The sequence below is a fragment of the Canis lupus genome, chromosome 3 (genome assembly GCF_048164855.1).
Source record: "Canis lupus baileyi chromosome 3, mCanLup2.hap1, whole genome shotgun sequence".
Lineage (NCBI taxonomy): Eukaryota > Metazoa > Chordata > Mammalia > Carnivora > Canidae > Canis > Canis lupus.
In genome coordinates this window covers 80,498,741-80,641,079 of record NC_132840.1, presented here as the reverse complement: position 1 = coordinate 80,641,079, position 142,339 = coordinate 80,498,741, and the positions used below count along the sequence as shown (strand labels likewise).

The 142,339-nt window shown below is 40.7% G+C and overlaps 7 protein-coding genes, 2 long non-coding RNA genes and 1 pseudogene across 23 annotated transcripts; 4 read left to right on the top strand and 6 right to left on the bottom strand.

Moving 5' to 3' along the window:
* Window positions 1-6,316: 6,316 nt before the first annotated feature.
* On the bottom strand, window positions 6,317-26,546 carry DDX25 (DEAD-box helicase 25). 2 transcript variants are annotated; one of them, XM_072822608.1, is made up of 12 exons: window positions 26,400-26,546; window positions 25,749-25,815; window positions 25,452-25,496; window positions 24,807-24,942; window positions 23,150-23,242; window positions 22,963-23,065; window positions 21,378-21,492; window positions 20,015-20,192; window positions 11,932-12,169; window positions 10,239-10,401; window positions 7,993-8,181; window positions 6,317-6,612 (listed from the first exon to the last, which is right to left on the bottom strand). In XM_072822608.1, the coding sequence occupies exons 1-12, from the start codon at window positions 26,460-26,462 to the stop codon at window positions 6,551-6,553; spliced, it is 1,452 nt and encodes a 483-aa protein (XP_072678709.1). In that variant the 5' UTR covers window positions 26,463-26,546; the 3' UTR covers window positions 6,317-6,550. The 2 variants fall into 2 exon arrangements, with proteins under 2 accessions (XP_072678709.1, XP_072678711.1); XM_072822610.1 differs by lacking the exon at window positions 26,400-26,546 and adding an exon at window positions 26,199-26,290.
* Window positions 26,547-26,709: 163 nt separating this feature from the next.
* PUS3 (pseudouridine synthase 3) lies at window positions 26,710-37,461 on the top strand. 2 transcript variants are annotated; one of them, XM_072822606.1, is made up of 7 exons: window positions 26,710-27,051; window positions 27,689-27,913; window positions 32,145-32,197; window positions 34,504-34,939; window positions 35,047-35,612; window positions 36,475-36,665; window positions 36,800-37,461. In XM_072822606.1, exons 2-7 carry the CDS (start codon window positions 27,866-27,868, stop codon window positions 37,108-37,110), a joined length of 1,605 nt encoding a protein of 534 aa, XP_072678707.1. In that variant the 5' UTR covers window positions 26,710-27,051; window positions 27,689-27,865; the 3' UTR covers window positions 37,111-37,461. The 2 variants fall into 2 exon arrangements, with proteins under 2 accessions (XP_072678707.1, XP_072678708.1); XM_072822607.1 differs by lacking the exon at window positions 32,145-32,197.
* On the bottom strand, window positions 29,950-45,892 carry HYLS1 (HYLS1 centriolar and ciliogenesis associated). 9 transcript variants are annotated; one of them, XM_072822613.1, is made up of 5 exons: window positions 45,773-45,892; window positions 44,397-44,524; window positions 40,052-40,101; window positions 33,894-34,011; window positions 29,950-31,245 (listed from the first exon to the last, which is right to left on the bottom strand). In XM_072822613.1, exons 4-5 carry the CDS (start codon window positions 33,905-33,907, stop codon window positions 30,318-30,320), a joined length of 942 nt encoding a protein of 313 aa, XP_072678714.1. In that variant the 5' UTR covers window positions 33,908-34,011; window positions 40,052-40,101; window positions 44,397-44,524; window positions 45,773-45,892; the 3' UTR covers window positions 29,950-30,317. The 9 variants fall into 9 exon arrangements, with proteins under 9 accessions (XP_072678714.1, XP_072678716.1, XP_072678712.1 ...); XM_072822615.1 differs by having other exon boundaries at window positions 33,894-34,024; window positions 44,397-44,528; window positions 45,773-45,859; XM_072822611.1 differs by having other exon boundaries at window positions 44,397-44,528; window positions 45,773-45,859.
* A 19,649-nt stretch (window positions 45,893-65,541) lies between these two features.
* LOC140631206 (prostate and testis expressed protein 13-like) lies at window positions 65,542-84,795 on the top strand. 5 transcript variants are annotated; one of them, XM_072822604.1, is made up of 4 exons: window positions 65,542-65,667; window positions 65,783-65,806; window positions 66,155-66,295; window positions 84,071-84,795. In XM_072822604.1, the coding sequence occupies exons 1-4, from the start codon at window positions 65,604-65,606 to the stop codon at window positions 84,106-84,108; spliced, it is 267 nt and encodes an 88-aa protein (XP_072678705.1). In that variant the 5' UTR covers window positions 65,542-65,603; the 3' UTR covers window positions 84,109-84,795. The 5 variants fall into 5 exon arrangements, with proteins under 5 accessions (XP_072678705.1, XP_072678703.1, XP_072678704.1 ...); XM_072822602.1 differs by lacking the exon at window positions 84,071-84,795 and adding an exon at window positions 82,934-83,099; XM_072822603.1 differs by lacking the exon at window positions 84,071-84,795 and adding an exon at window positions 67,888-68,063.
* LOC140625596 (uncharacterized) lies at window positions 79,056-81,632 on the bottom strand. The gene is made up of 3 exons (XR_012024941.1): window positions 81,535-81,632; window positions 79,848-80,033; window positions 79,056-79,330 (listed from the first exon to the last, which is right to left on the bottom strand). It is a non-coding gene; the product is annotated as an uncharacterized lncRNA (long non-coding RNA).
* A 19,252-nt stretch (window positions 84,796-104,047) lies between the features above and the next one.
* LOC140625591 (prostate and testis expressed protein 2-like) lies at window positions 104,048-105,669 on the top strand. The gene is made up of 4 exons (XM_072812945.1): window positions 104,048-104,190; window positions 104,324-104,347; window positions 104,798-104,926; window positions 105,244-105,669. Exons 1-4 carry the CDS (start codon window positions 104,139-104,141, stop codon window positions 105,378-105,380), a joined length of 342 nt encoding a protein of 113 aa, XP_072669046.1. The 5' UTR covers window positions 104,048-104,138; the 3' UTR covers window positions 105,381-105,669.
* A 7,633-nt stretch (window positions 105,670-113,302) lies between these two features.
* On the bottom strand, window positions 113,303-114,094 carry LOC140625587 (large ribosomal subunit protein eL37 pseudogene; annotated as a pseudogene).
* Window positions 114,095-118,050: 3,956 nt separating this feature from the next.
* On the bottom strand, window positions 118,051-123,570 carry LOC140631205 (uncharacterized). The gene is made up of 3 exons (XR_012028833.1): window positions 123,067-123,570; window positions 122,297-122,494; window positions 118,051-119,723 (listed from the first exon to the last, which is right to left on the bottom strand). It is a non-coding gene; the product is annotated as an uncharacterized lncRNA (long non-coding RNA).
* A 1,243-nt stretch (window positions 123,571-124,813) lies between these two features.
* Window positions 124,814-126,084, top strand: LOC140631204 (prostate and testis expressed protein 13-like). Its single transcript, XM_072822599.1, has 4 exons — window positions 124,814-124,901; window positions 125,017-125,040; window positions 125,399-125,539; window positions 125,861-126,084. The coding sequence occupies exons 1-4, from the start codon at window positions 124,838-124,840 to the stop codon at window positions 126,058-126,060; spliced, it is 429 nt and encodes a 142-aa protein (XP_072678700.1). The 5' UTR covers window positions 124,814-124,837; the 3' UTR covers window positions 126,061-126,084.
* Window positions 126,085-138,301: 12,217 nt separating this feature from the next.
* PATE3 (prostate and testis expressed 3) lies at window positions 138,302-140,869 on the bottom strand. The gene is made up of 3 exons (XM_072822598.1): window positions 140,778-140,869; window positions 139,091-139,276; window positions 138,302-138,576 (listed from the first exon to the last, which is right to left on the bottom strand). The coding sequence occupies exons 1-3, from the start codon at window positions 140,824-140,826 to the stop codon at window positions 138,413-138,415; spliced, it is 399 nt and encodes a 132-aa protein (XP_072678699.1). The 5' UTR covers window positions 140,827-140,869; the 3' UTR covers window positions 138,302-138,412.
* Between the last annotated feature and the right edge of the window lie 1,470 nt (window positions 140,870-142,339).

The following is a 142,339-nucleotide window of genomic DNA, read 5'->3' as shown; positions in this document are numbered from 1 at the left end:
TTCTCTAAATAGATAAATAATCTTTAAAAAAAAGAGAGGAAAAAAAAAAAAAGAGAGGGAACTGCCATAACCAAGAGGAGGAACACGTCCTTAAAACACATTATGTAACAATACTTAAAACTGTGGTACTGACACAAGAATAAACTATATTTAAGTAGGTGGTCCGAATCCTATTATATGTGCATTGATGTGTAGAAATTTGATATGGTGAGGGAGATTATCAGAAAAAAATGGAAAAAGGAAAGGATCTCTCAATAAATGGTATTGGAATTAACATTTTTTTAAAAGAGGAAAATTGATCAATTTGATACGCCTCACAGCAGAATCAATTTCAGGTGGATTAAAGTCAAATATTTTTTAAAGATAAAAAAACACAATAACTAAAAATAAAACCACCTATTTTCTACAGCAGTGACAACATTCTAGAACCAAAAGTCAAAACTCACAAAATTATGGATATATTTTACTATAAAAATTAGACAATTTTGTGTCAGCCATCATATAAATAAGAGAGGCAGGTGGGGAAGATGTGGTTAGGAAAAAATGGTTAATATCTTTATTTTATTTGGAAAAAATCAATTCACACACGTATTTCACACAACTTGATAGGGACATTGAGATCTCACGAGATAAGTGGGCAAAGGACACCACACATGTTTTTCGAACCATATAAAAAAATCCAATATTGTTTGTATTAAAAGAAATGTAAACAGAAAAAGTTACCAAGCAATTTGAAAATGAAAATATCCCTTGCTGGTGAGGCGAGGTGAAATCAGAGGGATGGTATTAACTGGTGTGGTTATGGCCCTCTGGAAGCAATTTGCCATTATCTATCAAAAGCCATAAAAACACTTCTGTTTTTTACCTAATACTCAAACTGAACGTCTCCAATCCCCAAAAATAATTCAAAATAACAGGCAAGAAGATTTGCTGCATTATTTGTAATTAAATAAGGACATCACATAAATGTTCAACAAAGCTAGGGATATGCATTGTGTTATATTCACCTGACAGCATAGTCTGGTCAATTATTATTTTTAATAATTCCAAAGACTAGGAAGTAATAGGAAAAAACACTTGGATGTTTCAAATAAAGACATGTAATGTATATGTACTATGATTAACTACAGCCATATTAAGATGGAAAGGACTCCTTAAGATAATTATGACGAAGTAATGATATTTTCCCCCCACTTTTGCTATTTTATCGCTTTTATAATATAAATATAAGTGAAAAATCATCCACATCCTGCATAAGTTGATGAAGATAGGCATAAAGAGATAGTTACATGGGGAAGAAGCCAAGTGAATCTGAAGTTAAGACAAGGTGCAATTAGAACTTAATCGCTTCATTTTCTTTTCCTTCGTGGAAAACAATCTTCCTCTGTACAAGGCTTCTATGGCTCGTGCTCTACCGTGTGTGAGCTCTGCTGTGTGCAGTCATGGAAACATGGTATTTTAGAATGGGCAGAGTCTCTGAGGTCATTCTATTCCAAAATCCCAACTAATTCAAGAACCAGTAGTACAGTATTCATTGCAAGTGATGCTAATGGATACTTCTGATCAACTAAATAGTCGTCCCATGAATGGTGAGCTCACCACTTCAGGCTCTGCCTTCCAAATCATGCCTGAGGCTGTTAGACTTGACCACGCCTCCATATCTCACATAAAGCAGGGCATCCTGGTCAACATTTCCTTCCAACTGGGATTCCAAACCACAAATGACAAACTATGGGGCAAGAGTGAAACCGCATCATTCTTCCTAACATGATATCAAGCTCAAGATAAGACATTAGGGACACCCAGGTGGCTCAGTCAGCTAAGCATCTGGCTTCTGCTCAGGTCATGATCTCAGGGTCCTGGGATCAAGCTCTGCATCTGGCTCTCTGCTCAGCAGGGAGTCTCCTTGCCCCTCTGTCCTTCCCCCTGCTGGTGCTCTGTATCAAATAAATAAATAAAATCTTTATAAAAAAATAAAGACATTATCCCCACTCATGAAAAATATATCCTAAAAATGGGAATATAGAAAACCATAGCCAAACTACTGAATAGAAAAACAAAAAATCATGGGCAAAGATGAATTCCCAAAGAAGAGTGTGAGATAGTTGCCCATGCTTCTAAGGATTAAAGACTTTACATCAGTAAAGATTCTCATTTAGAAAATTCTTTCATCTCTTCTGGAATATAAGAGGGGGAGAGACAGCTTTTCAGTGCTCATCTTTCTTAATATATTAGAGCTTCTGGTTGTCTCTAACCCAAGTAGAAGCTGAAGCTCACTAACTGGTAGGGAAGGGCTGACAGCTCCACGTAGGCAGTGGGACCCTCCTTAGGTTTTCAGAACACACTGTTCCTTCTCTTAAACAAGAATCATCCCATTTCAGGTGTGTTCTCTGTATTTCATTAAAAGGGTCTAAAAGTTCCCTGTTTAATGGTGGGGTGGACAATCACATTATAAAAGGATAATGGTTCTTCAACCTCACCCAAATTTTTAAATGATAGTGAATGGAATGTTATGGATATGGGTAGTTTTAAAATGATAGATTGCAAAGTGCTGTTTGGCAGGTGAGACACAATGCTTGTTCCCCATCCCCACCTCAAATTCATATATTGAAGCCCTAGCCCCAGTGTGACCATATTTGGAAGTGAGGCTCTGGGGAGGTAATTAGGTCATGAGGTTGGGGCCTGGCGATGGGATTATGGGATTAGAGACACCAGAGAGTGCACTGAGCTAGCTCTCTCTCTCCCTGCCATGTGAGGACATAGTGCGAAGGCAGAAGAGAGTCCTTGCCTGAAACTGAACACTGCTAGACCTTGATCTTGGACTTTCCAGCCTCCGGAACCATGAGAGACAAAATTTCTGTTAAGCCACCCAGTCTGTGGTAGTTACGGTGCCTGAGCGGACTGAGAGACAAAGCAATAAGGAAAATCAGGGGAAGAGGGTAGTGTCTCAAGACAATGGCCCTGACAGCCTGCCTCGGAGGGACCCAGGCAGCTGGGGTGGGAGGGAGGGGTGGGAGAAGTCTGGTCCACCCAGCCCTCTTTAGGGAGCACAGGCGAGCCGAGAACATGGAAGAATGTAGAACCTAGAATGGAAAACACTGGCAGAGGGGTGTTTTGGAGGGTGGAGTAAGAGGATCAGCAGACAGAAGAAGGGCAAGGTCTAACTTTCCTCTCAGCCATGGGTTAAAAAAAAGGTATACAAAATTCTGGGGCCAGTTGTTTTTGGACTCTTCCAAGAATAGACAGTTGGTATTCCTTCCTTGAAGCATAGTCCATGGGTTACAACGTTAGGGGGGTCCTTCATACACGAGCTGGTTCCCTGCAAGTGGTGGGGGTGGAGTGAGGGAGGCAGGATTTAAGAGGACCCAATCCTTCCATCAGACAGGTGGGAAAACTAGCATACGCCCACCTGCTGGGCCCCACGTGCCCTCTGGACCATCAGGTGTGGGCTCTCCGTACAACAGCAGGAGGGAACAGAGGAAGGCCCTCCAGCTCAGAGGGCAAAGAGGTGCAGGCCCACAGAGAGGTCCTTGCTCTGAACTCCCATTTCACCTTCCATTCCAACAGCTGTGCCGTCTCTGCTCCGGTCCTCTTTCCAATGGGGTCCCTCCTTGAACCAAAGGGTAGGAGATGGAGCCTCTTGAGGACCAGGAGCAGAAGCAAGGCTGGACACAAACGGCTCCTCTCCCCGGTGCTGGAAAGGTACTATTCATCTCTCCCACCCCGCCAGCAAGCCTCTAAGACTTTCCACTGTTGATCGCAGGGGCAGAGACCGCCAGCGGACTTCCCTGGGACCAAGCTTTGCCGAGGAGGATCAACACTTTCTCGACACCAAAAGCAATAATGTCTCCTGAGGAGGGCTGTCAGACATCCTCCCAGACTCTCATCGACACGTTCGCCTTTCCTATTATTCATAGTTGCCTTTAGATCCAGCACCTCACATCATAGGAGCTGTGCCCCAGGCGAGGTGTTCACTCACAATTCCCGCCGGGAGTCGCAGCCCTGCTCTGCGTAATTGTGAATTTCAATACGCTAACAGTATCAGGCTGGCCAAGATAAACGTAATGGATTTGGTTTAGGATTTGGTGCCAAGTAATACACAGCTGATTAACCCAGCCCACAGATGCACGGAAATCATCTGGTTTTCCTTGCTTCTCCATGGGCTCCTTCCCCAGGCCGGCATCAACTGAGAGCTGACCTTGGCCAGGCCGTGCACAGAGATGTGGAAACTGCTTGTTGTTCCCAACAAGGCTCTGCGCCTGCAAAACAGCCTTGACTGTTGACTCACCAGACCAGACAGCTCGTTGAGGCGGCTGTGATGCACACGGAACACAGGACGGCTCTGCTGCCTCTAGGTGGCGAGACAAAGGGATGTGAGGAGAGGGGATGTGAGGAGAGGGGCCAAGGGGAAGGCCGAAGAATGCCCACTGTTTGCAGAGCCTGTGGGAACAGTTGCCAAATGGAAATTACGTTTGTGAGGGTAACGGGTAGAGAGTCTATGGGAGGGTCTGGATGGGACAGGGAAATGGGCCAGTTTTCTTCAGATCTCGCCGATGTGGAGCTGAGTATGACACTAAGTCCCACTGAATTCTCAAACAGTGAGAGAGAGCAGAACATCTTGATATATGTCCTATGCTCAGTCATCTTATGCCATATAATTGGGGTTCAAAACTAGGATGGAAAATATCAAGGAAGAATGTTAGTGGATGAAGAAACGGCAAAGGATTACTTACTTGACAAATATTTACTGAACACCTGTTACGTGCTGGGCACTGAGTGGGCGCAGGAAGCCTGGCCACATGCTCATAGCAGCCCAGAGAGAGCCCCTGTGGGAGACACGGCGTGAGCAAAACCCGAGTGGACATTCAGAAGTGGGAGCTCCACTTCCTACAGATTCAGTCTCTGGAAACGTCTCCTGAGACAGCGATCTTTATTACCTACTGCTTTACCTATGCCTTTGGCTCCCCGACACTGTACTTCTGGGCCCTCTCTTCGGAGGGTCTGGCTTCTTCCGCACAGACGAAGGACTCTGTATGGTTTCTTTTCAAGTTCTCCAGGTTGGACCTGGGAGGCTGCCTCAGCGGGCCCATGTGAGCTAAGTGGAGGGTGGTACCGACAACATGATGAGAGGCACCATTCAATGCACGTTTCTCTCTTATAAAAGCAGACAGTGTCTTCTCCAGGAAGCTGGCTCGGTTGGTGTTAGGGGCCCCTCCTCCATGCTCCACCAGCCACCTGCACACCCCTCCCTCCTTCAGCACCATCTATTATCCTGCTGGCTGCTTCTTAGGCTGCTGTTACTCTGAAGTCTGAGACGGCTAGAACATCTTTTTCATCTCCCTTTTGCTGGTGTCTGGCGTAAAGGGTGTACAATAAATGTCTGCCACGGAATGAAGCACCTGGGTGGTTCTCATGTATTTCTGAGCCCTGCTCCCGGGGTTAAACATGGGCAGGGAGCTATGCATGTAGGATACCAAAAGAGATACCCCAGAAATACCCTTCCAGGCCAGGAGGACGGGGGCATTCCCGTGCCTGCAGGTGGGGCTCTGGTGGGATGCACAGAGCCGGGGCCTGGGCTCTAGCTGCAGGCTGCAGACCTGCTCAGCTTTCTGGGAGAGTATCAATTTCCCCGGCTGCCTCCAGCCCACCGTTTCACTTGTTAGCAGCAAATGTGAGAAATGAAAAGCATCTCAATGGGACCTCTAGGAGAACGTCTGGGATTCTCAAATATACTTTGAATGAAATGTTACTTCTTTTACAAGGCAAATAGTCCCCTCCACCACCTGTTTTGAAGAAATGTCTATAACAAAGCCACATTTCGAGAAACTATTAGATAGCTGATGATGGATTAAATCGGCTCTAATTTGAACATATTAAGAAGCCAAGCAGAGAAAATATTTTCACATTCTGTAGGTCAATTGAAACATTAGAAAAGTAAAATATTCTTTCAAACTGTTTTTCTTTTTTGAAGGTTTCACCCTGCACTCCCACCTAATGGGTAGGTGTGTGTGCATGTGTGTCTATGCGTCTGTGTGTGTGTGCGCACACACACACTTTGTTCCCGAGCATGCCTGCAGAGGGGAGCAGATATGTGAGGGGGAAGGACGTGAGTGAGTGGCTAGAAAGGGCGACCTGTGAGTGAGGCAGAGCTGGGTGGCTTCTTGTCTCCACTAGCTCATATTCCGAAACCAGTGAAGTTCTACTGCCATCTCGTGGCACCGTAACATGTTCACAAGAGGCACAGTGTGCTCAGATCCTTAAACGAAGTCCTGCAACATCCCAGTAGCCCACACAAAGGTGTTAACCTGCAGTGAGATTAGAGTAAGAAATAATCTTGCTTTTTTATTCAAAAAGATCATGTGCTTCACAACAATCTGGTTTCAAAACAACCTCAGATCTTAAGACTAAGGCTACCATGACATTTATTTTGCCATATTTAACAGTTTCACTTTGAAAAAGCCCCAATGGGAAAAATTACCTTTGAAACCCACTGGGACAGTCTCACATAAACTAGGATATTTCACAAGCAATAAAGTTCTGTCTTCAATATTCAATATTCAATATTTTCAATTTCATCCATGTCTTCAGGGTCGAGTTGCTTAATACTGCTGTCTAGAAGAAGGAAAGAGAATGGAACGAGTCTGAGCCCAGGGCCTAAATGGAATGTCATTCCACTCAACTCTGGATTCTCTTTAAGATTTTATTTATTTATTCAGGGAGAGACAGAAGGAGTAGCAGACTCCCTGCTGAGAAGGGAGCCCAACATGGGGCTCGATCCCAGGACCCTGAGATCATGACCTGAGCTGAAGGTAGTGGCTTAACTGACTTAGTCACCCAGGCACCCCTCAACTCTGAATTTCTGAAGACAGTGATATTTTGCAAATATGTGTTCCTGTGATCCGCTGCATGGAAAGCCTTAAGAGATGAACATTCTCGAGATCAGTTAAGGAAGAGATGGCATCAAAATAATCAAATAAGAATGACTAAAGTAACATCAAATGCACCAAATAATAGAACAGAGGTCTAGATACCCTGGGGCAGGAAATAGACCAGAGTGCAAGTGAGGGGAGCCTGGGAAGGGAGCCTGGCTGTGCTGGGAGGAATGAAGTGGGTGTGTGGGGGGTGAGTGTATGTGTAGGGGGTGTAGGAAGGCAACAGGGAGAGGGGTGAAGGCTCCTCCACTGTCACTTCTCAAAACGAGGTCATAACGCACTTACCATAGCAAGAGTTCTCTTTGCCTGCATCCCTCCTTGCTTCTCCTAACACAGAGGTGCTTAATCAACTTCCCTGCAGGGCCACAGACGTGCTACAGTCTGCAGACTTTTCAGAACTGTATTCCAAACTGCATACATGCACTTCTGTGCACCTCCCCAGGATAGTTTCCATTCTTCCCACAAAAGTTAAGTACCATTTCCCAAATAGGCGAAGATATATTCAGGGTCATTTTTGTGTTCCTCTTTCCCGGCTCCCCTGCCCTATCCATGGGTTTGGGGCATGGACTAATTTGAGAAGTGGACACCTCAGTTTAGGTCACGCTTCCAGTTTCCATCAGAGGGCAAGCTGCCAGTCCAAGAACCCCAGCAGGTTATCAGAGCCTGCCTTGTTTGGATGGGGGATGGAGGAAGGGACAAATGTAAATAAAAGAGGAAGCTGGGGACAATTTTATCATAAAGGACTTTATTACTTTGTTTAGGAAGGTGCTTTATAGGACGTGAAAAGCTGCCCCAGGTCCCACAATGGGCAATAACATAAACCTGAATTCTTAGTAATTCTGCTTGATTTTTAAATTGTTCCTTAGCCACACCCTATATGGATGATTTAACCAATGGTCTCACTTTAGGAACCCTGGCAGTGTGAATCAGAAGCCTCCTACTCCTTGGCTCCTGCCCCCGCCATGCTACCCTAAGCCTCTGGGTGCAAGGTTCGTGACACATGCCATCAGTGTCACCATCAGCAGGGTCCGCGGTTCCCACTGTGAAAGGTGCTACTTACTGAAGTGATCCTGGATCTTCATGAGCAGGGGCAGCTTATCCACTTCAATCATGTTGAAGGCCAGGCCCTTTTTCCCAAAGCGTCCTGTCCGCCCTATGCGGTGAAGGTAGGTCTCGTAGTCTGGCTCCTCTGCTTGGTTTACAGGGAGGTCAAAGTTCACAACAATCGTGACCTGCTTCACATCGATCCCTGGAAGAGGAGAGGTGCTGTAGGGTCCTGCACCTGGTTCCTTAGGACACACCTATTCACAAACCATATCTGCCAAGGAAACTGTCCTTAAAGCCACAATTTACCAGTAAAACCTGGCTTTACATCATGGAAGCGGATACCTTGGTCAGGCAGTTTGCTGGCACAGTATGCCTACAATGATAGATTTAAGAGTGTCAGTAGAAGCTAATTCCACAGAATCTAAATAGGTACAAAAGCTGTGTGTGTGCTGTGGACCCGGGCTCTCCCCAAGCCCATGGAGCCACTGCCTCCTCTCCACTCCTACTGTACTAAGCCCCCAGCAGGCCCCCGCTCTAGTGTCCTCTACCTTTCACAGGATCCCCCTCAGCCCCATGCCCTGGCCATCATCCCACCCAGGTCTTTTTTTATGCTTTGCCTCACTGTTACAACAGCTTCCAGCTGGGCTTCCCTTCTCTCTTCTTCTGATCTCTCCAACCATAGTCACCATGGCAACGCTGAGAACACTGCTGTTGAGGACCCGACTGCCCCAGTGGCCCAGGATAAAGTACAAACAACTCCAGATTCCCATACTACCTGAAGTCTCATCTCTTCTACTCCTGACTCAAATCCAACACTAGTCTCACAGTAGTGCCATTTCGCAAGCAAACTGTCAATTCTTACCAAACTGGAATCCCTACCCTTCCTTCAGAACCTTTCATATCTACTGTCCGCTAGAAGACTTCGGAGATTCCCCGTGCTTCTGTCCCCCAGCATTAGAAAGTTGGGTCATAATCCTCGTCCTCCTTGGGAGTTCCTGGTGCCCTCTATCCTCCAAGGTCTACAGTCATACCACCCAATACGGTTAACTTTAATTCAAATTAAAAATTCATTTCCTCACTCACACTAGCCATGTTTCAAGTGTTGGCAGCCATATATGGCCAGTGGCTACCAACTGAACAGCACAGAGTAGAACGCTTCCATCAATGTGGAAAGTTCTATTGGACAGCACTGCTTCTGGACAGTCAAGCCTCTAGGCACTGAGCTCCAAGGGGCTGGAAACTCATCCTTTTTCAGGCTATTCTTCCATAGTGCTGAGCTCCACAAGCATGGCAGGTCCTCATTTCTATCTGCTGAACTAAGAATGAATTAGGAAACACGGTTTGAGTGTGGGGAGGTTCTAGGCAAGGGTACAGGAAGGATGACGAATGTAGGAAGGCCCATCTCTTGAAAAAAAGAATTTCTTCCTGCAAGTAGTCAACAGTTTTTGAAATTAAAAACACTTCAAGAGATGATCAACATTATCAGTCATTAGGGAACCTGAGTTTAAAAACCCCAAAAGATATCACACACATCTACTAGAATGGCTAGAATTAAAGAGTGACGATACCAATTGCTGGCAAGGATGCAGAGCAACTGGAACTTTCCTACACTGCTGATGGGAATAAAAAAACAGTAGCCACTTTGGAAGACAGTTTTACAATTTCTTATGAAGCTAAATGTACATTTACCATATGACTCAGTCTACTCCAAGGTATTTATCCAAGAGAAATGAAACATGTCCATGAAAGACCTATACCTCAACGTTTACTACAACTTTATTCAAAATAGCCCCAAACTGTGAACATTACAAATATTCATCAACGAACTGGTGAACGGATGAACTAATTGTGGTACATCCATTCAAAGGAATACCACTTGGCAATAAAAAGGACTGAACTACTGGTATATGTCACACCACCGGTGAATTCAAAAGCCTATGTCAAGTTGAGTAAGTCGGACACAAAGGCTAACTACTGTATGATTTAATTTATATAGCATTCTGGAAGAGACAGAAATCTGATCAGGAGTTGCCAGGCATCAGATGATGAAAGGAAGAGGCTGGCTGCAAAAGAGCACGAGGAAGTTCTGGATGGAGAAGGAAGGGTTCTGTACTTTGATTATGGTGATAGTCTCATGACTATTTGTCAAAACTCACTGTATACTTAAAATCAGTGAGTTTTATCATCTGTAAATTATACTTCAATAAACTTGATTTTAAATGTGTGTGTAGACACACATGCACACACGCACACACATACCTCGAGCACAGACATTGGTTGTTATAAGAACTTTCTCTTTCCCATCCCGAAACCTCTGAATGATGGAGGCTCGCTGATCCACGGTCAGCTCTCCGCTTAACAAAGACACTTGGTGGCCGTCCTGCATCATCTCCACAGTCAACCACTTGGCATTTCGACGAGTCTACATGAAAACACAAAACCCAGCAGAACCCCGATGTTTATAGCAGCAATGTCCACGATAGCCAAACTGTGGAAGGAGCCTCGGTGTCCATCGAAAGATGAATGGATAAAGAAGATGTGGTTTATGTATACAATGGAATATTACTCAGCCATTAGAAACGACAAATACCCACCATTTGCTTCAACGTGGATGGAACTGGAGGGTATTATGCTGAGTGAAGTCAGTCAGTCGGAGAAGGACAAACATTATATGTTCTCATTCATGTGGGGAATATAAATAATAGTGAAAGGAAATATAAGGGAAGGGAGAAGAAATGTGTGGGAAATATCAGAAAGGGAGACAGAACGTAAAGACTGCTAACTCTGGGAAACGAACTAGGGGTGGTAGAAGGGGAGGAGGGCGGGGGGTGGGAGTGAATGGGTGACGGGCACTGGGGGTTATTCTGTATGTTGGTAAATTGAACACCAATAAAAAATAAATTAACAAAACAAAACAAAACAAAAAAACCAGCAGAGCACCCCAAGTCAAAGCACACCGGGTATGTCTGCAATGCTCACATATGCAGGGTGGGAAAACCAGAAAGGGCTGCATGGGAGTTTAGCTTTCCCCCTCCCTCAAGTCCTAGAGATCCTTAGAACGGGCACCTCCTGTGCTCCTCCGGGTCATATCCTCTCAACCTGCAGGAGCTTTGGCTTCTCAGTCACGAAGCCGAAATAAAACACTCACCTCTCTCACATGGCAGCATGAGGATGAAACGGAATAACCACAGGCACTGTAAGAGTGCTCATTTCTGCCCGGTGTCTTGTTCAAATCTTTACGTGCATTATGGTAATTGTGCTCAAGACAATTTAACAAAATAGCTACCTCATTTCATTTAAAAAATTTAAAAAGTCCCAAACCCAACGCTTACAAAAAATGGGAGTCACTTGCTCAAGGTTTCATGGCAGATGCGAGCTTTCTTTCATTCTACACGTACATTTTCATTTCAGTGCCATCCCTGTGCCAGCAGGTACCATTCTAGTGGGGCTACGAAAGTAAGACAGATGAGGTCCTGTGCTCACAGTGCTTGCAGTGTTCACGTGGTAGAGAGAAAATACAGCCAATGCGTGAACATGAAACACATCGGGAGAGCAAAAAAATTAATATGCAAGTAAAAATAGGGCAATATTAATAGTGAGTGATAGAGTGGCTACTTTACTATAGTAAGGAACCAGACAAGAACATTCTGAATCTGACAAAGGGGATCTATAAAAACCCCACAATAAACATCTACCCATATGGGGAAGCGTCAGGAGCAATCCTCCTAAACTAATGCCCTCTACTTAGCATCATCTTCAAGTCCTATTCCAGTACTTAATCTTTTCAGGTTCCATCCATAAAACACAGATTCATTTCCATCCTACATTGTTCTGAATATTAAATGCCCTGTACACAACGTATTGGCAGGGTGCCTGGCCCTAAGGCCGTCCCCTCCCCTCCTGTGGCCAGGCCAAGTCCAGGCACAACAAGGACAGATCCTGGCTCCATTACCTGGCAGAAGATGATGGCCTGGCCGATGGTGATGCCACCGTAGATGTTGCACAGAGCCTGGTACTTGTCTTTCCTATTCTCACACAACACGTAATACTGTCGGATGTTGCTCAGGGTCAGCTCCTCCTTTCGTAACTTGATAACATTAGGGTCAGGAATGATTCGCTCTGCAAACTGCCACACAGAGTCCTCAAAGGTCGCTGAAAAGAGGAGCATCTGGCACTCAGAGGGTAAAGCTCTGTAGAGAGAAGGGAAGACGCCGTCAGCCACGGCTGTCCCTGTCGCCCTCCTCCGAGGCAGCTTCGAGCAGGTCCTGCCACTGTGACCAGGGGTCAGCGGGTGAGGTGCCGCCTGCAATGAGCTCTGCCTCTGTGCAAAGGGCCATGTGTCCTGCCTCCCTGACTCCCAGAACCAAGAACTTGCTGAATGTGGAGCTTAAGAGCTAAGTTTAGATATGTTTTTTGGAAGGTCTGGGGTGTTTCATGCCACTTTTAAGAGAGGCAGAAGCAGGAGTCATGAGTGTCAGTCTAGATACTCTTCATGGTATTTGTCTCACACGAAGTTAAACAGGAAGAAGGAAACAGGCTAGTTATTCAATGGCAGGTGTTGCATTTCTTGGGAGGAAAAGAACAGCCATACTATCTTTATTTGGAATGGGAAGGACCTGGATGGAAACAAAAGGGGAACCAAAGGGGAAAAGCTACTGCATGCAAAACTTGAGGTGGACCAAAACAAACACAGGGATGATTTACATAAAGTTTAAAAGTGGGCAAAATAAGTCTATGGAGCTAGCAGTCAGAACAGAGGCTAATCAATCGTGGAGAGAGTTGGGGCAGGGACTAGTGATAGGAAAGGAGCCGTAGGGGATCTCTGGAGAGCCAGTGATGTTCTATTTCTTGGTCTGGGCCATTATCACACCAACACAGTCTCTTTGAATTTTCACTCAGCTGTACACTAGTGATTCATGTATTTCTCTGAACATATTTTACATATAAATACATTTTAATTTAATTTTATTTCAGACAAAAATCACCACTTTTGGGAAGACGACAGAGCACCCAAAAGATAAGTCATTAGTGCTGAAAGAGAGTGGGAGAGATCGTGGAGTGCGGCGACTCTCAGGCACTAACTACGCCAAGCTGGGGGGCGTGGATCATCTGGGGAGCTTTCCCAAGTAACAATCTGACAGACTTCTGGGCAAGTATGGTAGACTGTGACACACGTATGTACCTCCTCAGCTTCCCACATACAACTAATATGATAATAAAGAGAAAGATACAAACCCATAACAACATGGAAAAGAGGAGAGGAGAAAGTGGTGGATGAGGTATCTTATTATGTTTCTGGAAGATGGGAATGTGGATGATGCCCTCACGGAGTGCTACAGGTGGACATGGTGATGCAGAGGGTGGCTGAGCTGCAAAGACAGTGGCTTCCTCACAACCCCTGAGAGCTTTCAGAGCTGCAAGGACCAGGGCCCAGAGAAAGCAGGGGTGATGTGTTAGAAAAAACAAGGGAAATTATGCATTAGCTTGCTGCAGGGTGGTGAGGGGGGCTCTCTTGTATCACAGTCCCCTGTATCACAGTCCTTCCTCTGGAAAAAGATGGTGCCAGGACTTGCATCCCAAGGCTTGCAGCATTTCATTTCTTTTTCTCTTTCTTTTTTCTTCCTTCTTTCCTTTCCTTTCCTTCCTTTTTTTTTTTTTTTTTTTTAAAGATTTTACTCATTTATTCATGAGACACACACACACAGAGGCAGAGACATAGGCAGAGGGAGAAGCAGGCTCCCAGCAGGGAGCTCAACGCGGGATCACACCCTGAGCCAAAGGCAGACGCTCAGCCACTGAGCCAGCCAGGCATCCTGCACCATTTCATTTCAAAAAGACAACGTACACAGATTACACAAGGAAAGGAAACATGGGCTTGTTCTGCAGAACACTCTGGATTTTGAAGATCTTGTACAAGAAAAGAATATAAACCATTTCATTAAGAATTTTTCTGGTGATTAAACTGATTTAATCTTATTGAAATGCTATTTTTTGATTTATTGGCCTAAATAAAACATGAATTTCACCTGATTTTTAATGTGGCTATTAGGAAATTTAAAATTACACATGTGGCTTGCATTATATTTCTATGGGACGAGGTATGCCTGGGTGGCTCAGTGGTTTGAGTGTCTGCCTTCGGCTCGGGTCATGATCCCGCAGTCTCAGGATGGAGTCCCGCATCAAGCTCCCTGCATGGAGCCTGCTTCTCCCTCTGCCTATGTCTCTGCCTCTGTGTGTGTCTCTCATGAATAAATAAATAAATAAAATCCTAAAAAATATGTATTTTTCTATGGGACGAGACTATGATTTAATCTTTTTAAGCAAAAGGAAGAAAATCAACAATGGAGGGATGACCAACCAATATAGATGCTCTAATTATTACTTAATATTCTCTTGAGTAGAAAGCCCTTTTTGACTACTGGATCTTTCATGGAATTCTGAATCTTTCATTCTCGGTTATACATAAACTAACACTTATTGGTAAGGGGAGGTAAGAAGGAAATCTTACTTGATCTTTGGCCAAAATTACTTTAAATAGGAAGACTGGCTGAGCATGTGTATAAGGAGCAGATGAATCCCACCTTCATTCAGGCAGCTGAGCAGGTACAAGTAGGAGACTAGAGGTTTATTCTGTGCAGAAATCCCTTGGGGATACCAGCCTCAGAAGAAGGTGAAAGTAAAGCAGATCACTGAAAATAGGGAGTGAAAATATGCATATGAGAATATGCAGCCCAGCCCATTCCCTGGCCCTGTTCCCAAGAGGCCAGTAGCCAAGTGTATGTCTCCTAGGGATGAGATGAGAGACATTCCATAGTCCTAACAATCCGCAGGTAATGATCATCTTAGAGGGGAGCTGCCCAGGTCACAAGCCCCAGCCATGCACCTGGACCTGTCAATAAGCTTCTTGGGTACTGATACAGACTATGGAAGACTAGCCATGTATCACCAGATATGAGGGGGAAAGGTCCATCATAAGAGACAGAGACGTAGCAAACAAACAAAAGAAGAAACAGACAATTCAGAGCCAATGTTGAGAACAGAAAAGAATTTTAAATACTATAATTAACATCCTCAGAGAGACAACAGCAGCATATGGCATCCATAACAAGAAAAGGAAGTTACAGAGAAGAAACAGAGAAAGCCAGGACAACCCAGACAAGACCGAAAAGGCCAAATGTGTTATTTTAATGACAGACAGAAGGACACATTCAACTAGGTTAAAGAGATGAACACCAAAAACAGGGCAAAGTACTGCATGACGGGCCGAACTGAGTGCAAGGCACGGTGGGGAAGGAGACATGAAAAGCACATATGGAGACTGAACCTCCCAAAGTCAGGATGAGACAGGCAACATTTCCAAATTCCAAGTTTTTTTTCCTTTTTAAAGTACACAGAGCTCAGCTGGAAACAGTGGATGCTGAATTTGTTTCGCTGTAACACACAAATGGACATGCATCATTGCATTCTTCCCTTGACATCTCTAGGAAACTTAGTGAAGTTACATTTCCTGCATCAGTGTTTGCAAGCAGAATGTCCTGTGGGGGAACAAACGCAGACATTCTGACCTCAGATGTCTTACCACTGTCAGCAGTCAGTGTAGAGCTAATTCTGTAAGATCTTATCAATGATCACACTTTGTACACTATAGAGGATGATATGTCCGGTCACAGCAGCAAAAAAATATATTCCCCCCTATTTTTTAGGTACTTTGACTTGAAAAATGGAGCTCAAAATATCTTTGTGACTTCTAAGAAGTTTTAAGAAGACACCAAAAAATCTAAAACAGAAGACTGCTGATCTCATATCCAAATACAAACTAGCTTTTGCTCAACTGTCTGCACGTGCAGCACAGTGCAAATGCAGATTCCAGTCAGTCTGTACTTATCAAAGAAAATGAAAAGATCTTGCCAGTTAAATATCCCACATACTCTGTGCACAGCACTTCCAAAAGGTGAATCATGCTTAACTGTGACACTGAGCTTTCGTTGTCAGAGTTTTTGTTTACTTTTCAGTGTGCTCAAAACTTGCAGAGGCACTTAGTAAAATTTTTACCTGTATGGAAATGGAAGAAGAGAGTCACCTTGAACATCTGTCCATCAGATTATCATTGTTGAGGCCACAGAAAAGAGTTAAAATGCTGGCAGGTCATAAAATCGTATCTTCAAAGCAGAAGAAAGGATTATAGTAAAACAGAAATGATATGTTGTTTCTCCAAAATTGTGTGATAACCTGTGAAGATTCTTTCAGGGGTACAGACAAAAAGGATGGACTGCATGCCCTGAGCTTTCTGGTGCTACTGACAGGTTATATAACAAATGCTCATAGCAAAAAACAAAAAACAACTCATTTTTTTAAAGAAATAAGGCTGCTGCAAAACTCAAAAAATGTCACCAGAAAAGGGCAGTTCAGTTCAACAAGACCTTCTCATTCTTTTGCTAAACAATGTAACTTATTCAGAATCCATCTTTGATTTTACTGCTTAAATATACATTTTTAAGATTTTAGTTATTTCGGGAGAGAGGGCGAGAGCACACACAAGCAATGAACAGGGGACGGGGCAGAGGGAGAAGCAGACTCCTCACAGGAACAGGAAGCTGGACGCAGGGCTCAATCCCAGGGTCCAGGATCATGACCTGAGCCAAAGGCAGTGGCTTAACCAACGGAACCACCCAGGTGCTCCTGATTTCACAAGCTTAAATTGCTCCCATCCTTCACCGCCATTCCCCTGAGAACTGCAATAGTAGCTAAGGTACTTCAGAGCATTTAAAAATGATGGATGGACATTTTAGACGTGGACAATCTAAATGGTGGATTTATAGACATGAGGGATCTGAACAAACAGCTGGTCTACCAAATAAGCCTGAAGACAGAGCTGATGTGGACATTTCTAGAAAGCTAGATACGAATTCTTGTGCATTTAAAAACCAACTGTTGCTAGTAAGTAAACTCTTAAATAGTCCATGCTTGAACACTTTTGTGAAGAGGACGTCACGCTGGACTAATACCAGGGGTAGCGTGAGCTTGCTAAGACCAGAGCTACAAGTCAAAATGAATTTTACATTGGAATGTATTGTTTTACTGACACATATAAAAAAAGAAGGCTGCAGTTATCACTGGAAGATGAAAGTGAAAGAGTAGAAACAGCCTACCTATGAGACAAAAAGAAATAGGTCACCACTGGTTTAGTCTTTAAACACAGGTAACACTGTTTAATTAGTCCTATTGTAGTCACATTCTCCTCATAAAAAGTCTTATATTTAAATATCTTAAGAATGTACAATGGCACAGAATACAATAATTTAAGATTAAAATAAATGCTGTTGAAGATGACATAAAACACTGTTATGTCTTTCTCATACATATTATCCATTTAATTAGTTGTACTAATAATTATGACTAATTGTCCCTATTAATCAGTTATTGTTTTGCTTAAGTAGTAGCATTTAGTAACAAAAAATATAGAATGATATAGAATTTTAAAGAAACATGTGTTTCCCATATTTTTATGTTAATAACATGTATATTTTATGTAAAAAAATGACTTGTTTTTTCTATATTATATTATCATATAGACTTTTTTTTTCTTTTGTCTGGCATGACTGTGTCCTGTTCTCTAAAATGTTGGTCACTGTAGGGAAAGAATAACCTAAAAAAATTTTCCCAGGTCTGACAGGAACAAGGTTGAAAAATGAACACAGTGGGACACCTGGGTGGCTCAGCGATTGAGTGTCTGCCTTTGGCCCAGGGTGTGATCCTGGGGTCCTGGGATCGAGTCCCGCATCGGGCTCCTGCGAGAAGCCTGCTTCTCTCTCTGCCTGTGTCTCTGCCTCTCTCTGTGTCTCTCATGAATATATAAATAAAATCTTTAAAAAAAAATGAACACAGTGAGTGCCCAATGTGTCTAGAACAATGGATGAGAAAAAAAAGGACCCAAACCAATACATATCATAGAGAAGTTTCAGAATACTGTGCAGAAGGAATATTCCAAAAGCTTCTAGAGAGAAAAAAAACAGATAACATACAAAAGTTGGGGGATCAGGATGACAGTAAACTTGTCAGCAAAGCAATGGAACAGAGAGTATTAATCAGACTATTTTAAAAATTTCTGTTTTCACCACTGACTCTGAATTTACTGGGAGAATTCTTTAACTTGGATTCCACATCCAATCAAAAGAGCAGATTACAGGCACAATGAAGACATTTTCAGACCTGTGGGAGATGGAAAATGAACTTCTTTTTTAAAAAAAATTTACTTATTTATTCATGAGAGAGACAGAGAGGAAGAGAGGCAGAGACACAGGCAGAGGGAGAAGCAGGCTCCATGCACCAGGAGCCCAACGTGGGATTCGATCCCGGGTCTCCAGGATCGCGCCCTGGGCCAAAGGCAGGTGCCAAACCGCTGCACCACCCAGGGATCCCTCTCTAATGGCTTCTTAAAAAGAACATTAGGAAGTTCATTTTCAGGATGCCTGGGTGGTTCAGCAGTTTAGTGCCTGCCTTTGGCCCAGGGTGTGATCCTGAGTCCAGGGATCGAGTCCCACATCGGGCCCCTTGCATGGAGCCTGCTTCTCCCTCTGCCTGTGTCTCTGCCTCTCTCTCTCTCTCTGTGCAACTATCATAAATAAATAAAAATTTAAAAAAAAAGAAGCCATTAGAGAATACCCTCCTGAAGACCGAGTATACGGATAGTAAACCAATAAAAATGACCCCGAAAACAGGAGATTCCAAACTGTAAATGAGGGTCAGGAAGAACTATGGTGACAGCTTCACAACCAGTCCAGACTGAAATTGGAGCAAGCTTGCAAGAGTTTCAGGAAGAAAAAGAAATTGATGGAGTTTTTACATGTTTTTGCCTATATGGAGATATCACTGATCTATGACAATATGATGAAATAGGCAGAGAAAAATTAAAGATCCCTACCCAGTGATGCTAACCCAATGAAGGAAAATAGGCAGTTATTAATTTAAGGGGAAACAGCCATACAGAAACAAATATGGCTATGGTAATCTACTGCACAATAGTGAGCAATATTTATAATGCCCTAATGATAACAACGGTTATTGTAGCAACTCTTGTGATATGACCACAGAGAGGCAACAAAGGGGACAGGAAGGTGGGAGAGGGTGGAGGTACAAAACAGCTGGATTCCCACCTCCTATACTAGCAGTCAGACACAGGGACACATTAAAAAATAGCCATTTAAGGGTTTATATGAGGGTTAGTACCAAAACAGAGCAGTATTCTCTAGAAGATAGGGCAGAGGGGCCACTGTTCATTACAGTGGCCATTTCAGTACTATCTAGCTTTTTTTTTTTTTTAAAAAAAAAAAAGCTGTATTTGAGAGAGAGAGAGAGAGAGAGAGACAGCGCGCGTGCATGCACAAACACAACCCTAAGATCACAACCTGAGTCAAAACCACTGTGCCATCTAGGCATCCCTCAGTACTATTTGAATTTAACACTGAACATATGCTTTATTTAATGGTACGTGATGCAGATTCCTAGAGCCCACTCCCAGAAATTCTGAACCAGTGAGGTGGTAATCTGTAAATTTAAGACTCTTGGGTAATCCTGAGAGAGGCTTGGGAAAACAATAGGATTTACCTGACAAATGAGACTTGACAAATGTCAGGACTCGTTCATGGGGCTCCTGATTCCAGGTTACTGTGTTCTCTATTCTCTACTCTCCAGCAGTTATCCTCACAATAGCCTGATGATTATCAGGCTTTAATAAACTCTCTTTAGACTTTTGCTCTTAACAGAAAAATTAGTGGCACAATTTGGTGCCGACCCACCACGTGGGTTCCATGTGAAGGCCTGTAGTGAAAACGAAAGCAGTCGGGCAAGATTACTAAGGTGGGAAAATGACAGCAATCTAAGGACCTGCGGAGCTGGTGAAACTACTGAACACCCAAATTTGTTTTAAAGGCAAAGGAAGCCGGGAATTAAGTAGTGAAGACAATTGGGAGGAGACAAATGAAACTCCCCCTCCAGACTCAAGATCCAGGAAGGAAAAGGCTGAATGTGAAACTTACCTCTGAATACGAATGCTTTGATCTGAGAATCCTTGCGTGTCGATCATCACGTCCGCTTCATCCAGGACAAACACACGAATCTTAGTCAAATCAATTAATTTTCGCTTGAAACACCAATCCAGGACAGTCCCAGGAGTGCCAATTATAATCTGCTTGGTGACGTCGGTGCCTCTGGGAACTAGGGAGAAAAGGGTTCAAAGACTCCTTCAGATGCGAACAACCCTAACAGTCTACAATTCCAGGCCACGAAACACAGGACTCCTTAGGCGAAAGTATATTTCGTGATGATTTTCCAAGTGCAAACCCTAAAGGTCATTGCAAATTTTGATTTTGCAGAGCTTTTGGATAAATTCCCCAGTTTCCAGGTTTAGAGTAAGAATAGTCCCGCCTATATGATTCTGCCCCACGGTCAGTTAAAAAGCTACCCTGCAGCAATCCCACTGCCCTACAGAAACACCGGCACAGTGGTAAAAAATCTACAAACTGTCCCCAAATGGAAAAAAGCAAAACTGTCTACCAAAAGGTTACATTAAATAGATTATGGAATACTATGAAGTTAGTCAAAACAAGGAGGTGGGACCATATGTGTGGACATGGAAAGATGTTCAAAACATGTATGTTTTTAGACACCATGAAAAAAAATGCTTCCATTGTCGTAAATGCTCTACAAAAACAAATATACGTATGTTCATCCATATGTGTGTGAACTGAAAAAAGGAAGCAAACAATGAAGGTCTGTGAATAAAACTAGTTATCCTTAGGGACGCCTGGTGGCTCAGTGATTGAGCACCTGCCTTTGGCTCAGGGCATGATCCGAGTCCCACATCGGGTTCCCTGCAGGGAGCCTGCTTCTCCCTCTGCCTGTGTCTCTGCCTCTCTCTCTCTGTGTCTCTCATGAATAAATAAATAAAATCTTAAAAAAAAAAAACTAGTTATCCTTGGAAATTGGTTTTTGGAGGACAAACAAGAACTTTGTTTCACTTTTACCTTCCCATCTTCCATGTTTTAAAGACTTTTTTTCTGCTACAGACATGTAATATTTTTATGAAAGCGTTAAAGAATACAAGCTGTTCTGCACAAAACAATTGAGCCTCAAAAAAAAAAAAAAAAGAATATACAAAAGCAGTGTCTTGCAAGATGTGGAAATGGTGTGACTAGCATTTACGGGATCCTTATTATGCACCAGGCATGTCTGCAGTGCTGCACCTGCATCAGTTCATTTAATTCCAATCTCAGCTCTTTGTACAGGTGCTGCTATAGCTCCCATTTTAGAGACAAGGAAGCCAAGAAGGTACAGAACATGCTTGGTGGTGGTGGAATCAGGACTTAGAAAACCAGCCAGGCCTGGCTTACTGGTACATACTGTGATTCCCTCGAATGGCGTACATCACTTGAACATCCACACAGAATTTTCCCATCCGTTCGACCACACGACCAGTTTGCAAAGCCAGTTCATAAGTAGGAGCTAGGCAGAGGCACTGTGAGAGAGAAGGGGGAGGTCCCAAGGCTCACACAAGCCACCATGCACATCTGAAGTACAAGTAACATCTGTACAGGGAGACGCATGTGTGCAAAATTGGGAGACAGATTTTGGTTGAATGTGGTATTTTCGGTTGAACGTGATTTAGCACTTGATAGGTCTGAGGTGAACGCTGAGTATGGAGGGGAGAAGGGCTGAAGGATACAGAAATACCTTTTATATATTCCTTTCTAAAGAGTGATGAAGAACCACAGATCAAGTTTTTCTGTGGGAGACAGTGGGGTGCAGGGAGGCTGGGAATGTAGAAGAAAGGAAATGCAAGGCGCATCACCGCTTGAGTATCACCCCCATGACTTCCTGCCTGCTATTACAAGTCTGCCTGTTTCCAGAACACTCCCTGCTTGATCCAATCCACTACATCACCTCTGGCTGAACATTTCCTAAAACTGTTACTTCCATCCCCCTTTATCTGGTGGTTGCTGATAAATGAAGATGTTGATGGAAGAAACTGGTAGATATGTAATGCATTTACGGGCTTCAATTAAAGATCTGTGATACAGAGGAGAGGAAAACACAGTTCAAGTGCTAACAATTGTTTCCACACACATTTCTCAACATGGGTTCAAGCACAGCTTTTCCAGAATTTTTATTCATGATATCAAACCCTGAATATATACGTCAGTGGACCTAAGAAGGCACACACTTTCGTACGCCCAGCATCATTCACACCCACAGCTTATCTTGCCGATCAAACTATAAGTTTCCCAAAAGAACCCTTGTTTTCCCCACAGCCAGGGGGTGGGTTCAATACTCAGGTAGTCAGCCTGTCAAACGAGTTGAGGAGTACAGTTTGGAGAAATAGGGAAAGAACGCCAGACACTTTCCATGAGTGGAAGCTAAGTCAAGAGAAGGGCAAGCGCAGCTCCAGTCCCTGCTCAGTCGCTCTCTGACATCTGTGATCCCATGTGAGACACTCCCCTCTCCAAGCCCCAGACTCCCCTCTGCTAAAGGAGGAGGTGGACTGGGTGATTCTCTCGTCCTAAAGGTATACAGCTACCACCAGTGAATGCTCACTTTAGGCCAAGCACAGTGTGAAAGAGGCACGTTATTTAATCTACGTGACAATCGTATGAGCCATTCATTCATTCAACAAGCCAGGCAATGTGCTGCTCAGAGTCAAGAAGGATCCATGCCTTTACAGATGTTATCCTTACAGACAGGGAAACAGAGATGGAAAGACCTACTAACTCACCTAACAATTCTACTAGGAAGTAGAGAGGCTGGGACTGGAACCAGTCAAACCATAAAGCCCGTGTTCCCGTCACTGTCCCGTACTGCTGCCCAAAGCTCTGGTTTTATGAAGGAATCTCTATTCTAAATGCTATCATATCATGGCAGTAATATCGCCCATTACTAAAATAGCATTGGCATTGCAAACATTCCCCTTTCTCCCTCAGCCTTTCCTTACCTGTGGGAACAATTCCAAGGTATTAACTCTGCTTAGCATTGCCAAGACAAAAGCAGCTGTTTTTCCTGTTCCAGATTGGCTCTGAGCTATGAGGTTCTGGGGTCTGTAGAAGAGAAGAGACATCTGGGATAAACTGCATACAGGAAACTAAGAACCAAGTTGGAACAGCACTGCCCTGGAAACTCACGGGTGTGCCAGCATCATAGGGAGAGCCATTTCTTGGATTTTGGATGGTCTGTTAAATCCCATTGCATAGATCCCTTTTAATAACTCTTCCTTCCTATCGAAAAAAAAAAAAAAAAACACTTAAAGCCTATGATTGGTCAGTAGCCTCAGAAATACAAACTAAAAGGGTGCATTTTTAAATTAAGCCACTTTGCAACTAAATTTCAAAAGTAATATTTAGAAAAATACAATTTTTCAAAAGTAATATTTAGAAATATACAATTTATACCTCGACTCCCAAGCACACACAATCATGGCTGTATGTATGGACCACTCCAATAATACGCTATGCTATAAGCCTATGCTGAGGACAGTAATAATAGCCTAACATTGAACTTTTGGTTGAACCAAAAAAAAAGGAAAAACTCATCTGAAAGAAATGTATCAATTTGCCAGAAGAGTCTTATTTTCTATACAAGGAGAAAACTGAGATTTACTGTATAATCCTTTTTAAAAAAGATTTTAAAGTAATCTCTACACCTAACATGGGGCTCTGATTCATGAACCCCAGATCAAGAGTCCTATGCTCTTCCAATGGAGCCACCCAGATGCCCATACTGTTTAATTCTTTTTCATGAATGACAAACTTTGGTTCTTTAACAGCTATTTTCAGAGAAGACAGATTTTACTGAGGTAATTCTTACATCAATTCTGTGTAGAAGTGGAAGACACATTACTACCTCATCCTATGAGCCAATTTTTTTTTTTTTTTTTTTTTTTTTTTTAGAGAGAGAACAAGTGGGTGCCAGATGGGGGGTGGGTAGGGGCAGAGCAGGAGAGAGAAAATCTTAAGCAGGCTCCATGCCCAACAGAGATCCGAACTCAGGGCTCAATCTCACAAGGCTGAGATCCCAACCTGAGCTGAAACCAAGAGCTGGACACTTAACTGACTGAGCCCTGACACACCCCTGAGCCATCAGTTTTAAACACATCTTTCCTGGTGTCTCATGGTAGATGACAGGAAGATAAAATGAAGTAGGCTGGAACACTTCCACCTTCAATGACATACACGCACATTTTGCATTTGCTTAATTGGCAGATTACTGGCAGCCAACTGTTAATCATAGGTAGGCTTCTCCTTCCACCTAGAACAGTTTGGGGCATTGGGATTTTGGATTTCTCCCCTTTACATAAGTCCCTATCAGTAACTCTTCCTGTTAAAATACATTTCCTTAATGTGAGTTGACAGATACCTAGGAAATGCAAACCCATTTGGGAAAGTTATTCATTTGAATACCATCTGAAATAAAACATAATTAGGATAACAGCTTATAACTTATCTACAGTGAGGGATGGAGGATATGTGGTCCATTGACGTCCCTGCATCTGTATTATGGTATGGAGAATAGCAACACGGCTCTGTCAAGCTTAGCTAGCCCCCTTAGCACAGCAAGATTAAAATATTTTACTTTCAAGATGTTCTCCATTTACTGCACACTCAGGTATCCTAATGCTCCTTTTTGAGTTACATTTCAATTGCATGCAAAATGTGCACATTTCATTTTAATACTGCTTATTAGAACATGAAGAGGATTCTGAGGGTTTTTATTATTTAGCAGATTGTTCTGTACCATTCCTTCTGGCATTTTCCCAACATTAAATGAGTAAAAAATACTCACAGCCGCAGCTCTTCAAATGTTTTTACTGAGTAGAGTGGAGAGCTGGGATCCTTTTGTAAGACTTCAACTCGGTGACTGGATTCTACTAAGGACTGCCGGATTAACTTGTTTAAGAGTGAATTAGCTGCCAAATCCACTAGAAAAGCAAAAATAATAATAATAAAAAGGATATATTGTAGGAGAAAAATCCAGCCTTCTAAGTGATATCTAATAAATCGCTCCTTCCCGTTCAGAGATTGTGTATCAAGCAACTGCTCCTACTCTCATCTTTCTTCTAAAAGAAGGTTCTAGAAAGAATGACTTAACACCGACAATTCCTTTTTTACCCGAGAATCCAGCTTCTTATGCTCTGCAGCTGCACCAACCTCTGACCTTAAGCAAGCCTACATCTATCACCACCAGGCCTAATTTTTCCTTGCCCGCTGAAAACTCTTAACCCATTCCTGCACATTCCATATCAACTTCCCCTACAGAAATATGGCCTTACTCCTAATTTTTGTATTTCTCTGATAGTCACTATTTATAAAGAAAATAGAAGAAAAAACAGCTCTTTTCCAACCGAGATTATATGATTCACCCACACTGTAAAAATCATGATGAACTGATACAGAGGGCTAGGTGCATGCAAATAAATGTATCTCCTACCTACATCGTCTTCATCATCTTCTTCCGTGTTATTAATTGAACCATCTAAAAGGATGGAAGAGAAACAGTAAGTACCGAACAAGACAGGTAAAGTGCATGACCCCAAAACCCTCACTGACTCCTCGGTGTGCAAGGGGCATCCAGGGGAAAGCATGGGATAAAACAACAGGCAGGTCGCGGAGGGCCTTGGCAGTTAAATTAATGGGAGCCGGAGGCGTTTGGGTTGCCAGGGCCCCGAGGAGAGCGATGCTTTTTTTAATTAACGGAGGCCCATCTGCTTTATCCAAGAGCACTCACCTACGTTCGGGACCGTAGTGGTCTTAATACCCCGAAGGTTCTTCCGGGGATGGATGAGGTTTGAGAACTATCGAAAGACACAAATTTCAGCCGGGGTTAGGAAGCCAGCCAGCCAGCAGCCCATGCTCCCCCCGGGGCAGGGAGGGTCCCACCCCAATGCTCTTTGCCTCTGCGGGGTCAGCTACGGATTCCGACACCGGAGTCTTTTCAGGACGAGGTCACCTCTGTGAATCGTGCTAAAACCGAAGGAGGCTTTCCGCCGCCCCTGTACCTTAGGGCTCCTCTAATCTAAACGTGGCCAGTCCTGGGGGGGGGGGGGGGGGGGCGGGGTCACGGCCCGAGCCAGGGCAGGTGGGCGGCAGCGCGCGGTGGTGGGTAAGCGGGAAGGAGCCGAGGCTCAATGGTCAAACGGGGAGAGCGGAAAAAACTCCAAGGTCTAGTTGGGGCTACCAGCGGCTCGGCCTCCCGGGACTCCTAGGGGTCTTCGTCTCGCGAGTCTCGGGGTCTCCTGCCCGGGCCCTGCCCGAGTCGCGCCGCGTCTCCCCTCCACCGCTCGACACCCCGCTCCACACGCCGGCGGGGCTCCCCCCGCCCCCCCGAGTGCGGCCCTGGCCCCCGCCCGCTTGCCCTCCCCGGCTCAGCGGCGGTTACATGGCTGCTCAGCCGCTCGCTCTCCGCCGCCCCGGCGTCGCCTCCCCAAAGTAACGACGCCATAGCCGCGCTCGCAGCTCCCGCCCCCGGCACGTGCGCCCTCCCCCGGCACGAGGCCGTGCCCGGCCGCAGCGCGCGGCCAATGGGCTTCCTCCGGGGGCGGGCCGACGCGCCCTCGACCTGCCGCGGCGCGGCGCGCAGGCGCACGAGCTCCGGGGAGGCGGGGGGCGGGGCCCGGGGCGGGGGGCGGGGCCCGGGGCGGGGGGCGGGGCCCGGGAGGCGGAGGGCGGGAGAGGGGAGTGCGTTCAGGGGCAGGTTTCCATTCCACCAGCCCCGCGTCCCCCGCAGGTGTTGGAAACCCTCGGCGGGGCGCCGCTGTCGGGAACACTCGCCTGCTCCTGACCCTCTGCTGAGCCAGCAACAGCTTGGCACTCTAAGCCGCCGCAATTTTCGCATTGGTTCGAGCGAGAGTCCTACCACTCACTACCCAGACAATTTTCCAGGCGGTGAGGGGGAACCCTCCACTTCCCCCCAACCCCGCCCCTGGCTTCAAGCAGTCCTGCCCATGTGTCCTCCGAAACATCTGCTTCCCACATGACAAGATGTCAGAAAGACCAGAGAATTTCCATAGGAATATAGAGGGTCGGAACGGGTGAGTTTCATCTGACAAATAAATTCAAATGCGAAAGATGCGAAGTTGTTCGGGTTCTAACTGTTGCCCCTGTCCCAATACCTGTGACGTTTCCGCGTACCGGCTTGTTTTGATGTTAATTCTGATGTGTGCCCTTCGCTAAAGCAATCCTGGGATAACTGGTTTCCTGGCGGCACCACCTCCAACCTCCTACCCGTGCCTGCATAATCCGGCATCCACTCCCTGTACCACTGACTAAGGAATTTGGACAAAAGAACCAGATCCCTTTCCGTTTTCTAACTGGAATCGTGAGATTTGGATGAGCGTCTCTGCAAAACTCCGCAAACCGAGACCGAGCTATGACCTCTCCGTGGTGCTGAAGCGAGACTCCCCAGCACTGTTCGCTCACTCTCGGGCACCTCATTTGTTTTGAGGTTATCAAACTGCTCTTAAGACTCCACATGTGGATTCTAATAGCAAATTTATTGTTTTTATTATCTCTCAATGGTAACTTTCTACTAATTTAAGTACGTATAAAATCGGGCCAGGTTCTTAAATGTTAGTTTTCATATAAGGATAGCAGACATTTGAAAAACCGCTTTTCCGTTATTTTATTGCACTAGAATTTATCCTATCTTTTATTCTTGTGTTACCATAGGCCCCAGAGTCTGCTTTGTCGGAGGTAGAGAAGTGGTGGCCAGACTAGAAAACGTTAGGCGGATTTCGGCGTCGAGACTGCGCCTCCGTCGCTTGGAACTACATTTCCCACAAGGGTGGACTACATTTCCCATGAGACTCTGGGCGCGCCCGCGCGCGCGCGCGCGCAAGACACAAAATGACAGCTTCCTGTCTCGCGAAAAGCTGCGTGGTGGGCCACGGGAAGGTAAGTAAGGGAATTTGGGGATGAATTATTTTCTGGGTTATACAAAGAGGAACGGATAATTGGACAAATAGCTGGACGGGCTTCCCCCTCCGCCTTGCCCATGCCTTGCCCTTCGGAGCCCTGGTGGGAGGGAGCGGCATCTTGCTTAGGACCCTGTTCTTGTATCTGCTGCTGCTTGAAGCTCCTGGCGGAAACGCACAGCAGGAGGAACTTGGTAATTGGGTTCTTAGCGGGCCCTTGGACTCGAGGTCTCTGCTGCCTCAGAACGGTGTGCTCATAACACTAAACACTACCAGAGGTCAGGATTCCAGTAGTATGCGGGGAGGGAGGCGTGGCGACTCTCTTCAGATTGTTTGGGGGGCTTGGATTCCGCTGTCAATGATCGTAGTGCGCGGCTCCTGGCCCTTTGGCCCCTCCTCCTCCTTCCTCTCTGGTTTAAAATAAAGTTTATCATGGAAAATGCTTCCTAGTGCTCCACTAGTCACTAATAGTTGGAGATTTAAATCCTTGAACTTCAGGAAACGTGTTGGAACTCCAGCGGTAGGCAGCCGACTCTGCGTGGGGTCGGCGCCCAGCCACACTCCGGCTCTCCAGGGTCGGGTCCGCTCGGGGCTGCTGGGCTGCAGGAAGCGCCGTGCCGACGAGTCTCGGCCTCAAGTCCTCTCTTTGCCGCAAACCTTACCTGCTGAAACCCTTTGGACCAAGCCTTTGGTCAAATAAGGGTTGAACTCGGTAATCCCTGGAAACTTCTTGCGTTGGTCATTATTGGGCTTTGAGATGGAGCCAAGTCCGGTTTAACTTGCATTTAAAAATGCCATATGGTTTTAAAGTAGTTTTTTGTTTTGTTTTTTTTGAAGAGAGGAGGTATAAAAACTACCTTTAATCCCACTACGGTTTTGATTTTTCCTTTTGCTATGTTGTGTACGTGCACGCGACTGTGATCATATTAGTTTACAACCTGTTTAATTTGCAGTTTTCCATTAGCTTCCCATTATTTTCAGTGGCTAATATTCTATTTAATCATTTCACTGTTGTTGGGTAGTTTGCAGTTTTTACGTATTTGCAGTGAGCGTATCCTACACCTATCTTTGAGTCAATGATTCTTTCCTGATAAATGCCTCACTGTGGAACTGGATGAGTGTTGTAGCTTAAATATTATGGAGAAAATATATTTTAGCAGATAGTAATGGTCACAGTTACTCATTTCTACATTACATAGCTGTTTTCCCTTGAATAAGCCAACTATTTCTGCTGTCACTGTAATGGCTTCAAATGCTAAAACTGACAAACTCCAGATTTTAGATGTCCCTCACTGGATTAGAAGAATAGATCCAATATAAAGTGAACAGAATTAGCATTTTGGTCTGTACCCAAATATGCCAGTTTCATCTTGGGATTTGTGTTTACATCTAGTTCCAGAGGTTCGTAGTTAATTTTTTTTTTTTTTTAAGATTTTATTCATGAGAGAGAGAGAGGCAGAGACACAGGCAGAGGGAGAAGCAGGCCCCATGCAGGGAGCCCGACGCTGGACTCAATCCAGGGTCTCCAGGATCAGGCCCTGGGCCCAAAGGTGGTGCTAAACCACTGAGCCACCTGGGCTGCCCAGGAGTTCTTTTTCTGAGTGGGAATAGCCTTCAAGTGACAGGCATAATTTCTAAGAAAATCTCAGGGGCAAATTATTTAAAAAAGCATGGTAGTCTAGAAGTGACAATTAGAGGGCAGTAAATTACTGAAGTATTTCTGAAATGCAGCTTGGGTTAGACTCCTTTATGTGGTATAATACTGTTATTGAGGGTCTATTAAAAAGCACTTACATTTTCTGGATTTATTGTGTTCCTTTAGTAATGGAGATATGTTGTTACTTTTCTTCCTTTAGGATTATGTACATAAAGGACAGTTTTTTTGTTCCTTTCCTGTGGCTCTCATTATTTAAGTGGTGAGAGTATGATGGGGAGCAATGACTGGAGGCAAGTCATAACCCAGTTTTGAGATCATCTTAACTTTGGGAAGTATTAGTAAGTAAAAATAAGGTCAAGTCCACAAAATCCCAATTCTTTAATGAATAAGCTTAATGCCCAGCAACTTTAAAAACAGCAGTTCACATTGGCCAAAGGTTAAAAACAATATAAAACAGAAACAGTGCTATCTGACAAAGTAGAAAGACTAGGTCTGTTTTTTTCTTTCTGGCCTTATTTCTCTTGCAGTTAGTAGATTTGAGAGTGGTAATTTGGAAGTGAAGTGGTATTTGATTACCAATGTGATATAGACCTAGGAAAGACCAATGGTGGGTGAAGTCCTTACTGTATAATGTTCCATGGGCTTGCAAGTTAGTTGTTTCTATTTAAATAGAGGACAGAGATAAAGATTACCCTCAAACAATCCCATAAAAGAGGTTAAAAAATACTTAAGAAGGAAAAAGAGGGAAAGGAAGCTTCCTGGGCATGACTCCATTTGCAAGGTCACAACGAACACCCCAACGAAGGGCAGATCTTTTCTTCTCAGTTGGCACCAGGTAATTGTTTGGAACATATATGTGCTGAGGTTTGGCCTGGGGTTCTGGTCGCGAAAGCATCTGCTCTCGGACACCCCAGCGTAACTCCTTTCTATGATCTTCACCAGGTAACCTCATCGAGTCCCAGTCTCTTTTGTACTCAAAATATCGGGCTACCCGGTCTACCTTGCCCCGATTTCGGCTTAACTGGTCCAGCCTTGGGAGAATAAAGGACTTGGGTCTGCTGGCAACGATCAGGTCTTGTTCATAAGCTGGAGGGCCCATTCCTTCTCTTTGTAGATAACAAATGAGCTGATCTTGAGAAATTCCTTGGTATTCATTTGGTAGGGTAAATTTCTGTGGAATGTCGTCTGGGGAGTCCATATCTTCCTGGAACTGTAGACTCATAAGCTTTTGTCTTAAGTCCCAGAGATCCATATCACTTTCTGTACCAGACTCTGATTCACTGATAATCGACTCATCTGTCACTAATACTTCCCCATCTGGCTTCTTCCGCAACACCTTTCTCTTCATCACTGGCTTTCGGAGTCTCTGGGAGGGCTCAGAGACTGTTACTGAAGTGGCATTACTTTCTACATGTGGGTACTGCAGTTGCACAGGAAGAGCAAGTCGCTTTCCTGGGGTTACTGAAGCTTTACTGTAGGGATCATACTGGATAGACCGGGCATCTCTCCTGACATCTCCCTCACCCTGCCCTGCACAGATGTGGGTAAATGCTGTAGCAGCTGCCAACATTCGTTCTTCTGGATCCATATTAGCCCATTTTTGTCCACTGGGCCCCATGAGTTCCTCCATTGCTTCCCCTCCACTGTAGGACCTTCTGCAAGAAAAAAATACTCATCAGTTTTCTGGTAATTCCCAGCTCATAAATTGTTCATTCCCTTTTGTGTACTATTTTATTGTAGTTACACAGAGAAAGAATGGCTAAGGCAATCATAAATGTAATAGTTATAATAATAAAATACAGATTATAATACAGAGTAGTATGGGAGCAGTTTGGAGGAACATTAACTCAGCTCTAGAGAATCCATCATCTGCTTTCATTTCCACTCTTATTTGCTCTCACTTTTTTTTTTTTAAACATTTTATTTATTTGAGAGAGAGCGCGAACAAGTGAGCATGCACATGAGCACGCACAAGCAGTGGAGTAGGGGTGGAAGGGGAGAGGGAGAAGCAGACTCCCTGCTGAGAGAGCCTGATGTGGGGCTTGATCCCAGGACCCTGAGATCATGACCTGAGCCAAAGGCAGTTGCTTATCCAACAAGCCACCCAGATGCTCCTTGCTCCCACCTTCTAATGGCTGGTAGTTCCTGCTACCTTTAGTAGTCCTACGACAGGACAGGTGAGTTCTGGCATTAAAAAAAAGCTTGTGACTTAGGGCACCTGGATGGTTCAGCCAGTCAAATGTCTGACTCTTGGTTTTGGCTTAGGTCATGATCTCAGTGGATCATGAGATTGAGCCCCATGTCTGGCAGAGTCTGTCAGCTTGAGATTCTCTGTCTCTGCACTCTCCCCTCCCTGCTTATGCTTTCTCTCTCCCAAATAAATAAAATCTTAAAAAAATAATAAACCAACTTGTGACTATATGATACGGTATGTGATATGGGGCTTAAGCTTAATGGACATTACCCAACTCAGAGTGGCAGTTTGTATATCTAGGATTGTCCTATGTGCTTAACATTTATCAGTTCATGTATCCTTATTATCTTCTTTCAACAGATGAGTAACATGACGCAAAAGGGGTTAAATAACAAGCCCAAGATTACAAGCTAGTAAGTCACGGAATTGGAAGTCTAACTCAGGCAATCTGGCTTCAGAGTCCTTGCTTTTAACTGTGAGAGTGACTTAATCCAAAACCATCACAAAAGCAGTGATAGGCATATAAACACTCCTATGCTTAAGAAGTTTTTGTTAAATATTTGAGAGCGCCCATATGTGTGCTCACAAGTGGAAAGGAGGAGGGGAAGGGACAAGCAGACTCTGTGCTGAGCATGGAGCCCAATACTAGTTTCCTGACCAGATCTGGGATAGGTATCATCTACTGTCCACCATTTCCTGTATCCCTACAATTTTTCTTTTTAAACTGAAAAACTAGTACATGTACATGGTGATTTAAAAAAAAAAAAAAGATTGTCGACATATTAGTTTCAGGTGTACATTTGACAAGTTTATAGGTCATGCTAAGTTCACAAGTGTAGCTGCTATCACCATAAGATGCTATTACAGTACCACTGACTTCATGCCCTATGCTGTACTGCACATAATTTTAAGGATCTCCCCTCCCCCTACCAAGTCTCACTCTCAAAGGCAGTTTCTTACACTTTCTCTAGTAATTTTCCATATTCATATGTGTATTTTTATACCATAAGGGAGCATATTATACAACTCTTCTGAACTTTAGTCCTGGTGATCCAGCTGTATCAGCACATGTTGACTGACTTCATTTTGTTTAAAGTCGCACACAACTCTGATGTATGGATATGTTCCTAATTTAATTCACCTTACAGTCTTGTTAAAAATGTTACAAGTATCTTTTGAGTTTTTAAAAGATATATACTTGTATATACTTGTGTAAGCATATATATGTGTATATTATATTTCTAGAAATGCAGTAGGTCAAAAGATGTGTGTGCTCAATTTGATAGCTGCTGTCAAATGCCCTCCGCCCCCTGAAGAAGCTGCACTGATGGTGTCTTCAGAGCTTGTTTCTTCATTCCCTCTCCACAGTGGTATACTAGTACACCTTCTCTGCAGTCAGCTTGGTAAACAGTTCCCAACTTAAATGCCACTGAATAGACATGAACTTTTCATATATGTATGTAAGGTTTTTTTTCCTCTTTTTTGTATGAAATGCTTTTCCTTTCCCATTTACCTCTCAGATTGTTGAACTTTTTCTTATTGATCCTTACATTAAAGCTGATGTATATATTCATAAAATACTTATAGAGCAAGCAAATTACCCTTTGCCATAAGTATTTTTCTTCCAAGTTTGTTGTTTACCTTTTATTTTTTTGCTGGTACAAATTCAATTTTAGGCAGTCACTTTTTTTTTTGTTTGTTTGTTTTTTTTTGTTTTCTACAGTATCTTACTTAGAAATGCCTTTTCCATTCCAAGACTATAAAAAAAAAAGGTTTTCTTCTAGTACTTTTAGTTTTTTTTTTTAATTTAAACTTTTAATCTATCATAGATATAAGAAACTCTCAAAGGCCAAAAGCTAAACAAGCTACCAAGAATTAGGTAACATGACCTTAGAACAGATTTGGAGACAATCCAGAACTAAAGTGACCACCAGTCACAGATTGTCTAGTACTGTCCCAGTTCTAAGGATGTGGTATGTCGATCCCCATGTTTTTGAAATATGACAGGAATTTCAACATCTTAATTAAATTTTCTAGACTGACTCTTCTAACTGCTAGAGGTACAGAACATAAATTTGACTTTAAAAAAGGACCATGATGCTTAATTACCTTTTTTCTGCCATCAAAACTACTTAGAGTGGGAAAGTCTGGACTTCAGGCTCTATTTCCAATATGAAATACAGTCATTGGCAAGTTTCATCAATCAGGCCAGCCTCTACTGTACCACCTTTAAGACAGAACTGTTAGATGTTAGGACAAACAAGCCACTGATTTTATCTGACATGTTGAAAAAGCAGAGGAGCAGACATATATATTCCATATGAACAGATTTTATGATTCAAAAGATTGGACAAGCGTAATAGTCAAAAGGAAATGCTTTAAGGAAGAAATAACAGTAATCAGTCCTTAAATCATCTTAGCTAATAAAGAAGAGAAAAATGGGATCTATAGACATTTCCCCTAAATTCTGACTGAATTTTAACAATGCTATTTCTTGATGTTCCTTTCCTTTCTGACTGTGAACTGGCCAGACAGGATGGAAAAGAAGAATATTTGTGAATGAGCAACCTGTAGCAATGAAGCTAATGCTTGTCTCCCTGAATGGAAGCAAAATATATCTTTTAGGCATTAAATTAAATCTTAGGTACTATTTGCACATAATGGAATGATACTGACATCAACCAAAGTAATCTGCATTGAAATTGTTGTATCCTTTTAGTCTCTTTTCAGATAGAGTGGACCTATATGATTCCTTTATTCCTGGGGTTGGTTGTCTTATCATGGCTGAAAATGACACAGATAGACTCCAAATTGAGAAACTCCTGAAGAGAGTACAAGAACTGGAAGAGGAGGTACAAAGACTTAAAAAAGAACAGGCCAACAACAAAGACTCAAACGCCAGAGAAAATTCTTTAGGAGCCAGAAAAGCTAAGCGTGCATTTGATTTCAGTGCTCATGGCCGAAGACATGTAGCCCTAAAGATAGCCTATCTGGGCTGGGGATACCAGGGCTTTGCCAGTCAGGAAAACACAAACAATACAATCGAAGAGAAACTGTTTGATGCTCTAACCAAGACTCGACTAGTAGAAAGCAGACAGACCTCCAACTACCACCGGTGTGGGCGAACAGACAAAGGAGTTAGTGCCTTTGGACAGGTAAGGGCCACTATACACTATACAGTTTCTCAAAGCAAGCGATACCAATATATGCACATGCTAAGAATTCCGATTGTGTCTCCAAACTTCTTTCTTTAATTCCACAGGTGATTTCTCTTGACCTCCGTTCTCACTTTCCGGAGGGCAGCACTTCGGAGGATTCTAATTTAAAGAATGAAGTCAACGATGTTGCTAAAGAGATTCGCTATACCCACATTCTCAATCGGGTGCTCCCTCCAGACATCCGTGTACTGGCCTGGGCTCCTGTGGAACCTAGCTTCAGTGCTAGGTTCAGCTGTCTAGAGCGGACTTACCGCTATTTTTTCCCTCGTGCTGATTTAGACATTATAACCATGAACTACGCAGCTCAGAAGTATGTTGGCACACATGATTTTAGGAACTTATGTAAAATGGATGTAGCCAACGGAGTGATTAATTTTCAGAGGACAGTTCTATTTGCTCAAGTAGAGCTAGTGGGCCAGAGCCTGGATAAAGAGCAATGGCAAGAACCTTTCCAGTTATGTCAGTTTGAAGTGGTTGGCCAGGCATTCCTTTACCATCAAGTCCGCTGTATGATGGCTATCCTTTTTCTGATTGGCCAAGGAATGGAGAAGCCAGAGATTATTGATGAGCTGCTGAACATAGAGAAAAACCCCCAGAAACCTCAGTACAGGTAAGTTAAAAACAACCAAAAAACCCCAAAGTGACTGTTGCCTTTACGTTGTTTTTAATTAAATACTTTAATTAAAGGTTAACATATCTTCCTCTCCAACAATTGTCTAATTAACTAGGTCACTTATTTTGTCTTCATGAAGCATTTACTCTAACTTGTAGAATGCTATGAACATGAAGGAGGGCTACCTTTTTCTTGTCTCATTGTTCTGTCTCATTAGTAAGAAACAGGTGTTTGGACCAGGCCCCTTAATAAAATAACATTCATTTTTTCCCCATGAATTTATGTTGAGAGGTATTATTGTTAAGTTCTGGTGAAGTTTAAAAGTAAGCATTCAAACTATTAAATCTTCCTTGCTTTATATTACCGAGTAGTCATAACTATCATACTTTGAATTTTTCCTAATTTTCAGTGTCTGAAATGGTAGGAAAGATGGGAAGAATAGACTTTTCTTTTGAGAGCAGGCTGAGGTCAGATAAACCAACAATTCATTCCTAAGCAGTAAAATCTAGTTTTTACTTCATATCATGCAAAATTAACAAGTTTGGAAAAATGTAAAAAATAATTTTATAGCATTATGGTTGAGGCAAGTCATCTCACTTTTGGGTGACCTGTTACCCTTAAAATTTAGCCTGATATAGATCAAGTTTAACTAGCTGATCCATAGTTTTTGTTTTTCTTCTTTTAATTATAAAGTTGTTCAAGGTTAGGGATCAGTTTTTTATTTTCTTATCTGTTACCCAATACTGACAAAGTTTTCCCCTCCTTTTAACCCAACTACCCCCTGACCTTGTTCCTAAAAAACTGTTGGATGGCTGCTGTGTATTTTCATACTCTGTTTCTCATCTCTTTTTCTCTCTAGTATGGCCGTAGAATTTCCTCTAGTCTTGTATGACTGTAAGTTTGAAAATGTCAAGTGGATTTATGACCGGGAGGTTCAGGAGTTCAATGTCACTCATCTACAACAACTATGGGCTAATCATGCTGTTAAAACTCACATGTTGTATAGCATGCTACAAGGACTGGACTCTGTTGCAGTGCCCTGTGGGACAGGTATGACAGGAAAATCCTAGGATACAATTATTTACTAGAACCAAAGCTATAGAGAGTATGGGGGAGGTAGATTTATATAAAGTTTGGAGGTGATTCTACTGTAGTAAAGTAATATTTGATTGTATATATTATAGGACCAAAGATGGATGGAGTAACAGAATGGAGAAATGTTAAGCCTTCTGTCATAAAGCAGACCAGTGCCTTTGTAGAAGGAGTGAAAATGCGCACATATAAACCCCTAATGGATCGTCCTAAATGCGAAGGATTAGAATCCCGGATCCAGCATTTTGTACGAAGAGGACGCATCGAGCACCCACTTTCATTTCATGAGGAAGGGTCAAAAACCAAAAGGGACTGTAATGATACAATGGAGGAAGAAAATACTCTTTTGGAGAAACCAACAAAGAGAGTCTGTGTTGATACAGAAATTAGAAGCATCAGTTAACCATAACAGGATCTAGAAGGGAACCAACTAGCTAGTGGTAGGGGTATAGAAAAGAAATATAAGATAATATGTACTTCAAGAAATCCTAAAATTCAGATGATCAGTTCTTGAAAAACAAAAAAAAACAAAAAAAAAAACAAAAAAACCCAAAAAACCAAAAGTCCCCCCAAAACCCAAAGACCATTAAGCCCTATAAAGGAAGTTCCAGCTTAAATAAGAGTTCAAACATTCTCATTCCTCCCCAAAAGGATTACGAGATGGAAGAAGCAAAAAGCAATTGTGAAATGGAGAGTTGTTTACATATACATGTGCCTTGTGTTCAAATTAAAGCCTGATCATGCAAGTGTCTAATTTGTTATGCTGTCTTTTTAAAAAGCAAATGAGATATTCACTACTCATCTGAATTCTTATAAAGAACTTTGCCTTGGTTTATTATTTTTAAAGATTTTATTTACTTATTCATGAGAGACAGACAGAGAGACACAGGCAGAGGGAGAAGCAGGGAGCCCGATGTGGGACTGGATCCCAGGACTCTAGGATCACGCCCTGGGCCGAAGGCAGGCACTCAACCACTGAACCACCCAGGCGTCCCTCAGTGTATTATTTTTTTAAGAGAGAAATTAAAAATAAGAAATTTAGTCAGTTAAATATCTGGTACATTGGTTTATGCAAGGCATGATACTACCTGAAAATGACCTACCTGAATAAAAGCACAGCATCTCTTACAAAGCTTATCAGTCTAGTGCTGTGAGCCACAAGTGGTCTCGGTTGCACAGTCATCTTTCTCTTCCTTTTTTTTTTTTTTTTTTAAGATTTATTTAAGAAAGAGCACATGAGCAGGGGGGAGGGACAGAGGGAGAAGGAGAAGCAGACTCCCTGCTGAGCAGGGACCTGATGTGGACCTTGATCCCAAGATTCTGAGACTGAGATCATGATCTAGGCCGAAGGCAGACACTTAAAGGACTAAGCCCACCCAGGTTCCCCCATCATTTTCTTCACAACCTTTTACATATGTAAAAAGCATTCTTAGCTTTATTCATGAGCCATATAAGAATAGGCTTAAACATAGGAGTTTACAACCTCCTGATGTAGTGGTTTAAGGAAAGCACTTACAAAGAGGAGGTTTCCAAGCTAAATCTTGTAGAACAAGTGGGAGCTAGTTAAAGAGGGGATAAAGAAATAACATTTTAGTGTGTCCAAGGCAGAAGACACAGTTTGTATACAGCATTAGAGATTTAGCAGCATTTGAATGCAGATAATTGTAAATAAAGGAATATGGCTTGACCCTGACAAGAGCCTAGTTTAGAAAAGGAAGCAAGGGTCATGTTTGTAGATTCCTGAAGGCCTTCCTAAGATTTTATTTTGAGAAACCACTGGGGGCAGGGCAGGGAGGGGAAGCCAGGATCGTGTAGCAAAAATACTGCTCTGGGATTGCTCTGGGTTTGGTGTGGATTGGAATAGGGCAAGACAGTGGGGCCAGTTAGGAGGCTGTCAGAGTAACCAAGGAATTAAATGATGACGGCTTAGACTAGATTTGTAGTAAGGGGGATGGAAAGAAGATGAATTTGAAATCAAGAAAAGAGCAGCAACAGGGTTTTATGGTGAGGTTCAAAAGTAGGGAGGCTTTCAGGGTAATACCTAGGTTTCAGACTGAAGCACATCTGAGACACAAAGGACAGGAAAATGAGGTGGGGCTGTGTTCTCAAAGATTATAAGTAACCCTCAAAATATTATTACGTAACACCACTATTTATTCAAAAGAATTCAAAGTTCTTTTAAATGAGATATTAGGGATCCCTGGGTGGTGCAGCGGTTTGGCGCCTGCCTTTGGTCCAGGGCGCGATCCTGGAGACCCGGGATCGAATCCCACATCGGGCTCCCGGTGCATGCAGCCTGCTTCTCCCTCTGCCTGTGTCTCTGCCTCTCTCTCTCTCTGTGTGTGACTATCATAAATAAATTAAAAAAAAAATTTATAAAAAAAAATAAAAAAAATAAATGAGATATTAGCTTTTATAGTAATTAAAATAATAAATACCAAATGAACTCAGACCTTCTGCCTCAATAACAATCTTCATCACTACAGAGTGTAATACTTCTGTACATTTATGAAACAATTATACTATATGTTTGAGATCCAAAGTTTTACTTACCAATCAACAAATAGTTTTGTTTCTACTTAGGCTCCAAACCCCTGGGATACAAATATGGTGTATATCCTCAAGCTGCTAGCTAAGACAACATATGGAGCAATTACAAACAATGTTAATATATAAAGAGTAAACTGATCTTGTGTAAGTGCTATAGAAGCTTAGCAGCATGTGGCACAGAAACAAGACTTTACCTAAGAAGTTCCAGGTTTAGGATGTAAAACAGTATAAGAAAAGTGAAGTGACATTGCAGTACTGAAGAAAATACACAATAGCTTTCACATTCTAACAGAGTAGGAACTGGACAAGGTCCTCATTTTAGAAATAGGAAAACAGTGGTACAAAACAACTAAGGTTTATTCTTAATAGCCAATTGCACAACCCAGGTCATCTGTATTTTTTTTTTTAAAGATTTTATTTATCCATTCATGAGAGACACAGAGAGAGAGCGAGAGGTGCAGAGGCACAGGCAGAGGGAGAAGCAGGCTCTATGCAGGGAGCCTGATGTGGGACTCGATCCCAGGACTCCAGGACCATGCCCTGGGCTGAAGGCAGGTGCCAAACCCGCTGAGCCACTCAGGGATCCCCTGGTCATCTGGATTTTGAGTCCTGTCATTGATCTTTGGAACCTGATTTTTCAACATTTCATACTGCCTGAATATTCTTAAAATGTTACTTTCTCCTCTAAATTTGATGTAAGGATCCTTTTGTTTTGAGTGTAATCACTGAGTATAGTATCCTCACTTTCACATGTAAGGACAAACCGAAGCATTCAATTTTTTTCAACTTCTTACCTTATTTCAGTGTACCTCCACTCGCATTAGTTTTCAAGTTAAAGAAAAACCTGGAAAAGAACAGAGTTTATGAAATCACAATTTTAAAAAAATCAACTCTAAAGAAATGATATACAGGACAAAAAAACACTAACTGAAAAGCCATGTTTGGGCAATTCTATAGAAGCAAAGGAGTCAGGATAACAGTCTTAGATCTTAAGTAAAATCCTTTGAAGGTTAACTAGATTATACTATCATATATAGTAGAGTAAGCATTTTGTGATACTATTTTTTGGTAGTTGCCATAGATAAACTCAGGACAATTATCATAGATGAAGCAATGATGAATCCCAAACTGCAATTCTGCAAAACTACGTAAGTTATCTGAAGTAATATTTGTTATAAATTTCAGTCTCTGACTCAAGGTAGGGACTAAATAAACATTAGAAGAAAAGTAGATCTTAGTTTCTTCATTGGCAAAATTTAAGAAATTATTCCAATAGGTGATGAAGTTTAAATGAGATTATACACATTATATATGAATATATAACATTTAATATATATGTAACATTATACATAAATATATATAAATAAAATGGTGTTTTGTGAGAAGTACTAGACCATTTAATTCAATATTCATGGAATACAAAACTACCTACTAAAAATATAAAAGCAGGGAAATAAATGGAACAGGACTCTTTGGGTTAGGAGGATCTCCAACATGAAAACCCAGAGATTTCTTTACAGCATATGTACTATACTACACAGTGATTAACCTGTTGTCTTCTTTGCATTTAAATTACAGCATACTCCCATTCTTTTTCTAGAATGTATGAAGATGGTTATTTGTAAATAAAATATAAACTTAAGTAAAGGCCCATAGGTAACTGTAAATTCTTTCCTTTTAATATAAAAACCCCTTTACTTAGGGCGAAACTTTCACATAGAAGCTAGAGCAGCTTATATTTTGCAGATTCTGATAGTATTGACCAAAATACCCAATAGTACCTTCTTTCCAAAACTTTTGAGCAACTCAGTGTCCCAGGCTTAGTAGTTGCAAGTGAAAGGGTTTTGAGGGTGTTTGGCTTCTAACCGTTACAGGGGGGCTACGGTAGAGTCACAACAGATTCCTCTACCTCTGAGGAGGTAAGCACGCAGCTTTAAGAACCACAATGTCACAACAAAACACTGACAAAAGACAACCATAATCCAAAGAGACAACCAACTGGGGGAAACACTTTTAACAGGTTCAAAATCACTTAATTCAAATTCTTCTAAAAAGCTATTAAAAGGTACATCAGAAAAGGGGAAAGACAGATGGCTTACCAAAGAAATAATAATACTCATAGAAAAAGATGTTTAATCTCATTAATAACACAAATAAAAACATTAAGATATCCTTTTAGGTTGGTAAGATTTTTCAGCACCTAGTGCCAATTAGAAGATTTATTTTTTCTTTTTTTTTAATTTTTATTTATTTATGATAGTCACAGAGAGAGAGAGAGAGAGAGAGAGAGAGGCAGAGACACAGGCAGAGGGAGAAGCAGGCTCCATGCATCGGGAGCCCGACGTGGGATTCGATCCCAGGTCTCCAGGATCGCTCCCTGGGCCAAAGGCAGGCGCCAAACCGCTGCGCCACCCAGGGATCCCTAGAAGATTTATTAAAATAATAACATTTGATATGTTATTAGAAGGTGGAAGATAAACACTCTTTTTTTTTTTTTAATTTTTTTTTTTTTTTAAATTTATGATAGGCAAACAGTGAGAGAGAGAGAGAGAGAGGCAGAGACACAGGCAGAGGGAGAAGCAGGCTCCATACACCGGGAGCCCGACGTGGGACTCGATCCCGGGTCTCCAGGATCGCGCCCTGGGCCAAAGGCAGGCGCCAAACCGCTGCGCCACACAGGGATCCCAAGATAAACACTCTTACTGCGTGTTTAACTGTGTTTACAGTGGGTGGGTAAAACTTTGGATCTCAATTTTTCTAGAGGGCAGTTCAGCATTATGAATCACAATGTAAACCGTATCACAATTTCTAAGCCATAACCCACTTCCAAGAATTAGTCTGAGGAGAGATAAACTGAACAAGGATGCAAATGTGTATACATACATGTAACCATCATGCTATTTTTTATGATGAAAAAACTGGAAAAACAAGTGTCCACCATTAGGGGATTGGTTAAATAATAGATCACACGGGGCAACAATTGCAAGAAATACCATGAAGTCATTAAAAATAACGTATACCTATATTTGACAGACAAAATTCTAAGGCATAATCTGCTTTTTTAAGCGAATGCCTTATTATATCTGAAATATACAATTATATAAAAATATTTTCTGAGCAAAATCATGTAAATATATATTCCTAATGAATACATCTGAAGGAAACCCAAATATGAAGTGGGCTGCTTTTAAAATTTTATTTATTTATTTATTTATTTATTTATTTATTTATTTATTTAGGGGGGGTTGCTTTTTTTAAATGGTTATCTGACAGGGGCACCCGGGTGGCTCAGTGGTTGAGCATCTGCCTCGGGCTCTGGTCGTGACCCCAGGGTCCTGGGATCTGGGCCCGCAGGGAGCCTGCTTCTCCCTCCACCTGTGTCTCTGCCTCTCGTTTAATTTAAATACATTAAATCTTCAAAAAAATAAAAATAAAAAAAGTTATTTGAGGCCGATGGAATAGCTAGTATTTTCTTGCTTTTGTTCTCTATAGGTTCGTACTTCTTGGATTAATTCTAAAAAAAAAAAAAAAGACTGTATTTATAATAAGGAAAAAAAAAGTGTTTTTTGTTTTGTTTTGTTTTTGTTTTTTCCTCCTGCGGGTAGGACTATAGGGCCCTTGGATTCCCCACGGCCTCCTAGCCGCCCAGGGAGAGGGCTGCACGCCAGGCTGCGGCCACAAGTTCACCAAGGGCGTCACCGGGGCTGGGAAGGGTCCGGTCCCCGCACCTCCAAGCCCCCGAGCGCCCACCTGGCCGGCGCGCCGGCCTCGGATGCTCGCGGCCCCCCGCCCCGTGCGCCCGCCCCGGCCTCCGCCGGCTTACCCGCCCCGCCGAGGGCCGCTCGCCGCCCCGCGTCCCGCGTCCCGCGTCCCGCCGCCCGGCAGCGCAGCTCCGCAGGCTTCCGTTAGCCCGCAGCTCGCGCAGGCGCACAGCCCGCCCCGCGCCCAGGCCGCAGGCCACCGCCCACCGCCCACCGCCCACCGCCGCAGCCGCGGTTTGAACCCGAAGAGCGAACCGGCGCCCTCGGCCCCGCCCCTCAGCGCCCTCGGCCCCGCCCCCCAGCTCTCCTATTGGCTCCGAGGGTGAGCGTCTGCCCCGCCGACGTTCTGATTGGTGCCCGTCCTCCCCGGGCCTTCGCCCTGGGGCGGGAGGAAGCCCGGGGACTTGAGGCGGCGTCCCTAACTCCGTTAGCGACCCGCTGGCTGGGTCTGCGGAGGGGCGGCCCCACGTTCAGGCCACCTGCGCGGACTGCGCTTCCGCGCTTCCCTGCTCCGGGCGGCTGCGGGGGGCGCGAAGCTCCCGGAGCTCGGAAGCCGCCCCGGGGACCCGCGTCTGCAGCAGGTCGGCCTGGGGTCCGACCCACGCAGCTTCCTTGAAAAGCACGGACGCGCATCGCGCCCCTTCCGTGGCCCGTGTCCAGGCTCTCCGACCGTGACCGTCTCCCGTCCCCACCGAGGCCCCTGCGTCCTTGCTGCAGCTGAGCCGACCTCCCTGCTGGAAGCACTCGTGGCCTTCCTCCAGAATGCACCTGCCTGCTCCCTTCCCATAGCCTTATTCTTTAAAAACATTTTTTATTTTGTTTTGTTACATGTACCCGCTTTGGGAATTGCTGAGGTTGAGACCTAGAAAATTCGTAGGGGTCCCCACGGACCGACATTCTAGTCACTGCCCTGCAACATGACCTGTGTCCTGCGGGTCAGCGCGTTCTCTATCCCACTTCACACAAGGAGCTGCTGGTTGACACATTTGTATTATTTCTTTAAAAAAAAAAAAGATTTTATTTATTTATTCATGATAGACAGAGAGAGGCAGAGACACAGGCAGAGGGAGAAGCAGGCTCCATGCAGGGAGCCCGATGTGGGACTCGATCCCGGGTCTCCAGGATCCTGCCCTGGGCCAACGGCAGGGGCTAAACCGCTGAGCCACCCAGGGATCCCCTGACACATTTATATTATTTCTTAAATCCAAGATTCTACAAGAGAGACGGGATAATATTTAATCCTTTTTCTCCGAACACTTTTCCCTTTAGTCTCAGGGGCCTTCCAGTGACTTCTGAGTCACTTTGGATTTGTTGGGGGAAAGAAAAAGGAATAAGCAAGGTGGCAGAAAGTAGGTTGTAAAGATTTGAATGACCCTACCCCTAGGTCTCCAGTATCAACACGAATGCCGCTCGTTCTTTTCTTTCCTCATGAGCCAATATCCTTTGTTCTAGTTTGGTCATCTTATACCTTGCATGACTTTTTCTTGGACATCAAATCTCGCCAATCTGTCTTAGAAACAAGAGCACAGTCATTTTTTCTTACCTACTACTTTGACCATTCAACATGCTCCTTTCTCCTCCACCCCCAATTATTTTCTTGTTATCCTTTATGTTAAAGTTTGACCTTTGAAAACCTTTAATCGATAGGAACTTGAGGGACGCCTGGGTGGCTCAGGGCATGACCCTGGAGTCACAGGATCAAGTCCCACATCAGGCTCCCTGCATGGAGCCTGCTTCCCCCTCTGCCTATGTCTTTGCCTCTCTCACTCTTTCTCTTCTTCTCTCTCTCTCTCTCTGTCTCTCATGAAAAATAAAATGTTAAAAAAAAATAGCAACTTGAAGGGTCTATCTCCTGTCATATTTCAAGTCGTATCTTGTGTTCAACTCAATCCTTGTTTCTTGGTGGATCACTTCATGCTCCATCCTTACCTAGATCTGATTTAATAATCTTCGTGATTCTCTGAAATTCATTGAACCCAAGAACCCAGGTTAAGAAACCATAACCAAGGTCATCTAAAATAGTGTATGGAAGAAAATCCTATTCTTGAAAACAAAATTGCACCCTTAAAAACAAATTGTATAGAAGGAAGCTCCATGAACTCAGTGCCTGGTCCCAATAACTTTTAACTCATGACCAATCTTGTTTCTACATCACTATCCACATACCTCCCCATGTATTATTTTGAAGCAAATACCAGGCATCTGAAATCTATATTACATATAAATAATCTATAAAAAAGACTTTTCAAAAGCATAACCACAATACTGTTATCACACCTAAAATATCTAATGTATTTCCTTAATATCATCAAATATCCAGCGTTCGACTTTCTTCTTGTCTCTTTTTTCTTTAGATAGCTGGTTTCAACCACAATCGAATCAAGTCCACATGTTGTGAGGGACCCCTGGGTAGCTCAGTTGTTTAAGCATCTGCCTTTGACTCTGGTCATGACTCAGGGTCCTGGGATCAAGCCCCATGTTAGGCTCCCTGCTCAGCAGAAAGTCTGCTTCTCCCTTTCCCTCTACTCCCCCCACCCCGCTATGCTCTCTCTCTCAAATAAATAAATAAAACCTATTTTTTAAAAAAAGTCCACATGTTGTAATTGGTTGATCTTTTAAGTTTTTTTTTTTTTTGTAAGTTCCACTTCCATTTTCTTCTTGTGCAGTTTATTAAAGGAACCATGTTGTTGGTCCTATGGAGTTTCCCATAATCTGGATTTTGCTGATTAATGCAGTTTAATATGGTTTCCTTACCTTTTGATTATAACGCAGCTCTCTTTCAGATGCTTTCCCTGCATAGGTTTAGCTGTTTATAAACCCATCAGCATCTTTATCTTTGCATTGAAATACTACTTTCAACTGGTTATATTGTCATCCTTAAGTTAATCCCTCCTTTATGATATGTTTGCTTACCTCACCCCTTTGTTGACATTTTTAAACTCCTTCAGCTATAGCCCTCTCTTATTTGACTCATTATCTCCTGTCTCTGACATTTGTAATTTGGCTTTGTTTAGTCTTGGAAATACAGAGAACAATGGCCTAATGAAAACAGCTTCTGTGGATGCTGCTGCCCTTGATCCTGTCAGCTTTCTCGTCTGATCTCTGTCTCTATTGCTCAGTTGTTCTATCCTCATCAGTATATTCAGACTGTACTCTCAGATGTTGCTAGTGATCTTAACAGTCATCTCCAATTATTTTGCTTAGTTCCAGTTCTCTTTTATTTCTTTGGAGAGTGTTTGCTAATTTGTTCAGTAAATATTTATTGAACACTGTTAACCTTAAAAAATAAAACTCAGTTCTTTTGCCAGCAAAAATGTGTTTATTTGGGAATAGCAGGGGATTGCAACTTGGAACATGCCGGTTATAGCAAAATGATGGACAAGTACAGAGATCAAAGGAGAAGAATGTTCTTTTATAAAGAAAAGGAGGAAGTTAGGAGGGGTTGTTATAAGCAAAAAGTTTATTGGGAGTAAACTGGGAATTTGAAGTATTGTGGATTTTCATTGGCTGAGTTGTGAAAGTCTTCATTGGCTAGGTTGTTGCTAGGTACATAGGTACCTACCTTCCTTTTTCTGGGGTAGTCAAATAAAGGCTTCTTGTTGGGAAGGCAAGGCACATCTCCTCTTTATTAGGGATTTACAATTGACAATGAGTTATAGGACATGAGACCTCCCCTTTCTGGCCTCTCTGCTCCATTTTAAAAGAGGTATCTTCGTTAGGTTTCACAATACTGATTGTGTATTAACTGTGGTAGGTACGGTGCTATGTGTTAGTGACTTGGTGATGAATAAAAAGACATCATCCCCTCCTTATGAAGCTTCCAGTTGGATAGGAGAAAATGACAGCTATCAAACAATCACAAATTATTGTAAAATTACGATTTTGTTCAGTGCTAAGGAGAGGCGAATGGCCTAATTAAAACATCTAATAACAGAGAGATTTAACATGGTTCCACTGAGCAAAGAGCTAAAGGATGAGTAGGGGAAATATTCTGTGTGGGGGGAGAGATGGGAGTGAAAAGAGATTTCTAGTGAGAAGGAAAAGCATATGCAAAGGCCTATTGGAGATGGAAGCTTGGAAGATTCAAGACCAGCAAAGAGAAAAAGGGTAAAGATGAAACTGGAGAGGTAGGCAAGGGCCAGATTATGTAGGTCACGTAAACCAAGACAAAAAATTTCATCTTTATTCCAAGAACTATGGAAACTCACTGAAGTGAAGTTTGGGATGTGTTACGTAACATACTCACGTGTGTATTTGAAATATTTCTTGGCTGCATTGAGGAGAATGCATTTGAGAGGGACAAGATTATGTGAAGTCCAAATGGGAAGCAGTTGAAGTATTCCCGGCAAAGATGGTGGTGGGTTAAGCTATGATGGTAATAGCCAAAGATAGCAAGAAGAGGACAGACAGAGATATTTAGGGGATAAAACCATAATGACTTGACCATGAATTGGCTGGGGTTCATTTATGAAAAATAGGTAATGGATTATTTGTAGCTTTCTAGGTTTGGCTACTGGATGCCATGTCCTGAGATAGGGAATACTGGAAGAAGACCATATTTTGAGGGGCAGAATTAGATTTGGGGCATGGTGAATTTGAGATACCCCTGAGACATCCAGGTGGAGGTAAAACTAGGCAGTTGGAAATCTGAGTGTGGAGGTTAGATGCAAGGTGATATTTGCGTGTGGGTGGATACTTATTTAAGTAATGGGTGAGAATGAGATCTTCCAGGACACAGTATAAAATGAAAAGAGAAGACAGGCTACGCTCTTCTTGAAACTCGTCTCATAACCCTGCAATCATGACTTGAGTGAAATCAAGAGTCAGACACTTAACCGATTGAGCCACCCAGGTCCCCTGAGAGCTTAATAGTTTTATTGCTTCCACTACTCATTTTACATAAGATAATTTCAAAATATTTATTTTCAATTATTACCTCTTTCCTGGTTTCTAAAATTTATCTTAGCTGTATACTAAGATTTGTATATGAATATCTTTTTGTCTTCCCAAATACAGCATATCTAAAATGCTATTCATTGTTTCCCTATGGATTCACCCATAAGATATCCAATATTCCTTTCAGTAGTATTATCATTTCTCCAGAAATGATCTTTTTTTTTTCTTTGGGTTTGTGAGCTTTTCCACTCTGGTTTGTTGGGAATGAGTATGGTGCTTTTGTATGGTGCTTCCGGCCTTGTGCAGCTTCTTCACATGTGCCAGTCAGTATGCAGGTCCCTCCTCTGTGAGCTGTAGCCACCTGGTCTTCCCAGATTCAGTTTTGTCTCTTTGACTCAGGCACACTTCTATAACCTGCAAAATCTTCAGGTATCAGTTGGGACAGTCAGACGGCTCACTTCCTTTGTTTTCTGTGCCTCAGGAATCACTGACCTACATTGCCCCAATCCAATGCCTCAAGAACCATGTACTGTAATCTAGTCATTTTTTAAGTGGCTTTAAGCAGGAGGGTAAATCTGTTAAATTATCTTGACCAACATTACAAGAACTGTGTAAATACAATTTAATAGGATGAGAAGTCAGCAGGTGAGTCAGATAACATCCAGTTCACACTGGACAGCTCAGGTCTCCTGGTAACTTGGTGTCCCATGGAAAAGTAGTTTCTGTTGAGGCCTAGTAGCAGGCCAAGAGCTATTCTCAAAAGGAGAGCAGTTATCTGTAGAGGATGGCAGGGCCTTGCCCCAAAATTCTACAGGCCTGTGCCACAATTGACCTGTAAGTGCCTGGCAGGGGCTCTAAACAGCATCCCTGTCTGCCACTGACACTATGCACCATCGGATGTGCTGGATCATATGGTCCAGGGGCAGAGCCACTTGTGAAGCTACTTGGGCCTATTGCAGAGCCTTCTCTTTTCTGGGCCTTACCCAAAACTAGCAGCTGTTTTGGTCACTCAGCAAATGGGCCAGAGTAGCACATCCAAATAAGGAATACGTTGCCCCCAACATCTGATGAAACAACGAACTTACCGTTTGCCTTAGAAGGGATATCTCAACATGCCTCATGTCACAGAACCCTTAGAAATTTCACTGAGGTAGAAGGCCCCTGGATTTTTATTGGATTCATTCCTTCTGACACGCAAATGTTTTACCAGTATGTCAGAGCACTTGCTACTTCTTGCTCTGTAGGTCCAGACTGTTGGGATTATGTCATCATTATAATAGGACCAGTGTGATATCCTGTGGAAGGGAAAGGCAATGAAGGGCAATGAAGATCCCCTCTGAACTAAATTGCCATAGGGCTGGAGAGTTTTGTCCATGAGGTAGGACAGTAAAGATATATTTCTGGCCTTGCTGGTTGAAATCAAACTGCTTCTGGTGAGTGCATGGACAGCTATAGAGAAAAAACAACAACAACAACAACAACATTTGTAGCTGTACCAGGGGACGTATTAATTTGCTCAGGCAACCACACCACATCTGTTAGGGCTGCTGCAGTTGGAGTCACCGCCCACTGCTATTGTCTGAGTCCATCTGTCTTCTGCACCAGGCCAGTTAGGAGAGCTGAATAGGGATGTGGTGGGAATCATTGTCTCTGCCTCCATTGTATCGTTGATGTTGGCACTAATCTCTGTAGTCCCTCCTAAGAATTGCTTTGGGTTCACCATTTTCCTAGGTAGAGGCATTTCTAATGGCTTCGGTTTGACCTTGCCTGCCATAATAGCTCCCACACCACAGTCAGGGAACCAATGAGGGGCTTCTGCATTTTGGAATTGGAAAAGGAAACACAGACCCACTGGACCCACTGGGCCCACTATGAGATGGACCTGAGCTAAAACTCCATTGATCACCTGACCTAAGCCCCTACTCTGTGGGCCACAGTGATGTTTTGGGTTTCCTGGAATTACTGTCAATTCAGAGCTAGTTTCTAGTAGTCCTGAAAGGTTTGATTATTTCCTTGTCCCCAGTGCACAGTTCCCCAGGTAGAAGGCCATAGGGCCCTTTAGGCCAGGCTGGCAGGAATGACAGGATGCATTTTCAATAGTGTGCTTCAAAGAGACCTTCCCTTCATCCAAGGGATTCTGGGTCTGTAAACTTGCTCAAGTCAATGAATTGATTGAAGTGGCCATGGCTCTCTCTTTCCATGATTCAAGTTAGACTTTTGATCGCTGATGTAGAACTTTCTTGCTGGTACAGATCAAGTAAGAATTCGTTAGACTTCCTCTCTATTTCACCTGTAGGAATGCTAGGATGAGCTAGCCAATGCCGTAAGTCTGCATAGGTCGAACTGTCAGACTGCTGCCTGTTATAGTAACCAGGCCCACTATGCTTTTGGTGTTTGGGTGTCACCACATGGCTTCTGCCATCCTGGGGTCCATTTTTTTCCCAATGCATTTAGGTTTTCCAGTTGAGTGACTGCAGTTCCCACTGTAAGGTCTGGCCTATAGGAGAAGGGTGATCACAGAGCTCTTTAAGGATGCTGGGACTCCCCTCACAAATTTATTTGTCAAAGTATTGGTGAGGGGTATGTCTTCTGAATCACACACCCCTGCCCCCGCAACCCCAGGGTTAAGTAGGTCTTAAATGACAGTCCACTCTAACATTCTAGTTTCCCTAAACATTTTTTTTCCCTAAACATTTTAATCTCTTCCTCTAACCACCTAACTCCCAGACTACAACATTAAGCCTCTATCCAAAACTGGTAAAAGACAGTGTGTGAAGGGACTACCTCCCCACCTCAAAGTCCCAGTCAGGGAATAGGGCAACATTTTCCTCTGCCAAGCTGTCAAATTGCCACTCCTAGAGCCCAGCAGGGGCAAATGAGATATTTGTTCTCTTGCTGTTGTCTCCCCCACCCTTGACTGAGTGGAGGCCATTTATTTTTTCCTTTGAATCATGTATATTCTTCTATGGCAGAGACCTGGACATCATAGGTTTATGGGACAATTGCTCTAAACCATTGAAAGGATTTTCTCTGAGTTCTCCAGTTTTAGTTGTTGACTTGTTAAAGGAGGAGCTAATGAGAGTTGACAAATCCCTTTTCTTTTTTTTTTTTTCTAGAACAATTATCTAGTTGTCTTCTCCATAATCTGTTTTTGAATGTCAATCATTGAGTATTATCTCCTGACTTTGTTCTACTCTCCTTGTGAAACAAATCCCAATTCACTCATGGACAATAAAGTTGGCTATTGCAGGAACCAAAAGTAAGGTAAATTTTATTCTTTTTTGTATTTTCTCCAGTCTCAGAAGCCTCAGGACCTGTGTGCAGGATGTCAGTGGCAGGATGTCAGTGGCTAGGTCCTACCTTAGCTCCTGCCAAGAAAGCTAAGCTTAAGAGATCAGCTGAGAAGATGGCAGAGGAGGACCCTAAGGTTGCCTTGTCCCACCAGTATGGGTAGACATTCTCACCAGCATAAATCACTCAGAAAAATGATCCCAAGACTAAAACAAATTTCACAACTAAAATTGGAGTTAGCGACCACATCAAAGAAGATAAGGAAGGCAAAGACACAGTCTGGGAGTGAAATGGATTATACCATCCATGGTAGGGAAAGAGCCAGTAGCACAGAGAAGGGTGAAAGACAGACTTTCACACTGAGGAGCCCATGAGCAGGGAGGATGAATCCCCATAACATTTGCCTTTGAAAGCAAAAGGCACAAATTTTATTAGTTCTTTACAACCAGAAGGATTTCAAACCTGCAATTTGAAAAATTGGCAGGCTTAGCTCTGGGAGATCCCAGAGGGCTTTAGGAAATGGAATCCTCACCCTTAAAGAGACAACACAACAAACAGCCCATGCAGGTATGCTGTAGAACCAACATTTTGAAAAATGCTGGGGGCAGATGGGAGGGAGGGCGATTCTCTCATCTTGGAGCATGGCCCAGGGAGACAGGGATTATGAGGAGACCCCTCCAGGAACAAAGGAGCTAGCAGGCACCGTTTTCCTCCCCTGCTGCCCGGCACAAACACATGCCATCTGCAGGACCCAGCATGGCTGAGACACTACCTGTTTTGCTTACATCAACCCTGCCTCCTGCCCCCATGCTTTAGCAGATCTGCCTTGGGAGTCATGCTTATCTCAGTCCTGGTGCTGTGGGCCCTCCCCTAGAAGACCCAGGCAAAACCTGCCAAAAACACAACTCCCAACCGTGTATTTTACAGGATCTCAAATCCAGCAGTGGTAGGGGCAGGTCTTGTTTCATAAACAGACCACTCACATCTTCTTAAAATGCACTCCACCCCTGCTGGGGACCAAAGAGAGCCTCTATAGACAATTGGACTAAAGAAGAAAGAGGCAAAACAGGCAACACACATAGGAGATACTCACAGAAACTCCAGGTCCTGAGGAACAGGGTACACTGCACTGCAGGGCACTACAGGACTTCTTAATAAGGCTGTTATCATTAAGGGCAAGAGAAGTAGCTGACTTCTTTTTTTAAAAAATATTTTATTTATTTATTCATGAGAGACACAGAAAGAGAGACAGAGACACAGATAGAGGGAGAAGCAGGATCCCCGTGGGGAGCCTGATGCAGGACTCAATCCCAGGACCCAGGGACCATGACCTGAGCCAAAGGCAAATGCTTAACCACTAAGCTACCTGGTTGCCCGAGAAGTAGCTGACATCTAACACAGAGAAACAGGCAGAGAGAGCTAGACAAAATGAGACAGAGAAATATGTCCCAAATGAAAGAACAGGACCAAACCACAGCAAGAGACCTAAGTGAAATGGGTACAAGTAATATTCCTGATAAGATAATTTAAGGTAGGGATCCCTGGGTGGCTTAGTGGTTGAGCGTCTGCCTTCGGCCCAGGGCATGATTCTGGAGTCCCGGGATCAAGTCCCACATCGGACTCCCTGCGTGGAGCCTGCTTCTTCTCCTGCCTGTGTCTCTGCCCTCCCCTCTCTGTGTCTCATGAATAAATAAATAAAATATTTTTTAAAAAAGATAATTTAAGGTAATGACTATAAAGATATTCACTGGACTGGAGAAGAGAGTGGAGGATATCAGTGAGACCCTTAACACAGAGATAAAAAAGAATCAATCAGAGATCAAGAACATCGTAAAGGGAATTTAAATTAAACCAGGTGGAATATATAGCAAGTTAAATGAAGCAGGGGAACAAATTAATTACCTGGAAGACAGAGTAATGGAAAGGAATCAAGCTGAGTGAAGGAGAGGAAAGGAAACTATGCACATTCAGAATACTCTTAGGGAACTCAGTGATTCCATACAGTGTAATAATATTTGTATTTTTGAGATCTCAGAAGAAGGAGAGAGAGAGAAAAGGGAGCAGAAACTTTATTTGAAGAAATAAACTTCTCTAATCTGGGTAAGGCAACTGGTATCTAGATCCAGGAGGCACAGAGATTCCTCCCAGAAATTCAATCCCAGGAGGTACAAACCAAGACATATAGTAATTAAAATGAAGAAAATTAGTGGTAAGGAAAAAATTTAAAAGCAGCAAGAAAAAAGAAGACAGTTACATATAGGAGGCAAACCCCATTAGATTTTCAGTAGATTTTTTCAGCAGAAACTCTGCAGGGCTAAAGGAGTGGCAAGATACATTCAAAGTGCTAAAAGAGAAAAATCTGCAGCCAAGAATACTCTATCCAGCAAGGCTTATCCTTCAGAATAGAAAGAGAGATAAAAAGTTCCTCAGACAGACAAAAACTCAAGGAGTTCATGACTACTAAACTAGCCCTACGAGATATATTAAAAGGGACTCTTAGTGGAAAGGAAGACCATAAGTGAAAGTATGAAAAGAAAAAGACACAAAAGTAGTAAACCTAAGTACTTCTGTGAGTATCAGTCAAGGGATTTGTAAAATATAACACTGAATACTAAAATGTGGGAGGAGAGAAGTACAGAATGGGTTCATACTTAAGCGACCATCAACAATATACACTGCTATATGCAGAAGAGGTGATATACAAAACTAATGTGACCACAAATCAGAAACCAGTAATAGATATGCAAAGAATAAAGAGAAAGGAATCCAAGTATATCACTAAAGAAAGTGAACTTATCATGAGAGTAGAGAGCAAGGGGGAAAGGATTGGAGAAAATCTATGGAAACAACCGCAAAACAAATAACAAAATGGCAATAAATATATATCTATCAATAATTACTTTGAATGTTAATAGAGTAAAATGCTCCAATAAAAGACATAGGGTGGCAGAATGGATTAAAACAAACAAACAAACAAAAAAAAACAATAAAAAAAAAACAAGGCCCAAGAGACTCACTTCAGGCCTCAAATAACCAACGCAACCTTGAAAAAGAAAACAGGGGCAGCCCTGGTGGCTCAGTGGTTTAGCACCACCTTCAGCCCAGGGCGTGATCCTAGAGACCCAGGATGGAGTCCCACGTCAGGCTCTATGCTCCTGCATAGAGCCTGCTTCTCCCTCTGCCTGTCTCTCTCTCTCTCTCAAATAAATAAATAAAATCTTAAAAAAAAAAAAAAAACCCAAAACTGGAAGATCACAATTTCAGACTTCAGGTTCTATTACAAAGTGATAGTAATTAAAACAGTACAGCACTGGCATAAAAACAGACACTTATATAGATTAATGGAACAGAGCAGAAAACCCAGAAATAAACCCACAATTATATGGTCGAGTAATGTTTGACAAAGGAAAAATGAATATACAGTGAGTAAAAAACAGTCTCTTGGGATGCCTGGGTGGCTTAATGTTTGAGCGTCTGCCTTCAGCTCAGGGCATGATACTAGGGTTCCAGGATGGAGTCCCACATCGGGCTCCCCATAGGGAGCCTGCTTCTCCCTCTGCCTCTCTTTCTGTGTCTCTCATGAGTAAATAAATAAAATCTTTTAAAAATCTTTTTTTAAAAATCTCTTCAACAAATGGTGTTGGGAAAATTGGACCACTTCCTTATACCATATACAAAAGTAAACTCAAAATGGAAAAGACCGAAACATGAGACCTGAAACCATAGAAATCCTTGAAGAGAGCACAGGCAATACTTTCTCACAGCAACACTTTTGTAAGCATGTCTCCTGAAGCAAGAGAGATAAAAACAAAAATAAACTATTGGAACTACATCAAAATAAAATGTTTCTGTGCAGCGAAGGAAATAATTAAAAGGCAACCTACTGAATGGGAGAAGATATTTACAAATGATATGTCTGCTAAAGAGTTATTATCCAAAATAAAGAACTGATACAAGCCAATCCCCCAAAACCAAATATTCCTATTTTAAAATGGGCAAAAGGCATAAACAGACATTTCTCCAAGGAAGATATATAGATGACCAATGGACACATGAAAAGATGCTCAACATCACCCCTCATCACCCAATTAAAACTACAGTGAGATAATCACCTCATACCTGTCAGAATGGTTAAAATAAGCACAAGATACAAGTATTGGTGAGGAGGTGGAAAAAAAAGGAATCCTTTTCCACTGCTAGTGGAAATGCAAACTGTTGTAGAAGACCGTATGGAGGTTCCTCAAAATTTTAAAATAGAACTACTCTACAATCCAGTAATTGCACTACTGGGTATTTGCCCCCAAAATACAAAAAACACTAATTCAAAGGGATATATGCACCCCTATGTTTATTGCAAATTATGTACAACAGCCCAAGTGTGTGTCAACTGATGAATGGATAAACAAGATGAGGCATATATATGTAACGGTGTATTATTCAGTCATAGAAGATAACGAAATCTTGCCATTTGTGACAACATGAAAAGAACTGGAGAGTATAAAACAAAATAAGTCAGAGAAAGACAAGTACCATATGATCTCACTCTTGCAGAATTTAAGAAAACAAACATGCAAAGGAAAAAGAGAAACCAAGAAACAGATTCTTAACTAGAAATCCAGTGGATGATTACTACAGGGGAGGTGGTTGGGGTGATGGGTACAATAGGTGATGGGGATTACAGAGCATACTTACCATTGAAAAAAATGCAATGCAGTGCAGTACAAAATAAGATAAAATATAAGGACACCTGGGTAGCTCAGCGGTTGAGCGTCTGCCTTCAGCCCAGGGCGTGATCCTGGGAGTCCCGGGATCGAGTCCCACATCGGGCTCCCCATAGGAAGTCTGCTTCTCTCTCTGCGTGTCTCTCATGAATAAATAAATAAAATTTTAATAAAATAAAATAAAATATAAAAGAAAATAAAAAAGAAAGCTAAGCTTAAGCCTAGAATGTCAATTCTATGCCTTATATTTTTCTCCTCAAATTAACAGTGAGAAATGATCAGAGCTCTTCTTCAGAAATCTAAATTTCCATAATGATATTTTACTATGAAAGCCGTTAGCCAGGGGATCCCTGGGTGGCGCAGCGGTTTGGCGCCTGCCTTTGGCCCAGGGCGCGATCCTGGAGACCCAGGATCGAATCCCACGTCGGGCTCCCGGTGCATGGAGCCTGCTTCTCCCTCTGCCTGTGTCTCTGCCTCTCTCTCTCTCTCACTGTGTGCCTATCATAAATAAATAAAATAAAATAAAAAATTAAAAAAAAAAAAAAAAAAAGAAAGCCGTTAGCCATCTGTTTCCTCGGTGCTGTATGCACGGCCCTCTCCCCTCTGCCTAGGTAACACCGTTTCTCAAACCTCAAAAACCACACAGAGAATCTTCTTTTCTCTCAGGTAAGTGGTCAGAAAAGGAACATGTTGATGTCTACCACTATCTCATCAGACCAGATTCTCGGCCCAGGGCTATTAAGGGGTTGTCCTCACCTGCTTTAGAACATAGCAGCGTCTAATCCAGATCTCGGTGTCTTTCTCTCACTCTTGGCTGCCCCGCCGCCCCAGGCCTGACCACTTCAGTGGCTTGATCCAGGAGTGATTTGAACATCTCCCTGGGCTTTGCATCCGCGCTCCCTGTAAACACTCCTTTATAGGGTTTCTTTTGCAAGTTTATTTGAGAGTGAGGGGGATTCGTATTATCATATTCACTTCTATGGCCGTTGCATGGAGTAGTTAATGCCCTACATGTTAGCTTCAGTTCCACTGGGACTCTTAGTCATCCTAATCTTACCACTTCCTGGAGTTCGTTGGCTGTATAGTTGACCCTTGAACAACATGTGTTTGAACTGCACTTACATACAGATTTTTTCAATAACTATAGGACTATGAATGTGTTTTGTATTCCTTATATCTTTCTTTCTTTCTCTTTCTTTTCTTTCTTTCTTTCTTTCTTTCTTTCTTTCTTTCTTTCTTTCTCTTTCTTTTTTTCTTTCTTTCTTTCTTTCTTTCTTTCTTTCTTTCTTTCTTTCTTTCTTTCAGATTTTATTTATTTATTCATGAGAGATACAGAGAGAGGCAGAGACACAGGCAGAGGGAGAAGCAGGCTCCCTGTGGGGAGCCCGATGCGGAACTCGATCCCAGGACCCCGGGATCACAACCTGAGCCAAAGGCAGACGCTCAACCACTGAGCTACCCAGGCGTTCCCCCTTATGTTTTTCTTAATAACATTTTCTTTTCTCTACCTTTATTGTCAGAATACAGTACATAATGCATATAACATGCAAAATGTATTAATCATTAATACATTAATGTATTAATGTATTTATGTTATCAGTAAGGCTTTCAGTCCACAGTAGGCTATTCGTAGTTAAATTTTGGGAGAGTCAAGGTGATATGCATATTTCGGACTGCACAGGAGGTTAGTGCCCCTAACCTCCACATTGTTCAAGGATCAGCTTGAAGTGTAATGCTCAGCTGAGAAGATGCTGCTGTCATGGTTTGGGGCTCAGCTGAGGAACAGAGTAGGAGGGCTGCACTTCTGTACCATTCATTTATTCCAGTAATACCACACTAAAGAGTTGTATGAATGTTTCAAACTTTAGAATATTATATCAGAAGGATTGTTAATAAGAGAAACAAAAAAATCATAGTCATAAACATCTAGTGAACATTTTCTTGTAGTAAACACTATTCTACTGATCCAGTTACATGAATCATCAAATTTCATTGTCACAAAATCCCTGAGGTTAGTATAATTACTTTTTTAAATTAACTCAAAAAAAATAAAAAAATAAAATTAATTCAATTATCAGTATTAATTTATACTATAATTAGTGTAATTATTTTTTAAAGATTTTATTTATTTATTTATTTATTTATTTATTTATTTATTTATTTATTTATTTATTTATAAGAGAAGGAGCACGAGCAGAGTGGCAGGGCAGAGGGAGAGGGAGAATCAGGCTTCCCGCTGAGTAGGGAGCCTGATAGGGGGCTCAGTCCCAAGACGCTGGGATCATGACCTGAACCAAAGGCAGACACTTAACTGACTGAGCCACCCAAGTGCCTCATTAGTGTAATTGCTTTTCTTGATAAGAAAATGGAGGCACAGTAAATTAGCCAACTTGGGCATGATTGCATCATTAGTAAGAGACAGACCTGGGATTTGAACCTAGGTGGTCTGAAGTGTAATGCTCAGCTGAGAAGATGCTGCTGTCATGGTTTGGGGCTCAGCTGAGGAACAGAGCAGGAGGCCTGCACTTCTGTACCATTCATTTATTCCTAGTAATACCACACTAAAGGGTTGTATGGATGTTTAAAATTTTAGAATGTTATATCAGAAGGATTGTTTAATAAGAGAAACCAAAGCTTTACACACAGGATGTGCCTATTCTCATGGTTTGAGGGATATAATAACACAAACACAAAGGAAAACCCATCATGAGTAGTGCCTTCATGGGCACAACCCAGTTCCTGGCTATGGTTGTCTATCTTCAAGTTCATGTCTGTCTTAAATCCTCCGTAGTATAAATCCCCACCTTGAGAACAGGTACCCTCAGGTGCCCTACTTCCTGCTCTCAGCAACAGACCCACGTTCTCCCCACTAGTATATATACTGACATATACTAATCCACAGATTGTTTCCAGAAAAGTGAATTAGTCAGACAGGCATAGGGATTATATTTAAAGAAAAGATCCTCTGTAACCTAGAACAAAACAATAGGAACAATCTGTTCTGTGGTCCAGAGGTCTTTACCACTGCTGTGCCATTCAAAGGGGATTTGGATCCCTGTCCCCACAGAAACTGTCCTAGGTGATGTTGCTGTGCCAAGCTCCCTCCCCTTTAAGATTGCTCATCACCATGAGGTGTATATATCCTCCTCACTCTTCTCAGTCATTCAGCAGGAAAACAATGGTATGCATGACCTGTGCGCTCACACACGTATACTCACACACACATGCATGTACCTACATGCACGCATATACAGATATGCAGAAAAATGAGGCCATGGATCCTATCTTTTTCAAACAACAGAGTCTCTGCTGATTGATTGCTGATCCATGGCTGCAAAGAGACCTCGCTGAATTCCTGAAACTATTTTTTGAACCACATTTTAAGACTAAATATTCTTAATATTCACTTTGAAAGAAGGAAGATAGCAAGATGGATCATTCTCATATCACAAATAGGAAAGGTAGATGTGGGAGCCACTCTTGTGACTCACAGTAGATACCAGACCATCCAAACTTTCTTATGAAACCCAAAGCTTCCAAAGGCAGCTGCTTTAAATTTATAAAGCCTGGCTGTCCAAAGAGTAAACATTTTTGATTCTTAAATGATCTCTGTGCCCTAAGGCAGAATGTCGTTTGTAATAATTTGTGGTCTACAAGTCCTGCCCTTGGCAGCCAGGGGACTCTGTCCCAGGACCCCGGGACCTAGAAACTATCCTTAATATCACCCTTGCTGCACTCTGGTGTCAGTGGGAAGAGGCATATTGGGGAGGGGTTTTTGTTTTTTGTTTTTTGTTGTTGTTGTTGTTTTAAGATTTTGTTTGTTTATTCATGAGAGACACAGAGAGGAAGGCAGAGACATTGGCAGAGGGAGATGCGTGACTCTGTCCCAGGACTCTGGGATAAAGACCTGAGCCAAAGGCAGATGCTCAACCACTGAGCCACTCAGGTACCCTGAGGCGTGTTGTTAATTAGAAAAGTCAGGAAAGAACAGGCAGGGAGACAAAACAGAGGTTGCAGTAGTATCCTCAGCGAGACCCCAGAGGGCAGGCAGCACACAGCTTGCCATTACAGATGCTATAATTGCAGCATTTAAGAATTGTACCCCTTTGTGATCAGTCTTTCTCTGACTTGGATGCTCTCATGCAGTCTGTCACTCATTGTGGGAAGAGCTGAATTTTCTCTCTTCCAAAATAGGGAGATTTGAGAGACTCAGGGTCAGGCCTTTGGGAAAACAAAAGGGAAAGGTGAAATTGACTCAACATTCAAAATCCTGAAAGTTGGGTCTGACTCTGGGCTTGGTTTGGGGATAGAGTCCTTTCTAATAATTCTGAACCAGCCTCTTTATGCCTTCTGGAATAAACTACTTGTGCCTAGGAGTTTGGCATCTAGAAAGGCACTTGAAGATACCCAGAAAATCACCAAGAGAACAGTCTGGAGATGGGGGAAGAGATACAAGGAGAACATCCCCAGAACAATTCAGTTGAGAGCCTTTTAGGGATTTACACAATCCTTCAGATAGTTCTTCAGTTTTTGGTCATGCTGGTTTGTAGAACTCCACATCTCACCTTGTTGCAGTAAATCAGAACCCAGTTTCCTTGCTCACTCATCTGAGAGAAACCATTCTGTTCTGAACCTGAGTCCCTGACTTCAAAGGCCATTCTGGAAGACACTGTTCTTGATCTTGCAGCTTACTCCCAGACAAGACAAACCTAAGCCTCAGAGACCATTAAACATTAGCAGGCCCCTCCTACACTAGCCCCTCGGCCAGGTTTGTCTCCCTGCCACGGCAGGCAGACACACAGCTGCGGCCCCTAGGCAATAACCCTCTTTGGACAGCTGACCTCTGAGGGTCGCCTGCTGGCTGAGTCATCTGCTACCTCCTCAGGCTAGGGGTGGGTGTGTGGCTCCTGAGAGTCTCATACACCCAAACCTTCCATCATCTTACATCAGTTATGTTCTTGCACTTTGGCATGATGGGATCATAGAAGACTGAACATGCTTTTCAGTTTTGCTTCGGGAAATAGAAATAATGAATTTCATGCAGTTCTGTCCCATGACGGTGGGTCCAACTTTCCCCAGGGTAACTCTATAACAAATTTGTGGGAACCCAGGTAATTGTTCTCAGTCTCCCCTGTGCATTACACCTGGTTTTTCTTTAGTAGACAAGCACTGCAGAGGTTACAGCCAGGGGGCAGTACAACTCCCTGTCCCTGGGTTCCAGCCAGATTTGTCAATGTCCCAGTGGCCTGTAGAGGAAAGTGCTGAATGGGTGATGAGTGTTAAGGAGGGCACTTGTGTTGAGCAAGTGTTACATGTAAGTGATGAATCATGAAATTCCACTCCTGAAATCAATATTACACTATATGTTTACCTAGAATTTAAACAAAAATTTAGAAAAGAAAAAAAGGTGCATATGAGCATCTAACGTAACTGCAGTCCTGGAAATTGATTGAGAACAGCTGCCCCCTAGCTGTTTGGGGGTGGCTTCCAGGAGCCTTCCATCCTGCACTCATCACTCTGAAATTCTGAGGGCAACGACCGGAGCAAGGGCTGGAAGGCAGTGGGCTAGGGTCATGGAACAGGGCTGCAGGGGATGGCCTCACCGCAGAGCCCTCTCTGCCTTCGAGACTGACATCCTGATGACTCCACCTAGGAAAAGCCTTAGGAAAGGGGGTCACACAGAAAGCTTTAGGAGGAGTCCTGGTGAAGAAGTCCATTGTTACTCCTGACCTCCCCACAATAGATCCCCGTCAACTATGTTAGGTGAGTTAAGATCCTAAGCAGGGCGTGTAGTAGGAGGTGAACCAAGGAGAAGGCGTGACCCAGAGCCCATGAATGACCCCAAATTCCTTTTCCTTGCTTCTGTCACTGGTCTAACATGATCCCTGACCAGACAGCCAAGAGAACACAGCTCAGGAGCTCCCTCTGCCTCTGTGTTGTGGTGAAGCTTCAGTTCAGTCCTGTTTCTTAGGCATAAAATAAAGACATGGGGCTCTGTTGCTTCGATGCCCAACTCACTTACCCATTTGGGAAAATGGTACCTTCTAGGCTGCCCAAAGCTAGAAACTCCGGAGGACAGTTAGAGGAGGGAAGGGGAGGCCAGTTCAGGAGGTTGATTTGGGTTGAGCATGGGAGAGAGGGGCAAGGATTTCTGGGGTGAGACCCTGGCATGCAGGGCAGCATTCTGGGGTGGGTCCAGCCACTAGAGCATGGTCCGAGGCAGGCCTAGGTGGCCTTGAGGCAAGGGGAACTAATCAGCCAGACCCCATGTCCCCTGCAGCCTTGGCAGTGAGGCAGGTGTGCTGGCGCATGCAGAAGAAATGTGACTGGACATCCTTCACACACTTCCTTTATCCTGCATGAAGTCCTGTAACAAAGCGAGTCTCCCTCCTCTCACTGACTCACCTGGGACCAGATGATCCCACCCTCAGGTGTGTGCCCTGCTGAGCAGGGCCAAGGGAAGTGCTTCTCTGAGGTTGGCAGAAATGGTTGAAGGGGATATTGCCGAATGCAGGGAACTTTCTTTGGGTTGGTTGGGGGAAAGGGTCCGTTTTAATTTTCTTTGTCCCTACATCCCCTGCCCTTTCACTGTCCTCCTGCTGGGGCAAGGTGAGCCCAACATTGGGCTGACTACAAAGGGGCCAAATGTGGCCTCAAGTCCATGGCCTTCTCCTCCATCTGTCCAGATAGGGCGTGGGTACAGGTGGGGCCTCTGGGCAGGGCAGGAGCAGGACAGCATGTCCTACAACCTCCCACCGAGGAAGGGGCAGCAGGGTGGAAAGGCTTTGAGTAGGAGCCAGGAGAGGAGGGGAGAAGGTGCACATTCTCAGCCCCAACAGGGGGAAGAGCTGGGACCCTGGTTCCAGGAGCTCAGATATGGAGGCCTTTCCCTCTCTGTCTGCTGGAGGGAGAGGTGGCCGCAGGGGTCCAAGCTGTGTCTGGGGCTCACACCAAGACCCTCAGGTGAGAGGTGTTGCAAGGCTAAGCTGCTGGCTGGGTCTGGCTGAGTCTGGAAGCTGCAGGGGACCAGCTGCTGCAACTCCTGCCATTTCTGGGGCCCGCATCCTAGGAGGGGAAGCCAGGGACGGCGACAAAGGCACCATCTCCACAATAACAAACCACAACCTCACACATACCATGTCAGCTATGACAGCTCTTATGAACATGAACCTGTAGTATCTGTACAGAAGAATTCTTATATGGAAGAATGCCAGAATGTTCACTTTTCCTCACATTTGGAAGCACAAAGGGAGTTTTATGTACTTCTTGGTAGTTTGGTGTATTTCCACAATTTCTGTTGCTTCTAATCCGAGTATAATGTTGTTCAAAGTTGCCTGGAAGAGCACAGGAGAAAGACATGTTGCACAAATTTGGGATTCACTGCAGATTTTAATCCCTGGGGGCCCAGATCATGGTGGAGGAGCATCTTGCCAGCCAGAACATGGGGTCTTGTGCTTCAAGCATTAGCTGATTCTCCTGGCTCAGACCCTCCGGACTTCATCCATGGATTTGTGTCCGTGTCTCACTTGGTCCAAATGCAAGACTCACAGATGTAGTCCCTGTGGCAATTACTTACCAGACAGAGGCTCATAAGTCTTAGATCCAGGATGCCTGGGTGGCTCAGCGGTTGAGCATCTTCCTTTGGGTCAGGGTGGGATCCTGGAGTCCTGGGATCCAGTCCCAGGGAGCCTGCTTCTCCCTCTGCCTATATCTCTGCCTCTCTCTGTGTCTCTCTCATGAATAAATAAATAAATAAAATCTTAAAAAAAAAATAAGTCTTAGATCCTAGCTTGGCTTGCAGGACACCCTACTTTCAGTGGGAGTTAGTTTGTGAATGTTGTCTCTACCAGGTAGAGAATCTATTTCTTTTTTCTTTTTTTTTAAATGGAGACACCCGTTTTCTTACCTGTTCCTCCTCCTTCTCTCCTCACTGTCATCTCCAGCTCTGGAAATCCTCCTCCAGATTGGAAAGAGAAAGAAACAGCCCAATGAATCAAACAGATATGCTTGTTCCCTAGGGAAAAATACTTCCTAAGTGCCTTTGGGCTTCAACTGGAAGATGAGGTCAATTATTTCCGACCTATGTGGTTGTTCAGAAAATCCAGAGAAATAAAGTGCATAACATGCCCAAAGAATGTTTGACACCAAGTAGGGTCTTACCACCCATTACCCATCCTTGAATTTCTCTCGTCCTAACAACCATATCTGCTATACCTCTGACAGTCCTTGTTTCCATCTGTGAGGTCCCAGAGGCACAGAGAAGTGAGTAACTTGTCGAAGGTCTCATGGCAGGTAGGTACACATTTGGGCTTGTATCCCAGATATGCAGGAGAAGATTATTTAGGAATCACACTTGGAGTAGCCTGTGACTGGCTCTGGGAATGAGCCCACTCAGAGAAATGGGCCCCACACTCACTCTTTCCCCAGGACAAGGGAATCTGCCATTATTGATGCCTGTCTTCTCTGTGGTGACCACCAACTGCAAGGTAGACAAGGAATGTCATCCTGAGAACTTGGAATTAGGGGCTCTCCATATGGGGGCACCGTTCCCTCGTGCCTCCCAGGTTAACCATACCAGCAATGCATTCATGTTTTCATCAGATAGTTTGACTGTCTGGTAGGGTGCAAGGCATCTTTCTAGGTGCTGAGGAGGAAGCAGTGAACACAACACAGGAAAATCTTGTGTTCATGGCACTTTTGTCCTTGAGTGGCAAAAGAGACAAGTTACATAAATAAGGAAAAACCTTAGAATGACCAACTGGGTTAGGCACATGGGAGATAACAGGAAAGGGGTGGGGCAAGCATGGAACAGGAAATTTGTACCTATATACAAATATTTCTCATTTACATATGTGTCCATTCCCAAGGCTCACTGATGACACTTAGTGACACTTGGTATATGACACAGGGAGGCACAACTGTGTGGCACCATCTGGAGGGAGAGGGAAAGGCAGAGAACCAATGGGAAAACTCTTTTCCATGCTGCCCTGCTCCTTTCCCCCCTGACACTCCATTTCTAGTGACTAATCCCCATCACCCCCAGTGTAAGTCTCTCCCACTGTAATCATCTGGTCTTTGTCTCCCATGGATAAATGAATGAATAAAATTCAAAGGAAACAGATCATCTTCACTTCCTCACCCCTCTCCTTCTTGAGCTGTCCCATCCATCTCACAGAGGGGTGGGACACTGGGCAGTCAGACCACATCTGGAGTATGAGCCACCTTGCGAGGGATGTAGTGCCATTGAAGGTCACACTGAGGCCAGTGTCCAGGATGGTTATGGTGCCTGAAAGGGACTGAGCAACTCCCTCACAGATGCTCAATGACCCTAGCTTTGTCAGGTGCGAAAGGCTGTCCTGTGGCCTACACGCTGCATGTAGGCTAACAACTAGAACTACACGTGAAGTGATGAGGTACTAGGGAGAGAGGTTCTATACCAATGTTAATTAGTACCTTATTCTGGATCTAATAAAATGAGACAGGGTGTCTGGATGGAGTGAGTCCCAAGTATCTGGAGGAATGCAAACACAGACATGATGTACCCTCTCCTCAGAACATTGTAGAGAGGATTCAGGTGGCTTGATCTGAAATTTGTAATTCTGTGATCTAATGGGATGCCTGAGGGCAGGTAATGGGAATAAATAAAGCTGGAACCTCCTGCTGGGATTGTCTCAGGAATGGGCCCCAGGATGTTCCCATTGCTTCTGCTGTGCATATTCACAGTGCTCTTGATGGATGAAGGTAAAGCCTGGTGAAAGAGGCAGGGATGGGTGGTGAGGGGCTATATGGGGAGCAACTTGACTTTTTGAGAGACTATAAAATGGCTCAAGGACAATTTTTCTTCTTCTCTCCATAGGAGACAGAGTGTGGACAGCGAAATGTATGGTGTAGTTGGTTTGCACTTTTTGGATAAATAATGCCACAATGAGAGGGGACATTCTTGATTGTTTTCAAACATTGTTTCTCTACCCACCCTGACTGTCCTCACTCACTGCTCTAGTGTTTTTTTAACTGCCCTGAGCCTTGGGTGAAGGAGGGAGGGGGCTGGACTCCTCCAGGTCATATGACCTACTCAAAGGTGTAAAGACCCTTGGCAGAAGTCGGGAAGGGTGTCAACTTCCTTCTTGTGAGGTCTATACCATGCTAGTGTAAATGTTGATAGTGGGGCAGGCTTCTGAAGCATAATTACTTTCCCTAGAACTCTGCTTTAAATCTTTCCTTTATTTAGTGATTCGATCTTGCTATCAATGTGCCCACTTTGATGGATACAGATGCCGCAGTGGCTTGAAAAAGTGCTGGAAGTTCAATCTAATGATTCATAACAGGAGTTGTTCCACAGAACACTACTACTACACTGATCGAATTACAGGTAAGTTCAGGTTAGAGAGAGACACAAGACATTACCAATGGTGCCCACCTTTCCTGGAGTCAAGGTGTGGAGGGAAACTGGGACCGTGGGAGAGGCTGGGGAAAGTGGAATTCTCAGTGGTACACCCACCTGAGGTGGAGTCTGTGTGGGAGGCTGAGGTCTTTTCCTGATCCTGTCTAGAGAGACCTCGATGAGATGCAGGCACTGTTTGGGGGATCATTCTCATCCATGGAAAACCAATGAGCTTCTGGAGAGATGTCATTGCTGGGAAGACAGTGTGATTAAGCAAGGCGATCACACTTGCTTTTTTTCTCTCTTTAGGGAGAGCCCTGTATCGTTATACACGATTGTCTTGTAAAGTTTGTGAAGAGGGAATGGTCCAAGTATTCCATGACTTACTGAAAGAAACATTTTGCTGCAGTCATGATAACTTGTGTAATAATGGCAACATAAATTTAGATACTACACTGAAATTTGGAGTGGGGGTAGATAACATGACTGATTTGATAACACATAAATAATAAACATGTTTTTAGATCTTTAAACCATATAGGAACATATATTTTCTTAAATAATCCTTTCTCTTCCCCTCTAAAATAGAAAAGGATATACTAGAGGTGCACCTGACTGCCTCCGTCAAAAAAGCATGGGGCTCTCGATCTCAGGATTGTGAGTCATACCATGTTGGGTATAGAAGTTACTTAAATGAACTTAAAAACAGAGATAGTATAAAAGATAATAGACCCTAAAGTGAAAAAGATACACACAAATGCACATATACCATAAAGCAATAGGACAGCATTGACTAACCACAGCAACTGAATTAGTTTAAAAAGATTTTTGTTTAGTAAACAGAGCAAAATCCAACTCTACGATGATTCAGAAATATGACGAAGTCAAAACAATTCAAGATGGGAAAATATAATTTAATAATGAGTGTGGATCAGGAGCCTATTTTGGGGCTCAAAATCATCAAAAGAGATAATATACTTCACATTATTAAAGCCACTAACCTACAATAAAGATATAAATGATTAAAACTTAAGCAGCCTATACCACAGCAGCAGCTTTTCTTAACAACTCTCCTATAGAAACTATAGGAGATATGATGAGAAAAAGAAATGCATGCTAATCACTAGATCATGTGGGTAAATAATTAGCAAGGAGACTGAAGACATATACAACATGATTATTAAGGCAGATCCTAGAAACCTATATCTAATCCTGAATGCAGATAATAGAGAACACAGCTTTTCAAGTATGCATAGGACATTAACAAAGATTCTTCACATATATCTGCCCTTTGGAGGATAGAGTTGATTTATATCTGAACTGTAAAAGATCCATATTTTTCTCAGTAGATGCTTGGCCTTTTGGCCAGGATAAAAACATTTATGACGTCCTCTTTAAAGTCTGAAACTCCCCTGGTGATTCCCAGCATCATTTTATTTACTGAAAAAATAAACTGTTTTCCAGTCTGGCTTGATCACATGGTCAGAGACATTATAACCCCACCCCTCCCCACCAACCACATGCACCCTCATTAAGAACTTTTGTTTAAAATAGTCCTGAAGCCGAGATTCCTCACACAGATTTTGATTGTGCAATCCAGCAACAGAGAACAGTCTGTATGTAAATGAGGACTCCTGGGAACTTGTGCATGGAATGTCTCTTGGATTTCCCCAACTTTTGTCTGCCCTCTCCTCCTTTTGCTTCACTGTATCCTTTGTCTTCAAATAAAAGCTGTATTCAGTATGCACTATAAGTATTTCCTAGAGAATAAGTGTGTTCTGTGAAGTCCGATGACATTTTCCAGATATCTAAATTTGGAAAATCGGGGTCCCTGGGTGGCGCAGCGGTTTAGCGCCTGCCTTTGGCCCAGGGCGCGATCCTGGAGACCCGGAATCGAATCCCACGTCGGGCTCCGGTGCATGGAGCCTGCTTCTCCCTCTGCCTGTGTCTCTGCCTCTCTCTCTCTCTCTCTCTCTCTCTCTCTCTCTCTCCCTCCCTCTCTGTCGATCATAAATAAATAAAATATTTTTTAAAAAAATCTTTGACGGGGCACCTGGACGGCTCAATGAATTAAGACTCTGCCTTCAGCTCAGGTCATGAGGCCCAGGGTCCTGGGATTGAGACCTGCATCAGGGTCTTCCTCTTCCTCCCCATTCATTCTCTCTTTCTTTTTCTCTGTTTCTTTGTCTGAAATAAATAAATAAAATCTTTAAAAATAAATAAATAAAAATAAAAACATTTGACAAAGTATTAGCAAACATTTCAATAGTAGAGAAAAGGATAGCATAGAATGAATGATTTGTTTTTTGTTGAATAACAAACCATTCCAAAACTCAGTGGCTTAAAATTACAAATTATTTTCCTGTGTCTGAGGAATTCAGATGATCCTGGTTTGCTCAGCTGGGCAGCTCTGCTAATCTCAGCAAGACCAGACTCATTCATATGTTTAGGAGGTAGCTGGAGATTGATTGATTTAGGTTGGCCTTAGCTAGGGTGACCCAGCTCTGCTCTGCATGTTCATCTTTTCCTGGGACCAACAGACTAGCTTAGACATGTCTTATTCATGGCAATGGCAGAAGCATAAGAGAGCAAGAGCCAAGCCCATGAGTCTGTAAACTTCTGCTTACATTAAATTTGCTAACACCCTAATGGCCAAAGCAAGTTACATGGCCATTAGGAAAATGGGCAGGTAATCCACCTACAATGGGAGGACATTGAGAGTTTGCAATTTAAAGGATGTTGACATAAAGGAGCGGTGAAGAATTGGGATCAGGTGATGCAATGCAGGCCAAGTAAACCTTATTCTAGGGATGCCAGAGTGGTTCAGTGTTAAAAATGTCAATTAACATAATATTATAATAACAAAAAATAGATGATCATCCTAAAAGATAATAAGTAGTCATTTCACAAATTTCAACACCTGTTCATCTGTTTAAGAACTCAAAAGTGGAATTGATGAATGTCTTTAACATGAGAAAGTGATACATATCTCAGTCCAAAAGCCTGAGAGAAATGTTAGATGGTTTCATGCTAAAATAAGAAATGAGGCAAGGATGTTCATTACCCATACTGATAATTAATATAATATTAGAAAATTAATCGATGTAATTACTTATGGAAAAGGATTAGAGGTCTTAGAATTTGAAAGGAAGAGACAAAACTATTTTCTCTTGCAAATGAAGGAGTGTATATCTGATGAAACCAAAAGATTCAATAGATAAGCTACGAATAACACAAAAGTTATTAAAGTACTAGAACATGAAATCAACATTCAATTATTAACAGCATTCACATATACAATAACTACTTAGAATATAAAATGGAATGTCTGTCTCATGTAAAGTAGAAAAACATCCATATAAAGAAACCTATTTAAAAAAAGCTATAAAAGATACAGTAGTTGGATTGAAAAAAATGCCAATAAAAGCATACCATCACATTTTACCCTGGAGTAAGACAAGGCATGAAGATCAATTGGAAGAATAAACAAACAAGAAAGGCCAAGAAAATGCAGAAAGCAGGAATGAAAGAGGGCTAGCCTTTCCTAATATTGAAATCAGCAACGAAGCTTCTGTAACTAAAACAATATGGTATTAATACATGATTAGACAAAGAAGACAACTTCTTGAAAAGATTTCTTTGATGATTTAAATGGCCGTCAAAATAATTTTCTTATTAAAGTAGTGCTTTCTCTGTTCCTTCCTGTGTCATAACCCTCAAATATAAGGACACTTCTGAATTCTATCACTGTATTTCTATCTTGTTTTTAAAGTTCATGTGAGTGAAATTATAGAAGTGATATGAACTGTGCTCTTTTGTGCCTGGCTTCTTTTGCTCATCATTATGTCTTTGGAAGTTATCCATGTTGTTTGCATATAGCAATAGTTTAGTCTTTATATTGCTGTGTAGGGTCATGCTGTATAAATATACCATATTTTATCTTTTCTGCTGTCTACGAACAATTGGGTTGTTTCTAGTTTTTAGTTATCACAAATAAAGCAGTCATGAAACTCATCCTCCAACACTCCTCCCCCCCACTTCTTCCTCTTCCTTCTCCTTTTTCTTTTGTGGCAACTCCTTCATTAGAAAATAGCACTCCTGGGGATCCCTGGGTGGCTCAGCGGTTTGGAGCCTGCCTTTGGCCCAGGGTGTGATCCTGGAGTCCTGGGATTGAGTCCCACGTCAGGCTCCTGGCATGGAGCCTTCTTCTTCCTCTGCCTCTCTCTCTCTATGTCTTTTGTGAATAAATAAATAAAATCTTAAAAAAAAAAAAAGAAAATAGCACTCCTAAAAACATACTCTATGTGGGTTATTTGTTCAAAGGAAGCAAAATAGTTATATGTTCTAAAGGCAGGGAAAACAATGATTAAAACAATTTCCTAATTTGATCTTGGACTAACATGGTCGGGAACAGTTAACGGGCTCAAGAAGAAGGTAGGGTTTAAAATGAAATTCATTCTTGAAAAGTAGCAGACAATGAAACTATTAAATACTTCTTTACAGTTTTAAATGATTAACAGGTAACATGTTTTAGTCACACGCCTATCATAGGGGAACTCAAATGGAAATTACACATTTGCCCTCCAGTGAGCTACTTTCTATTAAAGAAAGAAATACATTCTGGGGAATTTGGAAGCTGTTGCAACTGCCCATAGTGACATGAATGAAAGAGACAAGTCTTTAGAATCAGAGCGATTAGAGCTATAATTATTATACTCTATTATAATACAGTATTGCCTGTAATCACTGTTTTGCGCACTAGATGTTCTGGACTTATTTATCTACTGGTTGCATGTTTGTACCTTTAAACTATAGCTCCTCAATTCCTCCACCCTTAGACCCCGGTAACCATCCTTTTTACTCTTTATTCTTACTAGTTTGGCATTTTAGATTCCACATATAAGTGAGATCATACAGCATATGTCTTTCTCTGTCTAATTTATTTCACAAAATACCATCAAGTTTCATCCTGTTGGGGCGCCTGGATGGCTTAGTTGGTTATGCATCTGCTCAGGTCATGATCACAGGGTTCCTGGAATGAGCCCTGTGTCAGGGTCCCTGCTCAGCAAGGAGTCTGCTTCTCCCTCTGCCTCTCCCCCTGGCTCGTGCTCTCGCTCTCTCTCTCTCATTCTTTGTCAAATAAATAAATAAATAAGTAAATAAATAAATAAATAAATAACTCTTTTAAAATTTAAAAAATTAAAATAAAAAAATGTCTCATCCTGTTTTCTCAAGGGTCAGAATTTCCTTCTTTATCAGGGCTGAACAATATTCCCGTGTGTGTTGGGGGAGGATATCACATCTCTTATTTATCCATTCATCTGTTGAGGAACGCAAGTTGTTTTCACAGCGTGGCTGTTATAAATAATATTATAAATAATGCTGCAATAAATGTGGAAGTGCATATATCTCTTTGATATCCTGTTTTCATTTCTTTTGGGTATATATTCCAGGAGTGGAGTTGCTGGACCATATGGTAGTTCTATTTTAAAATTTTTGAGGAACCCCCATGCTCTTTTCCATAGTAGGTGTACCAATTTACATTCCCACCAATGGTGCCTAAGAGTTCCCTTTTTTCTTCATATTCTCACACTTGTTATCTCTATTTGTCTTGATGATAGCCATTTTAACAGGTGTAAGGTGATAGCTCATTGTGGTTTAGATTTCTTTGATGATTAGTGATGTTGAACATCTTTTCAGGTACCTATTGGTCGTTGGAAATCTTCTTTGGAGAAATGTCTATTTAATTCTTCTGCCCAATTTTAAATTGGATTTTCTTTTCTTTTCTTTTTGTATGAATGCTTGGAGACTGTGATGTGTTACAAAGACTGTGATCTTCACAAAGATCCCAATTTGAATCACCCCAGTTCTGTTACTATATCACCAAATGGCCCTCCTAAGGGCCATTTAAGAGCACTCTTTTCCTTATTTATGAAATAAAAATAATAGCATCTTCTTTACTGAGTTATTGCAAGAAAGAAATGAGATCTTATATTAATTGCCTGGTATGTATTAGGTGCTCAATAAATGCCAGAAGTTGTTTTATTGTTATTGAATTGTATGAGTTCTTTATACATTTTGGATATTAACCTCTTATCTGATATAAGGCTTGAAAATATTTTCTCCCATTTTGTAAGTTACCTTTTCATTTTATTTTTTATGTTTGGCTGCATAGAAGCTTTTAGTTTGATTTAAACCCACTTTTGTTACTTGTGCCTTCGATGTCATATCTAAAAAGTCTTTGCCAAGACCAATGTCAAGAAGCTTCTTTCCTCTGTTTTCTTTTAGGAGTTTTGCAGTATTAGGTCTTTAATGCAAGTTGAATTAATTTTTGTGAATGGTTTAAGATAGAGGTCCAATTTCATTTTTCCGTGTCTGAGTATCTATTTTTCCCAACATCATTTGTTGAAGAGACTATCTTTTTTCCACTGAGTATTCTTGACTCCCTTGTCAAATATCAATTGACCATAAATACAGGAGTTTAGTTCTGGGCTCTCTGTTCTGTTCGATTGATTTTTCCTTCTATTTTTATGCCAGTACCATACTGTTTTAATTTTTATAGCTTTATGGTATAGTTTGATATCAAGAATTGTGATGCCTCTAGCTTCGTTCTTCTTTCTCATGATTGGTATGGCTACACAGGGTCTTTTGTGGTTCCACAGAAATTTTAGTATTGATTTTCTATTTCTTTAAGAAATGCCATTAGAATTTTGATAGGAATTATGTTGAATCTATAGATGGCTTCGGGTATATGGACATTTTAACAATATTAATTCCAATTCATGAACATGGGATATCTGTCCATTTGTTTGTGTCTTCTTCAATTTCTTTCATCAATGTCTTGTAGTTTTCATTGTACAGATTTTTCACTTCCTTCCTTAAATTTATTCCTAAATATTTTTGGTTTATTTTGATGCTCTCATGAATGAGATAGTTGTCTTTATTTCTTTTTCAGATATTTTGTTGTTAGGTACAAGTGCAACTAGTATCTGTGTGTTGATTTTATAACCTAAACTCTACTGAGTGTGTTGCTTACTTCCAATACCTTTTTGGTTATGTCTTTAGAGTTTTCAAATATATGTTCACATCATCTGCAAATAATGATAATTTTACTTCTGATCCTTTCTGATCTTTTATTTCTTTTTCTTTCCTAATTGCTCTGATTTGGACTTCCAGTAGATCTTGAGTAAGAGTAGTGAGTGTCAGCCCCTTTGCCTTGTTCCTGACCTTAGAGGAAAAGCCTTCAATTTTTCACTATATGCATAATGTTAGCTATGGGCTTGTCATATATGGTTTTTTATTATGTTGAGGTATGTTCCCTCTATAAACACTTTGTTGATAAGTTTTCTCATGAAATGCTGTTATATTTTGTCAAATGCTTTTTGTATCAATCAAAATGATCATATAATTTTAATCTTTCATTCTATCAATGTAGTATATCACGTTTATCGATGCACATACTGTTGAGCCATCCTTGTGTCCCAGACATAAATTCCATTTGGTTACAATGATTAATCCTTTCAATGTGTTGTTAAAGTTAGTTTGCTAATATTTTGTTGAGAATTTTTATATTTACCAGGGATATTAGTCTATAGTTTTCTTTTGTGGTAGTGTTTTTATCTGGCTTCACCATCAGGGTAGTGTTGGCCTTGTAAAATGAATTTTAAAATATTCTCTCCTTTTTAATTTTTTGAAAGAATTTGAGGATCGATGTTAATTATTTTTTAAATGTTTGATATAATTTGCTGACAAAGGCATCTGATCCTGGGATTTTTTTGTGTTGTGAGGGCTTTGATTATGGATTCAATCTCCTTACTCATTATTGGTCTATTCAGATTTTTTATTTCCTCCTGATTCAGACTTGGTAGGTTATATGTTTCTGGAAATTTATCCATTTTTCCTAGGTTCACCAATTGGCAAATGACTATTCTTAGTGGTCTTTTATAATTCTTGTTATTTTTGTGTTATCAGTGTAATGTCTCCTTTTTCATTTCTGATTTTATTATTTGAATCTTCTCTCTTTTTCCTAGTCTAGCTAGTAATTTGTCAATTTGTTTTTTTTTGAGAAACCAGCTCTTACTTCTGGTATTTTAAAATTTTCTTGTCTCTATTTCATTTATTTCCATTCTGATCTTTGCTATTTCCTTGATTCTGCTATCTGTGGACTTATTTTGTTTTGTTTTTCTAGTTCTTTGAGTTATAAAATTAGGTTTATTTGATAAATTTCTCTTTTCTTAATGTGTGCATTTATTACTATTAGACTTCTCTCTCAGAATTGCTTTTGCAGCACCTCATATGTTTTGTTATATTGCATTTCCATTTTTGTTTGTCTCAATATATGTATTTTTAATTTTTCTTTTGATCTCTTCTTTGAGCCATTGGTTGTTCTGGAATGTGTTGTTTAATTTCCATATGTTTGTAGATTTTTCCATTTTTCTTGTTATTGATTTCTAGCTTCATACCACTGTGGTCAGAAGATACTTGGTATGATTTCAATCTCCTTTAATTTGCCAAGACTTGTTCTGTGTTCTGTCTTACAGACTATCCTGGGGAATGTTACATGTGCACTTGAGAAGAAAATGTATTCTGTTTATGTTGGATAGAATGTTTTATAAATATCTGTTAAGTCCATTTGACCCAATGTGTGGTTTAAGTCCATTGTTTACCTGTTGATTTTCTGTCTGGATAATCTATCCAATGCTGAAAGTGGAGTATTAAAGTCCCCTGCTGCTATTGTATCATTGTCTATTTCTCCTTTAATTTGTTAGTATTTGCTTATTGATACATTTAGGTGCTCCAGTGTTAAGTTTGTATATATTTATAATTATCCTATCTTCCTGATGAATTCCATTATGTATTGACCTTCTTTGTCTCTTATTACTGTTTATGACTGAAAGTCTATTTTGTGTGATATAAGTACAGCTATCCTGCTTTCTTCTGGTTTCCACGTCCATGAAATATCTTTTTCCACACCTTTGCTTTGAGCCTATGTGTATCCTTAAAACTAAGGTGAGTTTCTTATAGACAGCATACAATCAAGACTTGTTTTATCCATTCAGCCATCTGATGTCTTTTGACTGGGGAATTCAATCCATGTACATTTTTTTTCAATCCATGTACATTTAGAGTTATTATTGTTATATAAGGATCTACTAATGCTATCTTATTAATTGTTTTCTGGTTGTTTTGTATTTATATTATTTCTTTCCCACTCTCTCTCTGCCTATCTTTGTAAATTGATAATTTTCCATAATTTTTTGTTCTTTCTCCCCTTTCTCAGCTTTTGTGTGTCTACTACGGGTTTTTGCTTTATGCGTGAATCTTATTGAAGTGATAATAATTGTAGTTGCATTATTTTTGCACATAAGTCTGATTGCTGAGGTAAGTCCCAAGTAGTTTAAACAGTCCAGTTTAAGGTGATGGCATCTTACCTTTGAATGTCTACAAAAGCCTTACCCTTTTGCCCTTTTACTCCCCCATTTTAAAATTTTGATGTTATTATTTACCTCTTTTTATATTGTATATTTGCTAATAAATTATAGTAGCTAAAATTATATTAATGCTTTTCCCTTTGCCCTTTGTATTATAGCTAAGTGGTTAACACACCATCCTATTAGAGTTTTCTAAGTCTGACTGTATATTAACCTATAGCAGTACATTGTATATTTTTGTGTGTTTTCATGCCATCAATTAGCATCTTTTCATTTTAGCTTGAATGGCTCCTTTCAGCATTTCTTGCAAGGTAGGTCTAGTGGTGATAAAGTCCCTCAACTTTTTGTAAGAATTATTTTTATGTTATGGATAAACATAAGGTATAAGGATTGCAGGTATCTCCTCCAAGTCTGTAGCTTACTTTTTTACTCCCTTAATGATGCATTTTGATGAACAGACATTGTTAATTTTAATGTGGTCTAATTTATTATTCTTAAAAAATGATTTTGCTTTTTAGGTTATGTTTAAGTAACTTTTGGCTCTTCCAAAGTTATAAATGCATATTATGCTTTCTTCTAGTTTTTTGTATACTTTTCATATTCTATTTATAATCCAGTTTGAACTTGTTCTTTGTGTTATAAGAAAGAGGTAATGGATAGAAAATTTAACTGTGTAGAGGACCCAGAATTAGTATTAGTGCTAATGGAAATACAGCGTACTATGAAAGGAGCATCTCAAATTAGTTGAAAAAAACATACATTTTAAAATAAATATTGTTGGGCTATTAGATAGCTATGTGGAAATACATCAAATTGGATCAATTTCTTACACAGATAAATTCTAAATGGAAAATTTGAGTGTTAATTTAAAGTAAGTATGAGAAGGAAACATGCATGAATTATTTTCTAACTGAGGCATAAAAAGTGGCTGAATTCCATTATCAGGAAAGTGCAAGATATCCTTTACAACCACTAGAATAGCTAAAACTTAAATGGCTGATAATAATTGGTGATGGGAAGAATGTGGAACTCTCATACAGTGCTGGTAAAACTATATATTTGTATGACCACTTTCACAATCTATTTGGCAGTTTCTTTCAAAGTTATACATATGCTTCTAAGCCTATTCTATGACTTATAAATTTTACTTTTATTTACCTACTCAAGAGAAATGAATGTGTATGTCTACCAAAGGATGACCATAGTAGCTTTATCTACAATAGCCCAAATCTTGAAACAACTTGATATCCATCAACATGAGAATCAATTTAATAAATTATAGTGTATGTATACAATGGAGGGAAAAAAGAACAAACTTTTGGCATAAGCAAAAACATGCATTAATCTTAAAAATATCTGGTGAGTGATAGAAGCCAAACTCAAGAAAGTATACTGTGTCTACTTTCATTTGTTCAAGTTCATAAATTCAAGAATAGGTAAAACTATACTATGGTGATAGAAGTTGGAACAATAACTTAGGGAGTGAGTGGTTACCTGAAGAAACATACTGGGTTAATAGGAATGTTTTATATTTTATCTGGGATAGTGGTTACATAGGTTTATACATTTCTCAAATCACATCAAACTGTATACTTAACATATGTATTTTTTATTTTATATGAATCACACTTAAATTAAGAAGATAAAGTAATTAGGGTTGACTGCGTGGCTGAGTCGGTTAAGAATCTGACTCTTGATTTCAGCTCAGGTCATGATCTCAGAGTTGTGAGTTCGAGCTCCACTTTGGGCTCTGTGCTGAGTGTGGAGTCTGTTTAAGATTCTCTCTCTCTCCCTCTCCCTCTGCCCTCCCCTTTAAAAAAAATAGAAGATGATAAAGTAATTCTATTTCAACTCATAATGAATACTGGATCTAGTTAATAATAATCAATGGAGGCTAAAGCTGTCAGATAAGAGATTGACGAGAAACTTTATATTGTATAAGACAAATCTGAGAACAAACAAATCTATGTGATCAATCTCGACATCATTAAAACTAAGAAAACATGTGCCTTCAGCTATTTCCAATAAGATTGGGTAAGATTATCCTTTCTAAACTTACACTTCTATTTTATAATGGTAGTATTGATGATGAATTTTGAAGTAAGTTTAGCTAATGAGTTTTGGAATAATCCCATAAAAAATAATTGTTAGTTAAGATACTTGAATACTGAAGGGCTCCATAAAAAGAAGTGTCTTTTGCATGATCCCTTCAAGGAAAACATGATAAAGTGAACATTCTTTATTTGGTAGGGGATAGAGATTACCATTCCTAATAGACTCAAGAAAATAGGTATGCAGCCAGAAAAAGCATAAAAGCATCATAAATCCTGTAAACTTAAACAGATGCACAAGAAAAATTTCATCAACATTACTGGCTGTTCAATTAAACACAACAAACTTTCACCGGCTTGCTAAAGGCCACAGAAATGAGTAAGACATGGTATCTATTCTTAGTGTGATTTGTAACTTACTGGGGCAAATCAGACAAGCAGAGAAATGATTCATCGAGAGAGATCGTCAAAAAAAATTATACATAAATGACTTGGGTATTCAGAGAAGGAAAATTTGTACAATAGTGGTGTGGGTTCCTGGAGAGGTGATAGTGGAAGTGGAGAGCAAAAGAAGAAAGGAACAGGGAAAGATTAGGAGAAGAGGGAGAAGAAGGGAGAGTTGTGATGTATCTTGAGTGTGCATCTTGACAGACCTACAAGTGACCGTGTGTGAGAATGACTATCACAGAGGCAGAAATGTCCTTACTCTCTGATTTGCACTAACATCGTATGTGAATGTACTCTGTAAAGGCCAAGAAAATCATGACTGAGTTTGAAGTGAACGCAGTCCACTTGGGAAAATAATGTCTGTTGAGGACAATCTCAAGTGTCCACCATCCATTTTGCTATTTCTGCTTAATTATAGTAACGATAAATGGGAGCTTTGGATCAAAATATTTGTGAACTTTCATCCAAAGTGTTTCTAGTGCACCTTAACTAATTTAAGCTAATCACAAGGTTTTTTAATTGTCTTGTTTTAAATTATGCTATACTGAGCCTTTTGGGACAAGCTTCTTGGATATGGAGATGCCAGTATCCCTGTCATGGGAGAAATCTATTATTCAAAATCATTATCCTCCAACTGAGGTAGAAATCAAGCTGGAGGCACTGGGAAGGATGACACTGAATGAAAGAGCTGCAGTATGTCAAAGACAGCAGGAAACAAGGGCAGGGAGAGGGGAGAAATGAAGGGGAGAAATAACAACATTCTAAGGCAGATATTTTATTTTATTTTATTTATTTTATTTTATTTTATTTTATGGGTGCATTTTATTTTTATTTTTTATTTATTCATTTATTTTTTTATTGGAATTCAATTTGCCAACATATAGCATAACACCCAGTGCTCATCTCATCAAGTGCCCCCCTCAGTGCCCATCATCCAGTCATCCCCACCCCCTGGCCCACCTCCCTTTGTTCGTTTTTGAAGTTACAATAATTGATCTTGCAGCATTTATGAACATAAGTCCGATTGTTGAAATCAAATGTCAAGTCTCTGCAGAATTTCTGACACACCATATACGATAATTGCAGAATGTTATCTGTAATAAGAAGGAACATAGAAAATAAGCCAGTGATCTAAGTTCTGTAAAGACAGGTCAAACCTGGCAGTAGTCCTGTCAGTGAAATTTTAATTAGGCATGAAAGTAGGTTTAGGGATGGCTTCAGAGCTTATACTTACCAAAAGGACTGAGCGGGGAGATGTAGAAATCACTAGCCTCCTTCATGGTTGCTTGCCTGAGTCCCTAACAAACTCAACTCCATATAGCTGCTTCATTCTTTTTCCTGGTAGATTAGCAACTAGTCCTTTAGTGTCTTCAGAGTTAAAGCTCTGTTTGGTCAGTTTCATTGGGAATATGGAACGCCCATCTTCTTACTCCTATCTCATTTTCCCCAAATCCTCTTCTGTCTGCGTGCACAGGGACCTAAGCTCAGGGGCATTCTGCTCTTTGGTTCCCCTCTCCTGGATTGGCTTAGTCTGAGATATGAGATTGCTGAAGTACTCTCCTAAGAATTTTCCAAGAATCTCACAGAACCTCCCTTCTCCCTCTAACTTACCCTGGAAGATCTTTAAAGTCATGCATGACTCGAACTTCTGAGCAACACAGATACCAAAGCCTCTCCTGCAGCGATCTGTCCTTGTGCGAAGGTGGCATGTCATGCATGTGAGCGGTGTCACTGCTGGAGAGCGTGGAGCTGGTGTGAGACCAGGGGAACTGTAGAAGGAGCTAGAGTTGTCTAGACCTGATTGTGGGAGGAGGGGGTGGTGCAAGGAGTGGATGAAGAGCTGGTGGTGAGTAGAAGAACATGTAGTAAACAGTTGGAGCTCTTACCAACTTCATATCCCAGGGAAATGCCATTGTGAGAATAAAAGGATTCTTCTGGTCCCTCTGTCAGCCCTTTTAACCTGGGTAACTTAGAGCAACGATTTAGCCTCCATGGCATTGATTTTTCTAGCTTTAAAATAGTCCTGTTTATGATGGCCTAGCCTACTTGACAGCACTGTAGATAGTCAGGAGTGTAATAATGAAGGTGACTGCTTTAAAATAATACCCACTATTTGCTTCCACGTGGAGGGACCTGGAGGGTATTATGCTAAGTGAAATAAGTCAATCAGAAAAGGCCAAACATTATATGGTCTCATTCATTTGGGGAATATAAAAATTAGTGAAAGGGGATAAAGGGAAAGGAGAGAAAATGAGTGAAAATATCAGTGAGGGAGACAAAACATGAGAGACACCTAACTCTGGGAAATGAACAAGAGGTAGTGGAAGGGGAAGTGGACAGGGGGTTGGGGTGACTGGGTGATGGGCACTGAGGGGGACACTTGGCAGGAGGAGCACTGGGTATTATGCTATATGTTGGCAAATTGAACTCCAATAAAAAATTCTAAAAATAAAATAAAATAAAATATTTTTCCTAAGCTACTGTCTGTTGCTAACATTTGCTGCTTAGATATTGTTAGGTAACATACTGTAATTTTGAACTTTGAACTGAATCTATGTAAAGTCCTCATGAGTCCTGACACTTATTGTGGTATTGTGGGGTGAGCTAATTGAAATACAGGTTTAATAAGAGAGAGAAGCAAACAAAAACCTCCTCCTTGGGGCACCTAAGTGGGAAAGGAAAGTAGCATTTGTTGAGCATCTCATTTGGACCATGTTCTCTCACTTTGTCTCTGATTTAATCATCACAAACGCTTTATAAGTATTTCCCCATTTCTCATATGAGCAAGGTACAGAGATTTTAGGACTGCAACTGAAACATTTTTTAAAAATCTGATTCTAGAGCATCCAATATTTCCTCTCCTATAATCATTTATTTCCATATAAAGTCCCTGATGAGGGGTGTCAAAAGCTATTGTCCAGCACTAGAACTATGAAATTATTCATTATAGACTGACCAGCTCTCTCAGCAAATGGGATACAGATTTATGAATGAAAAGGATGGCCTCAGGAAAATCTTGGTAGGATTTTGAATTATGGGGAATGGTAGAGATAGAATGAGGGAAAAGTATGAAGGGGCAGCAGCCATTGTGGCTTGAGCCCCTGGTAAAGAATGGCAGAATGTTGAGAAGGTCAGAAAAGTTGGCACATAAAGCAGGAGGAGCATTCCGAAGAATGGCTTCCCCTCCCTTCCAAATGTGGTCAAGGCCTGGCCCTCCAAGGATACCTATGGCGCCACAGAGTTTCCAGGGGCTCCTGTATCCTGTCTCTGGAGTCCAGTTCTCAGGCCTGTGACTCACCTACAATGCAGCAGAAAAGGGAGAAGACCATCAAGAAGTGTTTGTCCATTCTGAACCAGAAGTTCCTTGCACAGGAAGAAAAGAAGCCAGGAACTGCAAGAGCAGCTCTTTAGGCTGTAGGGACACAAAACTTCACCATGGGCAGCAATTATTCATGCCAAAGGGGAACCAATCACACAAGGTTTTCTCTGGAAGTTCAAGTTCATTCTCGACCCCAAAGCAAAGAATAATGATAATTAGCAAATTTGGGGGTTTACATTAAGCTTTGTTTTTTTTATTATAATCTTTATCATAGTAATTAGAGTTATGATGTTATCATTCTTATCCTAATTTAACAGAGGATGAAATAAGCTTAGTGAGGTCTAGCATCTTACCCATAATTACATACTGAGTGGAGGCCACACTTATAACCACCTTGATTCAATTCCTCAGCCATTAGAAATGACAAATACCCACCATTTGCTTCGATGTGGTTGGAACTGGAGGGTATTATGCTGAGTGAAATAAGTCAATCAGAGAAGGACAAACATTATATGGTCTCATTCATTTGGGGTATATAAATAATAGTGAAAGGGAATAGAGGGGAAGGGAGAAGAAATGGGTAGGAAATAGCAGAAAGGGAGACAGAACATGGAAGACTCCTAACTCTGGGAAACGAACTAGGGGTGGTGGAAGGGGAGGAGGGCGGGGGGTGGGGGTGACTGGGTGGCGGGCACTGAGGGGGACACTTGACAGGATGAGCACTGGGTGTTATTCTGTATGTTGGCAAATTAAACACCAATAAAAAATAAATTTATTATTAAAAAAATAATAAATAAATAAATGGAAAAAAAATAACCACCTTGATTCAATGTTTCCTGGAGATGTATTCATACATTCAACCAATATTTATTGAGAACTTTTGTGTGTCATGCACGGTCCCATGTGTGAAAGTAGAACAATGTATAAGTCAGGAAAGTTCATGTAGCTCCTCTCCCTGTGGGTGAGAAAGAAGAGAGTGAAAGAGATGAGAAGATATATCATCTGTGACCAAGCTGGGCCTTCAACCTAGAACTTCTGATTCTCAGCCCAGAACTGTTACTTCACCTTAGAAGAAATCTGTTCTACCCAGCCATAGATGGTTTATTCTGTAGGGCTTTAAAACTCCCCCCTAGAATTATCAAACAACATGATCTTTACCAAATTTATATTGTGAATCAGCTAGTTTTTCTGATTTAGGTATCTATTTCTACAAAAGTTAACTCAGTTAAGGTTTACCATGGGTAAAGCTCTGGGAAACCATGGCCAGTCCCCGCATTCTAGGGTTCCTAAACCTGTCAGTGAGCTAATGGCACCTTTGGCTAGAGATATTGGAAATCTTCCAGGCAGAGCTAATTTGGCAACATGTTCTTGCTTGTAGGAACAATATGTTCATTAAAACATATTGAGTCGGGGACGCCTGGGTGGCTCAGAGGTTGAGCATCTGCCTTCGGCCTGGGGTGTGATCCTGGAGCCCCGGGATCGAGTCCCACATTGGGCTCCCTGCATGGAGCCTGCTTCTCCCTCTGTCTGTATCTCTGCCTCTCTCTCTCTCTCTCTCTCTTTCTCTCTCTCTCTGTTTCTCATGAATAAATAAATGAAATCTTTAAAAAAAAACATACTGAGTCTGGTGTTTTTAGATATCAGGTGAAGATTGGGTGACATAGATCTTGGTTCAAGTGCCACATAATTTGCGGTGTTCCTGTTCTATGACCACTAGGAGTGTGGAGCCCTTCTATGCCCAAGAAGAGAGCCAAAAGCCTTAGATGTGAGGGCATTGGTTTCTTTGAAAAGAATTGACTGGAGAATGGAGAGCAAGACTGATGTCTTTGAATCTAATTTTCTATTCTTTCATATTTCAGGAGAGCATCTTAGCAACGGATGGCATTTTTCAGGACTTTCCAAAGGCTTACCAAGAAGGCAAAGCCCTGAGCCTTTTGTACTTGGGTTTGCAAGGCTATCAGAGCATTTCCTGTGTCAGCCATGTTCTCTGTTTAAAGAGAATGACTCTAAAATCATAACAAAGGAAGCAAAGGACATTCTAGGTTAAACTGCAGTTGGTTATCAGTGTTTGTTCTTCGTTCCCCTTGGCAGATGCTTTCTGAAAGGCCCACTGAGTTCTGAGTCTCTTTCCTACTGGAGGATTTCCAGTTAGGATTGTGAAATTTTGCAGTTCTACACAAATATTGGGTTCCTCTGACTTACCCCCCTTCCTCCTCCCCAGTACCTCATCCATCAAATTTTCTCTTGAAAACAATTTCTTTCTTCATTTAGCACAACATAGGAAAGAAGCAGTATTAGAACCTACTAGAGACAGTGTAGTATGATGGAAAGGAGATTTTCCTGGGAGTCTGGAGACCTTTGGTTGATTACTATGGAATTCATGGCATCTTTAGCAAGTCATTTATCTGTGATGTCAGACTTCAATCATTCTTATGGTCCCTTACAATTTTAACATTCTGTAGTTTCAAAATGTAAATCATGAGGATGGGTACTAAGGTCTGTTATTCTGACCTAGCATTCTGCTTGGCACATGATGATGTGCTGAACATATGATGGCTAAATGAAGAAGGGAATGAATGAAGGATAAACCTCACATGATACCACTCTCCACATCCCAGTGAGACAGAGTCCCGAATGAAGGAACTCCATGAAAGAAGGCCATCAACTCAGCACAGATGCAGTATGCCCTGCTCTGAGGAGGAGAAAGCAGAACATTGTGTCCTCATATTCATGGTCTCTCTTGGCTTCAGGGTGGGTAGCTGAGATCCTGGTGATACCACAGATGAGCAACCCTCTTAACTTGTGCTTCTAAATACTGTCCTTTGTTTTGGGGGAATAGACTTTGGCAGAGAGTCAGAAATCAGGCTGCTTTGTTCCTGGGCTCCCAGGGGCAGCTCTGGCTTTCCAGAGTGTGTATAGAGACTAGAGCGTGAGATAATGACCATTTAAAAAAATCCGGTGAAGAGGAGCCTGTTTTCAGGGCCCAGGGAAATCATCCTCACACATCTAATGCTGGTGGGAAAAGAGGTAAAGGAAGGAAGAACAAAACCAACATTTATTGAGTGCTTGCACACAAGCCTAGCCACTTCTCCTTAGATCATGTCATGGAGGCCTCAGACTACCCTGGTGATGAAGTGTCTATCAAGGAGCCCAGCTGAGAATCAAGCATAGATCAGTGTCACTAAAATCCTCGCTTTGTTCACAATATTGCTGTTAATAAAATGCTTTAGATGAAAAGTCCCAATGGCTGATGAAATGTTTCAAAAAACCCTTTCACAACTGTTTATAGACTGATCTTGTGCATGTAAGTAGCAGATTATTGTTAGCATCTTACCTTCATTCTGAGCAAAATTTATTAATATGGGGTCTAGTGTCCTCTTAGTTTCATGGGATCTATGAACCTGGTAGAAAAATCTTATATTTTTCATTAACCTCTTGGCAGGGAGCAAACAATCTGTCCCTTTCAAGGTCCTTCTAACCAGACTAACAATCAAATTGACATGAAGGAGATTAACAGCAGAAAAATCAAATTTAATAGCATACCTATGGGGGAATCCACATTGACATGGAAATTCCAAAGACAGGCAGGCAAAATAAGGTATATATGTCCACCCAAACTAAGGAGAAGGGAGTAGGAGTCTGGAACTTCAGAGGAAAGGAACATAATTTACTGGAAGATAGAAAAGAGTAAACGGTAAACAGATGTTTGCTGGGCCACTCAGAAGCAGTGGGACATCGAGGACTAGGTTCCTCCCCATCTACCCTACCTAGTTCTTATCATAATGTCTTTTTATCTACAGAAATAGCTCTCTTCCTGAAGCAGGTTGTCCATCTAAGTTCTTGTAGGCAGTTGATGGGTAGGTAAAAAGTTTTTCCTTAATCTGCTGGCTTTTAATGGATTGCTTTTTTTATTTATTTTTTTATTTTTTTATTTTATTTTTTTTTTTGCCTCTCTTTTTTTTTTTATTTTTTTATTTTTTTTATTGGTGTTCAATTTACTAACATACAGAATAACCCCCAGTGCCCGTCACCCATTCACTCCCACCCCCCGCCCTCCTCCCCTTCCAACACCCCTAGTTCGTTTCCCAGAGTTAGCAGTCTTTACGTTCTGTCTCCCTTTCTGATATTTCCCACACATTTCTTCCCCCTTCCCTTATATTCCCTTTCACTATTATTTATATTCCCCAAATGAATGAGAACATATAATGTTTGTCCTTCTCCGACTGGCTTACTTCACTCAGCATAATACCCTCCAGTTCCATCCACGTTGAAGCAAATGGTGGGTATTTGTCATTTCTAATAGCTGAGTAATATTCCATTGTATACATAAACCACATCTTCTTTATCCATTCATCTTTCGTTGGACACCGAGGTTCCTTCCACAGTTTGGCTATCGTGGCCATTGCTGCTATAAACATCGGGGTGCAGGTGTCCCGGCGTTTCACTGCATTTGTATCTTTGGGGTAAATCCCCAGCAGTGCAATTGCTGGGTCGTAGGGCAGGTATATTTTTAACTGTTTGAGGAACCTCCACACAGTTTTCCAGAGTGGCTGCACCAGTTCACATTCCCACCAACAGTGTATGAGGGTTCCCTTTTCTCCACATCCTCTCCAACATTTGTTGTTTCCTGCCTTGTTAATTTTCCCCATTCTCACTGGTGTGAGGTGGTATCTCATTGTGGTTTTGATTTGTATTTCCCTGATGGCAAGTGATGCAGAGCATTTTCTCATGTGCATGTTGGCCATGTCTATGTCTTCCTCTGTGAGATTTCTCTTCATGTCTTTTGCCCATTTCATGATTGGATTGTTTGTTTCTTTGGTGTTGAGTTTAAGAAGTTCTTTATAGATCTTGGAAACTAGCCCTTTATCTGATATGTCATTTGCAAATATCTTCTCCCATTCTGTAGGTTGTCTTTGAGTTTTGTTGACTGTATCCTTTGCTGTGCAAAAGCTTCTTATCTTGATGAAGTCCCAATAGTTCATTTTTGCTTTTGTTTCTTTTGCCTTCGTGGATGTATCTTGCAAGAAGTTACTATGGCCGAGTTCAAAAAGGGTGTTGCCTGTGTTCTTCTCTAGGATTTTGATGGAATCTTGTCTCACATTTAGATCTTTCATCCATTTTGAGTTTATCTTTGTGTATGGTGCAAGAGAGTGGTCTAGTTTCATTCTTCTGCATGTGGATGTCCAATTTTCCCAGCACCATTTATTGAAGAGACTGTCTTTCTTCCAATGGATAGTCTTTCCTCCTTTATCGAATATTAGTTGCCCATAAAGTTCAGGGTCCACTTCTGGATTCTCTATTCTGTTCCACTGATCTATGTGTCTGTTTTTGTGCCAGTACCACACTGTCTTGATGACCACAGCTTTGTAGTACAACCTGAAATCTGGCATTGTGATGCCCCCAGATATGGTTTTCTTTTTTAAAATTCCTCTGGCTATTCGGGGTCTTTTCTGATTCCACACAAATCTTAAAATAATTTGTTCTAACTCTCTGAAGAAAGTCCATGGTATTTTGATAGGGATTGCATTAAACGTGTATATTGCCCTGGGTAACATTGACATTTTCACAATATTAATTCTGCCAATCCATGAGCATGGAATATTTTTCCATCTCTTTGTGTCTTCCTCAATTTCTTTCAGAAGTGTTCTATAGTTTTGAGGGTATAGATCCTTTACATTTTTGGTTAGGTTTATTCCTAGGTATCTTATGCTTTTGGGTGCAATTGTAAATGGGATTGACTCCTTAATTTCTCTTTCTTCAGTCTCATTGTTTGTGTATAGAAATGCCACTGACTTCTGGGCATGGATTGCTTTTTTAAATTTAGATTTTATTTATTTATTTGAGAGAGAGAGAAAGCAGGAGTAGAGGGCAGCAGCAGAGGGAGAGAGAGAAACAGAGCAGAGAGCCTGAGCAGAGAGCCTGATGCAGGGCTCAAGCCCGGGACCTGAGCTAAAGGCAGCACTTAACCAATTGAGCCACCCAAGCACCCCTGATGGATTGCTTTTGACTCCAAGTAATCTTCACGCCAAAGTAGCCCATCTTGAGTGGCCTGCCCTTGGTTCCTGCACTCTAAATGATATTTATCATTTCCTTCCATATTTAATGTTGGCAACAAACTCCAAAATGTTAGCAGTGCCCGAGACTTTACTACTAATAGAAGTAAGTAAAAGAACAGGCATTATGTTTTCATTTGCATCTTTGAACTTACTAGCACACAAAGGCCACCCTGGTTGTGTGTGTGTGTGTGTGTGTGTGTGTAAATATTCTCATGAAGCCTAAGATAAAATGAAAGTGCATCTCACTTCTCTGTGTCTGGAAAATGTATCTCAGGATTTGGAATTTTTCCTAATAAGAAAGCTCAGTTTGAAAAACTTAGCCTGTTTCTGAGGTGTCTGGGTGCTTCAGTGGGTTGGGCATCTGCCTTACACGTGGGTCATGATCTTGGGGTCCTGAGCTCAAGCCGTGTGTAAGTCAGGCTTCCGGCCCAGCAGGGAATCTGCTTCTCCCTCCCCTTTTGCCCCTCCCCCCCACTCCTATTCACTAGCAAGCTCTGTCTCAAATGAGGAAATTTTAAAATCTTTGAAAAAAAAAAAGAAAAAATTAGCATGTTTCTAAATGTAGCTCTGCCATTTTACAAAACCCTTTTCTTGGGGCTTCCATACATTTTCTTAGCTGCTTGCTGGATCAAAAGGAGCTCCATTTCTATTGGATAAACTTCAGTGAATCATGTCAGCACTGATTTGTGGGCTTCAACAAAGGGGGGAAAATCCATAAGTCATTTTCCTTGTCCAATAGGACAGTTGGTATTTCTTTAAAAGTTTGAAACAGCCATGGAAAATTAGTACTGTTGCCATCCTCCTTCATTTTACAATTGGATGAAACTAATGGAACCTTCCCATGTTGCCAGCTTCCCTTCTCCCTTTGGTTTTGCTTGCTCTGGGCAAGCTGAAGCCGCCAAAGAGTTCTTACCTCAAGAGTCTCTTTTGGTGACTGTAAAAGCCAATGACTTTTTGGCAATGGTCAAAAGGTGGTTTTATCACACAGAACTTCGAAACAAGAGCTTCCTTTCCCTTTTTTGCAGCCGAACTCCTACAATGTTTGGTGACCATGTGGTTTTCCAACTTTGGGGAGAAAGGACTCTCCTCACATCAGAACTTGCTTTAGGGCAGACATGCACTGCCAACAGACTGTCCAGACAACTCTGAGGGAAGTTCTGTAATCAGTCCCAAGAGCTGTCAACTTTCTCCAAAGTAAGTTTCTAAATCATCACATCTAAAACATATTTTTGTGGAAAGTGAGAAAAAATCTTCTCAATCACGCAGTTCTCTGGCTCTCAAAGGGGCAAACTTCAGTACCGATTTTGATAGAAGATGTTGTATTTATTTGTTTATTTTTTAAAGAAAAAGCGAACCCACTCTTGAAACATTCTGAAAAAAGAGGACTTTATTCATGGCCTGGTTTATCTCAAAGATACTTTTAACCATCTGAAGGTGATAAATGTTTGCACTTGAGGACCTGAACTTATTGTTAAGGAGCTACTGAAAAATCAAAGATTTCTTGACTGAATCACCAATGCGAATGAAGGATATCTTTGCAAACGTATGGTTTCCCCCAACTTTATTCAGATATAATTAACATATAGCTTTGAGTAACTTTAAAGTGTACAGTGTGTTGATTTGATACACTTACCTATTGCAGTAGGACACGACCCAATGGTGGTAGTTAGCTAACACTATGGTGGCCTTAGCTAATGACTCCTTTGTGTCGCGCATAATTGCCATTTCTTTTTTGTGGTGAGGACATTTAAGATCTATTCTCTTAGCAACTTTCAAGTAATGTAGTATAGGATTGTTTCCCTGTAATCACAATGCTGTGCATTGCATTTCTAGAACTTCCTCATCTTCTCACTCTAAGTTTGCACTCTTTGACCAACATCTCCCTTTTTTTCTCCCTTGCAAATGTTCGAGTGCTTTGGAAAAAGCTTTACCAAAATGGAACTGAGAAACAAAATTCTTTGTCAATTTATTTGAAAGGAGAAATCTGTGGTCATCTGGAAATACCCCAGAAGTCTTTTGAAAGTCATTTCTATCTTAATGACATTAGCGTTGAGTCCAGGAATCACACTATTTCATATTTTTAAATTTTTAAAAAATTTTATTTTTTTTTTTAAGATTTTATTTATTTATTCATGAGAGACAGAGAGAGAGAGAGGCAGAGACACAGGCAGAGGGAGAAGCAGGCTCCATGCAGGGAGCCGGAGGTGGGACTTGATCCCGAGTCTCCAGAATCACACCCTGGACTGAAGGCGGCGCTAAACTGCTGAGCCTCGGGCTGTCCTAAATTTTATTAGGCTCCACACCCAACGTGGGACTCCAACTCACAGCACCAAGATCAAGAGTCCCATGCTCCACTCTTCTACATTTTATATATTTCTGGTATAAATCAAATCTAAAATGTTGTAGGAGAGTTGAAGATAGGTTCATTTGTGGAAGGACAAAGCACTTTCTTCTATTGTAGTTAATTTTTTTTTAATTTGGAAATTATTTAAACTTACAGAAAAAAGTTGCAAAAAATATAAACAATACAAAGAACACCATTTCTCCTTTCCCCACGTTCGCCTAGTGTTAACATTTAATCCTATTTGCGTCTCCAGGTACTGTATGCTCTTTTACATTTACTGCCCTGTTTAGCCCCACTTCTGAACCATTTTGGGTAAGTTACCTGCTCAAAAGTTGGCTTTCGAGCACTGAAAACTTTTTTAGTATTTATTTTCTAAGAAGAGAATAATTGTCTCACACAACCACAGTAACAGGTATCAACTTTGGTAAATTTAACACTGATACAATACATTCATCTACTTGACCATTCGTATTCTAATGAGTCTTTTGACTCAATAATTTCATTTCCCCCCTTGGGTATAGAAATCTGCCTAGGGTCAGGCATCACATCTAGTTTCTTCAGGCTTTCTTTATCTTCCATAGCAGTTATATACATTTACATATATATTATCCAGTCCTCTCTCCTTTTATGTGGAACTTTCCTCATTTGGAGTTCGTTTGATGATTCCTCATGATTAGTTTTAGATTATACATCCTAGGCTGAAATACTTCATAGGTGATATCATTACCTTCTTTGTAACATATCTGGACTATAGAATTCCATCTGTCCCTCAATGATGATTTTATTTTATTTTTTAAAAGTTTTTTTTTTTTTTTTTTTTTTTTAAGATTTTATTTATTCAGAGAGAGAGAGGCAGAGTCACAGGCAGAGGGAGAAGCGGGCTCCACGCAGGGAGCCTGATGTGGGACTCGATCCCGGGTCTCCAGGATCACACCCCAGGCCGCAGGCGGCGCTAAACCACTGCGCCACTGGGGCTACCCTTTTTTAAAAGTTTTTTAAAGGTTTTATTTATTTATTTGAGAGAGAGAGTGAGAGCCAAAGCATGAGCTGGGAGAGGGGCAGAGAGAGAAGGATAAGCAGGCTCCCTGACGAACAGTGAGCCTGATATAGGGCTCAATCCCAGGAACCCCGGGACCACCACCTTAAGCCGATGCTTAATCAACTGAGCCAACCAGGTGCCCCTCAATGATGATTTTAAAATATGTTACATTGGGCAGCCCCGGGTGGCTCAGCGGTTTAGCGCCGCCTTCAGCCCAGGGCCTGATCCTGGAGACCCAGGATTGAGTCCCACGTCAGGCTCCCTGCATGGAGCCTGCTTCTCCCTCTGCCTGTGTCTCCGCCTCTCTCTCTCTCTCTCTCTCTCTCTGCATCTCTCTCTGTCTCTCATGCATAAATAAAAGTCTTTTTTAAAAAAATAAAATATGTTACATTTTATTTTGAAATATTTGTCTTTATAATAGCTTTATTATGAGGTAACTGATGTCCAAAAAACCTGCACTTATTTAAAGTGTGCAGTTTGATAATATTTGGCATGTTCATGCCTGTGAAACCATCATCAAAATCAAGACAGTTAACATATTCATCAGATCTAGAAGTTTCCATGTAACCTTTTATCATTTCTTCTGAAATACCTCTCTCCCATCCCCACCTCACCTCCTGGCATCTATAGGCAACCACTAAACTGCTTTCTGGTAGTTTTAGATCAGTTTGCATTTCTTAGAATTTTACAAAATAAGATCATACAACAATTTGGCTTCTTTCAATCACCATATTCTTTGTATGATTTATCCACATTGTTGAGTCAATAGTTCATCCCTTTATATGGCCTGGTGTTATTTATTCTATGGACATACCACAGTTTGTTTATCCATTTGCTTTTGATGGACATTTGAATTGATTCCAGATTTTGGCTACAATATAATGTGGATTCATCCCTTGCTCCTTGCAATTCTATCAGTTTTGCCTCACATATCTCGGTGCTTTGTGGTAAGGCACATACATTACGGATTTTATGCACTTGGCCTTGCAGGCAGAGGCCTGGGTCCCCATCATGTTACCCACCATCTTCCAGCTCCCAATCCTCATGGAGTAAGCGAATGCCACAGCCCCAGCAGCACAAGTTCAGGAAGATTGTGTTGAACAGGGACCAGATGATGGGGTTGGGCATCTCGCTGCTGATGTTGATCACGGTGGTTGCCACAGGAGCCGAGCTCTGGGGTGCCCGCGGTACAGCCACCTTGCGCTTCTCCTTGAGCATCTCATGGGTGGCGGGAAGGAGGGCTGGGAGTTGTGGTTCATGGAACACCTATTATTATTATCTTTCTAATCCTGCTGGGTATTCTCTAATCTTCCTGGATTTGTGGTTTGGTGTCTGTAATTAGTTTTGAAAAATTCTGTCATTACTTGTAATATTTCTTCCTTTGCTTCGTCTTTCTTTTCCTCTGCAATTTGCAGTATGCATGTTACTACACCTTTTCTAATCATCCCACAGTCTGGATTATTCTGTTCTATCTTTTCTTTTACTTTTTTTTTTTTTTTCTTTTTGCATTTCAGTTTTGGAAGTTACTCTTGATAGATCTTCTAAGCTCACTGATTATTCTTTGACTGTGTGCATTTAAATAATTACAACAATAAAACAGAAGCCAGGTAGGCTTAAATGAATGTGTACTAGATCCTAGAATTACTGGAAAAGGGGGAAATGTAGTAGTTAGCAATTTTCTGTAACAAGGTAAAGATATAAAAATTAATATCAAGGTAACAATTTAGAGAAGAGTTTAAATAAAAAGTATAGCTAATAAATAAGTGCAATGAAAATGAAATAATAGTTTTGAGAAATCCAAAAGAAGTCCAGGAAACAATTTTAAAAGAACCTAAGACAGTTCAAATAGAAAAAGAAAAGAAAAGAAAAAAAAAAGCTATGTGTAAAAAAAAGGTATGTGTTAAATATAATCTTCTATGTAACAGTAACTGAATTAAATGTCTCTGCCTCTCTCTCTCATGAATAAATCAAATCTTAAAAAGAAAGAAAAAAAACCAAGAAGATTGAGGAGGATTGAGTGTAGAGAATAAACAAGTTATGAAAACCCTAACTTGAAAAAAGAAAGCTGGCATAATTATACAAATATCAGAAAAGTACACTTTTAGGCAAGACCTACTGGAGAGCAAAGGAGACTTTTTATAATGATAAAAGGGTTAATCTACCAGGAATGTATCATAATTCAAAGTGTTTGTGAGCCTGGGACACCTGGGTGGCTCAGCAGTTAAGCATCTGCCTTTGGCTTGGGTTGTGATCTCAGAGTCCCGGGATCGAGTCCCACATCGGGCTCCCTGCATGCAGCCTGCTTCTCCCTCTACCTGTGTCTCTGCCTCTCTGTGTGTCTCTCATGATTAAATACATAAAATATTTTTTAAAAAGTGTTTCAGCACCTAATAACATGGCACCAGAATATAGAAAACAAGAGAATGGCAATACTAATAAGGGAATTAGACATTATTTCTCATCTCATTATAAGTATCTCATCAGGGAAGATTTTATTATACCTTTTGCAGTAGCTGATAGAACAAACATACAAAAAATCAGTAAGACTATAGGTAATCTGATAGTAAAACCTGAGCTAGTTGACATATATGGACTAGTGCCTCTAACAAAGGCAGAGTAAGTATTCTTTTTAAGTGCACATGGAATATTTACCAAAATTGGACAATAAATTAAGATGTAAAAATTCCAAAAGATAGAAATAATTCAGGGTATATAATTGACTACTGTGGAATTAAGGCATGCATCAATTATAAAAATACAACTAGAAAATGTCCCTACTGTTTGGAACAAAAATAATCTTTATTTTATTTTATTTTTTTAATTTTTTATTTATTTATGATAGTCACACACACAGAGAGAGAGAGAGAGAGAGGCAGAGACACAGGCAGAGGGAGAAGCAGGTTCCATGCACCGGGAGCCCGATGTGGGATTCGATCCTGGGTCTCCAGGATCGCGCCCTGGGCCAAAGGCAGGGGCCAAACCGCTGCGCCACCCAGGGATCCCAAAAATAATCTTTAAAACACTGATGGACTGGGACTGAATACTGAAATTGTCATGGAAGTTAGAAATAATTTGAAGTGAATGCTTATGAACATGTGACATTAAAATTGTGAGAAATAGCTAAAACAGGGCTAAAAGGAAAGTTTATAATCTTAAAATGGATATAACAGTAAAGAATCATGCAGAACAGTATGCCTGGGTGGCTCAGTGGTTGAGCATATACCTTTGGCTCAGGTTGTGATCCTGGGGTCCTGGGATGGAGTTCCACATCAGGCTACTGCAGGGAGCTTCTCCCTCTGCCTATGTCTCTGCCTCTCTCTATGTCTCTCATGATTACATAAAATCTTTTTTAAAAAAAAGAATAATACAGAATGTTAATTATCTATATATCTACCTCAAGCAGCTGACAAAGGAGAGCATATCAAACCCAGCAAAAATGTAAGAAAAGAAATAAAGATAAAAGCAGATATAAATAATCAAAGGATAAAATCAACAAATCCTAAATGTGTTTCGTTGAAAATCAAACTTTCACAAAGAAAAATGGAGAGAACACAAAACTTAAACATACAAGGAATAGGGGGAGACAAGAAAGGGGTGGGCAAAATAGGAGAAGAGAAATGGGAGGTATAGGCTTCCAGTCATAGAATGAATATAAATCATGGAGATTAAGTGCACAGGTATCGTACCAGCAGCTTATGCGACAGGTGGTAGCTCCTGCACTTGTGGTGAGCATAGCATTATGTACAGACCCATCAAATCACTATGTCACACACCTAAAACTAGTGTAACATTTGTTTCTCAACTCTGCTTCAACAAAAATAAAGGAATAACAAATTTTAAAAACAACATTTTATAAAGACAAATGCAAAAAAGTAAAAAAGAATAACAGGAATAAAGAGGTCTACTACTACCTTCCCAACAGACATTTAAAAGAAAAGGATGGTATAACAAGCTCTCTGTACTGATAAATGTTAACAATTTCACAAAGCGCAGAATTTTTGGGAAAATTTAACATGTGAAAACTGTCAAAAGAAGAAATACTACTAATAATGAAATTAGATTCACAATTATAACTCTATTGCAAGAAAATTGTAGCCTCAGCTGACTTTTCTCAAACACCAAAGGAAAAAAGCCTCATGCAACTACTTTCAGAGAAGAACATATCAGCAAGCACTCCCTAACTTGTTTTATGAGTCAAGTATAGCCTTAACATGACATTATAAAATTTTTTGAGTCCAATTTTTCAAACTCTGATGCAAAATTCCAAAAACAAACATTACCAAACTTAATTCAATAGTATACAAAAAGGTATCGTCCAGGTAGATTTACATCAGGAATGCAAAGGTTGTTTAACGCTGGAAGAGGGAATCAATTTGGGGCACCTGGGTGACTCGGTCCATAAGCCTCTGCCTTGGGCTCAGATCATGACCTGGGAGTCCTAGGATCAAGCCCTGTGTCAGGCTCCCTGCTCAGTGGGGAGTCTGTTTCTCCTTCCTCTGCCTCTCCCTCCACTGCTCCCACCAACTCATGCTCACATGCTCTCTCTCTCTTGCTCTCTTAAATAAATAAAATTTTTAAAAATGAGGAATCAATTTAACTGTCTACATTCATAGAAGAAGAAAAACAAAACTGACAATAAAGTTGAAAATTAATTTATAATAAAATTGTCATCAAATAACTGTAGAAGAGAACTTTTAAAATTTGATAGAGTGATAAAAAATTTGATAAAGAGTGATTAAAATCCACTTAATTGTGAATTATTAAATCAGTAGTCTTTCCAACAAAGTGTGCTGGAACAACTGGATATCCATATGGCAAAAGATGTAACTTTTCCTTTACACCATACAGAAATACTAACTTAAATGGATCCTATACTGATAGGTACAAACTAAAGTGACAAATCTTGTAGAAGAAAACTTAAGGAGGAAATATTCACAACATTCAGGTGGGCAAAGATTGCTCTAATAGAACATGGAAGCACAATTCTAGAAAGAAAAAATTATAAATTTAACTTCATCAAAATTTAAGTCCTCTGATTTTTTAAAAATCACTGCTAAGAAACTACAAAGGTAAGCCACAGTTGAGGAGAAAGTAGCTCACGTGTCTCATGAATATACCATTTCATTTGATTAGTGAGGCTTTCAGGAGCCCTGTCCACCTACTGAGTTATTGAGTCTGAGTTGACTCACTCCCAAATGTGAATATCAGGCCAGAAAATACATGACAAGACTCCCCTGGATCAGGCTTCAGTTTTCACGGCCACTCTAGCAGGTCAATAGCTGCTTTTCAAAAGGGCTAGAGCCCTGTCAATGTGACAAGTCCAAATCTCCAAGGAGTATCTCCAGGTGGATGTTGCTTTTTTGCTGCCAGAAGCTCCAACTGATCATCCTCAGTCATGGTGCCTGTAGCTCAGAGAGGTCATTAGTGTCATGGGGCTCAAAGGTGGAGTGTGGGCAACATATGACTGCAAAGCTTCCGACATAGCTGTGTTCTCTGGGCCCCACTGCAAGTGTTCCTCAAATCCTGCAATTTGAATCCAAGTGCTTTTATTCCCTACTTTGGGAAAAATACCAGGTTGTTTAACATCCCCCCCACCCCCACATACACACTTAGGGGGTTACCACAGCTGCAAGGACATTGCTATGCTCTGGTCAGGAGGGTGGAGCACACAGGCAGGAAGAGAAGCGGGTCTGCAGGGATGGCTGGAGCAGTGCAAGGCTTTTCCCTCTCTGGTACCTTGTCTCACTGCTGGTACTGCTTCCCTCAGTCCTATGTAACTCCCAGACTCTGGGGCTCTCTCCTTTTGTCTCTGCACATGCTGATCTATTTGTTAACGTATTGCCGCAGAGCCAATTTCCCAAACCTTAGTGGCTTAGAGCAACAAAATGTATCGTTTCAAAGTTTTTGGTTAGGAATCGGTGTGACTTAGCTGAGTCCTTTGCTTCAGAGTCTTTCACAGACATAATGAAGGTGTTGGCCAGGCTGTAGTCATCCTGTGGCTTGACTTGGGGGGGATCTACTTCCAAGCTCACTCACATAGTGGCTGACAGATTGAGCTCTTTACTGGCTGTTGACTTCAGATGAAAACCCCACACCTTGATTTTAAGCTGGTGAGACCCTGAGCAGAGAATCCAGTCACACTGTGCCCACACTTCTGACCTATAGAAACTGTGAGATCATAAATCCGTGTTGTTTTGAGCTGCTGTGTGAATGGTAATTTGCTGTGCAACAATAGAAAAGTAATGCAAACAGCTAAGAATGCAAGAACCTGCTACCAGAGAGATATCATCTCTCACTCTTCACCCAATCCCGTGGGACCCCTTGTCTGTCATCCTCCAGAAGGCCCTGTCTCTGTCACTGTCTCATCCTCATCTCTCAACTGTCAAGAAGAGTGAAGGGTCTGGGATTTTATCCTACTTGAAACCTAACAAGCTGGCTGTAAAACTATTCTTATTATATAGATGCTGGTAGAAGAAACAAAACTCCTAGGTCAGAAACAAAGGACTTCCCTTGGTGAAAGCAGAAGCCAGAGCACCATATTGCTCAGGTGCCCTGAGTCTGACAGGTCAGTACAGCTGAGGCCCAGGTAGATGTTACTCGCTGTGGGTTTGTGTCACATCTGGGGAACACTGAGTTTAAGGAATTGATTGCTTATATACTAAGTGGAAGCAAGCCTACTCTTTGTCCTGGGGAGATGTTACCTCATTCTTCAACATTTTCCTCTGTGAACACAACTCTGAGCTATGCCCTGGGAAAAAGAGCGGTTGAGGCCCTGCATCTTGGCATACCCAACGAGAAGACACTGAGATGCTCAGGGCATCTCTCTACTCAGTGCACCATCTCTACTAATGAAAGTTGAAGAACATAAGCATTAATGGTGAAATACTGACCCAAGAGAAATAGAAAGTGAAAAAGGTAGAAATTTTAAAATTTGAAAGAAATGAAGAGATTCATAGATTTTAAAATGTTATAATTTTTATTTATTTATTTTAAATGTTACAATTTTTAAGTAAACAAAAAAAGATTATTATTGCCATTTCTAAAGAATCCATGGGGGGAAAACACTTCAGATAAAGCATATGGAGATTCCTAAAAATGTTAAAGATACTAAATATTAAAACAATCTTTAAATAATAAAAAATGAGGGATCCCTGGGTGGCGCAGTGGTTTGGCGCCTGCCTTTGGCCCAGGGCGTGATCCTGGAGACCCGGGATCGAATCCCACGTCGGGCTGCCGGTGCATGGAGCCTGCTTCTCCCTCTGCCTATGTCTCTGCCTCTCTCTCTCTCTCTCTGTGACTATCATAAATAAATAAAAATTAAAAAAAAATTAAGGTAAATAATAAAAAATGATCCCACAATTACTAGGTATTTACCCAAAGGATACAAAAATACTAATTGCAGGGATATATGCACCCCAGTGCCAAATTATGGAAAGAGCCCAGGTGTCCATCGACTGGTGAACAGCACCCATAAAAAAGAATAAAATCTTGCCATTTGCAATGACATGCATAGAGATTAAGAATGTTACGCTAAGTAAAATAAGTTAGTCAGAGAACGACAAATACCACATGATTTCACTCATATGTGGAATTTAAGAAACAAAACAAATGAACATAAATGGGAGCGAGAACAGCAACAAGGTGGGTTAGAATCCTGGTTGAATCATTCCCCCTGGCTCACTCTGAAAGCAATCTGGACCCATGATTGGGTCCTTCCTTAGGGTCCTCTGAGAGGGGGAAATGTGGAGGCGAGAAAATTAAGGCCATTCCACTTTAAGTTCAGCGTTATCACAAGTACAGCCATCCCAGGCCCCTGTTACTTCAGTTACAGGAAAAAAACAGTTTACAGCTTAACGTCCTAGAAAGCCCCATATTAGAATAAAAACAGAGTCCAAGCCAAGGGCTGGAAGCCCCTATTAGAATGAGAACAGAGCCCAAGCCAGTGGCTGGAAGCCCCTATTAGAATAAGAACAGAGCTCAATGCCCTTGAAGGCCCCACATCAGAATGTAAACAGAACTTGAGGAATTGTTCCACCCCTTCTGGAGGTCCCCGAGACCAGCACTTAAAACTAAGCTGAAACCAACCTCGGGGTCCAAGTCCCTGCTCCGCTGTGTCCGGTATACTTGGACCCAAGCTCAAGCTTGTAAATAACCCTCGTGTATTTGCAAAATAAATAAATAAAAATAAAAATAAATGAACATGGTGGGAACGGGGTGGGGGGTGGCGTGGAAGAGAAGGAAACCAAGAAACAGACTCTTTACTATACAGAACAAACTGATAGCTACCAGAGGGGAAGGCTCTTGTGATGGACACTAAGTGATGTATGTAAGTGTTGAATCACTAAATTCTATACCTGAAACTGATATTACACTGTATGTTAACCAACTGGAATTTAAACAAAAACTTGAAAAAATAAATATCACCATTTTGAAAACCTGATGAATTATGGCTCTAAATAATAAGCATAAATGGCTGCTAACATCCCAGAGAGAGAGCAACCTAGACATATTGTGCCCCTTGATTAAACAACAAAACATCACCCATTGTCTTTCCAAAGGGATTGAATCTGAGTCTAATCAGACCTATTTTTTTTATTTTTTTATTTATTTATGATAGTCACAGAGAGAGAGAGAGAGAGGCAGAGACATAGGCAGAGGGAGAAGCAGGCTCCATGCACCTGGAGCCCGATGTGGGATTTGATCCTGGGTCTCCAGGATCCCGCCCTGGGCCAAAGGCAGGCGTCAAACCGCCGCACCACCCAGGGATCCCTCTAATCAGACCTATTGACCCGATTATGAATTCTGGGAAATATGCAAACATAAGAACAGGTCTAACTAAACCATGAGTTTGTGATCATCAAAATATGACCTATTGAAGCTCTGTTGATTTTTCAATAGGTAAATTTGAAGTATCTGTAATTTAAAAGAGTCTTCACAGCATATTAAATTTTTACAAAACTGGGTGAAATTAAACTGTAGTTTCCAAGGATACATATTTGAGTGATAAAATCAGGAAGAAACAGAAAGAAGTGAATTCCTACGAAATGCAGAATAGTGGATGGTTTAGACATGAAGGAAACTGGGACAGGCTTCAAGGAAACTGGCAAAGTTCTATTTCTTAACCCGGATGATGAAGCAGGATGCAGAGTTTCATTTTATGGGATGACTTCAATGAGATTGGGTCACCACTACTGACCAAGAGTTGAAGAGGAGATCATTGTTTTTCTAGTTAATTATTACTAAAAGGGAAAAAAGTTCCTCAAATCCAGATAGTAATATGGTATTCATTGTATCTATGACTGGCAGAGCTGGCTTAAAGTTTTTTTATTCCTTTACTCTATTCAGTTAAAAATTGGCTGGTATTCAGTATTGCAAATGTACAGGATAGTGGCCAGAGGAGCAATCTGAAAGCTGATGGTGTTGAAAAAGTACTGTACCTTAACTATAATAGCAAGCTTTTCAAATCCATCTCTATATTTATGCAACAGCCTCATGATTAGTTTTTATAAAATTTCAGCCTTATCTTCATTTCCTAAATCGTGGGTTCAATTCAGCTTCAACTGAATAGGTATATTTAGCCTAAAAGGTATATTTGATGTGTTACTAAAATTCACTTCAAAAAAACCTGCTTCATTCTTTTTTTTTCTACCTGCATAATATTCCATTGTGCGGATATATCATAGTTTATTTAGTTATTCCCAATTGGTCCACAGACTTTCTCTGTTTTTGTCCCCCAGCTTCATTGTTTGTTCTGTGCAGCAAAATTATATATATTAAAAATGTACAATGTGATAATTAGATACTCATATACATTGTAAAATGATCACTGTAATCAGGTTAATTAGCACACCCATCACCCCACATAATTACCATTGTGTGTGAGCGCCCATGTATGCACATGTGTGCGTGTGTATGTGGTGAGAATGCTTGAGATCTACTCTCTTAGCAACCTGCAAGTTTACAGCACAGTATTGTTAACTACCATCACTATGCTGTACACCATTAGATCCCCTAGAACGTCATCTCATACCCAAAAGCTTGTACCCTTACACCAACTTTCCTATTTCTTCCACCCTGAGCCCCTGGTAACCACCCTTCTACTTTCTGTGTCTATGAGTTTGACTTTTTTTTTTAAGATTTCACATGTACATGAGATCAGTAGAAGTTGTTTTCAATCTTGCAGTTATCAAGCTGTAAAGAACTATGTATAGTCATCTTTTCACCGATGTGCACAGCTAATTCCACAAAATGAGTTGGGTAAGATCACTAGATCTTCATAATTCTGATAGCCCCTGTCTAGCTTTCCTCCTTACTGATGTGTTCACTTACAGTCCAAGAGTAAGGAGAGAACAGCTTTACTCCAACCTCTCCAATTTAGGGGTGTTATTAGATTCCAATATACTATGTGAGTTTAGTTTCAGTTCACATTTCTCAAAGTATATGTAAGGCTCAGCACATTTTATATGCCTAAGAACCATTTGTGTTCCTTTTTCTGTGGACTAATGTTATCATTAACCACCTACCTTCCCTCTTGAATTGTTAATATTTTTCTAATCAATTTTAGAAATTGATTTCTTTGTATAATAGGACGATTAAGCTATATGTGTATATTGTATATTAGATTATAGTATATATTATATTAGAGATTATAATATAGATTATGTTATATATAATATAAAATAACATGACATAATACAATAATACATAACAAAATATAATTATGTTATATATTATATATTCTAAATAATTCTGCATTACATTATAGATTATATAATATGTGTCATTGATCTTATCATTGAGGAGAATTTTTAAGTAGATGGACAGGGGTAGGGGGCACCTAGGTGGCTCAGTTGGCTAAGAATCTGCTTTTGGCAATTTGGCACTGTGGCAGGATACAAATCAATGCCCAGAAGTCAGTAGCATTTCTATACACTAACAATGAGACTGAAGAAAGAGAAATTAAGGAATCAATCCCATTTATAATTGCACCCAAAAGCCCAAGATACCTAGGAACAAACCTAACCAAAGAGGTAAAGGACCTATACCCTAAAAACTACAGAACACTCCTGAAAGAAATTGAGGAAGACACAAAGAGATGGAAAAATATTCCATGCTCATGGATTGGCAGAATTAATATTGTGAAAATGTCAATGTTACCCAGGGCAATTTACACATTTACTGCAATCCCTATCAAAATACCATGAACTTTCTTCAGAGTTGGAACAAATTATCATAAGATTTGTGTGGAATCAGAAAAGCCAGGGGAATATTAAAAAAGCCAGGGGAATATTAAAAAAGAAAACCATAGCTGGGGGCATCACAACGCCAAATTTCAGGTTGTACAACAAAGCTGTGGTCATCAAGACAGTGTGGTATTGTCACAAAAACAGACATATAGATCAATGGAACAGAATAGAGAATCCAGGAGTGGACCCTCAACCTTATGGTCAACTTATATTCGACAAAGGAGGAAAGACTATCCACTGGAAAAAAGACAGTCTCTTCAATAAATAGTGCAGGGAAAATTGGACATCCACATGCAGAAGAATGAAACTAGATCATTTTCTTACACCATACACAAAGATAAACTCAAAATGGATGAAAGATCTAAATGTGAGACAAGTTTCCATCAAAATCCTAGAGGAGAACACAGGCAACACCCTTTTTGAACTTGGCCACAGTAACTTCTTGCAAGATACATCCATGAAGGCAAGAGAAACAAAAGCAAAAATGAACTATTGGGATTTCATCAAGATAAGAAGCTTTTGCATAGCAAAAGAAACAGTCAACAAAACTCAAAGAAAACCTACAGAATGAGAGGAGATATTTGCAAATGACATATCAGATAAAGGGCTAGCATCCAAGATCTATAAAGAACTTTTTAAACTCAATAGCAAAGAAACAAACAATCCAATCATGAAATGGGCAAAAGACATGAACAGAAATCTCACAGAGGAAGACATAGACATGGCCAACAAGCGCATGAGAAAATGCTCCAAATCACTGGCTATCAGGGAAATACAAATCAAAACCACAATGAGAAACCACCTCACACCAGTGAGAATGGGGAAAATTAACATGGCAGGAAACAACAAATGTTGGAGAGGATGTGGAGAAAGGGGAACCCTCTTGCACCATTGGTGGGAATGTGAATTGGTGCAGCCACTCTAGAAAACTGTGTGGAGGTTCCTCAAAGAGTTAAAAATAGACCTGCCCTATGACCCAGCAATTGCACTGCTGGGGATTTACCCCAAAGATACAGATGCAGTGAAACGTCTGGACACCTGCACCCGATGTTTATAGCAGCAATGTCCACAATAGCCAAACTGTGGAAGGAGCCTCGGTGTCCATTGAAAGATGAATGGATATGGAAGATGTGGTCCATGTATACAATGGAATATTACTCAGCCATTAGAAATGACAAATACCCACTATTTGCTTCAACATGGATGGAAGTGGAGGGTATTATGCTGAGTGAAATAAGTCAATCAGAGAAGGACAAACATTATATGGTCTCATTCATTTGGGGAATATAAAAAACAGTGAAAGGGAATAAAGGGGAAAGGAGAAAAAATAAGTGGGAAACACCAGAAAAGGAGACAGCACATGAGAGACTCCTAATTATGGGAAACGAACAAGGGGTGGTAGAAAGGGAGGTGGGTGGGAGGGGGGTGTTGGGTGACGGGCACTAAGGGGGGCACTTGATGGGATGAGCACTGGGTGTTATTCTATATGTTGGCAAATTGAACACCAATAAAAAATAAATTAAAAAAAAGAATCTGCTTTTGGCTCAACTCATGATCTCAGGGTCCTGGAATTGAGCCCCACATCAGGCTCCCTGCTCAGCATGGAGTCTGCTTCTCCCTCTCCCTCTGCCCCTCCGCACTGCTCATGCTCTCTCTCTTTCATAAATAAATAAATAAATAAATAAATAAATAAATAAATAAATAAATAATCATTAAAAAGAAAAGATGCCTTAGGGGTAGTGAGACTTCAGTTGGTGGTTTAGGTCTGGGAACATGGAGGTACTGTCTGTCCCTGAAATTTTATGATTATGTGATTTGGATGAATAGCCCAAGAACAGATCACTGGTGAAATCAACCAGCATGCTCTACAGAAAACTGTACATGACAGAAGTTCCAGGATGTTTGTTGTGTTTCTGCTGGGCATAGTCTTTCTGATCTGCTCAAATAAGGGTAAGTTCTGGAGGTTGTTGATTAAGAGATGGGCAGATGCTGAGAAAGGGGAAATTTCCACAGTTGGCTCCTCGGGTTTTGGCAGGTTATGTGAGATTATGACAAAGAAGACTTTTCTTTCTTTTTCCCTCAGGTGAATTGAAGGAACATCTGACAGGTACAATGGCTGTCTACAGTCCTTGGTGTAAACAGGTCGTTTGTGACATGTTGAGGAGAAAACCTCCTCTCAGTCTTCAGAGAGGGGTATAATCCATTCTTACTCTACAATCCTAGGAGTTTTATCTTCTCCCAGACTAATTTAGTCCAATTTTTGGAGTAAAGAAGCTGAATTTCTCTCTTTGCTTCCTTTCCCCCATTAATGGATGAAATCATCAGGTTAAATAATAGGTCTGTAGGTAAATTTCATAGGAACTCTGATCTTTTGAGGTCATATACAACAAGTGATTCATGTCTGTAAAAATTATCATTCCCATGATTATCAGAAGACTCAACAGCCAGAGAAAGATTAGGAACCACTAGGCAATAGAAGTTCCTGTAGAGAAACCCACAAGCCTGGAGAATCTTCTTCAGACTAAATCCTTTAAACACCTCTTTCTGTGTCTGGCAGAGATTGCAAAGTCATGTTATAAATGTAAAAAATATCATCTTGGGTTATGCTATGACATCATGAAGACCTGTACCCTAAAGTACCAACAGTCCTGGGCTGTTGAGAACTTTTACTTCCTTACAAAAAAAGGTAATGTGGGGTAGAGAGTGGCTGAGAAATAACAACCTGCATATGGGTGAGTGGGTGGGTAAAGATGGGGTGGTCCTGTAGAGGGGATGGCAAAGGTGGACTTTTCCTTAAGACAATAGTGAGTAGAAGAAGGGTTGATATCTCTTATCAGCTAGAGAAATACAATCCATTCTCTGGGTCAATCATGAGTAGACTCAACCTTGTAGTTCATTTGGGCTTAGCCAAAGGTTAGTGAAGCTCTGAGATGTTATTCCTAGGAATATGAAAGGAAGAAATGGAGTTATTACACTTGTGTTCTCTCTCTTTCATCTCCTCAGGACGGAGTATGTATTTTTATTCCAAACTGTCATGTGTGACCAATTGCGAAGACATCAACTTCTTGAGTTTTGAAAAAAGGACAGAGCTCATCTGTTGCAAACATGCTAGCTATTGCAACCTCCCTGAGGGAGTCTAGTTCCACACCTTTCCTGGATTTGGAGTCCTTCTCAACTCACCCTCCCTTTATCTCTTCCCCCCAAGCCTGTGCTTAAATCTCATCTTCCAACCAATGAGAGAGAGTGAGACAACGAGCTGGTGAAAGTCCCAGGAGAGAGAGAGAGAGTGCACAGTAGCTGAGTCTTATTGAGCATGGATGACTAGACTAGACTGAAGTTTTGCAAACCCCTGTTGCTCACATCTGGTGGTTTTGATTTCCTTATGATGGATATAGAGTTGCCACAAATAGAGTTGGGTTTGAAACTGGCTATTTATTATCTCTTTTTTTAATTTATTATCTCTTTTATGGTAATGCAAAGAATTGGGCAAAATAATCTCAAACTTGCACTGAGAACTCTGTGGCCATACTTTATGCTCATCTATATCCACTCCTCTGGTTGGAGTTGAGATTCTCTTTGGATTAGCCCTGACACCTCCTGGTGCTCTCCTTTTGCCCATGAGTTATGGAGATAAAAGAGGAACGACTCTGGCTCCCCAATTTGTTGGCAACATGAGCCATATTTTTTTGGTAGAGCTCTTGGAGGAGAGGAATCTCAGGCAGAAAGAAAACCGGACAGGCGTAAGGATGAAGCATCAAGGAAAATTGTAAGGACCTTTCAGTCTGTGGAAACTGAGATTTGAGAGATAATTTGATGTAGGTGAAATTGGCTTGAATTACCAGGGCCCTGGCCAGCCAGTACCAGATTGAGCTAGGTGATTTAATTGGGAATGGAAACCTTGTGCAAGGATGACCAGCACTCCTTATAAGAGTGAAGGGGAGGGGGGAAGAATGAAGGGGAAAACGTGAATAATCAAGCAGACGGCATGGTAGTTGAAGATAATAGAATGAACAGAGATGCCATGGGTAGTGTTGTAGTTAGAAAGTTTCCTATATAAACTGAAGTTATGAGTAAACAGAGGATGTAAGAGGGTAGAAGTTAGTAGTGGTGGGAACAGAAGACACTGAGTGAAATAAATAGGCAGAGAGAAATGGAGTAGAACTGGTGGTGGGATGTGGCCAAGATGGTGAAGCTTCCTTGGATACAGAATAACCCTGGCATGCTCTCCTTATGCGGCATACCAAAGTTCTTGGTTCTGGATTTCCATAGCTTTTTCTTCCATTATTAGTCCACATAAAATTCTTAACAATAAACCAACCACCCCTCTACTTGAGTAGTTTGGCGTGCTCTGTGTCTGATATTATGATTCTTTCTGAGGAATTCTCAATTGGAATTTTACAGAGTCGGGATAAATAGACATGAAGACAACCTTTTAAAAATGGGCAAGCTGATTGGAAAGGCCAATGTAACATGGATATTTTGAGTTAGGGAAACAACATATTTTTATTCCTAGTTGTATACGGGCTTGCTCACCCTTTGAATCATGGGGATGGGAAACATCAGTCTGAGGATAAAAAAAGAAAGAAAGATCATTGTTTTGCACTGGATTTCAAAAGAGATTTCAAAAATATTTGTGAATCAATGTTTGGAAAAGCTTGGCTTTGTTGAACAAGAAGAGGGTTCTTGTTATAAAATCTTTCCTCAATGGTCCGAGAGCAACTGTTGGCATTCTCAGCATCAGATCACTGAAATTATTATTATTTTTTACATAGTGAATGATTTTCATTTGGTTTGGGTGCCCTGCCCAAACCCTCCTAGCTGATCGGTACATCTGCCACCCAGCTGCATTGAGTGTCGGCCCATGGCAACTCATAGCTATTTACTACTCTGCAGATTCGCCCTCACCAAGTGGGGGCTGCCTTGCCCAGATGCTAAGCTCCCAACTTAAGCATAGACCTCAACCAATAAATGACCGACTCCTTCCATCAAGATGGACTAAGTCTGTGGTGTATTTTGTGCTCCAGAGCTTTTCCATGAGATCTGACTGTTCATGTTAACAGTTTCCCCCTGACCTCTTTTGCTTCCACTTTCCCGCCTCAAAATTGTATGCTGAGAAGACCAATTGTTCCCCACCATCACTGGGAATGGAGTTCGAAGTCAAGATGAAGTTAGGTTAGAAAATGACATTTCAGTTTGGCATCTAAGAGTGACAGGGTGTATAGGGTTACTGAAAGGCTTCCTTACCGCCTAGAGAAACATGCCCTAACCTGGGAGATGATCTTTTGGTTCACCCCATCTTGGGGTTCTCTTTCTTAGTCCCATTTTCCAGCTTGAACAAATGAGCACAGTAAGACCTAAGTGAAAATTTCTTTATCCATATGCTACCACCCCAAGTGTCAATCCTCTGATAAGCAAGCACCTGTTCTTTTTTCATATATGCACATAAAGATGCATGAGAATTTTCTTCACATATCTTTTAAAAGACAGTAATCTGGTTAATAATCTAAGTGTTAACTTGGAATTGACTGGTAAATAATTCATACAATCTTACACATTAGACCAAAGTAAATTTCACATATATTAGAGATTTAAATGTAATAAACAGAAAACCTTACTTTTAAATACTGTTGTGATTATTATTGTTTGACCTCTTAGAGTGTGCTAGACACATGTTAAGTACTTTTCATGTATGATCTCACTTAATCTTCACAATTCTCTATGAAGTGGCTACTACTGTAAGACAATTTCATAGAGGAGAAACCTGAAGAACAGCTTGGCTTCCTGATGCTAACTGGATAACTTGACAAATATGGACACAAGTCTAGTAATTTGACAACTGTCACATGGTTTTCCAGGTATTATTCCTGAATAAAAATATCAATTTATTGACAGTGTAGTACTATGTTCACAATTCAGAAAGTAGAGAGTGGGGGTAGCTTGTCTCTGCTCCATGATGTCTGGGAGCTCAACTGGGAAGACTCTGAGTCTGGATATGTTTCAAGAACTGGAGACTGAAATCATTCTGAGGTGTCTTCACTCATATGGCTTTACAGTTGCTGCTGCTCTAAGTTGTGATGTCACCAGGGGAGGGGCTGTTGGTCAGAATACTTCCAAATGGACCCTTCATGTTTCTTGGGCCCCTTCACAGCATGGAGCCTCCAGACTTAAACAGAAGTGTGTATTCTAACAAAGTGGAGGTTGCCTCACATTTTAAGGGCTAGCTTTGGAAGTCATGCCTCATCACTTCTGCTATATTCTATTGGTTATAAGTGAGCCACAAGCCTGGCCAAGTTCCACTTTTTGATTGGAGAGTAACAATGTTGTAGCAGAGCTTGTGGTATGGGAGATATCCTTGGAGCCATCTTTGGAAAATACAGTTGGTTACAACTAGTTAATGGTTAATTATTACAGTAAGTTAATTGTACAGCTGGAGTTGGATCCAACATCTACACAATTCCAAAGTGCTCTCTTATTCTAAGCTATTATATTAAAAATATTTATAAATATTTGTATAATCTAGTGATAGAGGAAGCTTTTCTAATCATAACATCCATCACAAAACAGGACAAGACTGATCGATTTGACCACATGCAAAAGTGTATATGCGTGTGTGTGTGTGTGTACATGTATACATGCACATGTATCAAAGGGCCAATCAGGAACAACTGGCAATACCAAGAGCCCACGATTCCTTAAATTGACCTGGTGAAACTTTATCAATCACACATGTATATACATATATGTATATAAAGACATATACTTAATGTATATATACATATACATCTACTTGAAGCTTTATCAACCATATATATATATACATATACATGGAATACGTATATTTAATGGAATACTATACAGCCATAAAAAGGAATGAAACCTTGCCATTCAGAACAACATCGGTGGAACTTGAGGGCATTATGCTAAGTGAAATAAGTCAGACAGAGAAAGACAAATACCATAAGATCTCACTTACATGTGGAATCTAAAATCAAAACGAAGAAAAACCACACACACACACAAACAAGGTCATAGATACAGAGAACAAGAAAACAGATTGGTGGTTGCCAGAGGTGGGGGTAGGGGATAGATGAAATGGGTGAAAAGAATAAAAAGGTACAAACTTCCAATTACAAAATAAGTCAGTCATGGATATTTTAGTGTACAGCATGGTGAGTGACTATAGTTAATAATATTATTTTGCACATTTGAAAGTTACTAAGAAAGTAAATTTTAAAGATTCTCATTACAAGAAAAAAATTGTGTGTGTGGTGATGGATATTAATTAGACTTATTGTGATGATTATTTTGCAATATCTACAATATGGAATCATGATGTTTTACACCTGAAATGAATATAATTTTGTATGTTATTTATATCTCAATTTTTAAAAAACTCACAAGAAAATAATTTTAATTTTGGGGAAAAAATGAGACAAGATAAAAAATATATGTGTGAGGAAACAAGCTTCATGGCAGTGTTAGTAATAAAAGTCAGAAAGTAGAAACAATCAGGATTGTCTAAATCAAATATATACATCCATATACTAAAAAACCATGAATCCTTAGAAGTGATATTATATCACTTGAATGAATTGATTTGAAAACATGATAGAATATATTCAGTAAAAATGATTTTAAAATAGTATACTTTAGTTTGATTCCATTTTCATTTAAAATCCATTATCAGGGTACCTGGGTGTAGGTCAGTGGTTGAACATCTGGCTTTGGCTCAGGTCATGATCACGGGGTCCCAGTATTGAGTCCCGTGTCAGGCTCCCTGCCTATGTCTCTGCCTCTCTCTGTTGTCTCTCATGAATAAATAAAATCCTTAAAAAATAAAATAAAATAAAATAAAATCTATTATCTACCTCTCTCTCAACTTTTTTATTCAGCAAATTTTAATAGTGAAAAATTGTAGGTTTTTAATGTATTAGCTAGTATTAAGCATTGAGTGATACCTTTTCTGGCATACGTTTATTTTCTTTTCCTACAGAAGTAAAACTGTGGAGAAAATTTCAGAGACTCAGTATAAAAAGATCTTCCAACAACCTAGTTGTTGGAATGAACAGACAAGGAGTTTAAAATTCCTATCATAAATATTCTCAAGAACCTACAGAAAAAGAGAGACATGATGAACCTCTCTTTCAACAGAGAGGTGAAAAATATAATAAAGACCATTTGACCAAAAACTCCTATAATAGTAATGTGATAGATACTTTATATTTTGCCCTTCTGTCTTTTTTGTTTGTTTGTTTCCCTGATTTTTAAGTGGGTCCTAGGACCCCGGCTCACATCAATTCTAGAAGAGATAGAAACAGGAGGGCTGCAGATATGGGAAGAAGCAACATGGGAGCTGGCCCATCTGAACATACAGGCAGGCTCCCTGGGATCCCTCCTAGGGTTCCGACACTTCAGGGCAGTCTGTGCTTCTTGCCCCCCCCAGAAAAGAAGCCTGATTTTTGTTTTTAAAACTAAATAAAGGACATAAATAATTTAAATAGGATAACACTATATATTATTCAGTGAATTAGAGACATCAAAGTAGAACATTTTATAGCTTTCTTTTCAGTTATGATACTGCCAGCGGTGTAATAAAATCTTCACTCATGTCGCATGCCTAACAAAGGTATCGATGAAAGAACAGTCGATAATACAAACCCTTGAACTACCAAAATTTAGCATTGTAAGGTATGTATAAAGCCAACCCACACCAACTTTAGCGTCATTTCATTACACTAAGAGCCAGATACTAATTGAAAATATTTTGAGCACTTTCCAAGTGCTTAGCAATGTACATAAATCTCATCTAAATCTTCTAAAACACTTAGATATTTTCATCATCTTTATTACCCAGATGCAGAAACTGAGTCTTACAGGTATTGAAGTTTTCTAAGGAAAAAAACAATTTGCAAAGACACTGTCAGGATATATTCAGTATATGTCTGACCTAGAGTCCCTGTTATCAACAATTCCACTAAATTACCCGGTAGCCCAGAAAATTAGGCATTCCTTCTTAAGCTAATTTTTTTGAAAGCATGAATATAGTTCTTATAAGAGACAATTTCATTTCCCATACAGGTGATACGTAAGATGTTCTTGACAAACTACTGCAGTTAAAGGAACATTTATTTGGTATTGATCAGAAGCAACCACAATGAACAGATCGACAGATGGATTATGTAGTTTCCTTTCACTTGACAAACATTTTATAAGGTGAGAATATAGTAGTGAGTTATAACTTATGAGAATATAGCATTGCAAAAAATATTATTTCACAGGACTCAAAACCTACAATATGAATTATTTTCCTTTTGAAATTGTGGAGCAACAAATGGCAAATTAATGAATTTAATTACCGTGTTCAATGAATGCTCATGAGTTTTATAGTAGATTCTCTCTCTTTTTAAAAAAAAAAAAGATTTTATTTACTTATTTGAGGGAGAGAGAGAGAGAGGGAGGGAGAAAGCACACAAATGAGGGGGAGGGGCAGAGGGAGAGAGAGAAGCAGACTTCCCACTGAGCAGGGAGCCCAACTCGGGCTTGATCCCAGGACCCTGAGGTCATGACCAAAGGCAGTTGCTTAACTGACTGAGCCACCCACGTGCCCTAAGTTTTATGTTATCGGCATTTTGATAGAGATTGCATTAAAAGTATAGATTGCTTTGGGTAGTATAGACATTTTACCAATATTTGTTCTTCCAATCCATGAGCATGGAATGTCTTTCAATGTTTTTGTGTCGTCGTCAACTTCTTTCATCAGTGTTTTATAGTTTTCAGAATGCAGACTTTTCATCTCTTTGGTTAGGTTTATTCCTAAGTAGCTGCTTCTTTTTCTTTTTTCTTTTTTCTTTTTTTTTTTGGTTCAATTGTAAATGGGTTTGATACCAGAATTTCACTTTTTGCTGCTTCATTATTGGCGTTTAGAAATACAACAGATTTCTGTTCATTGATTTGTATCTTGTAACTTTACCAAATTTGTTTATTAGTTCTAGCAGTTTTTTGGTGGAATCTTTTATGTTTTCTATATATAGTATCATGTCATTAGCAAATGGTGAAAGTTTTATTTCTTTGCTAATTTGATGCCTTTTATTATTTTTTTTTTACAGTCTGATTGCTGTAGCTAGGACTTTCAGTACTACTATGTTAAATAACAGTGGTAGAAGCAGACATCCTTGTCTTGTTCCTGACCATAGAGGACAAGCTCTCAGTTTTTCTCCATTTAAGGATGATAGTAGCTGTGGGTTTTTCATATACAGTCTTTATTATGTTGTGGTATGTTCTCTCTAAACTTACTTTGCTGAGGGTTTTTATCATAAATCGATGTTGTACTTTGTCAAATGCTTTTTCTCCACTTATTGACAAGATCATATGGTTCTTATCCTTTTGTTTATTAATGTGGTATATCATGTTGATTGATATGCTAATATTGAATCACCCTTGCTACACAAGGATAAATCCCACTTAATGGTGAAGGGTGATTTTTTAAAATGTATTGTTGGATTGGGTTTGCTAGTATTTTGTTAAGAATTTTTGTTATCTGTGTTCATCGGGAATATTGGCCTGTAGTTCTCTTCTGTAGTGGTGTCTTTTTTTAAAAGATTTTATTTATTTATTCATAGAGACAGAGAGAGAGAGAGAGGCAGAGACACAGGCAGAGGGAGAAGCAGGCTCCATGCAGAGAGCCTGACGTGGGACTCGATCCAGGGTCTCCAGGATCATGCCCTGGGCTGCAGGCGGCGCTAAACTGCTGCGCCACCGGGGCTGCCCTGTAGTGGTGTCTTTATCTGGTTTTGGTCATCACCAGGGTGATGTTGGCCCCATAGAATGTATTTGGAAGTTTTCCTTCCTCTTATATTTTTTGGAATAGTTTGAGAAGAATAGATATTAACTCTTCTTTAAATGTTTGGTAAAATTCACCTGTGAGGCCATCTGGTCCTGGACTCCTTTGTTAGGAGTTTTTGATTATTGATTCAATTTGTTGCTGGTTATTGGTCTGTTCAAGTTTTCTATTTCTTCCTATTTCAGTTCTGGTAATTTTTTTTAATTAATTAATTTTTTTTTTTTTGAGAGAGAGAGAAAGAGCATACATGGGGTGTGTGAATGGGGAAAGGGGCAGAGGAAGAGGGAGATAGAATCTTAATTACGCTCCCATGGCCGGTGTGGAGCTCAATAGGGGCTTGATATCATGACCCTGAGGTCATGACCTGAGCTGAAACCAAGAGTTGGATGCTTAATTAACTAACCACCCAAGCCCCCCTCAGTTCTGGTAATTTATAGGTTTCTAGGAATTTATCCATTTCTTCCAGATTGTCCAACTTGTTGGCATATAGCTTTTTTTTCTTTTTAAACCAGAACGTTTATTTTGACTAATCATTGAAATCCTTAAGCTGAACTGGATACTGCAACAGCTGCCCTCTTGCACTTAGGTGTCGTTCCTTCACGGAATCCATGCCTGAATCTGCGGTATACAATTTTTAGGTGCCTCATTCAACCGGTCCCAGTGGTATTTCGTCTTTTAGCCTCGGCACTCCAGTTATACTTTCTCTTCTGCTTGGAAGTGTAGCCACAGTTGCCCCGGGCGGACATCCGAGGGTGGTAGGCCTTAGAGCCACAGTGGCGGCACAACGTGTGCGTCTTATTGCAACGCTTTCTGAACGATAACGTCCCCTTCCTCATCTTGTTTCCCCACAGACCCCAAAGAGCAGCATATAGCTTTTTATAGTATTCCCTTAAAATTGTATTTCTGGGGCATTGGTTGTGATCTCTCCTCTTTAATTCATGATTTTATTTATTTGGGTCCTTACTGTTTTCTTTTTTGGTAAGTCTGGCTTTAGGTCTATCAATTTTATTGGATTTTTCAGAGAACCAGCTCCTAGCTTCATTGATCTGTTTTAGTGTTCCTTTTTTTTTTTTTTTTTTTGAGTTTCCATATAATTTATTTCTGCTCTTTTTTTATTTCCTTCCTTTACTGGCTTTTGGCTTCATTTGTTCTTCTTTTTCTAGTTCCTTTATGTATAAAGTTAGGTTGTTAAGGAGATTTTTTTTTTTTTTTTTTTTTTGCTTCTTGAGATAGGCTTGTATTACTTTATACTTCCTTCTTAGGACTCACTTTTGCTGCATTCTAAAGGTTTCATTTTCATTTATGTCCATGTGTTTTAAAATTTCTTTTTTGATTTCATGGTTGACCCATTCATTGTTTAGTAGCATGTTGTTTAACTTCCATGTATTTGTAGTCCTTCCACATTTTTTCTTGTGGTTCACTTCTAGTTTCATACTGTCATGGTCAGAAAAGGGGCATGGTATGACTTCAGTCTTTTGATGTTTGTTGAGGCCTATTTCATGACCTAATATATGATCTATTCTGGAGAATGTTCCATGTGCACTTAAAAAGAATGTGTATTCTCCTGTTTCAGGATGGAACATTCTGAATACATCTGTTAAGTCTAACTGGTCCAGTGTGTATTCAAAGCCATTGTTTCCTTGTTTATTTTCTGTTTAGATGATCTGTCCATTGATGTAAGTGGGGTGTTAAAGTTCCCTACTATTATTGTATTATTATTAATCAGTTGCTTTTTGTTTGTTATATTTGGGTGCTCCCATGTTGCGTGCATAAATATTTATAAATGTTACATCTTCTTGTTGGATTTTCCCCTGTATGTATGATTATATAGTGTCCTTCTTTGTCTCTTGTTACCATGTTTGGTTTTTTTTTTTTTTTTAATTTATTAATGATAGTCACAGAGAGAGAGAGAGAGGCAGAGACATAGGCAGAGGGAGAAGCAGGCTCCATGCACCGGGAGCCCGACGTGGGATTCGATCCCGGGTCTCCAGGATCGCGCCCGGGGCCAAATGCAGGCGCCAAACCGCTGTGCCACCCAGGGATCCCTCATGTTTGTTTTATAGTCTAGTTTGTCTGATATAAGTATTACTACTCAGGCTTCCTTTCGACATACATTTGCATGATAAATATCCTCCAACCCATCACTTTCAAACTGCAGGTGTCTGAAGGTCTCAAATGAGTCTCCTGGAGGCAGCATATGGATGGGTCTTGTTTTTTTTATCCACGCTCTATCTTTGGATTGGAATGTTTAGTCCATTTGCATTCAAAGTAATTATTGATATATTTGTACTTACTGTCATTTTGTTACTTTGTATATACTTATTTCTGGAGATTTTCTCTGGTCCTTTCTTTTCTTTGTCACTTTTGGTCTCTCCTTTCCACTTAAGAAGTCTCTTTTAATATTTCTTGCAGGACTGGTTTAGTGGTCATGAGCTCCTTTAGTTTTTGTTTGTCTGGGAAACTCTTTATCTCTCCTTCTATTCTAAATGATAGTCTTGTTGGATGAAATATTCTTGGCTGCAGATTTTTCCCATTCAGCACTTTGATTATATCATGGTACTCACTTCTGGCTTGTCAGATTTCTTTTTTTTTTTTTGGCTTGTCAGATTTCTATTGAGAAATCTTGAGCTATCCTTATGGGTTTTCCTTGTGAATTAAGGACTTCTTTTGTCTTGTTGCTTTTAAGATTTTTTTGTTATCACTATATCTTGCAAATTTAGTTACAGTACAACTTAGTGTTGGCCTGCTTTTGTTGATTTTGATTGGAGTGCTCTGTCCCTCCTGGATCTGGATGTCTGTTTTCTTCCCCATATTAGGGAAGTTCTCAGCTATTATTTCTTCAAGGAAATAATCTGGTCCCTTTTCTCTCTTCTTCTTCTGGGATTATTATAATATGAATGTTATTACATTTGATGGAGTCACCAAGTTCCCCAAGTCTATTCTCTCTTTTTTTTTTTTTTTAATTTATTTTATGATAGTCACACAGAGAGAGAGAGAGAGGCAGAGACACAGGCAGAGGGAGAAGCAGGCTACATGCATCGGGAGCCCGACATGGGATTCGATCCCAGGTCTCCAGGATCGTGCCCTGGGCCAAAGGCAGGCGCCAAACCGCTGCGCCACCCAGGGATCCCTATTCTCATGTTGCAGAATTCTTTTCCTCTTTTGCTCAGTTTCAGTACTTTCCATTACTTTGTCTTCCTGGTCATTAATTAATTCCTCTGCTCTTTCAGTCTGCTCTTCCTTGCATCAGGCTCATTTCCAATCTCATTTGTTGTGCTTTTCATCTCTGATAGATTCTTTTTAAACTCCTTTGTCTTTATGGTTAGAGTCTCACTGATATCTTCTATTCTTTTGTCAAACCTAGTGAGTATCCATATGGATGTCGCTTTAATTTCTCCATCAGGCATATTACTTGTATCTGTTTTGCTTATATCTCTGGCCATGACCTTACCTTGTTCTTTCATTTAAGATAAATTCCTCCATCTTCACAAATTTGTTTAAGTCTCTCCCTTCTTCTCTATGTAAGGAAAGTCAATTATGTCTCCTGGTTTTTCTTCCTTTGAACTTTTCTCTCCTTTTAGTTGTAGAGTTTGTTCTGTCAGTCTTCAGGTTGATTTCTGGGGTATTTTAAATGATTTGATACCTATCTAGTTGTGTTTGTGGGACAAAGCTAGCCTAAGGTTTTCCTACTTGATCACCATCTTCTTCTCTCCCCTCCCCAAATCCTCATCCCTATTATTCTTAATTGACATACAAAGAATACTTTGTGTCTTGTAGCCTGTAATTTGGTCAAGTTCTGCATTGATCCTCAGAGGAATCTTTGATGTCAACACCTCACCAAGTGCCCTCAGGTGCCTATAATGCCAAGCTTTCGTTCCATTCTATGCACATAGTTATTTGAAGCTTCTTCCAACATTGACATTTTTGTGAGAAGAGTTTCCCAGGTGGCTAGTCTCCCACAGGGGTACAGTATCCACTGCAGGAGGAGGTGCAGGAGTCTGAGCCTTAGACTCTGAGCATCCCCTCACTCCCCAGCCCCAGCGGTTCTCACTAGCTTCCTCTCCATAGGATGGCCTCCCTCCCAGCTAGCCATCTTTGTGGCATTTTAACTTGACCCATTCCTCTCTCTCTTTCCCTAGCTACATGGTAGCCTTGAAAACCAGCAGGCTTTTGACCATGGTAGATGTGGAAATCATCAGCCTAGCAGATACGCTGGGGAGAAAAATGAGCTTGAAGCTGCCCCCACAACCCCCATTTCCAGAGATTTGTCACTATTCAGCATATATGAATACTCTCTGAAAAAGCCCCATTTACAGAGCTTGTCTTTAATTGACCTTGTCTTTGACCTGATTCAGATCGTGGTCTATGGGAAAGTTTTTATCCTCAGAACATTTGTGGAAAGCAATATGTGACAAGTGTTGACATTGCAAATACCTGAGACAGTGATATCTATTTAGGCAAAATAAGTGAAGGGCCAAAAACCTTAAAAGAGAAAGCTGGAGAATGAGTTGTCTATGCAGGCCTTTGAAAAGCTCCAATATATTCCTGAGAATATGGAAAGATGCACACACGTGCAGAGCTGTGCACATATCCAAGAAAGGCCTGCGAAGATCTTAATCTCTAACCTTTGGCTAAGCTTGGGAATCTATGGGAGCAGGAAGTAAAGGCTAAGGCAGAGTTTTAAACTGTCAGAGCATTAAAGGCAAATCTCAACATACACAGATAGCCCTTCTACAAAGGACAGGAGCCTTACTGGTTGACAGCATTCAAGGAAATTTTTGTTGAGTTATTTCTGACCACAAAAGGAAGTGAGGAGTGATACCAGTGACCACACATGACAAAGAATACACACTTTACAGAATTAATCCAGGAAAGTCACCAACCAACATAACAAGAGTAAGAAAAGGAACAACAACAAGCACAAATAAAACACCACCACCAAATATCACTGGCGGTATTTATTTCCCAAGTTGCCACTTTATGTTTTTTAAAATGTTCAGTTTTCAACAAAAGAAAATATGAGACATACAAAGGAATAGCATGACTTATACACAGGGAAAAGCTTATGTTGGACTGACTCCACAAAAAGCTTTAAGTCAGCTATGACAAATATCTTCAAAAAAGATAAAGGAAACCATGTCTAAAAAAAAAAAAATAAGGGAAAGTAGCTTACAGTATCTCTCCAAACACAGACTATAAATAAACAGAAATCATGTGAAACAATCAAATATAAATTCTACAATGAAAAACTACAATAACTGATACTTGTTGAACCCACTTGAAGGATTGAACAAAAGATTTGAGCTAATTGAGGAAAGAATGAGTGAACTTAAAACAGGTCAAGATCCCCTAGTCTGAGAACTAGGAAGAAAAGAATGGAGAAAAATGAATAAAACCTCAGAGACCTGTGAGACACCATCAAGTGCACCAACACAATGGGAGCCTCAGAAGAAGAGAAGTGGAAAAAAGAGCAGAAAGAATATTTGAAGGAATCAAGAGCCACAAATATGCAAATTTGATGAAAAATTTTAATCTACATATCCAAGAAGATAAATGAATTCCAGGTAAGATAAACTCAAATAGAACCACCCATGCACAAAGTAAAACTGTTGAAAACCAAAGACCAAAACATATTGGAAACAGTAAGAGAAGCTCTGAAACTCCTAAAAACTCTTGTTTTTCATGCTTCATGGCATCCACCTTGGGCAGCACACCTTGTTTGATTGCCTGTCTCAAGATTTTTAGCCAAAATCCTGAGAACTTCACTGGTACCACTGGGTTTCAAGCAGGAAATAAGAAATTTTAGTAAAAAATTCAATAGGTATGTATAAAGAGTCTAATTATATAGATTTGTGCAAGAAATAAGGAAACTATCAGGCTAGTTCAGGAATTGAGGAAGCATTTGGATTGTCAGCATCCCTAATTCACAGGAACTGGGGAAGAAGGATGTTGCTGGACATGCAAAGAGAGTATTCATTCAGCAGAGACTTTTTGTTGGGGCAGAGTTAGCCTGAGGCCGTGTTTTCAAGCAGGAACCTGGAGACTAAGGACTGTGACCTCACACTACTGAGATCCTATTCCATCCCACTGAGCTGCAGAAGCTTCCCACTGGCCACGCTCAAACAAAGCCCAGGGGCTTTGGGGCCATATATCATACGGGTCAGACAGCAGGTAGAAAAGGGGGAGAATTGATCTGGAAGAGGTAAATGGCAGAAAATTAGCACCCCCACCCCTTTTATCTCTCAGCATTCATTCCCTTTCACCTGGGTGGAAGCTTTACATTTGCAGCACAGGGGGTACAAAAATTCCTATTGTAACCTCATCCTTGGGAGGTGATAGCAATTCAACCATACTACTACCACCACCCGTGACATAGCCACTGCCAGGGCTCTTTCTAGTGGGGTCCAAGGGAGATCATTGAAATGATGAAGCAATATGAAGTAGTTGCCACAACCCCCACTTGTGTAACGGAGAAGGTCGGTCATCACAGCTGCATTCCCACACTTGTATTTCCTGTTCTCTCACTTCTGTTGGCATCTCAGCTGCACAGGCTTCCTGACCTGGTGTCATACTCCAGCTCACATTCTTGCAAGATCTGAATCCTTGGTGGTTTTGTCTTTATTGTCCTTCCTACTCAACGAGACTATTGAGCAAGGGAATAATTAAAGATCTTCAAATTTTGTTTTTCAAAGAAACCTATCTAGACATTTAACTTGAGCTTCCTGAAAAGGTCTCTGTGTGTTCTCTGGATGTTTTCCCAGACTGTGACCACCCAGAATTAGAGAGTAGGGACCAGTCTCGCCCAGCCTCAACATCACAGCTCAGTGAACATCTGTGCTTTTTACCCACTAAGGAAAATCAGACACTCTGGCCTGAACCTGAGCCTCCACCTTCAAAGTCTATTCTGGAAGAAACAATTCTTATGCCCGCTTCAACACACAAGCCAAATCTCAGCCTTTGTGGCAGTTAACCTTTATCAGGACACTCCTGTATCTACCCTCCCGTCAGACTTTCCCTCATCCCGTGCCAGAAGTGTACCGGCAGGTCCTAGTTGGCTGTTAGCTATGGACAGATGACCTTCTTGAGACTGGCTCATGCTGGTTGAACTTTCTGGCATCTATCCTGGCTAAGAGGCCTGGGCTCCTAGGGAAAGCTAAAAATACAAAGTGTTTCATGTTCTTAGTTCTTATCTCAGCCCTGTCATACAGCTTTCTATTCTGGTAGCCCTGGCCAGCATCCACCTGGTTGACTCCTAGCCTGGGAAAACAGAGAAAATGGATCTCTTATTGTCATGTTTGGGGTGTCAGCCCCCATTCTGCCCAATGCACGTTCAGAGTGAATTCAAATGAAGTTAAAGTGGAAGTTCTCAGTCTCCTGAGCCTCACAGGTGGGTATTTATGTGAAGATGAGAACAGGGCGAAGTTAAAGCTAGGGGGCAGTATAACTTCCAGTCCCTCGCTTCTACCGTGATTTGTGCAAGTCCCAGCCGCCTATAGAGGGAAGCACATCTACAGTGCCTGCAGTTCTGGAAATTGGTCAAGAACGGCTGTTTGGGGGTGGCTTCCAGGAGCCTTCCATCCTGCACACATCACTCTGAAATTTTGGGGGCAATGACCGGAGCAAGGGCTGGAAGGCAGTGGGCTAGGGTCATGGAACAGGGCTGCAGGGGATGGCCTCACCACAGAGCCCTCTCTGCCTTCGAGACTGACATCCTGATGACTCCACCTAGGAAAAGCCTTAGGAAAGGGGGTCACACAGAAAGCTTTAGGAGGAGTCCTGGTGAAGAAGTCCATTGTTACTCCTGACCTCCCCACAATAGATCCCCGTCAACTATGTTAGGTGAGTTAAGATCCTAAGCAGGGCGTGTAGTAGGAGGTGAACCAAGGAGAAGGCGTGACCCAGAGCCCATGAATGACCCCAAATTCCTTTTCCTTGCTTCTGTCACTGGTCTAACATGATCCCTGGCCAGACAGCCAAGAGAACACAGCTCAGGAGCTCCCTCTGCCTCTGTGTTGTGGTGAAACTTCAGTTCAGTCCTGTTTCTTAGGCATAAAATAAAGACATGGGGCTCTGTTGTTTCGATGCCCAACTCACTTACCCATTTGGGAAAATGGTACCTTCTAGGGTGCCCAAAGCTAGAAAATCCGGAGGACAGTTAGAGGAGGGAAGGGGAGGCCAGTTCAGGCAGTTGATTTGGGTTGAGCATGGGAGAGAGGGGCAAGGATTTCTGGGGTGAGACCCTGGCATGCAGGGCAGCATTCTGGGGTGGGTCCAGCCACTAGAGGGAGCATGGTCCGAGGCAGGCCTAGGTGGCCTTGAGGCAAGGGGAGCTAATCAGCCAGACCCCATGTCCCCTGCAGCCTTGGCAGTGAGGCAGGTGTGCTGGCGCATGCAGAAGAAATGTGACTGGACATCCTTCACACACTTCCTTTATCCTGCATGAAGTCCTGTAACAAAGCGAGTCTCCCTCCTCTCACTGACTCACCTGGGACCAGATGATCCCACCCTCAGGTGTGCGCCCTGCTGAGCAGGGCCAAGGGAAGTGCTTCTCTGAGGTTGGCAGAAATGGTTGAAGGGGATATTGCCGAATGCAGGGAACTTTCTTTGGGTTGGTTGGGGGAAAGGGTCCGTTTTAATTTTCTTTGTCCCTACATCCCCTGCCCTTTCACTGTCCTCCTGCTGGGGCAAGGTGAGCCCAACATTGGGCTGACTACAAAGGGGCCAAATGTGGCCTCAAGTCCATGGCCTTCTCCTCCATCTGTCCAGATAGGGCGTGGGTACAGGTGGGGCCTCTGGGCAGGGCAGGAGCAGGACAGCATGTCCTACAACCTCCCACCGAGGAAGGGGCAGCAGGGTGGAAAGGCTTTGAGTAGGAGCCAGGAGAGGAGGGGAGAAGGTGCACATTCTCAGCCCCAACAGGGGGAAGAGCTGGGACCCTGGTTCCAGGAGCTCAGATATGGAGGCCTTTCCCTCTCTGTCTGCTGGAGGGAGAGGTGGCCGCAGGGGTCCAAGCTGTGTCTGGGGCTCACACCAAGACCCTCAGGTGAGAGGTGTTGCAAGGCTAAGCTGCTGGCTGGGTCTGGCTGAGTCTGGAAGCTGCAGGGGACCAGCTGCTGCAACTCCTGCCATTTCTGGGGCCCGCATCCTAGGAGGGGAAGCCAGGGACGGCGACAAAGGCACCATCTCCACAATAACAAACCACAACCTCACACATACCATGTCAGCTATGACAGCTCTTATGAACATGAACCTGTAGTATCTGTACAGAAGCATTCTTATATGGAAGAATGCCAGAATGTTCACTTTTCCTCACATTTGGAAGCACAAAGGGAGTTTTATGTACTTCTTGGTAGTTTGGTGTATTTCCACAATTTCTGTTGCTTCTAATCCGAGTATAATGTTGTTCAAAGTTGCCTGGAAGAGCACAGGAGAAAGACATGTTGCACAAATTTGGGATTCACTGCAGATTTTAATCCCTGGGGGCCCAGATCATGGTGGAGGAGCATCTTGCCAGCCAGAACATGGGGTCTTGTGCTTCAAGCATTAGTGGATTCTCCTGGCTCAGACCCTCCGGACTTCATCCATGGATTTGTGTCCGTGTCTCACTTGGTCCAAATGCAAGACTCACAGATGTAGTCCCTGTGGCAATTACTTACCAGACAGAGGCTCATAAGTCTTAGATCCAGGATGCCTGGGTGGCTCAGCGGTTGAGCATCTTCCTTTGGGTCAGGGTGGGATCCTGGAGTCCTGGGATCCAGTCCCAGGGAGCCTGCTTCTCCCTCTGCCTATATCTCTGCCTCTCTCTGTGTCTCTCTCATGAATAAATAAATAAATAAAATCTTAAAAAAAAAATAAGTCTTAGATCCTAGCTTGGCTTGCAGGACACCCTACTTTCAGTGGGAGTTAGTTTGTGAATGTTGTCTCTACCAGGTAGAGAATCTATTTCTTTTTTCTTTTTTTTTAAATGGAGACACCCGTTTTCTTACCTGTTCCTCCTCCTTCTCTCCTCACTGTCATCTCCAGCTCTGGAAATCCTCCTCCAGATTGGAAAGAGAAAGAAACAGCCCAATGAATCAAACAGATATGCTTGTTCCCTAGGGAAAAATACTTCCTAAGTGCCTTTGGGCTTCAACTGGAAGATGAGGTCAATTATTTCCGACCTATGTGGTTGTTCAGAAAATCCAGAGAAATAAAGTGCATAACATGCCCAAAGAATGTTTGACACCAAGTAGGGTCTTACCACCCATTACCCATCCTTGAATTTCTCTCGTCCTAACAACCATATCTGCTATACCTCTGACAGTCCTTGTTTCCATCTGTGAGGTCCCAGAGGCACAGAGAAGTGAGTAACTTGTCGAAGGTCTCATGGCAGGTAGGTACACATTTGGGCTTGTATCCCAGATATGCAGGAGAAGATTATTTAGGAATCACACTTGGAGTAGCCTGTGACTGGCTCTGGGAATGAGCCCACTCAGAGAAATGGACCCCACACTCACTCTTTCCCCAGGACAAGGGAATCTGCCATTATTGATGCCTGTCTTCTCTGTGGTGACCACCAACTGCAAGGTAGACAAGGAATGTCATCCTGAGAACTTGGAATTAGGGGCTCTCCATATGGGGGCACCGTTCCCTCGTGCCTCCCAGGTTAACCATACCAGCAATGCATTCATGTTTTCATCAGATAGTTTGACTGTCTGGTAGGGTGCAAGGCATCTTTCTAGGTGCTGAGGAGGAAGCAGTGAACACAACACAGGAAAATCTTGTGTTCATGGCACTTTTGTCCTTGAGTGGCAAAAGAGACAAGTTACATAAATAAGGAAAAACCTTAGAATGACCAACTGGGTTAGGCACATGGGAGATAACAGGAAAGGGGTGGGGCAAGCATGGAACAGGAAATTTGTACCTATATACAAATATTTCTCATTTACATATGTGTCCATTCCCAAGGCTCACTGATGACACTTAGTGACACTTGGTATATGACACAGGGAGGCACAACTGTGTGGCACCATCTGGAGGGAGAGGGAAAGGCAGAGAACCAATGGGAAAACTCTTTTCCATGCTGCCTTGCTCCTTTCCCCCCTGACACTCCATTTCTAGTGACTAATCCCCATCACCCCCAGTGTAAGTCTCTCCCACTGTAATCATCTGGTCTTTGTCTCCCATGGATAAATGAATGAATAAAATTCAAAGGAAACAGATCATCTTCACTTCCTCACCCCTCTCCTTCTTGAGCTGTCCCATCCATCTCACAGAGGGGTGGGACACTGGGCAGTCAGACCACATCTGGAGTATGAGCCACCTTGCGAGGGATGTAGTGCCATTGAAGGTCACACTGAGGCCAGTGTCCAGGATGGTTATGGTGCCTGAAAGGGACTGAGCAACTCCCTCACAGATGCTCAATGACCCTAGCTTTGTCAGGTGCGAAAGGCTGTCCTGTGGCCTACACGCTGCATGTAGGCTAACAACTAGAACTACACGTGAAGTGATGAGGTACTAGGGAGAGAGGTTCTATACCAATGTTAATTAGTACCTTATTCTGGATCTAATAAAATGAGACAGGGTGTCTGGATGGAGTGAGTCCCAAGTATCTGGAGGAATGCAAACACAGACATGATGTACCCTCTCCTCAGAACATTGTAGAGAGGATTCAGGTGGCTTGATCTGAAATTTGTAATTCTGTGATCTAATGGGATGCCTGAGGGCAGGTAATGGGAATAAATAAAGCTGGAACCTCCTGCTGGGATTGTCTCAGGAATGGGCCCCAGGATGTTCCCATTGCTTCTGCTATGCATATTCACAGTGCTCTTGATGGATGAAGGTAAAGCCTGGTGAAAGAGGCAGGGATGGGTGGTGAGGGGCTATATGGGGAGCAACTTGACTTTTTGAGAGACTATAAAATGGCTCAAGGACAATTTTTCTTCTTCTCTCCATAGGAGACAGAGTGTGGACAGCGAAATGTATGGTGTAGTTGGTTTGCACTTTTTGGATAAATAATGCCACAATGAGAGGGGACATTCTTGATTGTTTTCAAACATTGTTTCTCTACCCACCCTGACTATATATAACTGTCCTCACTCACTGCTCTAGTGTTTTTTTAACTGCCCTGAGCCTTGGGTGAAGGAGGGAGGGGGCTGGACTCCTCCAGGTCATATGACCTACTCAAAGGTGTAAAGACCCTTGGCAGAAGTCGGGAAGGGTGTCAACTTCCTTCTTGTGAGGTCTATACCATGCTAGTGTAAATGTTGATAGTGGGGCAGGCTTCTGAAGCATAATTACTTTCCCTAGAACTCTGCTTTAAATCTTTCCTTTATTTAGTGATTCGATCTTGCTATCAATGTGCCCACTTTGATGGATACAGATGCCGCAGTGGCTTGAAAAAGTGCTGGAAGTTCAATCTAATGATTCATAACAGGAGTTGTTCCACAGAACACTACTACTACACTGATCGAATTACAGGTAAGTTCAGGTTAGAGAGAGACACAAGACATTACCAATGGTGCCCACCTTTCCTGGAGTCAAGGTGTGGAGGGAAACTGGGACCGTGGGAGAGGCTGGGGAAAGTGGAATTCTCAGTGGTACACCCACCTGAGGTGGAGTCTGTGTGGGAGGCTGAGGTCTTTTCCTGATCCTGTCTAGAGAGACCTCGATGAGATGCAGGCACTGTTTGGGGGATCATTCTCATCCATGGAAAACCAATGAGCTTCTGGAGAGATGTCATTGCTGGGAAGACAGTGTGATTAAGCAAGGCGATCACACTTGCTTTTTTTCTCTCTTTAGGGAGAGCCCTGTATCGTTATACACGATTGTCTTGTAAAGTTTGTGAAGAGGGAATGGTCCAAGTATTCCATGACTTACTGAAAGAAACATTTTGCTGCAGTCATGATAACTTGTGTAATAATGGCAACATAAATTTAGATACTACACTGAAATTTGGAGTGGGGGTAGATAACATGACTGATTTGATAACACATAAATAATAAACATGTTTTTAGATCTTTAAACCATATAGGAACATATATTTTCTTAAATAATCCTTTCTCTTCCCCTCTAAAATAGAAAAGGATATACTAGAGGTGCACCTGACTGCCTCCGTCAAAAAAGCATGGGGCTCTCGATCTCGGGATTGTGAGTCATACCATGTTGGGTATAGAAGTTACTTAAATGAACTTAAAAACAGAGATAGTATAAAAGATAATAGACCCTAAAGTGAAAAAGATACACACAAATGCACATATACCATAAAGCAATAGGACAGCATTGACTAACCACAGCAACTGAATTAGTTTAAAAAGATTTTTGTTTAGTAAACAGAGCAAAATCCAACTCTACGATGATTCAGAAATATGACGAAGTCAAAACAATTCAAGATGGGAAAATATAATTTAATAATGAGTGTGGATCAGGAGCCTATTTTGGGGCTCAAAATCATCAAAAGAGATAATATACTTCACATTATTAAAGCCACTAACCTACAATAAAGATATAAATGATTAAAACTTAAGCAGCCTATACCACAGCAGCAGCTTTTCTTAACAACTCTCCTATAGAAACTATAGGAGATATGATGAGAAAAAGAAATGCATGCTAATCACTAGATCATGTGGGTAAATAATTAGCAAGGAGACTGAAGACATATACAACATGATTATTAAGGCAGATCCTAGAAACCTATATCTAATCCTGAATGCAGATAATAGAGAACACAGCTTTTCAAGTATGCATAGGACATTAACAAAGATTCTTCACATATATCTGCCCTTTGGAGGATAGAGTTGATTTATATCTGAACTGTAAAAGATCCATATTTTTCTCAGTAGATGCTTGGCCTTTTGGCCAGGATAAAAACATTTATGACGTCCTCTTTAAAGTCTGAAACTCCCCTGGTGATTCCCAGCATCATTTTATTTACTGAAAAAATAAACTGTTTTCCAGTCTGGCTTGATCACATGGTCAGAGACATTATAACCCCACCCCTCCCCACCAACCACATGCACCCTCATTAAGAACTTTTGCTTAAAATAGTCCTGAAGCCGAGATTCCTCACACAGATTTTGATTGTGCAATCCAGCAACAGAGAACAGTCTGTATGTAAATGAGGACTCCTGGGAACTTGTGCATGGAATGTCTCTTGGATTTCCCCAACTTTTGTCTGCCCTCTCCTCCTTTTGCTTCACTGTATCCTTTGTCTTCAAATAAAAGCTGTATTCAGTATGCACTATAAGTATTTCCTAGAGAATAAGTGTGTTCTGTGAAGTCTGATGACATTTTCCAGATATCTAAATTTGGAAAATCGGGGTCCCTGGGTGGCGCAGCGGTTTAGCGCCTGCCTTTGGCCCAGGGCGCGATCCTGGAGACCCGGAATCGAATCCCACGTCGGGCTCCGGTGCATGGAGCCTGCTTCTCCCTCTGCCTGTGTCTCTGCCTCTCTCTCTCTCTCTCTCTCTCTCTCTCTCTCCCTCCCTCTCTGTCGATCATAAATAAATAAAATATTTTTTTAAAAAATCTTTGACGGGGCACCTGGACGGCTCAATGAATTAAGACTCTGCCTTCAGCTCAGGTCATGAAGCCCAGGGTCCTGGGATTGAGACCTGCATCAGGGTCTTCCTCTTCCTCCCCATTCATTCTCTCTTTCTTTTTCTCTGTTTCTTTGTCTGAAATAAATAAATAAAATCTTTAAAAATAAATAAATAAAAATAAAAACATTTGACAAAGTATTAGCAAACATTTCAATAGTAGAGAAAAGGATAGCATAGAATGAATGATTTGTTTTTTGTTGAATAACAAACCATTCCAAAACTCAGTGGCTTAAAATTACAAATTATTTTCCTGTGTCTGAGGAATTCAGATGATCCTGGTTTACTCAGCTGGGCAGCTCTGCTAATCTCAGCAAGACCAGACTCATTCATATGTTTAGGAGGTAGCTGGAGATTGATTGATTTAGGTTGGCCTTAGCTAGGGTGACCCAGCTCTGCTCTGCATGTTCATCTTTTCCTGGGACCAACAGACTAGCTTAGACATGTCTTATTCATGGCAATGGCAGAAGCATAAGAGAGCAAGAGCCAAGCCCATGAGTCTGTAAACTTCTGCTTACATTAAATTTGCTAACACCCTAATGGCCAAAGCAAGTTACATGGCCATTAGGAAAATGGGCAGGTAATCCACCTACAATGGGAGGACATTGAGAGTTTGCAATTTAAAGGATGTTGACATAAAGGAGCGGTGAAGAATTGGGATCAGGTGATGCAATGCAGGCCAAGTAAACCTTATTCTAGGGATGCCAGAGTGGTTCAGTGTTAAAAATGTCAATTAACATAATATTATAATAACAAAAAATAGATGATCATCCTAAAAGATAATAAGTAGTCATTTCACAAATTTCAACACCTGTTCATCTGTTTAAGAACTCAAAAGTGGAATTGATGAATGTCTTTAACATGAGAAAGTGATACATATCTCAGTTCAAAAGCCTGAGAGAAATGTTAGATGGTTTCATGCTAAAATAAGAAATGAGGCAAGGATGTTCATTACCCATACTGATAATTAATATAATATTAGAAAATTAATCGATGTAATTACTTATGGAAAAGGATTAGAGGTCTTAGAATTTGAAAGGAAGAGACAAAACTATTTTCTCTTGCAAATGAAGGAGTGTATATCTGATGAAACCAAAAGATTCAATAGATAAGCTACAAATAACACAAAAGTTATTAAAGTACTAGAACATGAAATCAACATTCAATTATTAACAGCATTCACATATACAATAACTACTTAGAATATAAAATGGAATGTCTGTCTCATGTAAAGTAGAAAAACATCCATATAAAGAAACCTATTTAAAAAAAGCTATAAAAGATACAGTAGTTGGATTGAAAAAAATGCCAATAAAAGCATACCATCACATTTTACCCTGGAGTAAGACAAGGCATGAAGATCAATTGGAAGAATAAACAAACAAGAAAGGCCAAGAAAATGCAGAAAGCAGGAATGAAAGAGGGCTAGCCTTTCCTAATATTGAAATCAGCAACGAAGCTTCTGTAACTAAAACAATATGGTATTAATACATGATTAGACAAAGAAGACAACTTCTTGAAAAGATTTCTTTGATGATTTAAATGGCCGTCAAAATAATTTTCTTATTAAAGTAGTGCTTTCTCTGTTCCTTCCTGTGTCATAACCCTCAAATATAAGGACACTTCTGAATTCTATCACTGTATTTCTATCTTGTTTTTAAAGTTCATGTGAGTGAAATTATAGAAGTGATATGAACTGTGCTCTTTTGTGCCTGGCTTCTTTTGCTCATCATTATGTCTTTGGAAGTTATCCATGTTGTTTGCATATAGCAATAGTTTAGTCTTTATATTGCTGTGTAGGGTCATGCTGTATAAATATACCATATTTTATCTTTTCTGCTGTCTACGAACAATTGGGTTGTTTCTAGTTTTTAGTTATCACAAATAAAGCAGTCATGAAACTCATCCTCCAACACTCCTCCCCCCCACTTCTTCCTCTTCCTTCTCCTTTTTCTTTTGTGGCAACTCCTTCATTAGAAAATAGCACTCCTGGGGATCCCTGGGTGGCTCAGCGGTTTGGAGCCTGCCTTTGGCCCAGGGTGTGATCCTGGAGTCCTGGGATTGAGTCCCACGTCAGGCTCCTGGCATGGAGCCTTCTTCTTCCTCTGCCTCTCTCTCTCTATGTCTTTTGTGAATAAATAAATAAAATCTTAAAAAAAAAAAAAAGAAAATAGCACTCCTAAAAACATACTCTATGTGGGTTATTTGTTCAAAGGAAGCAAAATAGTTATATGCTCTAAAGGCAGGGAAAACAATGATTAAAACAATTTCCTAATTTGATCTTGGACTAACATGGTCGGGAACAGTTAACGGGCTCAAGAAGAAGGTAGGGTTTAAAATGAAATTCATTCTTGAAAAGTAGCAGACAATGAAACTATTAAATACTTCTTTACAGTTTTAAATGATTAACAGGTAACATGTTTTAGTCACACGCCTATCATAGGGGAACTCAAATGGAAATTACACATTTGCCCTCCAGTGAGCTACTTTCTATTAAAGAAAGAAATACATTCTGGGGAATTTGGAAGCTGTTGCAACTGCCCATAGTGACATGAATGAAAGAGACAAGTCTTTAGAATCAGAGCGATTAGAGCTATAATTATTATACTCTATTATAATACAGTATTGCCTGTAATCACTGTTTTGCGCACTAGATGTTCTGGACTTATTTATCTACTGGTTGCATGTTTGTACCTTTAAACAATAGCTCCTCAATTCCTCCACCCTTAGACCCTGGTAACCATCCTTTTTACTCTTTATTCTTACTAGTTTGGCATTTTAGATTCCACATATAAGTGAGATCATACAGCATATGTCTTTCTCTGTCTAATTTATTTCACAAAATACCATCAAGTTTCATCCTGTTGGGGCGCCTGGATGGCTTAGTTGGTTATGCATCTGCTCAGGTCATGATCACAGGGTTCCTGGAATGAGCCCTGTGTCAGGGTCCCTGCTCAGCAAGGAGTCTGCTTCTCCCTCTGCCTCTCCCCCTGGCTCGTGCTCTCGCTCTCTCTCTCTCTCATTCTTTGTCAAATAAATAAATAAATAACTCTTTTAAAATTTAAAAAATTAAAATAAAAAAATGTCTCATCCTGTTTTCTCAAGGGTCAGAATTTCCTTCTTTATCAGGGCTGAACAATATTCCCGTGTGTGTTGGGGGAGGATATCACATCTCTTATTTATCCATTAATCTGTTGAGGAACGCAAGTTGTTTTCACAGCGTGGCTGTTATAAATAATATTATAAATAATGCTGCAATAAATGTGGAAGTGCATATATCTCTTTGATATCCTGTTTTCATTTCTTTTGGGTATATATTCCAGGAGTGGAGTTGCTGGACCATATGGTAGTTCTATTTTAAAATTTTTGAGGAACCCCCATGCTCTTTTCCATAGTAGGTGTACCAATTTACATTCCCACCAATGGTGCCTAAGAGTTCCCTTTTTTCTTCATATTCTCACACTTGTTATCTCTATTTGTCTTGATGATAGCCATTTTAACAGGTGTAAGGTGATAGCTCATTGTGGTTTAGATTTCTTTGATGATTAGTGATGTTGAACATCTTTTCAGGTACCTATTGGTCGTTGGAAATCTTCTTTGGAGAAATGTCTATTTAATTCTTCTGCCCAATTTTAAATTGGATTTTCTTTTCTTTTCTTTTTGTATGAATGCTTGGAGACTGTGATGTGTTACAAAGACTGTGATCTTCACAAAGATCCCAATTTGAATCACCCCAGTTCTGTTACTATATCACCAAATGGCCCTCCTAAGGGCCATTTAAGAGCACTCTTTTCCTTATTTATGAAATAAAAATAATAGCATCTTCTTTACTGAGTTATTGCAAGAAAGAAATGAGATCTTATATTAATTGCCTGGTATGTATTAGGTGCTCAATAAATGCCAGAAGTTGTTTTATTGTTATTGAATTGTATGAGTTCTTTATACATTTTGGATATTAACCTCTTATCTGATATAAGGCTTGAAAATATTTTCTCCCATTTTGTAAGTTACCTTTTCATTTTATTTTTTATGTTTGGCTGCATAGAAGCTTTTAGTTTGATTTAAACCCACTTTTGTTACTTGTGCCTTCGATGTCATATCTAAAAAGTCTTTGCCAAGACCAATGTCAAGAAGCTTCTTTCCTCTGTTTTCTTTTAGGAGTTTTGCAGTATTAGGTCTTTAATGCAAGTTGAATTAATTTTTGTGAATGGTTTAAGATAGAGGTCCAATTTCATTTTACCGTGCCTGAGTATCTATTTTTCCCAACATCATTTGTTGAAGAGACTATCTTTTTTCCACTGAGTATTCTTGACTCCCTTGTCAAATATCAATTGACCATAAATACAGGAGTTTAGTTCTGGGCTCTCTGTTCTGTTCGATTGATTTTTCCTTCTATTTTTATGCCAGTACCATACTGTTTTAATTTTTATAGCTTTATGGTATAGTTTGATATCAAGAATTGTGATGCCTCTAGCTTCGTTCTTCTTTCTCATGATTGGTATGGCTACACAGGGTCTTTTGTGGTTCCACAGAAATTTTAGTATTGATTTTCTTTCTATTTCTTTAAGAAATGCCATTAGAATTTTGATAGGAATTATGTTGAATCTATAGATGGCTTCGGGTATATGGACATTTTAACAATATTAATTCCAATTCATGAACATGGGATATCTGTCCATTTGTTTGTGTCTTCTTCAATTTCTTTCATCAATGTCTTGTAGTTTTCATTGTACAGATTTTTCACTTCTTTCCTTAAATTTATTCCTAAATATTTTTGGTTTATTTTGATGCTCTCATGAATGAGATAGTTGTCTTTATTTCTTTTTCAGATATTTTGTTGTTAGGTACAAGTGCAACTAGTATCTGTGTGTTGATTTTATAACCTAAACTCTACTGAGTGTGTTGCTTACTTCCAATACCTTTTTGGTTATGTCTTTAGAGTTTTCAAATATATGTTCACATCATCTGCAAATAATGATAATTTTACTTCTGATCCTTTCTGATCTTTTATTTCTTTTTCTTGCCTAATTGCTCTGATTTGGACTTCCAGTAGATCTTGAGTAAGAGTAGTGAGTGTCAGCCCCTTTGCCTTGTTCCTGATCTTAGAGGAAAAGCCTTCAATTTTTCACTATATGCATAATGTTAGCTATGGGCTTGTCATATATGGTTTTTTATTATGTTGAGGTATGTTCCCTCTATAAACACTTTGTTGATAAGTTTTCTCATGAAATGCTGTTATATTTTGTCAAATGCTTTTTGTATCAATCAAAATGATCATATAATTTTAATCTTTCATTCTATCAATGTAGTATATCACGTTTATCGATGCACATACTGTTGAGCCATCCTTGTGTCCCAGACATAAATTCCATTTGGTTACAATGATTAATCCTTTCAATGTGTTGTTAAAGTTAGTTTGCTAATATTTTGTTGAGAATTTTTATATTTACCAGGGATATTAGTCTATAGTTTTCTTTTGTGGTAGTGTTTTTATCTGGCTTCACCATCAGGGTAGTGTTGGCCTTGTAAAATGAATTTTAAAATATTCTCTCCTTTTTAATTTTTTGAAAGAATTTGAGGATCGATGTTAACTATTTTTTAAATGTTTGATATAATTTGCTGACAAAGGCATCTGATCCTGGGATTTTTTTGTGTTGTGAGGGCTTTGATTATGGATTCAATCTCCTTACTCATTATTGGTCTATTCAGATTTTTTATTTCCTCCTGATTCAGACTTGGTAGGTTATATGTTTCTGGAAATTTATCCATTTTTCCTAGGTTCACCAATTGGCAAATGACTATTCTTAGTGGTCTTTTATAATTCTTGTTATTTTTGTGTTATCAGTGTAATGTCTCCTTTTTCATTTCTGATTTTATTATTTGAATCTTCTCTCTTTTTCCTAGTCTAGCTAGTAATTTGTCAATTTGTTTGTTTTTGAGAAACCAGCTCTTACTTCTGGTATTTTAAAATTTTCTTGTCTCTATTTCATTTATTTCCATTCTGATCTTTGCTATTTCCTTGATTCTGCTATCTGTGGACTTATTTTGTTTTGTTTTTCTAGTTCTTTGAGTTATAAAATTAGGTTTATTTGATAAATTTCTCTTTTCTTAATGTGTGCATTTATTACTATTAGACTTCCCTCTCAGAATTGCTTTTGCAGCACCTCATATGTTTTGTTATATTGCATTTCCATTTTTGTTTGTCTCAATATATGTATTTTTAATTTTTCTTTTGATCTCTTCTTTGAGCCATTGGTTGTTCTGGAATGTGTTGTTTAATTTCCATATGTTTGTAGATTTTTCCATTTTTCTTGTTATTGATTTCTAGCTTCATACCACTGTGGTCAGAAGATACTTGGTATGATTTCAATCTCCTTTAATTTGCCAAGACTTGTTTTGTGTTCTGTCTTACAGACTATCCTGGGGAATGTTACATGTGCACTTGAGAAGAAAATGTATTCTGTTTATGTTGGATAGAATGTTTTATAAATATCTGTTAAGTCCATTTGACCCAATGTGTGGTTTAAGTCCATTGTTTACCTGTTGATTTTCTGTCTGGATAATCTATCCAATGCTGAAAGTGGAGTATTAAAGTTCCCTGCTGCTATTGTATCATTGTCTATTTCTCCTTTAATTTGTTAGTATTTGCTTATTGATACATTTAGGTGCTCCAGTGTTAAGTTTGTATATATTTATAATTATCCTATCTTCCTGATGAATTCCATTATGTGTTGACCTTCTTTGTCTCTTATTACTGTTTATGACTGAAAGTCTATTTTGTGTGATATAAGTACAGCTATCCTGCTTTCTTCTGGTTTCCACTTCCATGAAATATCTTTTTCCACACCTTTGCTTTGAGCCTATGTGTATCCTTAAAACTAAGGTGAGTTTCTTATAGACAGCATACAATCAAGACTTGTTTTATCCATTCAGCCATCCTATGTCTTTTGACTGGGGAATTCAATCCATGTACATTTTTTTTTCAATCCATGTACATTTAGAGTTATTATTGTTATATAAGGATCTACTAATGCTATCTTATTAATTGTTTTCTGGTTGTTTTGTATTTATATTATTTCTTTCCCACTCTCTCTCTGCCTATCTTTGTAAATTGATAATTTTCCATAATTTTTTTGTTCTTTCTCCCCTTTCTCAGCTTTCGTGTGTCTACTACGGGTTTTTGCTTTATACATGAATCTTATTGAAGTGATAATAATTGTAGTTGCATTATTTTTGCACATAAGTCTGATTGCTGAGGTAAGCCCCAAGTAGTTTAAACAGTCCAGTTTAAGGTGATGGCATCTTACCTTTGAATGTCTACAAAAGCCTTACCCTTTTGCCCTTTTACTCCCCCATTTTAAAATTTTGATGTTATTATTTACCTCTTTTTATATTGTATATTTGCTAATAAATTATAGTAGCTAAAATTATATTAATGCTTTTCCCTTTGCCCTTTGTATTATAGCTAAGTGGTTAACACACCATCCTATTAGAGTTTTCTAAGTCTGACTGTATATTAACCTATAGCAGTACATTGTATATTTTTGTGTGTTTTCATGCCATCAATTAGCATCTTTTCATTTTAGCTTGAATGGCTCCTTTCAGCATTTCTTGCAAGGTAGGTCTAGTGGTGATAAAGTCCCTCAACTTTTTGTAAGAATTATTTTTATGTTATGGATAAACATAAGGTATAAGGATTGCAGGTATCTCCTCCAAGTCTGTAGCTTACTTTTTTACTCCCTTAATGATGCATTTTGATGAACAGACATTGTTAATTTTAATGTGGTCTAATTTATTATTCTTAAAAAATGATTTTGCTTTTTAGGTTATGTTTAAGTAACTTTTGGCTCTTCCAAAGTTATAAATGCATATTATGCTTTCTTCTAGTTTTTTGTATACTTTTCATATTCTATTTATAATCCAGTTTGAACTTGTTCTTTGTGTTATAAGAAAGAGGTAATGGATAGAAAATTTAACTGTGTAGAGGACCCAGAATTAGTATTAGTGCTAATGGAAATACAGCGTACTATGAAAGGAGCATCTCAAATTAGTTGAAAAAAACATACATTTTAAAATAAATATTGTTGGGCTATTAGATAGCTATGTGGAAATACATCAAATTGGATCAATTTCTTACACAGATAAATTCTAAATGGAAAATTTGAGTGTTAATTTAAATGTAAGTATGAGAAGGAAACATGCATGAATTATTTTCTAACTGAGGCATAAAAAGTGGCTGAATTCCATTATCAGGAAAGTGCAAGATATCCTTTACAACCACTAGAATAGCTAAAACTTAAATGGCTGATAATAATTGGTGATGGGAAGAATGTGGAACTCTCATACAGTGCTGGTAAAACTATATATTTGTATGACCACTTTCACAATCTATTTGGCAGTTTCTTTCAAAGTTATACATATGCTTCTAGGCCTATCCTATGACTTATAAATTTTACTTTTATTTACCTACTCAAGAGAAATGAATGTGTATGTCTACCAAAGGATGACCATAGTAGCTTTATCTACAATAGCCCAAATCTTGAAACAACTTGATATCCATCAACCTGAGAATCAATTTAATAAATTATAGTGTATGTATACAATGGAGGGAAAAAAGAACAAACTTTTGGCATAAGCAAAAACATGCATTAATCTTAAAAATATCTGGTGAGTGATAGAAGCCAAACTCAAGAAAGTATACTGTGTCTACTTTCATTTGTTCAAGTTCATAAATTCAAGAATAGGTAAAACTATACTATGGTGATAGAAGTTGGAACAATAACTTAGGGAGTGAGTGGTTACCTGAAGAAACATACTGGGTTAATAGGAATGTTTTATATTTTATCTGGGATAGTGGTTACATAGGTTTATACATTTCTCAAATCACATCAAACTGTATACTTAACATATGTATTTTTTATTTTATATGAATCACACTTAAATTAAGAAGATAAAGTAATTAGGGTTGACTGCGTGGCTGAGTCAGTTAAGAATCTGACTCTTGATTTCAGCTCAGGTCATGATCTCAGAGTTGTGAGTTCGAGCTTCACTTTGGGCTCTGTGCTGAGTGTGGAGTCTGTTTAAGATTCCCTCTCTCTCCCTCTCCCTCTGCCCTCCCCTTTAAAAAAAATAGAAGATGATAAAGTAATTCTATTTCAACTCATAATGAATACTGGATCTAGTTAATAATAATCAATGGAGGCTAAAGCTGTCAGATAAGAGATTGAAGAGAAACTTTATATTGTATAAGACAAATCTGAGAACAAACAAATCTATGTGATCAATCTCGACATCATTAAAACTAAGAAAACATGTGCCTTCAGCTATTTCCTATAAGATTGGGTAAGATTATCCTTTCTAAACTTACACTTCTATTTTATAATGGTAGTATTGATTATGAATTTTGAAGTAAGTTTAGCTAATGAGTTTTGGAATAATCCCATAAAAAATAATTGTTAGTTAAGATACTTGAATACTGAAGGGCTCCATAAAAAGAAGTGTCTTTTGCATGATCCCTTCAAGGAAAACATGATAAAGTGAACATTCTTTATTTGGTAGGGGATAGAGATTACCATTCCTAATAGACTCAAGAAAATAGGTATGCAGCCAGAAAAAGCATAAAAGCATCATAAATCCTGTAAACTTAAAAAAAAAAAAATCCTGTAAACTTAAACAGATGCACAAGAAAAATTTCATCAACATTACTGGCTGTTCAATTAAACACAACAAACTTTCACCGGCTTGCTAAAGGCCACAGAAATGAGTAAGACATGGTATCTATTCTTAGTGTGATTTGTAACTTACTGGGGCAAATCAGACAAGCAGAGAAATGATTCATCGAGAGAGATCGTCAAAAAAAATTATACATAAATGACTTGGGTATTCAGAGAAGGAAAATTTGTACAATAGTGGTGTGGGTTCCTGGAGAGGTGATAGTGGAAGTGGAGAGCAAAAGAAGAAAGGAACAGGGAAAGATTAGGAGAGGAGGGAGAAGAAGGGAGAGTTGTGATGTATCTTGAGTGTGCATCTTGACAGACCTACAAGTGACCGTGTGTGAGAATGACTATCACAGAGGCAGAAATGTCCTTACTCTCTGATTTGCACTAACATCGTATGTGAATGTACTCCGTAAAGGCCAAGAAAATCATGACTGAGTTTGAAGTGAACGCAGTCCACTTGGGAAAATAATGTCTGTTGAGGACAATCTCAAGTGTCTACCATCCATTTTGCTATTTCTGCTTAATTACAGTAACGATAGATGGGAGCTTTGGATCAAAATATTTGTGAACTTTCATCCAAAGTGTTTCTAGTGCACCTCAACTAATTTAAGCTAATCACAAGGTTTTTTAATTGTCTTGTTTTAAATTATGCTATACTGAGCCTTTTGGGACAAGCTTCTTGGATATGGAGATGCCAGTATCCCTGTCATGGGAGAAATCTATTATTCAGAATCATTATCCTCCAACTGAGGTAGAAATCAAGCTGGAGGCACTGGGAAGGATGACACTGAATGAAAGAGCTGCAGTATGTCAAAGACAGCAGGAAACAAGGGCAGGGAGAGGGGAGAGATGAAGGGGAGAAATAACAACATTCTAAGGCAGATATTTTATTTTATTTTATTTATTTTATTTTATTTTATGGGTGCATTTTATTTTTATTTTTTATTTATTCATTTATTTTTTTATTGGAATTCAATTTGCCAACATATAGCATAACACCCAGTGCTCATCTCATCAAGTGCCCCCCTCAGTGCCCATCATCCAGTCATCCCCACCCCCTGGCCCACCTCCCTTTGTTCGTTTTTGAAGTTACAATAATTGATCTTGCAGCATTTATGAACATAAGTCCGATTGTTGAAATCAAATGTCAAGTCTCTGCAGAATTTCTGACACACCATATACGATAATTGCAGAATGTTATCTGTAATAAGAAGGAACATAGAAAATAAGCCAGTGATCTAAGTTCTGTAAAGACAGGTCAAACCTGGCAGTAGTCCTGTCAGTGAAAATTTAATTAGGCATGAAAGTAGGTTTAGGGATGGCTTCAGAGCTTATACTTACCAAAAGGACTGAGCGGGGAGATGTAGAAATCACTAGCCTCCTTCATGGTTGCTTGCCTGAGTCCCTAACAAACTCAACTCCATATAGCTGCTTCATTCTTTTTCCTGGTAGATTAGCAACTAGTCCTTTAGTGTCTTCAGAGTTAAAGCTCTGTTTGGTCAGTTTCATTGGGAATATGGAACGCCCATCTTCTTCCTCCTATCTCATTTTCCCCAATCCTCTTCTGTCTGCATGCACAGGGACCTGAGCTCAGGGGCATTCTGCTCTTTGGTTCCTCTCCTGGATTGGCTTAGTCTGAGATATGAGATTGCTGAAGTACTCTCCTAAGAATTTTCCAAGAATCTCACAGAACCTCCCTTCTCCCTCTAACTTACCCTGGAAGATCTTTAAAGTCATGCATGACTCGAACTTCTGAGCAACACAGATACCAAAGCCTCTCCTGCAGCGATCTGTCCTTGTGCGAAGGTGGCATGTCATGCATGTGAGCGGTGTCACTGCTGGAGAGCGTGGAGCTGGTGTGAGACCAGGGGAACTGTAGAAGGAGCTAGAGTTGTCTAGACCTGATTGTGGGAGGAGGGGGTGGTGCAAGGAGTGGATGAAGAGCTGGTGGTGAGTAGAAGAACATGTAGTAAACAGTTGGAGCTCTTACCAACTTCATATCCCAGGGAAATGCCATTGTGAGAATAAAAGGATTCTTCTGGTCCCTCTGTCAGCCCTTTTAACCTGGGTAACTTAGAGCAACGATTTAGCCTCCATGGCATTGATTTTTCTAGCTTTAAAATAGTCCTGTTTATGATGGCCTAGCTTACTTGACAGCACTGTAGATAGTCAGGAGTGTAATAATGAAGGTGACTGCTTTAAAATAATACCCACTATTTGCTTCCACGTGGAGGGACCTGGAGGGTATTATGCTAAGTGAAATAAGTCAATCAGAAAAGGCCAAACATTATATGGTCTCATTCATTTGGGGAATATAAAAATTAGTGAAAGGGGATAAAGGGAAAGGAGAGAAAATGAGTGAAAATATCAGTGAGGGAGACAAAACATGAGAGACACCTAACTCTGGGAAATGAACAAGAGGTAGTGGAAGGGGAAGTGGACAGGGGGTTGGGGTGACTGGGTGATGGGCACTGAGGGGGACACTTGGCAGGAGGAGCACTGGGTATTATGCTATATGTTGGCAAATTGAACTCCAATAAAAAATTCTAAAAATAAAATAAAATAAAATATTTTTCCTAAGCTACTGTCTGTTGCTAACATTTGCTGCTTAGATATTGTTAGGTAACATACTGTAATTTTGAACTTTGAACTGAATCTATGTAAAGTCCTCATGAGTCCTGACACTTATTGTGGTATTGTGGGGTGAGCTAATTGAAATACAGGTTTAATAAGAGAGAGAAGCAAACAAAAACCTCCTCCTTGGGGCACCTAAGTGGGAAAGGAAAGTAGCATTTGTTGAGCATCTCATTTGGACCATGTTCTCTCACTTTGTCTCTGATTTAATCATCACAAACGCTTTATAAGTATTTCCCCATTTCTCATATGAGCAAGGTACAGAGATTTTAGGACTGCAACTGAAACATTTTTTAAAAATCTGATTCTAGAGCATCCAATATTTCCTCTCCTATAATCATTTATTTCCATATAAAGTCCCTGATGAGGGGTGTCAAAAGCTATTGTCCAGCACTAGAACTATGAAATTATTCATTATAGACTGACCAGCTCTCTCAGCAAATGGGATACAGATTTATGAATGAAAAGGATGGCCTCAGGAAAATCTTGGTAGGATTTTGAATTATGGGGAATGGTAGAGATAGAATGAGGGAAAAGTATGAAGGGGCAGCAGCCATTGTGGCTTGAGCCCCTGGTAAAGAATGGCAGAATGTTGAGAAGGTCAGAAAAGTTGGCACATAAAGCAGGAGGAGCATTCCGAAGAATGGCTTCCCCTCCCTTCCAAATGTGGTCAAGGCCTGGCCCTCCAAGGATACCTATGGCGCCACAGAGTTTCCAGGGGCTCCTGTATCCTGTCTCTGGAGTCCAGTTCTCAGGCCTGTGACTCACCTACAATGCAGCAGAAAAGGGAGAAGACCATCAAGAAGTGTTTGTCCATTCTGAACCAGAAGTTCCTTGCACAGGAAGAAAAGAAGCCAGGAACTGCAAGAGCAGCTCTTTAGGCTGTAGGGACACAAAACTTCACCATGGGCAGCAATTATTCATGCCAAAGGGGAACCAATCACACAAGGTTTTCTCTGGAAGTTCAAGTTCATTCTCGACCCCAAAGCAAAGAATAATGATAATTAGCAAATTTGGGGGTTTACATTAAGCTTTGTTTTTTTTATTATAATCTTTATCATAGTAATTAGAGTTATGATGTTATCATTCTTATCCTAATTTAACAGAGGATGAAATAAGCTTAGTGAGGTCTAGCATCTTACCCATAATTACATACTGAGTGGAGGCCACACTTATAACCACCTTGATTCAATTCCTCAGCCATTAGAAATGACAAATACCCACCATTTGCTTCGATGTGGTTGGAACTGGAGGGTATTATGCTGAGTGAAATAAGTCAATCAGAGAAGGACAAACATTATATGGTCTCATTCATTTGGGGTATATAAATAATAGTGAAAGGGAATAGAGGGGAAGGGAGAAGAAATGGGTAGGAAATAGCAGAAAGGGAGACAGAACATGGAAGACTCCTAACTCTGGGAAACGAACTAGGGGTGGTGGAAGGGGAGGAGGGCGGGGGGTGGGGGTGACTGGGTGGCGGGCACTGAGGGGGACACTTGACAGGATGAGCACTGGGTGTTATTCTGTATGTTGGCAAATTAAACACCAATAAAAAATAAATTTATTATTAAAAAAATAATAAATAAATAAATGGAAAAAAATAACCACCTTGATTCAATGTTTCCTGGAGATGTATTCATACATTCAACCAATATTTATTGAGAACTTTTGTGTGTCATGCACGGTCCCATGTGTGAAAGTAGAACAATGTATAAGTCAGGAAAGTTCATGTAGCTCCTCTCCCTGTGGGTGAGAAAGAAGAGAGTGAAAGAGATGAGAAGATATATCATCTGTGACCAAGCTGGGCCTTCAACCTAGAACTTCTGATTCTCAGCCCAGAACTGTTACTTCACCTTAGAAGAAATCTGTTCTACCCAGCCATAGATGGTTTATTCTGTAGGGCTTTAAAACTCCCCCCTAGAATTATCAAACAACATGATCTTTACCAAATTTATATTGTGAATCAGCTAGTTTTTCTGATTTAGGTATCTATTTCTACAAAAGTTAACTCAGTTAAGGTTTACCATGGGTAAAGCTCTGGGAAACCATGGCCAGTCCCCGCATTCTAGGGTTCCTAAACCTGTCAGTGAGCTAATAGCACCTTTGGCTAGAGATATTGGAAATCTTCCAGGCAGAGCTAATTTGGCAACATGTTCTTGCTTGTAGGAACAATATGTTCATTAAAACATATTGAGTCGGGGACGCCTGGGTGGCTCAGAGGTTGAGCATCTGCCTTCGGCCTGGGGTGTGATCCTGGAGCCCCGGGATCGAGTCCCACATTGGGCTCCCTGCATGGAGCCTGCTTCTCCCTCTGTCTGTATCTCTGCCTC

Excerpts from the sequence above, each read along its gene's own strand:
- PATE3 (XM_072822598.1), bottom strand. The coding sequence starts at position 140,826 with ATGGACAAACACTTCTTGATGGTCTTCTCCCTTTTCTGCTGCATTGTA. Across the intron at positions 139,277-140,777 it reads CCTTTTCTGCTGCATTGTAG|GTCTAGACAACTCTAGCTCC; the intron begins GTGAGTCACAGG and ends TCCCACAATCAG. Across the intron at positions 138,577-139,090 it reads GACTTTAAAGATCTTCCAGG|ATAACATTCTGCAATTATCG; the intron begins GTAAGTTAGAGG and ends TTCTTATTACAG.
- DDX25 (XM_072822608.1), bottom strand. The coding sequence starts at position 26,462 with ATGGCGTCGTTACTTTGGGGAGGCGACGCCGGGGCGGCGGAGAGCGAG. Across the intron at positions 25,816-26,399 it reads GCGAGCGGCTGAGCAGCCAT|TTCTCAAACCTCATCCATCC; the intron begins GTAACCGCCGCT and ends GTCTTTCGATAG. Across the intron at positions 23,066-23,149 it reads CCTATGATGCTGGCACACCC|ACCCCAGAACCTCATAGCTC; the intron begins GTGAGTTTCCAG and ends TCTCTTCTACAG.
- LOC140631204 (XM_072822599.1), top strand. The coding sequence starts at position 124,838 with ATGGGCCCCAGGATGTTCCCATTGCTTCTGCTATGCATATTCACAGTG. Across the intron at positions 125,041-125,398 it reads CAGAGTGTGGACAGCGAAAT|TGATTCGATCTTGCTATCAA; the intron begins GTATGGTGTAGT and ends TCCTTTATTTAG. Across the intron at positions 125,540-125,860 it reads CTACACTGATCGAATTACAG|GGAGAGCCCTGTATCGTTAT; the intron begins GTAAGTTCAGGT and ends TTCTCTCTTTAG.
- LOC140631206 (XM_072822601.1), top strand. The coding sequence starts at position 65,604 with ATGGGCCCCAGGATGTTCCCATTGCTTCTGCTGTGCATATTCACAGTG. Across the intron at positions 65,668-65,782 it reads AGTGCTCTTGATGGATGAAG|GAGACAGAGTGTGGACAGCG; the intron begins GTAAAGCCTGGT and ends TTCTCTCCATAG. Across the intron at positions 65,807-66,154 it reads CAGAGTGTGGACAGCGAAAT|TGATTCGATCTTGCTATCAA; the intron begins GTATGGTGTAGT and ends TCCTTTATTTAG.
- PUS3 (XM_072822606.1), top strand. The coding sequence starts at position 27,866 with ATGACAGCTTCCTGTCTCGCGAAAAGCTGCGTGGTGGGCCACGGGAAG. Across the intron at positions 27,914-32,144 it reads GCGTGGTGGGCCACGGGAAG|ATGAGTAACATGACGCAAAA; the intron begins GTAAGTAAGGGA and ends TTCTTTCAACAG. Across the intron at positions 34,940-35,046 it reads GAGTTAGTGCCTTTGGACAG|GTGATTTCTCTTGACCTCCG; the intron begins GTAAGGGCCACT and ends TTAATTCCACAG.
- LOC140625591 (XM_072812945.1), top strand. The coding sequence starts at position 104,139 with ATGTTTGTTGTGTTTCTGCTGGGCATAGTCTTTCTGATCTGCTCAAAT. Across the intron at positions 104,348-104,797 it reads ATTGAAGGAACATCTGACAG|AGATTGCAAAGTCATGTTAT; the intron begins GTACAATGGCTG and ends TGTGTCTGGCAG. Across the intron at positions 104,927-105,243 it reads TTACTTCCTTACAAAAAAAG|GACGGAGTATGTATTTTTAT; the intron begins GTAATGTGGGGT and ends TCATCTCCTCAG.